The sequence below is a fragment of the Tribolium castaneum genome, chromosome 1 (genome assembly GCF_031307605.1).
Source record: "Tribolium castaneum strain GA2 chromosome 1, icTriCast1.1, whole genome shotgun sequence".
Classification (NCBI taxonomy): Eukaryota; Metazoa; Arthropoda; class Insecta; order Coleoptera; family Tenebrionidae; genus Tribolium; species Tribolium castaneum.
The window spans coordinates 25,277,065-25,418,573 of NC_087394.1; the positions used below are offsets into that span (position 1 = coordinate 25,277,065).

Sequence of the window (141,509 nt, forward strand, 5' to 3'; positions counted from 1 at the left end):
TTTTTCTACCTAAAATTATAGTGGGCAATGTTAAAAGCCCTAGATCATCAACGTCTTTAATTTAAACCACTTGTTTTTCAAAACTTGTAAGGTACCATCGTATTCAGCGCACCATATTACGCCTAGAAAACTATATTTAAATAAAAAGTTCTTACGAATAGATTTATTCGATAATAGATCTCAGCGCACTTACCTTTACATTCATGTACTTTCAAGAAAATCAGTTAATTTCAAACTCATTCCAACAACGTCTTATTAATTTTTTATACTTTCAGAACAATTTAAAGCCCTTACACTTGTATAAGATGGTTAGATTTTTCCGATTTTTGCCGAGAACTTGATCGGTGTTGGAAATTTTCCAAAAAAAAAAGTTTCCTTTTTTGTGAACTTCTTAGTTTTACTGTGGCATCAGAATATCTTGGGATCAATTTATTATGAATTCTTCTTCAAGTTGTTACCAATTGGTTCAGTGCCATCTGTCGTCCATTCTGCCGCATGTGTCACGTTTCCTGCTGGCTGGCAATGCGCGCGCTTTCCCTCCTTTCCTGCAGATTCCGCCATCAGCAGGAATCCTCAAATTCGAAACGTCGTGAGTGTTTCAGCATCGGCAATGATCCGACGCGTCCGACGTGCGCACAGCTGAGAGCTCTGGCTGGGCCGCGCTCGTCGCTCCATCTTGAGTAGAATATAGCTTGTGAAGGGTGAGTGTATAATTGTGCGACGAAAATCCGATGTTTATAGTTTAAAGTGTATAAAATTACTTCAAGAAATGTCTTCGAACAACCAGAAGCTATCGACCACGCAACGTATGATACAAGGTCAGTGATGTTATCGTCCGTAATCGGCGCTCCGCGCATTTCGTGTGCAGGATTGATTTTCTAGGCGCCATGACTATTGATTTCACTAATATTGTGACAGTTTTACGGCGAAAAAAAGCACAATTTCGTACAACAGAAGGCTAAGAACAAACAGTCGAAATACAAACGCTGCCAGCCGTCTAGGATTCGTTCGGGCTTGCCTTGCCATGCTGCGGTCGGTCGGTGTTCCTGATTTGGCTGCGTCTATTTAAATGTTTACACCGCTCTGCTACTTTAAGCCAATTCACAAAGATTTTTACTACATTTTAACACTTTCCAAGACTGTTGTATTCAAAGTCCAAGAGGGCTCTTATCAACGCAATGCGATACGCATTTTTTACTTCAACGTTTTATTTATTTACACTGAGGTACAATGCCGATGCTAAATTTACTGTCTTTGAGATATTTTAACGCAATCGTAAACACACACCTCACAATACGGAAATTTTCACGCTTGTTGTATAGATTTTTAACACAATACCCAATCGCTCCCTATCTGCACGGAAACTCACCAAAACTACACCTTCACCAAAAACTTTTTTCACCAATTGTACACAAAACACCACTGTTACCGACATGGTTTTCAAGCCGGAAAAACGCATTTCATCGAATTCGATAAGTGACAAAGATTCGTCTGTTCCGAAATTTGAAATTTTTGATGCCCCACTTGAGTCAAATTAATTGAATCTTGGCATTATTTGATAATTAGAAAGGTAATTAGCGAGCTTTGTTTGAATGGAGTACGTAGGCGTATCAGTATCACAAAGAAATTTACTTCTGCAAAGCAATTAAATCATTGACTGGTGAAATTTCCGACTTGTGTCACAAGCGCTTTTTCATTTTTCCCATTTGGATTTCTTTTATTGATGGCTTTCTTTATTTCTTCCTTCCTGGTTTTTATGTTTCGCTTCAACTCAGAGACAGGATTGTGCACAAGTGGCGAGGATCCACGAAAATATGCTAGCGAAAGACGAAAGGAAATTGACGAAATGTAAAAATATTGCGAGATTTTGACGATTAAAATAACTGGTCCCTTTAAAAATAAGTTCGTTGTATTATAGACTTGTCATATTTTTTAGAAAACATCCTTATGTCAACGCAGCGATAAATAAAGACAGAAACATGGATTTGCAAGATTTATAATTTATTAAATTTCACACTCAATTGCTTCAATGAAATAAATGCCAATTATTCTTGATCGTATTTCAATGTTTGAAAAGTTTTGAACTACTAGTTTTTTTTAGTATAGTGTTGGTTAATCAGTCGTATATCTTTAAGATTATTTTCTATATTTAGGAACTGCTGTTTTTATCAGTATTACGTGTCACTTGTAAATAAATAATTTTGATGCAGTCAACAAAATACGTAAATAAATTAGATAAAAACTGGCTAAACTGTGTCAACTGCTAATACATTTTTTGCCAGTTTTATTTGAAATGAATTGAATCGAAACTGTATTACGAAATTGGTGGTTCGGCAAGAAAGTGATAAATACTTCGTCTCTTGAGGATTCGCTGGAAAACGTCGCCAATGGCGTGTTTGAATAATAGTCACCTTGTCTTTAAGTATTTTTACTACATCTCAAAAACGGTAAAAATCACAGAAATCAGCGTTTGTTGCTATTTTTTTCTTCATTCATTTTTTCAAATTTTTTCTACAATTCCCTATAACAGCTAGTAACTAATTACAAATATACTTCATACATATTAATAAAATTAAGAAGACATGTTTCTTAGTGTGAGTAAGTAGTGTTTTGAATAAAAAATGATTAAAAAACTATTGCTAGCGTTTTGACGGACGGGACACTGCAAAAATTTTTAAATTTTAGTATTAGTAGAAGTAGTAGGAACTTATTACCAGTCAAACTGTTTGCAACCTACTACGATAAGAACACATTTTTAAAATTTGAAATACGAGCAGAAAAAAAAATATAAATTGATGATGGATGGAAAACAAAACAGACCTCACATTTTTATAGTTAACAATCGTTATAAAATTCTATTAATTTAAAAGTCACTAACTTCAACAATTATTTTTGAAGTAAAAGATGGAACTTGTTGAAACTTTTGAAACCACCAAACCGAAGAACAGCAATGTGTAACGATTTCTGATTAATTTACTTTTTGTTTACACATGACGGATGGGACAAAAAATCTTGTGTATGAAAATAACTCAAAAAATTATTCAGAGAGGTTTTAATTATTAAAGACTAACAATATCGAAATTTGACAGTGGAAATTAAAAATTACTGGTCTTGTTTAACAGCAAAATTTTAAAAGATGAAAAGTGTTATTACTAATCAATTTACTTATCGGTTTCCATTTTCTAAACTACCAGAAACTAGAAAAACACTTCAAAAATTATTCACTTCATTTCAATTATTATGTTATCGCCTACAAGGCAATGTATGTGCATTTTAGAACCCAATGAATTACTTCAATTTAAATGGTTATTCCCCCCCATTTTCAATTCACAACAAAAGAGCTCTTTTTGTCGCAAAGTAAATATAAACCGAATCGTATATTTTGAAAGAAACTTTACATAGTAAAATTATTTTGAACATTTTATTGTCAGGTAGCATTATTCCTGGAATGGCTGAATATTAATTATTTTTGGTCAGGTCAGGTCTGAGGTAAAATGGTCAAGTCAGTAACGACATATACAAATTCTGGAAAAAAACAGAGAAAAAAGTATTTAATAGCAAACACTGAGTTCTGTGCAATTATTAGTTTTTGAGATACAGTGGAAATATACAAGGTGTGTTAAAATGATTTTCATCTAGTCAGATTTAAAATTGATCTAGGTACTCGTACATGAAAAAAAGTGTGCGGCTTTCCTCTGTTGACTCCGCTATCAGTAAATGTCAATGTTATCAACATTGTTGTCAACTGATTAAAAGTTTCGTTAAAAAATAGGTAAGTAGAATCTACAGTCTTTAAGAAAACATTTTTATTATTATCGAAGCTTATTTTGAAGTAGTGAAGTGTAGAGTTATAAATGGTAAATGGTGGTAATATTGCATGTCTCATTGTCTTTCATAAGTTCTATAATGCGACAATTTTATTTTAGTTGAGAAATACACAGGGATTAGATGAAAATCGTTTTAACACACCTCGTACTTTCAGCACACTTACTTTGTATGTTGTAAAATTACTAAAAAAAATATTCCATTGGTTGTGGAGAAATATCTTACACAAAATGCTTCAGAAGAGATTGCTGATTTTTGTCAAAAAAACATTCTGTACAACTAATTGCCCCAAAAAGGGATTATAAAACCAAAATAAACTGCTTGTCTGTTTTCCTAACAATTAATTACATCAAATCAAATTTTGTACATTTCGAATTTTTATTAATATTCGGGCTCATTTGAATACAAGACATTGCTTATGAATTCAATTCAGTGTGGGTCAAATTAAGAAGTGATTACGGAATCCAGGCACACCCCACTGTTTTACCCAAACCAATTTGATTAGTCCGTTCTACTTATTGATTAATTAGCAGTATGAAACCTTCGTGATTTTTTGCTAATTAAGGATGGTCGTCGATGCGATATATGGGTTAAACCTGTTGTGTGCGGAAATCTAGTGTGAAACATCTACACCATAAACTAAAAACTTGAATTTTACAAAAAATTTTTTAGGTCAGTTTTGCGGTGTGTTCAAGGTGAAAACTAATAGCAATATTTGATCTGAAGATACGAATGTTTATTCGCCATGACATCGTTTAATAAGGCGGTAAAAATGCTTTCTACTAGTTTTATTATATTTGACTTCTTTAATTATTGTTACGCATCAAATATTTAATATTGGACTTGTACTTATAGATAATTTTGGCTCGAATGACACCTTAACACAAATACTATTAATGAAATGCAAAAATGTAACGGTTCTTAAATTAGCCTTGATCAAATCGAATAAATTTTTTGGTTGATCATTTCTATGTGACAGTGTAATTATCCGATAAATTAGAAAAGCTTTCAGTTTCTCGGCAGAAAATGTTGGAACTTTGTCAAAATTAAGTTGAGATAACACCGTTATGATTTTAAGTTTTTATTACCCTTATTTCCAAGCGGAGATTACAGGACGTATTTTCACCATTCTTCTCTCGCAAAGTGGAAATTTCTCTATTAATTGTTAATCAAGCAGTTCGGAGATATTTGATCTCGAGTTAAAAGAAATATATTGTATTGTCTTTAATTAAACACGTCGTTATTTGGTTAATTAGCAGTCAAACGGATGTGTGGTTGCAACCGCACTCAGCAAAGGGCGAAATTGTCGTGATTGGTTGTTTTACAATTTTGGAATTTCGCAGGAAGTATTAAATTTTATGTGTGTTTGTAACGTCAGTTCCAACAATAAAGGTTCAAGGTATGCGATTGTTGACCCTAGACAAATATAGCAAACATTACAGCTTGTTTCAAGTCACATACTTTGCTTATGTGTCTAGTATTGGTACCGAAATAACCAGAGTGGGCCTTTAAGTTGGGTTATTGCGGACCGTTTGTTCTCCACGGTTTGTTGAAAAGCCTAAATATAACTTGTCCACTTAGAAATGATCACAATATAGATTTTTCAGACAATTCCGTTTATTTTTTTGACACAGATATTTCGCAAATTCGTTTCGGATTATTAATAGTCTTTGTATAACACGCGACTCCTACGTCCACTTGAGAGTGCCAGGTGGTGCGAACTGTTAGCATTTTGGATTTTTGGCAGAGGTGGAGAGCAGGGATTATTAGAAACCACAATAAAAGAAATCAAAATGTTGCATCAAAAAAGCACATTATGTATACCGAAAAAAAAAAATAAATAAAATTCACTCACCCATGGCATCTGCTACTCCTTCTTCTTCATAAACGACCTACTAAAATTAAAGAAAAAGTAAATCAGTACAATGTGCCATGAAATTTGTTGAAAACATTGTAATTTTTTTGGAAGAATGTATTGCAGACTAACCCTTTAATCCGGATTGTTTCTTTCGTTACCCCCTGGAAGACCATTCATTGGAACACACTCGAAATTTCAAAAATCGCGCACCACTGTTAGTCTGTTAGCACTGAAAATTCACAACACGCACTGCTTACTGGAGTTTTCTGAAACAAAATAAATAAAATTAGAGAACATATCAATTGTGTAAGAATTTGAATGAGTTATTATAAAAAATGGGGAAAATTTAAACACTAGGTTATTTTATTAAACGCTTTTATTAAAGTACACCTCTTAAGAATGAATCGTAAACGCTAAGTAAACCAATAAAAATGCAATGTAAAAATATCTTATAATAATAATTGCTAGGAAAAATTATAAACGCTATTTTACCTAGCACAAAAAATAATCATCAAATAAATAATCATCATAATCAAAACAAAAAATAAATGGCAACGCCGTACAAGTACACCTATTTTTTTATGTTTATAATAGTTATTTTTTTAATTTGCAGCCATTTTGATGCTTTAATAGGCATTTTAAAGCACTCAACTTCATCAAGTGCGATGTCATAACAGTCATTATTTGACGGAACATTTTACGAAAATTTTTAGATTGGCAACAAGCAAATTCGGGTCCGTATTTTTGCGAATTTCACAAATTTCAGGGGGCATTCATGCAAGATTTCCTCCATTGTCATCCAGACACTTATTTTTTGACAAAAGTTTGATAAAACGAAAATTTTAAATCAATTTTTCACATTCAAAATTAAGATATTACCAACTATCACAAAAATACATAAATCGACTAAAATAACAATTTTTGTTTAAAAACGGCAAAAAGGTAAAGAATTCGTTCTTTAAGACTGGTCTTATGAAATTTGTTTTTTAACATAGTATTATTTAACGAGTTTGAGTGTAAATCGGACGTTTTATTTTACAAAACGAAAACGAGTTGAATACAACATTTTATTCTTCGAATTAAACTCAACAAGGCTTAGGGTCGATTTATAGAAGCGTCATTAAGTTAATTTGCAATTAAATGCGTCATTAACTGATCAGGTGACTAAATGGAACAAATTTGCGTTGTTAATTTTTAACAACGAATTAAATTTTAACAAAGCTTTCTATTAACATTGCTTTAAATCTTCTGTTAAAAAAAATTGACGTTTCGTATTGAGAAATGCCAAACAGTTGTCAAAACTGCCTAACACACGAGAAAATCGAAAATTTTGACAGTGTCGAGGAATAAAAACATTTATGTGCTTTCTGATCGATAAAAAATTAGGATGTGTCGTTCAATACCACTTAAAAAACTGTCAAATCTACTTCTTAAGTATACTTCAAAACAAAAGTTTTTATGTCAACTCTATCCATATTCAGGTCAAGGCTTTATTGATTTACCGAGTTTATGAATTTTTCATCAAGTGTTATTATTGCAATATTTGATCGGACATAAATGGCTGTTATTGATTCACAACTTTTATGCAAAGTGGAAATAATTGAAACAAACAAACAAGATTTGTTAAATCCTCTTGCAAAGTTTAAGCCGTTTGCGTCCTAATATTAACTAACCCAAGTTCGTTACTGCTTCTCCAATTGCATCTAAATCCTAGCAAGCAATTTCCTATTCCGATCCAACTAGCAATATGTAGCATTCGAAAATCTCTTTTCCGAGTCAAAATCGTTGAAAAATTTTGGGTGTTATTTTTGTTTTGTGCGTGTCAAATGTCACTTATGCTTTTAGATCACACAGATCTATAAATTCTAGCGGTTTCAACTAGTGATACAAGCGCGTAATAACGTAACGAGGGCTCCATTAGTGTTACGTGACACGTAAATTATACGTACAGGTAATTTAAGATCAAGAGTGTAAATTGAAACCCACGGAAACGCCTTCGATTCGAGTTTTCATTTACCGGAAAAATTAAGCTGCGACTCAAACGCTTTGTCTCGATTAAATTATTTTCTCATCTAGGTTTGGAAAATTGAGGAAATGAAGCGGTTTGCATTTTGTGCACGGCTCACATGACACACCATTTTATTAAGAGTTAAAAAAAAACGAAAAAGTACAGTCTTTTGTAGAATAAGTGAATTATACAGGTTGATTCTTTTATTAGAAACTTTGTAACTTTTAATGTTTTTTACAATTTTGTACATAGTTTAGTTACTTTGCATCAACTCTGCAACAATGGCTAGGGACATTTAACAGATTGGTATCGCTACCGTTGATATGGAAACGATATTTTTTTTATGAGAAGTGACAGTTCATGTTAATTTGATGATTGTTTGACCTGTCACTAACCCATAAGCAAAAAGAACTAAATTATCAAAAAATATATATTTTTAAGTTTTTTGGAGATATTCATTACAAAAAATATTGTACCTAACTTGTTTGTAAAGCAATTTCCAAACTCGTTAGGTAAATAACTATTAAAAAAAATAGACTATCAAAAGAGTTTTCCTTAATAGGGTTACGTCTAGAAGACTTTTTGATTCTTTGGTTAACGAATGAAAAAAAAATATTCACATATTGCAAAGGGTTCAAGGGCTGTGATACTTAAAATAAACCCCTGCAAATGAAAATTTTAACAAAAACAATTGACATATGTCGTAAAATGTGACAAATAAGTACTAACAATTTGGGTAAATTTTAGTCAAGGTGAATTCAAAATTGCATTAAAAATGTGTTTACTATGTCTTTAAAATTTCAAAGTTGGGGCCAATTTTCTGTAATTCCGGAACCTCAGCCATTCTGAAAATAATTTAGTTGAACTCAGAATGATCCATTTGGATCGTATACAAAATTTTAAAGCTCTGGCTATATTAGAAGTTTAATAGTTTCTAACGTAGACTCTAAAAGAATCACCTTGTATTTATATGATATATCGCACTCTTCAAATTCTCATTATTAAATTAATTAATTAATTATTCGCTAAATGAAAATCACTGATTTTACAACCAAGTACTTTATTCATTAGCTATTGATTGTAATTGTAATTCTTAGTACTGTGCAAATAAAACTAAAATGTAGATTTTGCATTTTCCGATACCGCTTGTTGCATTTCCATTTTTCAGCATTACGTTAAGACGAAAAGCTTTGAGTAAATTGGTGTGTTTGCTGTCGTCGCCCGTTTTAAATCCTTTGGTAACATCCCGACTTGTCCTCTCAGTGACATATGCATAAAGCATGGTAATTTGTAGCAGAGCGCACAAAACAAGCTTCTTATTTTGATTTTCTTTCCAATTGTTAAGCTGGTTTAATTTCGTCGAACGGATTATCGATCGGTTCTTTTCATCGTGTCTTTTGGTCGTTTTATGTGTAAAGACCATATTTTCTACTTCTCTATTGTGGTTTCCACCCTTTTTCCTTTATTAGTACTTAGTTTTACAAGATGCGATGTTTGTCGAGAAAACAAACGTCCTGCTGAATTGATTTACTTTGGAAGCAAGGGCGATTTTTCTCGTGTAATTTTTGTTAATTTGCTTGGTTGTTTTTATTCTCCAAAAAACCATCTCGCTGTATCATTTGTTAAAAGCGCTGTTCCACATTGAAGCCACTTCTGAATGCTAGTCACAGTTCAGACTTTCAGGGAGACGCCCCATTGCCGCCGGCGGGCCTGACGCTAATACCAAACGTCGACTGATCTTGATATCTAATACTGGAAGAGCAATTACTGTTTTCGGCTTAGATTACGCCCTATTTGAGCGCTTTCACTTTGCTCACGTTTGCTGCTTGGAAATTAATTCAGGCCTCTGTTGCAAAAACAGGGCGAGCAAAAAAACAATTTTTCTCTCGACGTATTAATGTTTCAGATATTGACAAATACATTTTTCATTTCGGTGAACAGAATGGAACACTTACAGATTCGGCAAATGGAAGACATATTTACCGTTTCAAATAAATATCGACGTTTTTCGTTTAACTCGATTGTGATATTGTGACAGCAAAATGTTGGATAATATTTTTAATAGGGATTTTTTTTTGTTCCAGGTGAGTCCTGATTTGCCTGGATTAGTCGTGAGTTTGCATGAGATTAATTTTTTTTTCGTACTTTTCCTTCACGTACTCAAAAATTCGCTAACGATAATAAATGTCAACATTTGGTACGGATAAATCGTTTATTTTCAAAACAGAATAACACAAGAGCTTGAAATAGAACCTGGCTGGATCGCAAAAACTGTTTTCGGTGGACGTAATTATCATTGATCAATCGTCTGTATCCTCTGCTTGAAAATTTTATTCCTAATTTAATTATATGATTTTCGAAAGCAGTCGGTTTTCTTCATTCAAACACTTTTTCGATAAATTGATTTCACTGTGTATGTTATACCTACATATTTTATTAGATTTATCGATTCTTTTTGGTACAGTTTGTTTTTGTTGGAAACCCACATTGATCCCATTTTACAATTAGCATTTTACCAAATTTTCGTTATCAATCGATGACAATGCAAACGTAATTTGTATTATCACCACATTTAGGGTCATTGTCACTCTTGTCACAGAGAAATGATAAGAAAAATTCATTTCTCAATAAATATTTCAACTTTTTCATATCAACATATACAGAGTGAGTCCGCTAAAAGTAAATATATTTTTACTGTAGGTACTTCAAAAATTAGTAATATACTTATTACAAGGAGTTACCGAAAAAGGTAAAAAAATTCACATATTAAATTCTCATTTCTTTATAATAGTTTTTGAGATAGTACTGTAATACTAATACTACTACTACTACTAATATACTACTTTTGGCAGACTTATCTATATCGGGTGTTTTAATTTAGTATCCGCCCTTTTGTAACTTTTTTTATTAAACTATATAAACTATATACCTACTATGTATTCCTGAATGAATTGTCAACAAAATCAATTGGATAAAATCATCAGTTTACTTTTACGCTGACATATTTCAAAATAGTAACTGTCAGCTTTTTTTCAATTCAATGAAAATTGATTTTTTATTTCTTTTGGTGTTTTAGATATTTGAGAATGTCTTGTATGTCATGCCTTATTCAAACTGGCCTGTGATGTTGAATTTTTGGCAAAACTGAAATGGTGTATATTTATGATACTTATGACACTTTTAACGTCGTCTAACTCTATATAACAAATAAAAAATCGAGTGCAAATATCGTAGTTCTGTGAAGCAAGCGTCACTCCCCAAAAATGAATGACAGTAATTGACTATAAGAGAATGACGTTTGAATTTAACAGTCATTGTTGCTAAATGTGTGACCTACTTAACACTTAACCGAAAACAGAGACAGAAATAATGCACTTTCCATTGTTGCCAACCTAACTTCAAAATCGTAGACTACTTTAAGGAAAACATGTTGTTTTCACTCTGCTTCATTTTAATAACAGGACGCGTATTCTATTTGATCGTTAAACTGTTGAATTTTTGGACTTGTTGTTATTTATTTAAAACATGTAGTTGCAAAAAAGCGCTTTGAACTGCGAGTAAAAACTTTTATTGTCTAAATTGAACTTTATATACTTTGAAACTCTGCCAATTCTACACAAGCCATAAGTAAGTAATTTGTAAATTAAATTTAGATTCGAGATCATCTCATCTTTTTTTCATATTACCATTACAATCTAATAAATATCAACAATGATATTTATCGATAGTTTAAGTACATTTAGAGCTTCTGGTTTAATTATTTGACATTTTTACGGCTCTAGATTAGGTTTTATGGCTTTTCTACTAATCTGTTTCAATTTAGGTGAATTTAATATCAAGGTACTTGAGAAACTTTATTCCCAATTTTTGTGACTTACTGGAAAATAAAATCCAAACATTGTTTTGGCACAATCGTAGTCAAAAGTCATGTAAATGAAAAAGAAACACGTTTAAAAAATTTTGCAACTTTTGGCAGTCAGTCCACGATTGCATCCTATTATTCTGTAAATAAATGACAATCCATTTGTTCAGATTACTCAATCTGTTGTCGTGTCATTTATAATTAAAAAAGTTTTCAAGCGCTTGAACACAATTAGCGTTTACCTAATGATATGTTGTGGTAGGTTGTCGTTTTATTTATTTATTTTCGCCGATTTTTGTCACGAAATTTCTCCGTCGTCTCAATTTCGATATTTTTGGTGTTGACATAAACCGAGTTAAAATTTAATTAATTTTCATGCCTGGAAGTGATATTTTAATATCAACTAAGCGCTTTACAGTTCCAGTTCAATGGAACGAAGCGTTCCTTCGGTCCTTTGATGATAAAATTTGCGTATGCTTATCGATTAAATCGTATATAGACAGTCGATGTTCATTCATATCTGTCACGTGAGAAATTTATTTGCCCACTCGGCGACGAGAAACTCAAGTAAAAATAGCGAGGCATTGACTTGGTAATTCGTCTTAATTAAATCATTACAAGTGGAAAAATTCAAATTACTTGTTAGTCGTAATCGAATTAATTCGCTCGCTACGCTTTGTCACACCTCTAATAACTAGGCGCAATTTATGATTCGCCTAGTTTTGTTGTATAAGGTAACCTGGCATAGGTGTAAGGTTATCAAGGCAGTTTGCTTCGTAATTAGATGTATGATAAATAAGATACACGTTTTTTATTTTGATAAATTGCGTAATTACACGCATTAAATAACTTGTAGTTTCTAAAATGATCGTAAAAAGGTGGAGTGAAGTATCTAGGATGGGAAAGTAGGCCCACAAATTAATTCAAATCGATGGTATAAATTAGCAAGTAAAAATTTGCTACACTTAAGGTGTGTCAAAAGCACGACTCTTGGAGCTTTCTCGCCTCTCTAATTGGGGTCTTTAAGTACTGCAGATCATAATGAATATCGCAGGTTATGGATTAGAGAAATTGCGAGAAAAGAGGACCTGCGCAATTAATAAACCGATGGTCTGTGGCTACTGCAGCCGGTCTTATTTATTGCCAATAAATTTTAATAATATTTGACGGGCTTTGTTTTGCTCGACAAACTTTGCAAATAAATTTTATATCATGAATTTTTATGATGTCTTAAAATGATTCAGCATTACCACGTAGGAGAGAATTTTATTAAATAATTATTCAAAATGCAATGATTTGGAGTTAATTTATTTGTCAGCGCTATAGTTTTTTATTTTGTAATCAATAAATCGACATTTAGTTACAAGTTTTTTGCTTCCGAATTAATTAACGACGAAACTAAATGAATCTACTTAAATATTTGATGTCAAATGAAGCAGATTATAAAACTTTAAGACTGAAGCATTCGATTCAGAACAAAAACAACCTGAAAGCAAGCTGTCCGCTGTCAGTTCAATTAAAAATGCACTTTTTAATTAAGCCCAATAAATTATTCCATCGATTCTTTCCATTTATTTTCTTTCGTTTCGGCACCATATCTGGTTACAAACCCGAATAAAAAGAATCTCGTCCGACACAATTTTGCTTGTTAATTCATCATCCTCTTATCTGCAAGCCGACAAAAGGAATTCAACAAGTCATTGATTTCGTACACGTTTTCTTTTTTATTATCGCAAATAACTAGAAAACTTTTACAATTATTAATACTGATTTCAAGTGGCGGTTTTCCAGATCTGATGAGATTGAAAATGCACTTCGTTCCATAATAGAGAGGACGTTGTAATGGCGAAATTAAGCACGCTGCAGAAACGCAATCATGATGGTTTTATTGCTCTGCCGAAGGCCACTTTGACGGTGGAGCGAAAACTGAATTTTCAAAAACAAAGAATATTTTGTGGCACTTTATATTGTGATGTAATGTTAATCGCGTGTCGCCATATACCACTACTTATTTATGATTTAAAGTTTCCTGCTATTACACAAATACCATAAATAACAATGTTAAGACACTCAATGCTATCAAATGCACACATTTTACCATTGCGTTTTATTTTTAGTACCATTTATTTCTTTTTACAACAAATGGCGACAAAAGGTAAAGTCTGTTCCAAATTGCTGCCACAATCCACTTGGTGTCTTCACTTGATAAGCAATAGTTGACTGTCAAAATAAGATATTTCGATTATTATTTACTGTTGCCAAGCAAATGAATTATAAAACGTTCACGACGCTTACTTGATTCGCGAGGATCTGATTTGACTTAAAAGTATATTTTATTGTATGTCAAAAACATAACAATCACACAGCAATAGAAAAAATTAAAAATATTGACATCAAAAAATATACAAGGTGTGCTAGAATGATTTTCATCTGGCCGCTTGTGAATTTCTTAGTAAAATCAGGGTGTCACCAGCCTGATATCTTAGTTATCTGCCAACGGATTTTTATGAAGTGTAAAACATAGTTATCTATATTAGAAGGTAAAGATTAAAATCCAATTAATGCACCAACTCAAGTCTTAAAAACGTAATTTTTACATGCATTTTTAAATGTTCAATCATTTATGATTATATTAAAAAAATCATCGTCAGTAAAAAATCGTGTAAGAAAAAATTCGTTCTTAAAAATAACAATTTTTAATTTGTTAAACGTGGGTACAGATGCAAGAGCGTAGATCCCTTTGAAACAGATGAGCATTCTAACTGTACCACTGCATTTTGGTCACTCCTGCTCCCACAAACGTAAAGTGTCACGCAAGTGACATTTGACATTTATATCTCACCCTTACAAAGTAAAAAAAAGTTATTTTTGAGTTATTCGTTATAACGGATGCTTTAATTTTTTCATAAAAAAATGAAACATGGAACAAATAAAAAATTCTAGACTCTTGAACGCTCAGGATTTGGAAAATATTTCGACCACTACTGGTTGAATTCTCTTCAAAAGCTTGAATTATAGTCCGAACTGTTTCTTTGTTTCCAGTGACGTGTTTTGTTCACACTCGATTTAGTTCACATATGCTTCCTGTGCAATTTCAAAAAGATGAAAATCATTTTAATACACCCCACCTATTCTAAAAAAAATTTGAACAAATTCACATTCGTGGAGAAAAAAGGTGTTTAATAGTAAACGTTCATGTCTACGTCTTTGTTACTATTGTTATGATACGATAAAAAATGTTTTTGGCACCACCCTGTATACACAGCTACAAACAATGTTTGAATTTGATTTTAGTCCGATTGGAAGTAAAAGATGGTAAAACAAATATTTTTAAAGTTGGACTTGATAGCGTGTCAATTCAAACAATAATTCGGATAATTTGTTTGTGTTCTTTTTATTTTTACTTTAATATTGATTTAGATGTGTGTACTTTTTCGCTATTAACGGAAAAAATATATAAAAAGAAAGGTACGATTGCAGCGTTTTATTTCAAAATCATATTTGAGTTGTAATAAGAAATGGTGATAAATTGCTTTCACAAGGTCACAAATCTGTTTTTCGACTTTATAATAGCTCAAATTTTTGAGAAATTACACGTTTCGGAAGTTTTTACGATTAATTTTCATGCTTGAGCGCGTTTAATGTTGGAAAACAGCATCGAAATTATTTCGAGAAATAGTAAAATGTTGTCTTCGGTACCAATAACAAATTGATTCATATGCAAATGGTAATTTTTGTGATGGAATCATTCCACGTTTTAATTCAGTGCGTCCCTCAGAGGAAATAAGTCAATTTCACGGAGCTTTCGGTATTCGGAGTCAGAATGTGGAAAAACGTAAGGTTCGTTGTCTGAAAATTCACTCCAGGGAGTACGAATATTCCTCGAGATGCTGCAAAGTTCTTGACGTATGAAAGAAATGTTACGAGGGATCCCGGGGCGCAAACTGTGCGAGCCTACTGAGGCCCAAAAAAATTAGCTTTCTTTTTGTTTAACAATTGGGCGCCTAGAATTTGTTATTTGATGAAAATGAAATGAGTTTTTGGGAGTTTGGTTCTTGCAATTGAAGTCTAATCGTTTTTCGTTTTTGTGTTTCAGCTGTCCCGTTTCCACCGAGTCATAAGTTGACAGTGGCCGAAGTGTTTGACCAGCGGACAGCAAAACCGCGACCGGACGTGTTAAAGCAGCACTTTATATTGGAGGGTCGAATCGATGAAGCAGCAGCTCTCCGAATCATCAATGAAGGCGCACAACTCCTACGCGCCGAAAAGACGATGATAGATATAGAAGCTCCCGTCACAGGTCAGTCCACATAAACAACACAATCATTCCGTTTTCAAATCATCATCAGACACCAGACGAAATAATCTCTTTTTCAAATCATCGCCAATTGATTATTTATTTACACAGCGGACTATGAACGCGCAACCTTGACCTCGAAAACGAGATTTATTTTAAGTAGACGACGGCTACACGATGATGGAATACTGATTTTCGAACATCTTCAAGTAGCTAAAGACATAATTAAAGCCCCAATTTTTATACATTATTCATATTGGAAAAAAGGGGGAACCGGCGCCTCCACCATTTTTACACGCATCAACTCAATTTCTGCTCACAGGGTGCTGTTGTGTGTATTATAATGTCAAGACATTAAGTTGGCAACATTGAGTTATTGGCATTCGAGATTTTTATACAGAGTGAGTTCAAAATAATTCTTTCATTTTTGAAAAATGAACTTATCATTTTAATTGCGCTCAATTTTCACCGAACTGGATCAGTTACTGCGGCCAATATGGCGGCGTAATGAAATGGTTCGTCCACATTCAAAATAAGTAGCTCAGATGTAAGGGCCTAATTTTACGATAAAACGTCATGGTGCCGCCATATTGTCCGTTATGACTGATCCAATCACTAATTTTAAGACATGGGAAAAATACAGGATGTTTTACACAACTTTACCCAAATATACAAAAGTCTCAAAACACTGTATACAAAATACGCATTTAAAAAAACACGTCTTACTGTAAATTCTTTATATTCGGCCTGTGTAGGTCGGTGTTTAAATGAGCACAATAGTTTCTAGTTAGTAATTTCTAGTGAGAAATTTGTAAGAGTGTCTATAAAAATAGGTTGGAAGCACTGGAAGTTTTTAAAATCTGTTAATTATTCACTTAAATTAAATTTGTCAAGTTGTGAAACATGGTCCACAAACAGGGTTAATACTTCGTTTTATTTAATAAAAAAATCTCTAGTTCAGTTCAGTTCCTTACTGTGCTTGTGCTAAGTATCATATTTTGAAAATGAATTAATACTACCAATTGGTACACTAAAAAAAACTAGGCAGGGCGTAGCAACGTAACAGCTTGCAGCTAGACGTTATACAAGTGAAATCTTTATAGTTATTTAATTTTTGGAAACCCATGGCAGCAACTGTTTCATTAATTGCACAGTTAATAGTCGTAAATTTTTTTCAGATGTGCATTTTTCTCAAGAGATGGAATGAATATGATGCTTATTAACTAACTAAAAATGTTGAAATTTTTTGCCGTGGTGAAGTTAACAATCTAGAGAAGATTTTTCAAAATTTGTAATCGAGTTCGTCTCGAAATATGTATTGCTGATTCCATTATGTGAAACGCCCTGTATACTTTTAGCAGGCTCATCTATTCTAGAAAAAATTTAAAAAAATTTACATGCAAAGAAAAGAAATTATTTAGGAACAAAAGCTCATTATTTGTTCAAATACAATAAAAATATAGTAGTTTTAGCAGACTCACCGTATATACACATGGGTACAATTTTTTTTTTAATTTCATACTTTCCTATCGAAAGTAAAAGCTGACACAACGAAAATAACGAAAATTCAAAATTGGATTTCAGAATAATTTGGTTAATGTTTTTGTGTTTTTTTTTACATTTACTTTGATAATGATTCTGGAGGTGTATACTTTTTCACGGTTAACGAAAAAGAAATAGAAGATAGATAAGATACGATTTTAGCTTCTTATCTCAAAATCTTATTCTAGTTATTTGAGTGATGATAAGAAATTGTGTTTAAATTGTTTACGCGAAGTTACAAATTTTTATACATTATTCGTATAAAACCGGCGCCTCCACCATTTTTACACACATGAACACAATTTCTGACCACAGGGTGATGTGTGTATATCTAGACGTTAAGTTGGCAACTGATTCTTCCTAATGTAAGAAACTAGCTGTATACACGCACAATTGCTAAATAATTCATTAAATGAGGAACTAACGGGACAAATTCTACCGGGTGACCATAAAAAATTGTGTCAAAAAATATAAGTACTATTGGCAACAATGAGTTAAATTCATTCCTGATAGTTTGTTATATGCAGCCATTTCATATGACGGATTTTAATTGAGTATAAAATTTTGTCATTTAAATTTGATGGTCAAGGTTGCCAAATTAAGATTTTAAATTTGTCACTCACCTAACGACAAGAAACACACTTTAATGATCGCCCGGTACATTTCACTGTTGCCAATTTAAAATTTCGGCATTGTGGTCTACTTTAGGTAAAAATTCATAATAGTGTGCAATTTAGTTGCCAACATAATTTCTAAGTCACTGGCCCTTTGGATCAGAAAATTAATTGAACTCATGGTGCAAGCTCTACCTGTATGAGCGTATGATTAAATGAAACTATTACGTATTGATTTTCACGTTACACGTTTCAACTAGCCAACAAAATAAATACACAATCGTCGAACAAGTAAATTTAAATGCTTTAAACTGAAAATTTTCCATTAATCAATACGGGTATTTAATGTCTTTGGCTTATTTTTAATATTGAATAAAATTTAAAAAATGCTCTTGCTAAGTCAGTGGTGTAAGAAACGAATTCATTAATTCCCAATTCTCTTGCAATGGCCTGCAATATTTGATCGGAGCTTATTTAAAAGTAAGTTGCTCTTCAGTCGCAAAAATTTCTAATATTCCGGGTTTGACTCGTTTAATTACTCGCGGTCTGCATTAAACCGATGATTAAATATTCATTTGCGACACTTGGTGGAAGGAGTTTTTACAGCGAAACCAAGCAATTCGCATAAATTGTCCTTCATTACGGTTGCTTTCAATTCATTTGGTCAGCTTGTGTCCGACTAGTTGGGTAAACATGACCATTAGACGACTTGCAACAAGCCTCTAATTAAATATTATGTAGTTTAAAAACTTTAGCAAAGAATTAATTTCGTTTGGTTAGGCACGAATGCGTTTCTATTTTAGGCAATATTTTATCTATAATCTCAAAGAAAAAGTTCAACGACCGGGAAATAATTCTCCCAATTTCGGCGAAATGGAGAAAAGAAAACTTGTGATTTATGTTTTGACCGAATTTGTATTTATTAACACTCGCACACTTGATAAATAGTTGATATCCGGCCGTACAAGAATTCTCGGAAAATTAATGATATTATAAATCTCTTCGACAGCAACACATGTTGTCACAATATTTAGCATTTTTTCGAATTCCTGCGGTTTTTGCCACAACCGGCGCTCGCAAATACATCAAAGTGAGCAAATATTGATGTCATTTAATAATTACTTATTTGTGCTTCCTCTAATTACACCGAGAATGTTTACTTTTGCACACGGGAATCTAATACCTATTTGGTTTTTATTACAAGACTGTGTTTCAATAACTCGAAATATTAATCATCAGATTGCGTTCTTTCTGCAAACTATGTTGTACTTTCAGGCATAAGAACACTTTATTTTCCTAGTTTTTTTAAGTGAAAATTCAATAGATTTCATGCTAATAAATAGTAGATTCAGATATTAGAAGTAAAACTGTTAGTGTATTTTGCCCAATGTAATTAGCCAAATAATTAAGGTGAGTCCAAATTTCTATTTTGGATCTTCAAAACTCTCAACTTGAAAACACTCGTAGGCTCGGTTGCTCAGTTCGAGCTTAAACCGAGTTTAACTCTAAGCTAAGTTAATTTTATAATTACCTTTATAATTTTATTGAAATCTTTAATAGATAAATAAAAGACACGGTAAAATAGCTACACGGAAGTAGCTATTTTACGCGCAAAGAAAAAAAGTGGTCAATCTAATTAATTTTTTTTTGTGAAAATATGTTTAAAAAATCCTAAAAATAAAATAATATTTTTTACATATTAGAATTGAGAACATGAGTTTAAAATAGCAAGAACTATTTGATTTTCAAACCATAGAAGTGCAGTTTGAAAAGTTTTCTCGTCTCTAGGTTTATTTTTAGCAAATATATTGTTTCTTTTGTTAATGATTTCGAGTCGTTCAGTTTTTTTACATAAAGAATCTAGTTTTTGTTGTTAGATAAAGTGGTCTATTTCAACAGCTCGACTAGTTTTTGAATGGTTATTTCGGAACTGGTCTAAAAATGTGTCATTCCTATGATGCCATCGTTTTGAAAGTAGGAAAATCGTCTGCGTTTAGCTCATTTGTTTTCACATTTGTTCGTTAAGTACAGTTGGCATCTGCGTCTCATCTACCACACCTTTGGCACTCGACTTTTAATTCAGGAAGTGTCTGGTTTTGCAATCAAGCGTTAAATTTGAAATTGTTTAGTTTTGTTGACGCGTGATTTATGTTTCGTTTTGCAACTATTGTGCGAATTGGCACTGAAACTGGAAAAAACCGCTCTAGAATGATGAAATTGAATTTCAGTCGCCCCCGATCTGGGCTAATGTTAATGCCGCTGGTATTGTATTTTAACGTCGAGGATAATGTCTTTAATAAAACATCGCCTGTTTCACACATTTGGGTAATGAACCACTTTAATGTTTCGGTGCCATCTTTATTAATAGCATTACTAATTAATAAACGGCTTCGAGTTGACATTTATGTTGCTAAAATGGGATTCCCTTATATAAAAATGGGACTACGTGATGAGTTTTAATGAAATTTACAACATGGTTATTGCTAATGAGCTTCTGAAGCTTCTATTTATCGACAACGATACTCTCAAAGCACCAACAAGAGAACCAAAGTTCCCTAATAGCTCTTTACAACAGAGTTTCAATGCTTCTGTGTGCTTTCCACCAACAACTTTCTTTGTTTGCGAAAAAGTTGCTACGGAGCGATTTTGCATAATTAAAGACCGTGGCAAATGACTCCAGTATGGAAAATTTTTACTTACGCATATTTATATGCCGGAAGGAATCATTAATATTAAAACACGCACATTTATTTATTCTTTGAAACGGGTTTGAAATGCACGAAAATTGAAATAAATCAGTGTTCCCAACTTAATTTCAAAATCACAACTACTTTGATCGCTAAATTATTAAATAGATAAACTTGATATTGACCGTCGCAGCAACAATGCGTTTTGTCATCAACTCATCTCTATTATCAGTGGGAAAATAGTAGCATTGACCTTTTACGTTATTATTGTTATTAGTGTTTCAGCCATTTGAAGTGTAACATTGCAAATAAACGATTTTGAAATTTTTTACATCCGTGTCATAAAAGCTTTCAGCGTAATTTAACATAAACAATTTATTGCACCTAGACGTTCGATCATTTATGAATGTGCAAAACCTTTTATCAGCATTGCAAAATATAGGCAATATATTTTTATGACTCTGCAGTTCCTTTTCTACTGGCTGAACTCTCGTTCGGGATTTTTACGACGTTACCTGCGTCGTCATCTCCTCGTTTTAATAAAAAAGCGATAATGTCATCAAGTCTGTACTAATGTTCAAATTTGATTTTGTTTCAGGTATGTACAGTGTGGACCTTTATCAGAAAATCGAGTTACTTCATTAAAGGTAATATACTACCATCTTTTATTATTTTGTTCTAACTGAATGAAAAGCTCCTCCACATTTGCGTTACTTGGAAGATAAGCTTTTGACGAGGAATAATAAACCACAACGTTTTTTGCTCGCTATTCATTAAACTTCCGAGCTTTCGACACAAAAAATTCTCTAGTCGTATTTTGCTATTTTGTAAGTGAATTTATAAAGATTTCTCTTCGAGATTTTTTATAAGAATTAATTGGAAAAATGTAAATAACTACCAAAAATATGGATTTGTTTTATTATCATTAGACAAGCAAACAAATAACATTTCCTCGGATTTGACATTTTTGTAACAAAGTGTATTTTATCATAAACTTTTAATAAGAATTTTTGTTGTGTTCACAACAACAAATGGGACCATTTTGGCAGCTGTTTCCTATTTTGGAAAAGTTTTGCATTTTCCTAAAACATTCTTAATTTTTTGTCGTCACAATAACCTTCAAATTTCACAATATACGAAGGAATGTATGGGAAAAGTGTACATTTTGTTGATAGTGCAATTAATGTTTTTACATTGGCAATCTTGGAAAAAAAATTGCACTGTTTTTGGTATTTTTTTATAAATTTCTATTTTTTTTTGGTCCTTTATTGGTAATACTGCACAGTTCTCGTAGGATTCTACGAGTCATTTTGCAAAATAGAAAACATTTGCTAGGAAGTAAAAAAACACCTGACAATATGCAGGGTTGCCAACATAAAAGTTATAAGGCAATTCTGATTAAAAAAATTTATAAAAATACAACTTAAAAGGCACTCTAAAAAAATTGTATAATAAGCACGTGGTTCAGCCTCTCATTGTATTACCCGTGCTTGTAACATTTGTATCACAATGTGCGTGTTTGTAACACTTGTTTTTTAAAAAGTATATTATTTCGACATCGTTACTTTAACTAGTTAAATTTTTAACTTAAAAATTTCATAAAAAATTACCATCTGCATCCATTTCTACCAATTTTAATTAAGGAAAATGTTTTGAGTCATTATTAAGAGTTAAGATAAACTCGAAACGTCGACTTAAAATATTTTTTTTACAAGTCTAGACTTCTTCAATTAATTCCCTTTGTGAACCCCATCAATAACTATTTTACATTTTTGTCAATATTATTAAAAAAAAGAGCTGACCTGAGCTAAACTTTAATTGGTCGATTTTGCTTAGTTTTTGAATTTTTTTGTTTTTAGATAGACAATTTAATAATATTTGAGAAGCAAAATCAAAAAATAAAGTGTTCCATTTATTATTTTTTTCAAGTTATCCAACTTTTAAACAAAGTTTTCAATTGCATTGCGCTAATTAATTGGTACACCATTTTCAGTCTTAAGTATGAACTTTGCTCTTTAAAGTAGTCTCTTTAAAAAGTCTCACTTTTGTAAAAGTCTTAGCTTTTAAGTAATATTTTTTTTAAAAGAGGGGGTGTTTTGTTAAATTAAATTAAAATTTAAACATTTCAAAAACTAAGCAAAATCTAACATTTAGAGGTGAATAATGGACTTTACCAACTCGCTGGGATACCCTGTATATCGAAATTTTTTTATTCAAACACTATTTTGCACAATTTTTAATTACCGAAATTAATTATTTTTTTAATTTTTAATCTGGTTACGATTATTTTGACGTAACCGTGTCATTTTCCATCTAATTTTTTTAAATTTTTTAATAAAAGTCGTTGCCAAATAGTTAAATACAAATCTTGTGTGTTAACAGCTTTACAGCTGACACTTTCTGTGTTAAATTGATTGATTTTTTTAAATAACTATAATAAAAATGTCATTTCTAATATATTACCGAGAAAATGTATGCTTTAGAAGGCTAATATTTTTTTATATGTAGATAAATTTTCTCGAACATTGCCAAATTAATTCCAATTTGTTGCCAACCTAAATTTTAATTCTCCAAGAATCAATTAAACTCAGCTTTGCCTTCGCTACAAAACGGATGTCACGTTTTTATAGATTAGAGCTCTTTTACTGTTTAACAATGTTTGTTTACTTGAGATATTTTTTGTGCGACATCAAACGACCGTTTTCTTGATGTTGTTGGTAATTATTTAATTTCCGAGCTGCAGCAGCGCTTCTTGTTGTCTCATCAAAAAATACGATTTTCGAGTAAATAGAAATTGTAGGTATTTAATTAAAATGAAATCCATAATGAAGAGTTGTTAGGTAATGAGTTGGCAATCTGCCAGCAGAACCAGTTGATTTTCGTTAGCAATTGGCCATTCTCACCTCTAGTAGCCTTCTGCTTAGAGCGGTAGTAAACGGATCGATGGCGGCGTATGCACGCCCCTTGTGGGGGCGGCGGCCCCGCTGCGACGATGATATTCGGTCACGGTCGTTTAATACTGCAGACTTATTCTTTGTTTCCAATTTCAAGACGAAACGCTCCCGAAAGACGAACAATTCCTATTAGAATAATGACCCAGTTTGGTGACTCTGTTTCTTTCACCTGTTACGGCACTGTTTGTTTGTTTTATATTCTTTCATCGAAATTTTTATCACTTTTGGGATGGCTTGTTAAGCACCGTCGAATGATTAATGTATCCAGAAACGAGGGACTTGTTTTCCAAAACTTGAACTTATTACATTCTTTTATTCGTGTCACATGTACGATATTTATGGGGCTATAGCAGGTGTTTTATTTAAATTTCAAATGACACACCAAGTGTTGCAAGTCTGCAAGACTTGCTATCTGGACCAATTTATTAACACTCACTTAACATTTTTCCAGTTCGTGTTTATATTAATCACGTTATCAAAGGAAAAATTTTGATTTATGACTTTCCTATTTGTATTTACATTCAATTTACTAGTTCAAAGCGGTAAAAATTTATTTTTTACACTAATGATCAAGAAAGAGGCGATAAAGATAATTTATCTTTGATTAATTAAAGGATTGGCTAATCACCGCACTGCAGCAACTAATCTACTTAATGCACTCTGCAGATTATTGTTCATTATCTAGTGGCAGGTAAAGAGTGTTTTAAAAGCTTTTAAAAATAATTTCAACACTTGGCCTCTTTCATAAAATTGTGACTAGCTTTTTATTAATATATTTTTTCTAATCCCCCAACGGAGCACTAATGATTCACCCTGATGTATAATTTAATACAATTAATTCACCACAAACCTAAGAACAAACTAATGACTCTGTTGTAATCATATCAGATCTGTTATCCAAATCTGTGAGAGGATTTAAAGCAAATTGATTCAGACGTATAGTTGCTACAATTCCATTTAGATGTTTAGTAGGAACAGTCTGAAATTAATGGAAGGATAAATTAATGACAAAGCTTGTATCTCGTGAAAATATACATTGAAAAAGGAGTTGAATATTAATTTCGATCAATTTTTTTTTCATTAATTTCAATACTGATTTTCTGATCAAAGTAAACTGTGTTCCGAAATTAAATTGGCAACATTGAATAATGTGGACTGTGTATATTATTTTGTCGTCAAGTAGGCCATAATATCTTATTTTGGCAACATTGACTGTCAATATAATCAATTGTCATTTCCCCAATAATTCAGTGCTACAAACAGTTCTATTCTCTATTACCAATTGTTACATTACTCAATGTTGCCAACTTAATTCCGAAAACACATAGCACTCTGATCAGAATTTAATTTTGTAATTGTATTGTACTTCTAAGTGTTCAGAAAACAGAGGATAGATAGATTTCTATTTATAAATTTATAAATTTGGCAACTTGTTTTACTTATTTTATGTTTTAACGAAAATTGAAAATATTGTTCGTTCTGTATCACTAGGTTCTTTTTAAAATTTTCTGCAATAAAAAATAAGCTTCGAAAGAAAGAAGATTATCATGTTAAAAAAATCTAGAATAAGTAAAAAATTGCTGTGTGGAAATTGAAGAGCATAGAAAAGAAAATCAAACTGGAAATTGAATTAAAAAAATGAAAAAGAAAGAAGAAAGAATACTCGTAGTTCTAGTGAATATACAATGAATAAGATTTTATTTTGCTGAACAATGAGGTTCGATGGAACTGTTTGTAGTGCTTTGACATGGATTTTTTAAAACTGAACATAGAGTAATACAATTAATGGAGTTATGTGTGTTATGTAATATTCAGCGAAAGAAAGTCTTTACCACATAATACAAGAAGATTTAAGAACTTTTGCAATGCATCGATATTAGTTTTTTTTTGATTGAATATAGGATTATTGTTATGTGTGTTACGTTCAATGACATAAAATCCTCACCGTTTGTATAACAACACCTGATAATTAGAAAAAAAAACATTTGGATTCATTGTTAATTTTAAAAGTAAAAGCATCTCTTTTCAAAACATCCAAATTGATCTTCTCCTTGTTTATAACAATATAATCACGAAATTATATTGAATTTCATGTTATTTTGCATCTTTTCGAATTTTTGAGCGGAAAATACAGGGTGAGTTTCAAGGTATACGCATAAGTACGCTTATTACTGTTTTTATTTATGCAATATCTCGGAACTAAAAAAATTGCTAGAATTTTTTTCACTACTCGTTACTACTTGGCAAATGCCATCGTTCCATAATTTCATGGAAATAAGTTAGTACTCACTCTGTATTTTCAGATGAAACAAGAGAGTGTATTTTTAACGACCAATTTTACCAATAAAAATGCTTTGTTTTTTTATATAAAGATACGATGCTTCCGAATTCGTTGTATTTTCCCAACAACGTATTTTTCCTGAATATACGAGACGTTTTCCGTTTATTTTTTTTCTTCCGTTTGAAATTGTAAAACAAGAGATCACGTAAACATGACATATCAGTGTGGACACGTTAAGGTTTAAGTCTTCCGCGATCCTAGCTTAGTTGAGCGAACTAAAAGGAAACGGATTAGGATCCTCAACTCAGTGAATTCCGAACGAAATTCCATCGAAATAACGTGCTAAGCACCGACCCGAAAATCAAATTCATAATTTATCAACACACGTAAATTTTCATAAAGGCCATGACGAAGACGACAGACACAGTTTAGAAAACGCGGCAATTCCGCTTAAACTTTACTAATTTAACTACATGTGTATCTTTGCTAGTACAGTAATTTGAATTAGTGACGAGTACATTAAAGGAATTACTTATAAACAAATTTGATGTTTGCACGTTTGTTAATACAGTAAAGCTACGGAAGCTTGTTTTATGCATAATATAATCATTGCATCTGGATCCTTATTAAAATTTCGTTTGAAGTGTGTAAGCTTCCACTTTGAATGTTTCGCTTTCGAGTTTCATCAATTTGGCATACATTACTGCAATGAATGTACTCGAAACGATTAATCGGAATCCTCTGGGTCATTTCCTGAACATGGACGGAGGTTGGAATAGCATTTATCACACCAACAACTGCTGAGGTCGCGTGCAATCGCTGTACTTTTCATGGTAGCACGTGCCACCGACACGACACGACACACCACTTTGCCCATTTGAGACTACACCATTATTAGACTCCATCCTGCTAACAATTTTTCACTTACAAAGAGACCAATTAACCTAAGAAATTGAATTAATTTTTCAGTTGCAAAATGTCTATTAGTAAAAAAAATTGCCAAATTTCAACTGATCGTCAAACTGAGTTCGTCAAAATTGAGGTTACACGGATTTTTTACATAAGATATCGATTTTTAATAATCATTTAATAATTAGGCATGTCTGTATTGTATTTTTTCTACTAGAAGTTAAATAAATCTCCAGCTACTGGCGATTGACCTCAAATGAGCGCAGACCACCTTCTGCAGTCAATAATGCGCATAATAAATTATTAACCGTTGCAATAATTCATCACACCACAAAGCAATCCGTTGTAATTACTCTTGTTTTTGCACGGGTACAAATTGCGATTGACTATAATGTAGGTACAACAAAAAGCGATGTAAATTTCTAATTGCTCATTCTGTGACAGTGTTGGTGTTTGCACTTCAAAAAAGCCAATATTTTTGTTTGCTTTTGAAGTTTGCAACTGTTAAATTTATTTCGTGTCAATATCATTAACAACGACAAACATACAAATAAAAGATTGGATAAAGAGCAATCTCTAATTTTAAAACGCTTGCAAAGTACATACCCACATAGTTAAAAGTACTTTTGTTTGTTTTTACGTGACGGAACTTTGATAAAAACTTGATATTAGTAAAATGTTATAATGTCGACTTTTCTACAAAAATTACAAACTAGCATTTGCCAGCACTAAGTACAAAAAACTTAATTAACATAACATCCATTAGCCTCTCATTCAGACGTCACCCGTGATGTTGTTTATTTGCAATTTATTACGATAAGAAATGACGTTTTATCTACGTAATACAAAAAACATTACTTGTAAAACTTGTCTAAAACATTATTTCAGCCACAAACATTATAATAAAATAAATAATTTATATCCAGAGAGTCACCACAAGACCCACTTCTATTTGCATAGTGATATGAGTTATCAATTGCAATTTATGCATCAATCTATTGACAGGTGATAAACATCGACTAATTAAACGAAGCAACCTTTGTTCCAATTTTTCTTTAAAGAAAAACATTTAATACGATTTAATAATAATTCTTTTTTGCAAATCCAACATCCAGTAATACACTTATTTAGACTTTTATTATTTCAACTCACAAAATGTTTAATTCATTACGTATTACATTAGTTAAACCAAAATTAATTCATCATGGAAAAAAACACCTGTTTAAAACTTTACCGGCAAATTAAAATAATAGGAATGCTAGAAAGTCAAATCAAGTTTTCGCCGGAATTTTGAAATAAGTTGGCAACGTTGAATCAATGTTACGAAATTATGACATTTATATTTGTGGCCTACTTGAGGACAAAATCCACAATGACTTAGTTGCCCGCAAAGGTCTTAAAAGTGACAATTTCATGACTAAAGTAAAGTTGTATTTCGGCCATAGAGTAAAAGTTTTAATTTGCGCCTAAGCATTTTTGATTTTACACTAAAACGAATGATAAACGATCGAATGAGTATTAAGAATATGTAAAAACGAACGGTTTTTTAGAACAATGTTTTTTTTTGTGAAATAACAAAATAGGAAGTTCATCAAAATGATGCTCATGGTTATCCATACTCTTGGGAAGATGGTAAAACTGGTAGCAATTTATTTGATAAATCTCCATATCTTTATCAATTTGTCTGAATAAATAAGTTTGGGGATAAAATAATACATTCGGTAAAATAAATGTTCAGCTTCGCCGTATGAAGTGTCACTTTTGCTCGTAATAATATAATCTACTATTAACTTCAGAGTTATGGGCTGTTTTGTCGATCAAAATGAAGTAGAAATATTGACAACGAAACTCAACTTTTATTATAAAATTCGTAATCTCTCCAAGGAGTCATCGTCGACATACACAAGAAAAAAGTTTTCGCTATATTTCTCTGGAAATAAAAATTCCAGAAAAAAATTCCGATTAACCCTTCTCGAAAATTACGAGTTTACCAGACTTGTAGAAATTCAAATCGGAACAAGTTAAATACGTTTCATCCATATTTAAATGAAATTCTACAAAAAGGAATGTATTTTACATAACCTTATATCGATGCGCAGTGACCTACCAAGGCGATCTCGAATATCAAAATTCTTGTTTCCAAAGCAATTGCTTTCTGAATTCATCACAAATCAGTTTTGCTAATTTTATTTAAAGAGACAAGAATTTTCGGCATATTGTGTTTTTTTTTTTCTGCCGACAATAAATCGCATTCACTCGAATTTCCTTGTTCGCTGAGTGTCCTCTCCAAAATCCAAACAACCGACATCTCTTCCAGCCCACTCAGCGTCACTTGCCGTATTGGATATTAAAGGGAAGTAGCCATTTTCAAGCATCATTCGGTGGTCTTCCCCAGAGATTTCTCCACTTTTTTTTGAGGGAGAGAGTTTGGACACAATAACTCCAAGTTGACAGAAATTTCGATAGCTTAATTAAGTTACTGTCTTAACAAATCACCTTAAACATCGCTAACTTTAAATTAATGGAGGCGGAATTTATGGTTAATTAGTTGGGAAAAACGCTAATTTTATCAGCGTAATTGGATTTGGGGCTCATTTCGAGATGTGCCACAATAAAAATTGGAGTTTTATTGCAATGAGGATAACAAGAGTTTTCCCAAATGAAAAAAGGTTTTTTGATAATCAATTTCAACCAATAGTTGGTCAACATGCAATAAAAAAGGATGGTGAACATTTTTTTGATAATTCTAAAAATGTAATTTCTGCTTTATAGATCATCACATACCTCTGTCAAGTCAACAAGTGTAATATAAATTGTACCCAAAACAATCATTTGAGGTTAAATTTATGTGGCTCCTGGCGCCCTCCTTTTGGACAAAATTTACGAAAAATTCAATTATTAATCGTCTTCATTCACAAATTAGTTTATTAAATAACTATTTGTTGCAGGTTACTAAGTAACCGAATGACTACTTATTTAAAATTAAAAAAATCAGCTACTAGGAATTTAATTGATTAAATTAAATTTGCAAAAAATGGTTATTGCTAAAAAAATTCAAGGCAGATTCTTATTTTATTATCAAAATCGACCTTTTGCATTCTGACTGACGACAAAATAGAACTTAATAAATATTAAGTTCTTGACATTGTTTATTCATGACTTCTTTCTACGAGTTAAATCCTAATACTACATAATACTTTTTCGAGTTTTTGTCTTAATTTCCTCTAGTTTAGCTAACTCAGTTTTTCTTGTTTATTATTAATGGATTAAAATTAATATTCTACGTTATTTTCTGTGAATTCCTTCAATTTTAAAACCAAAAATAACTGTCATTAATAATGTAGTAATGTCTGTATAAAAGCGTCAATTTTATTTACATCGCTATTTTGTTGAACCCATAAAGTTAACTAGATCTTGCGAAATAGTGGTAGAAACCATACAATAGAAAGATCGTTAACAGTACACTTAATTTAGCAGATAGCGTAGCTGTTAAAACAATTAAACGAGGATGGAATATTTTTTTTGTGAAAATAATTGGTAGAAAAGCGAGCAAAATGGTGTAACGTTTCTTTTCGAAAGCAAATCGGAATCGATGTTCAATCAGAGCTTTAACAAAATGCGGACCAACAGAACTGGAAGAATCGCCGGTTTTGAGTATTTCATTGGCTGTCATTCAACTATGACATTTCGTATAATAAAACGCATTGCAGCAAAATTGCACTCGACTAATCTGATCTAACCTAAATAAAATTCTATTGTAATTATTCCAAGGGGTATAAATAAAACAGTCTCATCTGCTCTAATAATTAAATTTATTACTTAATTCTGTTCGGGTTTTGTCCATTAGCAAAAATTTCAAACAATTTGAATGAATCAGGCGAGTCATTTATCACGTCGTAGAGCAAATTTAAAATTTAGTGCTTTATTGTTTGCGGCTATAAATTTTTGTTAAAGCGCGAAATGTGGCCACCACGTCATACCTAATTTAAATCGCATTAAAATAAAATCAATGTTGGGTGTAATTAAAAAAGCCGTTTCCACATTTCAGGCTTCTGATAAAATGTCTAGTTTCGTTTGAAATTTTTGTGTTTTATAGGTTTGGCGAGGCTATAATTACATATAATCATACGGTTGAGTTTTATCTTTGTACATGAAAGATAAAACGTTGTAATATCACACTAGTGAGGTTTTTTCGGGGTTAAATATTCCGACCCTTTGCAAAATCTACAAGGGACTAAATATAATTATAAAATTTAAATACCAGGCCATTAAAAAGTTATTAGCTCTAGTGGGGAATTTAACTTTGTTAAATAAAGTTGGCAAAGTTGTGATGGTTGAGAAATTAACTCGAGAGGTCGATTTCCTTTAATCAGCTGATTATTTCCTGCTTGTCTGCTAATAAGGGGCAAATACTCCCTTAGACGATCGATTAGGAGCTTACTAAGTTTTAACAGCTTTACAATATTATTCACATATTAAAAAAGAAAATGTACGTAATTCTTTTCTAATTGATTTCTCGTTTTAAGAGTATGTTTATGACTTGATTCAAATTAAAACTTTTAAAAATCTTATCCACAAACGCTGAGTTGAACTGCAGCTACATAAAGTATCACTTTTACTCCTAATTTCTTTTATTTTTATCCTTTGCCAAATTTAAAAATTAGGTGGTAAAATATTTAATCATGAGTCCGTGCTATTTTCTTTGATAGCGTGCAATTATTTCAGCCGCTTTTCTTTGATCATAAATCGCAAGTCGCTTTGAGTTTTCTAGTTTGGTGTTTTTTTCACTTTTCCACCACCTAACTGTAATGTAATTGCTGTTATTGTTTGTAAAAACAGCGTTCCATGGTAAAGGAGCATGAGAGCTACTTCTAGGATGATTAAAATCTATGTTGATTATTTCCTGAAAATTTTAAAATTAAATTGCGTTTAATCACGGAACAAGTCGTGATTACGCCCGGAAGCGAATTTTTTTTTAGTTTTTTCGGGGGGATTAAAGCGAGTTCATGTGACTTTGCTTAGTCATAAGCTAATATAAGCTATCGGCTTGCTAATTTTGGATGTTGTCTGTTGGCAGGAATCGCTAAAACAAACTGTGACTATTGTAATATACACGTGATGGTGGTTCGGATTAATTGAGGTGACGCAGACAAATTTCTCACAACTTTCGAATTTTATTTTTAAACTTAGGTATTCCAATTGTAATAATGCAAAACTACGGGGACTATAACTTAGGAGACGAAACGAAATACAAAAACGCAGGATTTTCTGAACCTAAGAAAGTAGTACGTTTTAAATTAATTTAAATCCCACCAATTCACTAATTACTTGGAAAAAATGCAGAAATGTTAAGCTTTTCATTCTTAACAGACTGAGAAAAACTAACGACTAAAATTTTTATAAGAAACATTAGAAAAAATTATATAGAATTTTAAATTTGCGCTTCGTGCTGTTTTTTCCAAACGCTGCGAATACGATTACAGATACAATAAAAATGTTTGGAAGAAACCTGTAGAGAATTAATTATTAATAATTAATAATTATAAAGAATCAATAATTATAAATTTTATTTATAAAAGTTTAGTTATCCGTATGCAAAACTCATGATAAAGGTCTAATGATTGCTAAACATTGTGATTGTCTTATGTGTGTCTAACATATTTTCTGTTTTGTTTCAGTATGTGGAGATATACACGGTCAATTTTATGACCTTATGAAATTATTTGAAGTAGGGGGACCACCCGCTAGTACAAAGTACCTTTTTCTCGGTGATTATGTTGATAGAGGATATTTTAGTATAGAGGTAAGCATTTTTAAAAGTTTTTCCCCTTTATTTATTAGCAACAAAACTGAGATTTTGATTCGTTTATCTGTTCGAGTTACGGAGATTTACATTTCTTTTCCGCTTTGTTTCTTATCTTTATTCTACTAATGGATTTTGTTAGTCAAAGCTTGTAAAAACTTTCGAAACTTTTCAGTCAATTGTTTTTCTCGCGGCTGAAATTGATTTTTCAGTGATTCGCTTTGCAGCAAAGTTGGTATTTTAGTGATAATTGACACCCATGGAATTTCATCAAACTATAATATTGAATAACCGCTTTTCATCAAACAATGGCGATCGGAAAACCAAAGCTTTTATCATTTCACAAACAACTGTTTCATATTTGTATATTTTTTTTCAAGACAATTCACTCTAGTTTGCCCAGTGTTTCGTATTCTGATCTAATTTTGATAAAAGCTGTTTTACAACTGCGTAATTGGAGATTCTGTACATCTTTTGATCTCCGTTTAGCCTCAAGTTATTTCATTGTAACAAGTCCATGGACATAAAGTCCAGTTTATGATTGCCTTCGAGATAATTTTGCTTTTTTTTGTAACTGTATAAACAAAAATGTAAGTTGTTACAGACTTCCAATGTTTTTCTAATAAATGATATATATTTAGAAGCATCCTCCGACGCCCTGTATAAAATATTCTTCAGGTGTAAGGAATAACAAGATTTCCTAGTTTCGAACGCGCAAAACTTTCAACCGATTACTCCAAGATTGCTTATTGCTCGACCAAACCAATAAAATAAATGACTCCAGACATAAAACGACGACATAAAATTTCCATTTTACATGAACTAAGGTGGCTCAAATGTAATTTTTTAAACGGTTATTGCTTACCCAATAACTTATTTCATACACATTTGCCAAATATAAATGTTTGTTGGAATTGTTATTTCGCCGTAAGATCAATACGACGGTTTTAAAACCACAACCGACTTTATTTCGGGCAGTTGTTACAGAATAAAATGGTTTTTATTGCTTGCTATTGCTCGACGAGTATATAGACTTGTTTTGCTTGGGTTTTTGCGAAAAGGAAACAACCCATTTTGCATCAGTAAGAAATACTAATCAAAGTGGCATATGATTTTATAATTAAGTTGGCAACATTTAATAATGTCATGCAGCGTTGCCAACTTAATTTCAAAACGACAGGCAAAATGATTTATTTATTGGGCTTTTTCTGTATTATTTTAATAAAAAAAAAATGCAAAAAACCTAGATAATCCATTTTTTGCCGATTCACCGGTGCAGAATTCGAGCAACAGGGTGTCGGAACCACCGTTGCAAAATCAATGACAGTTTAATACACAAGCTCTCGCATTAAAATCAATAGTAGCGCGTTATCTGACTCCGGATTTCTTAGTCCTGACAGGAGAAAGCCATTTCGGGTCAATACTGAAGAAAATTACGAGCTTATCAGCACAACTAAACTACCATTAGCGGCCGAAAAACCGAATGGAAGAATCAGAGTGTGACGAAGTAGACTCCCAACCCATATATAAAAAAACACTTTTACTAGTTTTAAGTCTTTCTTCTGTCTGAAAATCTATAATAATTTCGTAATTCATTTTGTTGGCAGTGCGTGTTGTACCTGTGGGCCCTGAAGCTGTGCTACCCTACGACCTTATTCCTCCTTCGTGGTAACCATGAGTGTCGCCACCTTACAGAATATTTCACTTTTAAACAAGAATGTAAGTAACTATTTTTCTCTCTACTTGTGTTTGTTTTTTTTCTGATGCTCGAATTAATTGATATTTGGTTAAACCACGACTCCTGATTTATGATAAATTGCTCTTCTTATTATCTTGTGTAATTATCGTATAATTTGGAACTGTATGCTAATGTCTGTGAAAATCGCTTTTACCAAACTTGTAATTGAAAGTTTCCGATCAAAGCAATTGTTGTCCATTTATTGATTTTTCATTGGGTCGCGGTTTTCGGACCATTATTAGGTCATGTTAGATTTACGCCATTGGCGTAGCTGGGGCCCCCAGGGGAAAATCCGAATTTTGTCCCTACATAATTTAATCGGAAAATTACTTTCAATAAAAGAATTGGATAAAAATTACCGCGTCCGTAAATAAATGTATTAAAAAAATCTCTCTCGTTATTTACCAATTTATATGAATAATTACGATAGCGAATAAAGTAGTATATGTAATTCGGAATAAAAGTGAGTTTATGTGGCTCAGCTGAATTATTTCCAAACGTTCAGCTTCGCCACATAAATTATCACTTTTACTCGCTAATAACATAATAACTACTATTAATAGCAAACGCTGATTTCTGTGTGATTCCTAATTTTAAGATAAAGCACAAACTACTACTAACAGACCCACCTTTACATTAAAGACATTGGCAACTTATCTGTTTTATGTTTTAACGAAAATTGAAAATATCCTGCTTCTTTACCAGTAGGTTTTTTTAAAATTTTCCTATAATGAAAAATAAGCGAGGTAATCGCTTCTAAAGAAAGATATTGTGACGTCACAACCGCCTTTGATCATAGAATCCTGTTATCACTCAACCCTCCCTATCACTAAAAACCTGACAGATATTTGAAGATTTTTCACATATCTTCCACAAAATCAAAAATTCACTAATTAATAGACTAATTTTTATTCTCAATTTTGTCTTGAACTTCGCGAAAACATTTGAGAAAATTTGTCAAGTTTTAACAAACTCCATTTGATCGTAATATTGGACCAAATGCTCGATAGGTGGTTATGACGTCATAATTTCAACTTTAAATCGAATAACTTGAATTAGAGAGCAGATACAGAGAAACGGTTTTCTGTAATAAGCGTTTTCGGCACTACCATTTAAGACAAAGTTGCTTTTTAAGTTGCCAATGCTTTTAAAAGTGTCTTAACATGTTGCCAGATTGAGATTTCAAAATTGTGGCCTTCTTGATGTCAAAAATCATCGTGTTTTGATTAAAAGCGGGGTAATTTGCGTCAAATGTCCAAATAAATAAAAGCAATCCAACAAAGAAACCAGTGTGGACAAAGGAAGGCGCCATAATGCGCCATTATAGTGCCAGGATCTATTGAATATCAAAGGAAGAATCGCGTATCGGTGCTCAACATCCGTTAAATGTCTTTCACACGGATTCTATATGCGTCCCTACGTCGTCGTTTTGATTGTATATCGATGTTTTATTTAGATTGATGTTGCCTCTCTCAGCTGCTAACGTTGATTTATTGGATTTGCAGTTTTTGTTGTTTTATTTAGATACATAGCGGCTTGTCAAATTGGTATATTTATAACTTCGATAAATTCAAATTATTAAATGCAAACGACTTTATTAAGTGAGTAAGTTCGAAATGATTGCACACCGTCGTCAAAGAAAAACACTCAAAACTGACTCGAAAGCTACATTAAATATTGTTACTACTTTAATTAAAATCTCTTGATGTTGCTCTTTATTAAACTGTAAAAATTTTAAAAGCTGCATTATATCGAGAATAATACGCCATTGTTTGTTTTTAGTGCTAGCTTTATATCCACTTTTAGAAAATAAAATTATTAAACAAAATAAAGAGCGTTATAAAATTTATGGTCAATACAAACAATTAATTAAATACGTCTTGTGACATGTGACAAAAAATCTATTGGCAACTAGAATTATTGGAAATGAATGACAACTGACTAAAATTTTGACGTTTAAATTTGGTAGTCAATGTTGCCAACTTAATTTCAAACGCTAGGGCCTGCGATCAAAAATGTATCTCCCATTTTTATGGCACCGTAATGTTCAAGATGGTCGCAAAGTTTATGTTGTCGTTTTAGTGTTTTTTACTCTAAAAGATTTATAAACGTTGGCTCCTTATTTTCTCCTCGTAATGGTTCCCAAGTCGTTGGATAATTGTGTCATTTTTCTATTGCATACCACGCAAGAGTATCGATTGTGTATTTTTATTTCGCGAATTCGCATCGCTCGTAGCCGTCCGTTAGAAAAATTAAATTATTTGTACTCGCTTCCGCCACGTTTTCTTTATTTATACGCTATATACATTTTTATAAGGTTGTGGCTTCCTTTAATCGAATTCGTCTCAGATTCCTTACGAGTCTCGGCATGTGTTTCAGGTGTGTGCAGCATTCATAAATATCAAGAGAAATAGTTTGATTTCAAATGGAAATGTTTACGTAATACGAAATCAAACATGAAATTATGAACAATGAGACACCCTGATATATTCAAACTTGACATATCACTGAATTATTCAAGGATTTGGGCTTTGTGCTACCAGTTGTGTTTTTCGGAAGAAATGAATAAGTTTTGATGCAAATCTACGTGTTGTGACCTTTCTCTAACAATGCATGGCGTGGCGTTTAGCACGATTTTTCATAAATGCGCAATATTATAAATAAAATGTTCATGAAGTTGTGCAAACTATTTCATTTATTAAAGGCATAGAAATCCCGAATCTGAAGTCTCAATTTGGTAACATTTCTCATGTCGTATTTATCATTTATCTACATGGTGAAAATAAGTCAAGAAATTCATTTGATTATTTTTTAATCTTGTTTCAGGTAAGATAAAATATTCAGAACGTGTATATGATGCGTGTATGGAGGCATTCGACTGCCTGCCTCTTGCGGCGCTGATGAACCAACAGTTCCTCTGCGTCCATGGCGGATTATCTCCAGAAATACATAATTTAGATGACATTCGAAAGGTAAGATTACAATTTTACTTGATTTAGTAGGTCAGAAATTACTTGTAATGAATAAATGCATTCTAGCCGACTTGTAAGATTTATGCTACGTCTCGAGGGTAATTATTAAAAGAGATGAGAACTAAATTAATGTTGTTTTGTACCATGTTATCCCAGCTAAGTCTTTAGTAAAACAAAAATTGGACAAATTGGTATAGTTTGTCCATATCGACCTACAAATCCAACAAGTTGAAATTGCGTGTCATGTCAATTATGGAACTTATTAAATATTCATTTCGGTGGTACAGTTGGGATACCGAATTACAAAAAAAGCAACTTTGATTTGCGAATCTCTTGTCCATTCATATTCAAACCAGAGGTTTTGTTTTTTAATTCGTAAAACTAGAACGCGTCTAAATTAGAGAATTAATGCTGTCATTGCATAAAATGCGACTTTTTTTCTGTGATGTGTGTTTATCGATCTTTTCGTGCGCATTCTCCATGTATTTAACTCGAAAGTAACAAATGTGAACCTATTAGCGTAATCATGTTTTATGAGAATCCCTTCTCATCCATTAGAAAATCCATGAAGCGAACATTTCGAGCGAAAACATGTAAGGGAACAAGGAAATGTTCGATAATTCACTTCTTCAAAGAACAGCCACTTTGTTAGACCAAGTTCGCCTAATTGTGGCTGAATTCTCCCGGCGCATCCACCAAATTTTAAATCAAGGAAAACCATTTATTAATCACAAATTAAATAAACATTGTGTCTGTTACTCGTATAAGTAAACTAACAAAAAATTAACAAACACAATAACTAAATGCCCTAAATGGCAAGTGCTGGATAAAAGAAGTTGCATTTGATGGGTGCTCCAAGTGGTTAAAATTAATGTATTATTTATTTGTCTTACGCCTTATAAATCCAGTCTAAATAAATTCCAAACTTTTCCGTTATTTGACTTGGACAACTCAGTCCCATCACCTGCCAAAAATATTTTTACTCTTTGATTGAAATCCTCGTGTTTTTTCAAGTATTTTAATCGAGTTTTTGTAGCTCGTGGTCATTTTAATGAAACACATACCCAAATTATAGTAATCCAATTCAGCTCATTATGGTGTTAATCTAACACAGGCAATTTTTAGCATGTTATAGTCCAAGGGTAATGAGAACATACATAATACATTAAACCACACGTTCTCAGATTATTAGAAACTTAACTAGGTTGCGCCTGTACCTGAACCGTGAAATTTATACGTAGATATTTTGCCATAAAGCAGATTTGAAAAGACAAAAATAACTATAATTAGATCAAGAAGTAGGTAAATATTTATTTAAAAAACTCACAATAACAATTTTACCATCAGGCTTTTTATTTATTTACTTTATTTTTTCGTCACTACTTCAAAGTTACATAATGCTAGAGTTTTTACTTGATTTACGAAATCCTAAACTGTCACTATTTAACATCAATAAAATAAAATGTAGGTTTTTTAATATTAGGTAGTTTTTTTAACTAATAAAAAGCAAATTATCGTAGTTCAGTTAGTTATTTAGTTTATTCAACAGAAAGTCAAAATGATTTTTCAATAAATATAAAGAAAATCTAGTCTCATGGTAGATGACGTCATCATCATCTAACGCGTCTAGAAGAAAACCGAAAGGAGGCTTTGTAATTTTAACCTGCCCTTACTAAGGTCAATGATCTTAAAAAAAACAACCAAAATTCACAAAATTCTCAATTATTACCTTCACCAAGTCATTGCATTGAAAATAAAACGCAAAAGTTGAATTCACAAGAGAACTCCTCCACCAGTGACCCAATTTTAGTACTTACCTGACAATCAATCATAAAAATCAACACTAACTGCTCCAATCTAAAACACTGAACGTCTTTTCACACTTGTGCACTAAATTTTGTACAAAATCACTGATTTAACACCGTTTTTTCGAATTTTATTTAACAAAAAACGGCCATTATGAATTCGATGAGCCGCCAATTGTTTTATTACCAACCTTACTGTCAATAAAATCACTAAACATCATGGCGCGTAATTCAAAATTATTTTTTCACAAATCGGTAAATTTGCCAAACTTGATCGGATTGCGTTTATACGTAAATATTTGGCGATTAACGTTTTTCAGTACAAGACAAAAACATTTTGTCGTTTCCTTATTTCAAGTAAACTTTTAATCAGAGCTGTAAATTTCAAAAAACGACTTGTTTTAGTTATTGTGAAACGTTGGATTTGGTAAAATTTAATTTATTTAACAGAAACTCAAAATACTTAAAGAAAATCTAGTCTCATAGTCGAAGACGTCATCATTTAACGCGTCTCGAAAAAATCGCGAAGCGTTGAAATTCTAACCTGTCCTTATTGGGGGACTCAAATTCACACAATTCTTAATTTGTTACCCTCGCCTTGCGTGTTTTATTGCAAATGAAACGCAAAAACAGAATTTACAAATGACTCCTCCACCTCCACCCAGTACTTACTTGACAGTCATAAAAATCAAAACTAACTGCTCCAAACGGAAACACTAAACGTCTTTTCACACTATTACACAAAATCTTGCACAAAAGAACTGATTTAACACTGTTTTTTCGAATTTTACTTAACGAAAAACGGCCATTGTGAGTTGGATAAGCCGCCAATTGTTTCATTACCAACTCCATAAAATCACTAGATCTCATGGCGGGTAATTCAAATTTATTTGGGTTGTACCTGAACCGTGAAATTTATAACGAAGTTTGCGATAAATTGCATAACATAAACATAAAACAATGTCCCCTAATCAAGAGCCGCGTGTCTCACACAGGAATTTTTCGTCTCGTTTATATTCAATCAGTGGCATTATTTTCAGCCCCACTGGCCAATTATCAGAAAATGTGTCACAAACATTCCACCTTCTCCGATTGAAAAATATTCTTTTCTTGTATGTTTAATTAGCGATTTTCACTACTAAACTTAAGTTCGGCTTGTTCCAACATTAATATTTAACATGAGTCTCGAAGGACTGTGTTTAGCTGGAGAAGGAACTCTGTCGCTCCTGATGGAGCTGAATTATTCATATGGTCTGCATTCTACACCCTCCTGTCGTACATTTTAAATATTCCAACAAGACTACGATAAATTATTAACTTCGTTTTGATATTTTGGTTGCTTTAGTGCCAAATAACGTCTTGTTCGGGTTATTTCAACCACCAATAAGTAAAGACAATTTCATTAAAAGCGAATGGAAGAGCTCTAATTTATTATAGCATGCGACGACCACTTTCGCAGTTTTGCTCGAAATCAAGATATTTAAAAAGGTGTCTACTGTTGGAACTAATAGCAGGGGCATAATTTTATTATTTTTCATTTTATTTTGTACTTTTACAAATGGAACAAATCAATCCAAAGTTTGATTAAAAGAAATCCTTATCAATCGAAACTTGTGGAATTGTGAAAGTTGGTTTGCTTTACACATCACACAGCCCTAATTACGGTCAGGTTAAAGGACTGCACTTTGACCAAAGGTTAATTGACAAGCTGAGAGCCGGTAATTAGCGAGCTGTCTTCCCAATACCTCCATTGTTTCATCTCAAAATTTAATTTCAATATACAGGCTGTCCCAGCGAATTGAAAGTCTGTTATTGGAAAGTAACTTTTTTCAAAAGCCGTAGATTCCAACCCTCTGCATCACCCACAAAAAAAATCAAATATAGAGGAGGTGTTGCACAAATGAGCTACAATACAAACTTCTGTTTATGTTATATTTTTGTACGTAGATTTTAATAATGATTTTGATCTAAACTTGTATTGGTTGATTTTGATGAAAACACGGTTTTTTAATTCATTATACAAAAACTAAGACTTTCACAACTTTAACTTTAAGTTCAAACTTAAATCTGTACAAACTGATTAACGCTTTGCAAATGCAATTTGGAACGTAGAAAAATTATGAAGTTTGTTAAAAGTTGAATAACTTAAAAAGTTAAGAGGAACACTCTATTTTTTGTTTTTGCTTTTCAAAGATTATTAAATTATCTATCTAATAACACAAAGTTTCAAATGCCTAAAGTTAATAACTAAAAATGTATTTAACTTTAAAATTTAATTTCACTAACAATGTACATTATCCATAAGCATTGTTGTTATTATAGTAAACAAAACCATAACAATAGTAACTCCACCAAGGGTCAGTTGTATTAGTTTATACGGGATCTAAAGATGCGCTATAAATATTAAAATTTAATAAATGACAAATAATAGTCTAAGGGTAACATTATGCCTATTATTAGCTGAAAATTTCAGTCTTCGACTACTGAAACAAAAGTTAATAATTTTTTAATGTTTGAAGTTAAATATCTTTTGAGTAAGGGAGACTGGAAACAGTTATAACATTTTTTACTGAAGATTCTTTATTCGGATATGTTCAATGACAAAAAAGAAAAAATACCACTATATAGGTCAAAAATTCAGCTTCAAAGAGAATTAAAATTATTTATTTTGGTCATTCCATTACAAGAAAAAAATTATGATGTAACGAGGCAGAATGTTACAAACGTAACCGTGGAGGGATGTTAAAAAATATAAAAAAATATTTTTTTGTAAAAGCAAAATCAGCAATGCATATTAGATACGAAATCTGTATAAATATTTGAATAAAAAATGAAATAAATAAAGAATAGCCATTTTTATTGTTACAAGAAATATCGAAACAAAATATCTCTTTCTTTATAAGGAAATCAACATAACTTTGGTAATTAAGAATTTAGGTTTAACTGCTATCAGTAATGATCGTTGATAATGGGTAAAACAATCATCACTTTCGTTAGGTCTTGTCCCTACACATGTTACATTGGTATCATAGTGTTATTTTTACATGTGTAACTCGGTTACCTGAACATAACAAAACGTAATTTCAAAATACCAGTGAGGTTTTAAAAAACGTCAACTTTAAATTTTTTTGCATAAATATAAATAAAGATGAGAATTATAAAAAAAAGACGAAAAAACTGAAATTTTACTTATCTGACTATAAAACACGTTCCTAAATGATGAAAACTACTAAAGCTTTGATATATTCGGTAAAGTTCGTTGTATTCGTTGTTAAAGTTTGTTGTATTCGTACCGCGTTACAATTGTACCCACTCTCCCCTAAACAGAAGAGACACTTAATTATTAACTTATTGTTTTTTTAATCAGGATTGAGGACTAAAATAACGAATTTCCTTTTTGTCTCGCTGAATAATTCTGTGGTTTTATTTTGACGATTTTACACCGTAAATTGGAAAGTTATTTTTGTTAAAATTGTGTCTCAAAACATTCTTGACGGTAGCACAAAAAGTAAATTCGTTATTTTAGTCCTCAATCCCGATTAAGACGTAATAGATAAAAAAACAAGGACGAAATTATCAAACCTGACTGTTATTGTTTTTAGAGAGACAATTTAAAAGTCGTTTAGTTGCAAAAATAAAAAATAGTGTGTTCTACTCAACTAACTTCATTTATTTATCTTTTTGATTGCAGTGAGCTGAAAAAAAATTTATCCTGAAAGTTTGAACTTTTTTCGTCAAAAAAATCAAATTATGTATTTCAAAAAGAAAGCAAAATCGACCAATAACAATTTAAGTTAAAAACATGAGTGTTTAAACGCAAACAATACAGAGTATTCGATTTAAAAAAAGCAAATTTGTATTGAAGCCTCGATTGACCCTAATTTCGGATACTTGAAAATAATTTTAGGTGAGTCAGGTATCTACGACTTTTGAAAAAAAATTAAGGCTTTTGAAAAAAATTTAAAGGTCAATATTGACTTTTCCACCTCGCTGGGACACCCTGTAATTAAATCGGCCATATGGCCCCTCCGCGCAATAAAGCCAGTATTATCGTTATGAAATAAAACACGTAATCTCCTTAATCCGATATTTTCATTAAAATTGTGGATATTTGCCTAATGGCCCCGCTCAGAAAATCGGGAAAGTCCGCTTAATCCACGCGAGAAAGTTGCAACAAATCACTTCGGCCCTTATTTGGCAACTCGGTGCAAAAAAGTGGCTTCCTTTTAAGTGCACTCGCAATTGCAGACATCTGTTATGAATTAATTATTTATCCGAAGATCCAAATTACGCGTCATGCGAGCAATAATTCAATTAATCTAATTAATTCCAACGCTATGTGCTCCGGCTTAATACGCGTAAAGACCCGAATGTTTTGTTCTTGCAAACTAGGATTTAACGGTTACTGTGGTTTTATCTGCTTAATTAAGCTCTTATTGTCTTTGCAGTTAGACAGATTTAAGGAACCGCCCGCTTTCGGGCCGATGTGCGACCTCCTGTGGTCTGACCCTTTAGAAGACTTCGGTAACGAAAACAACGCAGAACATTTCTCTCATAATTCCGTGAGGGGTTGCTCATATTTCTACAGGTTGGTACCACTGTGCATTTTCACAAATCACTTATTCAACTGTTTCAGCTACGCTGCCTGCTGCGACTTCCTACAAAATAATAACCTTCTATCAATAATTAGAGCACACGAGGCACAAGATGCGGGGTGAGTTTTTCCAAGTGCGAGCGATAATGATTATAATTTTTTGTAAAGAAATTTTCATTAATTAAAGCTTTACGAAGCGGAATATAATGAAAAGTCAATACGGTATCAAGATCATGTACATGTATACACAATGTGCTATTAATAATAAAGATGACAGCAATAATATTTCACCGAGTTTATGACAGGGAAAATGCGGCCGGATTATTCAATTTCGGTAATATTAATCGATTTGAGGGCTCAAAAGGCTCCTAAAAACATCATTATCACTATAGTTTTGGCATTTTAAATTGATAAGGCGATAAAAGTGTTGCGATTCCGTTCGAATTAAAGCTCGCAGAGAGCTTGGAAAGCGACTAATTGCTTGAGGGAATTTGTCGACTTTTTGCTATCAAGGTTAACACTCCGAATTTTTAAATGCCTGGTTTTGTTTGTGTTCATTGTATGACTATTATATCTCGAGATTAATTTTTATCTTGAATACGAAATCTCGACACTAAACATGCAACTGGGTACCCACCCTTTTAAGCTCCGCTATATAATTAGCATATTATCGCGCCAATTTTTAAACTTACTTCCATTTTATACACGTAGGCTTATACATATTTTATGAACGTGTTTTATCGAAATTCTGCGCCTCACAAAAACAACCGCGAAACGCAACAATAAAAGGGGATTTACGCAGGGAATAAAATTACCGAAATTGGGGCGATTCTAGGGGATTTGACGTCATGGTTGATATGCTAGGGAATTCCTTCACACATTGAATTCAATAAAATTAAGCTATCAAAATTGGGTGTCCAAATCATATGCTGAACGGACCATTTTTCAAAAATTCTTTGAACAGGGCAAGCTATGTTTCTAATTTTAATTTTGTTAAAAGACCACTAATATTTTTGTTACAGTTTTTGAAAGGTCTACTAAAAGTATTTTTTTTCTATAAGTTCTTATAAAAAAAAATTAATTATTTTTTTATTAAGTATTATTTATTAAGTAGCTGCAAGAAATTGTTTTTTGGTGTCATTTGAATCCAAGCGATGCTTAAATGTTTTTTTCGTGCAAAAAGTCCGCAAAGAAAATGTCGCTAGCCTCATCATTTAATTAAAAGTTCAAATAAATAAAAATTCAATTAATATTTTATTTATATTAATATTTTTAATTAATTAATTTTAATTAAAAGGATGGTAAAAAGTCGTAGTTGATTTGTGATTTGACTAGTAAGTTTTTTTAAGTTTTAACTAAAAATTACATTAAAAAATACAAAATAATGTGAAAAAATAAAGAAAAGTCAAAAGTAATGGAGATTTTTACACAAAGGGCTCTTTATAAAGATAAAGAAAGCTGCTCATGTCTTATTTGATATTTTTTATTGCTTTTATTGTGTTTATGTTTCATACTTAGTATGGTTTCATGCTAATTATTGAAAAAGAATTATAAAAAACGATCGCCTCTTATAAAATACAGAAAGAACAAAAAAATAAAGCCTTTTTTGTGTCATTATCAGTATTTTTTTATACAAGGTGAGTCTACTAAAACTATATTTTTACTATACCTCAAAAACTAATAATCTTAGGATTGGTTTATAGACGTGATTAGTTTAATCTGCAATTAAATGCGTGATCACGTGACCAAATTGAAGCAATTTGATTTGTCCATTCGCGTTGTTAACTTTTAATAACGAATTAAATTTTAAGAGCTTTCTATAAACTAGTCCTTAATCACAGAATTCAGCGTTTATTAAAACCTTCAACATTTGGAATTTTTTCAGAATTGTTCTACAGTTCCTAATTAAAATGTATTAATAATTTATATTAAGTAAGTGTATCTTGTTCATTTCATAACAAGCGATGTTTAAATGCTTTTTGTGCAAAAAAATTCGCAAAAAATGTCGCTAGTTTCTAAAAAGAATTAATTAAATGGTAATTTAAAATTCAAACAAACGTAATTTTGGTGCTGGCTACAATTTTATTAAGAATTTTTGCGCAAAACATCATTTTAGTATCGTTATTTTAGAATAAGACTAGAAATCATAAAATTTAAATAAATATGAATTAATGTTCTTAAAATATTCTTAATTTGAAGGAAAGGTAGAAAAAAATATAAGTACTCGTAGTTGATTTATCATTTTTGTGCGACTATTAGATTTTAACACTAATAAAAATATTTTTAGCAGACTCATCCCGTAACTCATATTTCATGTAAATATATAAAAAAGTAAAAAACAAAGTCAAAGAAATAAGAAAAGCAAAAAAATTAAAAAAGCAATTGAGAATTTTACATAAAAGGCTCTTTATCTTTCTGCTTTTACCTAATTTATAAGGGGTGATCCTTTTTTATTCCTTTTATTGTGTTTAGGTTTCATATCTAGTAGTGTTTCCATGTAAATTATTAACAAAAACAGTTCCTATTTAATTAAAATTAATTAATTAAATAGTATTAAAGTAGCTGCTTGTGTGTGCAAAAATCCCATAAAATAATTAAGTAAATCTTTAAACCAACCCTTAATTAAATACTTTTAATTATAATGAAGGATAGGAAAATTCAGAAAAATTCACAAGCAGACTCACACCATATTTGACTTTCTTTTATTGATTTCTTTTCATTTAATGGAGTATACTATAAAAAATAGTAAACAAAAGAAAAAATTGGCAACCAGTTATGCAGATGTACAAAATAGTAATTTAACAATGCAAAAAACCTAGTAATTTACGATTTTTACTGAAAACATGATTTTGCATCAGTAAAACTTGATACATGTATCGGATCTGTGTGTGATTTTAACCCAAACCCGTCTTTTACTTGGTCGAAACGGAATTGGATATCGGTGTATAAAAGGCTCGGCCGAAAAACAACAAAAACCGCAAAGATGATTTAAAGGAAATGTAAATGCGAGTCTGGAGATGAAGCCCTGCATTCACTAATAGAGCGAAGTTTTCAAAATTTGATAGCAATACTACAATGGCATGAAATTAACGTGTTTACGAGGGCGTTTGCCATTAAATCCTTGTTTTATTGTTAATAGTTCGCGTTATTAAAGCCGTAAAAATCGACGCTGTTTTACGTCTTAATATTATTTAAATGGTGCCACCTTTTCCGGAAAATGCACGATTTATTATAGACTGTTAGATAAAATTGATTTAGAGGTGTTCAAATTTTTTGTGGCTTTTTCGGCCTCGAAACTATCAAACTTGTTTGGTTTCAGGTATCGAATGTATAGGAAAAGTCAAACAACAGGCTTCCCTTCCCTTATCACAATTTTCTCAGCACCCAATTACCTGGACGTGTATAATAATAAGGTAAGCTGCCGGCTTATTTTTCTTGAATTTTCGCCACCAGATTCTAATTAGCAAATGGATTTTTGTGCGAGAAAACCGATCGGAAACGGCTCCAATTATTTTCTCAAATGAGCTCGTAATTGGCGCGCTAGTGCAGAAAATGGACACAAGTCCGGTCGTAAATTACAGTTTATGATGGCAGCAATTGCACGTGAAATTATTTTCGATTTGTTTTGGTTTTTTTCGCAGGCAGCCGTACTAAAGTATGAAAATAACGTAATGAACATTCGCCAATTTAATTGTTCGGCGCACCCTTACTGGTTACCAAACTTTATGGATGTGTTCACGTGGTCGCTTCCTTTCGTTGGGGAAAAAGTGACGGAAATGCTCGTGAACGTGCTCAACATCTGTTCTGATGACGAACTCGTCTCAGACGGTGATGATGCGCTAGAAGAAGGTAGGTTTCAGCACTGTCTCTACAAACATTTTGGCGGACAATTCGAAATTGAGTTGGCAAGGCTGCCATAGCCATGTTGCCAACTCAATTTCAAAGACACACGGTCAAGGGATGCCCAAAACTGGCATCAATTTGAAGTTTTTTGGGGCATAAACTTAAAGTTTTTGTAGCGGAATTAGGTCACGCAATGACAAAGGACTTGGCCTCAACTTCAGTGGCGAAATACGTTTCAAAAAGTTTTTCATTAAATTTAAAGAGTCTAAGAAAGGAATAGCTGCCGTTTAGACTAAAAAAAGTTCTTCTAAAGAGCGGTATAATCAAAATAAGTTGCTTTTAGCATTTACTGTAGTAAAAGCCTCAGTGTGTAGCAAATGCCTACGGCTTTCCTAATATCAACTGATTAACGTTTTTGTTTGAATATTTTAATTATTTATTATTGCTCTGTGGCACCATTTTTTTATGCACGGATTTAGAAAATCTAAAAATTTTTCTTTAATGCATTTTTGTAGAAGTTTTTTAATCATCATTTAACATCTTTTTAAATAAAGTGATCTAGTCTCACATCCATACTCACGCTTTTTTGAAACCCAGGATAACCGAGACTTCTTAATATTTCCATTTTTGTTAAATTTTCTCATCTTGATAGGATGTTCTAAGAACTTTCACCCATTCAACGTTCTCTGCATTAAAGCTAGTAAAATTCTGCTTTATTTTAAAGTCTTTTGAGTTTTGACGAAATTACAAACTCAAGTTACTATCTTCTGAAACAATGAAGATTGACTAAAATAATATACCATACAACAATGCAACTGGCGACAGAAGATAATTAGTTTAACTAAAATGCAAATAAGGGTTTCCTCCGGTAAACATATTTATTACTGATGACTAGCTGCATTGTTGAATGATACATTATTTTAGTTAGAATAAACTTTATTTAGTTAGTTAAAAGTAATTATTTTAGTTAATCATCACTAAGTAAGTTGAAAGTACAACTTTGCAAAAACTTCACTAAATATAATACTTCACGTTGAAGCCAATACCACAGATAATTAGTACTTATCATAGTATTGTTCTCTATATATCAAAGAACAGTCCCCATCAAAAAGAATGACACCCCTAGATTATAAAGTAACCAAATCTATACATTTGTCTCTGCGGTTTTAGGGGTGTCATTCATTTTGATTGTGACTGTACATTAAGCAGTGTATGAAATATTTGCTTTTACTACTTACTTTAGGTAGTTTTTACTTGAAGTAAAAGCAAATACTTTTTTTAATCATACCACTCATTATTACGATGAACAATTGACAAAACTTTGCACTTGTGTTTTGATGGGAAAGTTTTAAATATTCACAAACGGGTTTTTTCCAGTTTGTAATAAAAGTAGAATACAAATCGATTTTTTTTTTTCGTTTTAGTTGCTTTGACCTTTAAGAAAATAGTTTTTTATCAAAAGGAGAAATTATAAGAATGAAAATGTTAGCGTTTTTCCAAAAGAGCTTAAATAACTAACAAAATTATTAGTAAAAGAAAAATAGACGCCATTGGAGCTTGGAGCAGTCCTTTGCGTCAAAAACCTGTTACTTTCGCGAAAATATTTGTTGTAATTGATGTTCACTCAAAATGGTAGCTAGTGATAATAACAACACGCTTATTATTTTTCTTCAACCAAAAATAATGCAAAAAAATACCTTTTGTTATTTTTCAATGCTACTTGGAATTACAGATGGTAAGGTTCAGTTTTTATTCCCAACAATAATTTGCTTTAAACTTGTAGTACGTAATTAAAATTAGTCTGCCTGAATAGTTACGTGTTTTTGTTTTTTCGTTTCTAGTTTTTGATTTTGGTTCAAGCTAAATCTATTACTTTGACGGTCGGCTAATTTTTTTAATGATCGATTCGTTGGTGTGCATTTAGCTGAAAACCACACCAATGAATTAGTTATAAACCCCTGAGTTTGATCGACTTGCAAGGGTTGTTCAAACAATCAAAAATATTGCCAAATATGTTGATGTAAATACCCAATTTTTCGATGTTTTGTTGTTTATGACCCCAAGTAGCATCTTGTCCCATTGAAAATTTTGCGATATCTGTCAGATATTTACTTCTAAAAGCACTGCATAATTCTCCGGCACTCAATCTTAAAATCTCTCTCAAAAAGATATGATTTTCACAAAGTGAATCCATGCACTCGTATTGCTTATATTTTTTCTTCTATTCTGACACTTCTATTTTTCACTATTTGTCTATATTCGCCTTGGAATCGCGCCCACACAGCGAAACAGGCAAAAATTGTTATTAAAAAACCTGGTAAGTTATCACAGAACAAAGCAGCTTAAACAGAGGAGTTAAAATAACACTGCATTAACGATCATTTTGAACAAAATTAAGCGCGTTTTTTTGTGGAACAATTCTTATTGACTCACTTTCGACGGGACTCGGAGGTTGTGCATTGTTTTTAAGTTTGTTTGGGTTTTTCAATTGTGAATAGGCATTGTTCCCAAACGGCTTGTTTTTGCAATTTTTCTTTTCCTCAATTCGAACGATTACGACCAAATTAACTTTTCTTATTTTGGATTTTTACACTAACCACCCTGACCACGTTTTCATACTGTTTTTATTTCGTTTTCGAGTTCTTCATCCCATTGGTAGACTAGTTTATGTTTCCTTCAGATTTACGTTAGACGTAGCCGATTTAGATGTAGCAAGCATGATGCATATTTTTTGATCAATTTATAAATGTAACTCGTTATATATTTGGCATTATTAATACTCTTTAAAAAATAAGAAAAGAATTTGTCTCATTGATACGATTCTAGTGCAGTACTGTCATATTTTTTCTATTTTAATCTCCTTTATCGTTTTTTACGATTTTTCTCGCTTAGTGTTTTTGCTTTAATCTTTTAGTTCTAGCTTTTGACTAAAGATTTTTTTATCAAATCTGTTGTTATCTTTCGCGTTGTGGATGCACACAAGTATCCACAACCATTTGATAAATAAATATTTGCTGAAAATTTTGTTACTTGTATGTTTGACGCTATATTTTCTACATGCACCGTTTGTTTTGTTTTTTTCTATAACTCTACGCTACACTTTGCGCCACTGCCCATTTGCTGTCGATTTCTTCATCGATGGTTCCGATCAACAACTCATCGTTTGGTAAGTTTCAGTCGCTGTGAATGCTCACTGTGCATGTACATAACGCCCATCACTCACTAATACAGAGTGTCTCAAGACAGAAAAAATCTCTTTGTCATAACAACATCCATTATTAGATTAGCAAGTGTAGCACTTTTCGTTCAATTCGGTTGTAACCAAACCGCTAAATCAGTTCGGTTTTTAGGTACAGCAGCAAACTTGAGGAAAGAAGTGATACGTAACAAAATCCGGGCGATTGGTAAAATGGCTCGAGTATTCTCTGTTCTAAGGTAAAGTTTCGGACGAGTTAGGTCGTGTCGATTAACTCGATTGTTCCAGGGAGGAAAGTGAATCAGTGTTGCAACTTAAAGGTCTCACGCCTACGGGTGCGCTGCCTCTAGGCGCGTTATCAGGCGGAAAGACGAGTCTCAAAAACGGTGCGTTTTATCGATTCGTTTGAGATAGTGTATGGAAAATGCTTGTGTTTTTAGCGTTGCAAGGATTCTCTCCTAATCATAAGATAACGAGCTTCGCGGAAGCCAAAGGTTTAGACGCCATCAATGAGCGCATGCCTCCGAGGAAAGATGCGCCACCGTCGCCGGCTGAAGAAACGCCACAGGACCACAATCACACCCAATCTAATGCACACTCGTGAGCTACACTTAAATAGGACATCACATTGGCCGGCTGCAGGTTTGTGCATTAGTTTGTGAGGGATCGCTTCAAAAATGTCCAAATCCAATTACCCCTTAAAAAAAGAGAGCACTAAATAATTAAACTCAAAATTAGATTTTGACATTTTAAACGTAAGTCGTTCCAAAACCTGGCCATTTTTCACGTTACAAGGCATTGTAAAACTAAGATACTGAAAATATAACTCTTTTTGACGAAATGGAGAATCAAATGTGATTTTTTCTTACGGAAAGTTATCCGAAGATTCCAAAAATGTCTGTTTTTTCATTAAGATATCGATCAGAATTTGGTTCCTTAAGATAAATTTTTGTTGGAGTAGAGGAGAGTGCTTATAATTGTGTACTTAGGAATTCGAATGTTTAAATAATTGATACTCCAACTTTTGATAAGCAAAATAATTTAAGGATTTTGAATCTGTTGTCAAATTTTGTCTGCGAGCGGCACTTCTTATGATCTCAATCAGTCAAGGTTTCAATAATCAAAAACAATCAAACCAACTCAAATGTAAGTTTATCTTATAAAAAAATTTCTGAGGACTGCGAAATTGTCTTTATAACAGTTTTTGAGACAAGTCAAAGTTTCGTCGTTTCCTTCTTGAAAATAACGGTATTACGTGCAGTAAAGTATCAGAACTCTTTTTTTTATCGAAGTTAAACAATTCATACAATAATAATTGATACTCCAGATTATCATATGAAAAATTGTTGAAGGATTCTGAATCTGTTTTTATTGTCAATGAGCTACTGTTTTAAGACTTCTCTTTTAGATTTCACTCTACGTTTTAGCAAAATTCTTCGATAGTGTCGTTTGGAATTTTTACAGATTATATTGTTTTTGTAATCTGGGCTGTCCTTTAAATTATTTTGTAGTGTGATCGCTTTTTTATACGAATGTTTAAAAATTCTTTGATAAACACTTCTTTACATTCTCCAAATTCTCTATTAAATTCTACTCTATCACTTCAATTCTTTTAAATTATTCTCTAGTTTCGCTTCGAATTCTTCCATAATAATTTTTAGCATTGTTTGTGTACTTTTCTCTAGATTTTTCTTAAGATGCCAACTACGTCTTTGTAAAATTCTTTGATAGTTTCGTTTGGAATTTTTGTAGATTATATTTTAGCATTGTTTTTGTAATCTGAACTGATCGTTACATTATTTTGTACTCATCGTTAGATTCTTTTATAAATTCTTCTCTATATTCTTCTGTAGAAGTATTTTGTAGACTGTATTCAAAATTCTCTTAATTCCCTCTTAGATTTCACTCTAAATCTTTGCAAAATTCATAGATAGTTTCGTTTCGAATTGTTCCAAATTAGTTTTTAGCATTGTTTCTGGCTGCAACTATTGTTTAATTTTTCTTAAGATTCTTCTCTGATACGTTTCTAAAACCGTTTCTATATCTGAAATATGGACTATCCTTTCGATTATTTTATAAACCCATCTTAAGATTCTTAAGATTATTTCGTAGACTGTATTCAAAATTACTCTATAAACATTTCTACATTTTCTTAATTCTCTCTTAGATTCTAACTACATTGCAAGATTCTTTGATAGTTTGGTTTGGATTTTTTCCAGAATATATTTCAGCATTGTTTTTTACTCTTTTTTAATTTTTGCTTAAGATTCTTCTCGACTCTTTTCTAAAACCGTTTCTAGATCTGAAATCGGGACTGTTCTTTAGATTATTTTGTAGACACATCGTTTGATTCTTTTATGAATTCGTCCCTAGATTCTTATACAGAATTATTTTGTAGCCTGTATTCAAGGTTCTTTTATGCTCTCTCAATTCTTTTTTAGATTCCACTCTTAAGGCTTTGCAAAATTCTTCGATAGTTTCGGTCCGAATTATTCCAGATTAGTTCCAGGGGCATTGTTTCTGGCTGAAACTATTGCCTAGGTTTTTTTTAATACTTTTCTAAAACCATTTCTAGGTCTGGAATCCAGGCTTTTCTTTAAATTTTTTTTATAAATGCTTCTTAGATTCATTTATAAATTCTTCTGTAGAATTATTTTGTAGACTGTATTCAAGATTCCTTTATAAATATTCTTTTACATTCTCTTAATTCTCTTTTAGATTTCAACTACGTCTCTGCAATTTTTGTTTGAAAGTTTCGTTTGGAATTGTTCCAGATTATTTTTTAGCATTGTTTCTTGAACTGCTTGCTCTCTAAACCTTTCCTAACATTCTTCTCTAAATATTTTCTAAAGCCGCCTATACTCGTAGAACCGAACTCTGGACTATTCTGAAAAAAATATTTTATAAACAATTCTTCCACTTCTCCAATTCTCTTTTCAGTTTTACTCTGTCCTTGTTCATATTCTCTTATGGTTTCCTTAAAAACTTTCCTCGACGATTCTTTAGCATTGTTGACTATTAATTCTAAAAATTAAACCTTTTTTTTTGTATGATGTTAAAATTCAACTCAAACAACTCTAAAAATTCTCTAAATATTCTTAAAATTCGCCAAAATTGTGAACGTTGGCAACACTGAATCTATTGCCTTTTACAAAACGATTGCCAGTGAAAAGAAATTAGTTTGGCCAGGTTTTGGCGAGATGTCGCAGTGTGGTAAAAGTTTGTTTTTCAGGGTCCTGCAGAGGCGCTCACCTCTATTACATGTTACATCTTTCTTAGATTCTAGCGACATTTTCTCATTGGGACGACAGGCTCGTTCACATCTTAATGAACAAGTAGCTGGTCTGCTTCCTCTCTCTCTCTGTCTTGTAAAATTTCTGCTATTCGTGCCTCGCTCTTGCACACTGCTCTACCGCTACTTTTGCTTGAGGACAATCATATTGTCCGGTGTTATCATTCCATATCTACTGGTTTTTTAATCGTTAGCACAACACACGATCGGGTCCTCTTAGAGTCACTTGATTATTTCTATTATATTATTATAAATGTAAACTTGACGTCATAAATTTGTTGTAACCAGTAGTGTAAGTAGTAATTAATTAACAAAAAAATAAATAAATAGTAATCACATATTATCAAATTGTATATCGGTCAGCAGTGTGAAATGGCGGGCTCGACTAGCTGGTCGCACGTGTTGAGTGATATAAGCGTGCCATACCCACCTGTCGCCACAATTCATTAATCATCATCACTATGTGTTAATTTAAAAGATATTGCTATATATAATATATACATAATATTTAATGATGACTCATGTGCTGAGTTGGAAACTTGATTGTGCGAAATAAGTACATTTTATCTCTCTATTACTATTATAAAAAGTGTTTGATTTTAATATTAACACAAAACACGTCTTTGCTACGAGCTGTACTTATTTGTTTTTTTGATTGTACAAATTGTGTTATACTATTAAATGGTTAATATTAACTTTTCCTCTCTGTCTGAGCGAGACGAGAAATTGTGTATATAATACGTGTACAAAAATTCAATCCAAACTTGATCACTGAAATTCATTGTTGTTGCGAATCTCCAGCACTCGAGGACTGTTGTTTTTAGTAGAATCATCTTCCTCAGACATAGAGTTGGTGTGAATGTTCAAAATTCTGTTGTGTGCCAGCGTGTTAAGTTGTAATACCTATTAATCTTTAAAATTCTGTAAATTTACTCTAATATATTATATACATAATATGGTATAGTTGATTATTAGGTAATATCTCAACCAACTATCGGATAACTAATTAGAATGATATCAAAATTTAATATGGCGTCCCTTAACTTTTATACAAATGTAATACACTGTTGCTTAAAGTATTCGTTACCAGTCATGATCACCACCACCCGGGAGAAGAAGAATAAGTATTTCGTATCAAAGTTTGGGGCATTTTGATCGACGGTTCTTGAAACTATATTTAGCGAAATGTTGCTGCTAATCACTGATGGTTTGTCATCATCAAACGAAATTGTTAGCTAGTCATTTCATTCACTACCTCTCGCCTGTACATACAATTGTGTTGTTTAAGTTTAAAACTTAAGTTAGTGTAATAGAGACTGTCGTTATTATTATATAATCTGTTCGTATCGTATGAACAGAATGTGGTATGACGAAGCAATAAAATGACATTTTTCTAATGACATTGCGCGATTGCAAGTGGTTAGTGGACATGCGCTAAATATATTTTTAACTATAGTAAATGTGTAGGTCATGACCTTTCGTTTCGACTGATTTGATTATTACCGATATTTTGGTGGTTTGTGGCGGGGTTTCGACAGCAGAAACGACCAGACTAAATTCTAATTAAATAAATAAAGCCAGTGGCGGCGTTTCTGGTGCCGAAGTCGCGACCACTTTTATTGTAAATGTTGAGCATCCTCCAATGGCTCGGTATATAAGTAAGCTGACTTATTTGTGATAGCTATCCTTAATTTTTGAATAGCTTGGTACTCACGACGTTTGGCATTTTACCACGGAATGCCGCTTCGTGATGCGCATTTTTTTGAAAATAAACTTTAAAAATTGTATAAATATAAAACTATCTATATGCCTTCATACTTCCTAACTTATTATTATTATTATGATTATATATAATAATGCACTGAAGTATTGGGATGTTAGACTTTTAATACTTTAGTACTATCACTGTGCCACTTTCGGTGGCCGTTTTAATATTAATCTCAGTACTGGAATTTGACATTTTTTTGGGAGAAATGCCACCTTTTTGCTACCTAAACATCAATACTCAAGAATGGCGTATGTAATTATTTTGATCTCATCGAGCGAGCATCGGACATCTTACGATTTTCAAAGGGTGGTGTTTTGTGGGCAGTGTGCATTTCCAGTACGTCTAGAATTAGCTGAATGTTTTTAAATAATTGATGAATATACATTATATACATATTACAATGCGTTGATATAATTCATATCAATCGAAATGTGCAATTTAAGATGGACAAACTTCTAAAGTTCTGCATGTTACATTTGGCAGTTGTTTATCTGTGATCGCCTTGCGTTACTGATTTTAAGTTATTTTACTTCTGTCAAACATCTCGGTTCGTTTATTGTAATGTTACGATTATTCTACATTTCAATTGTAATGGATATTTTCATTTGTGTTCTTATTAAATATACATAATTGAAAATCCTGACTTGGCCTTTTCCTATCACCAACTGACCGACCGCCGACTAAACAATGGACAGGTATGTGATTAAACAACAACTTCCATTAGGGATTTATTACAGCACTATCGCTTAATATTACATACAACTACGTATCCTAAACAATTAATGTAAGTCAATATAATCTAGAAAAAGTAACTCATCAGTAGCTTATTTTCCGGAATATGAAAATAATTGGACCGATCAAAGTGATAATTAATCCTTAGACTAAACTAGAATAAAATTGTGTCGCAAAAATACATTTTACTGCTTACGTGTCTTCTTGCTTTTTGGACCGGCACCATTTTTTACCGCACCACCAACTCGACGTGTAGTACGTGGCGAAACGGCTGGAACTTGCGGCGGTTCCTCCTTAACTGCTTCTACAACCGGAACTGTTTCCTCTGTTTTCACTTCCACATCATTTTCCGGTTCGGTTTTCATTGACACATCCTCGTCCTTGCAAGCTTCCTCAGGATCGTACATTTCTATTAAAACGTATTACAAATATTCAAAACACAATGAATGAAAACTACCTTCTTTACAATTTTCCGTATTGTCTTCAGCGGCTTCCTCCTGACTCGCCTCCTGATTGTCTACATCGCGTTTACGTTTCTTATTTTCTGCTTCTTTTGCAGAATCTTCAGATTGTTTCTTGTACTTAGCCTTCACCGCGTCGATGAAAGCGTAATAATGTGCTTCAGTCCTTAAGTGTGCCTAACAAAAGAATAATTACACTTTAGCTAGACTTTGAGGCATACGTTAAAAAATTAATAAAGGGTCCACCATGTCACGTTTAAAATGTTTTCGCTGTTTCAAAACTACGGAAATACCATCGTCGCATTTTACCGAATAATTTTTTAAATAAGGTTGATTGTGAATTGCATGAATAATTAAAATTATTCGATTCAATTTTCTGCTTTCTTTAAATTAATTTAAATTTACACAAAATTTCAGATCTAATTTATCAATCGATGTTTTAACAAATGCTCAAAATGTTTATCATGAACAATGAATTTTAAATCGAACATTGGTGAAGTTAATTTTCATAATAAAAAAATGTGTTCGATAAAGGGTAAAAAACAAAAATAAATTGGTTAAAACTTCAAAATTAGCAATCTTACTTGAGCATAATTTTCATTTTCAAAACTTCGGTGACAAATTTCGCACATGAAACCGGAGAAAGGTTTCAAACTTTGAGTTGCAAGCGGACGATTCTTTTTATAGGCCGGCATGCGATTTTGCAAATTATTTAATTCATCGGATAATTCCAAAATGGGATTTTCCTCCTCCATTTGCAAACTCTCTTCCAAAAGTGGCTCCAAGTCAGTTTCTAACTCTTCTTCAATAATATCACCATCTGTTCACAAAAAATTAAATAGATTTTTAATTTTTTCCCCACCACTGTATTTACCTTCACCCCCAGCTTTGTTCTCAATCATTTCGTTAAGTGTCCGTAAATGATCCGGTGTCAACCGATGGTCAACCCAATCCATACGCGAAGGAAACTCCTTCCCGCAAATATCGCAATTTGGGTGCAAGAAACGTTTCAAACGTTGATGGCCTTCAGTCCTTGAGATTCAATGTAACAAACGTAAAACACCTCTCAGAACACTTACTTGCGATGTGTTATAATCTTTCCCAAAAATTTCAAATCGCACATGTTGCAATGACTCTCCGGTTCTTGAAATTTACGAATAAATTTATTCTTGAGGAGACGATGCATTCGATTCAATTCAATGACTCGCTTCTCCTCAGACAAACGCATATTCTCTCGCAAAATGTTTACAGTGATGTGGAAACTCTCTTCAAGACTGTCCAACATTTGCTTGTGGGCACGACCTTTGAAATAAATTACCAATTAATTTAGATCACTTCGATTAAAATAAATTTAATTATGGACTATTATATGTAATTATTAATGCAACTTTTAGCTACCAGGTCCAAATTATCTATTATTAAAAAACAATTTCACAATACAATACAGACTTGACAAGTTTCGGCATAAAATGCCATCATCAGCTACAAACATTTCACAAAAGTTAATAAATTAGAATAACACTAATGTGTGGATTATACCTCTAAATAATTATGTCACCAACAAAAAAATTTCAGAGTACTAATTTTTTTCCGTTTTTAGAATTTTTTGCCAAATTAAATAAAGCATTGACGGCATTTAAAAGACTTTCTCTCCTCGAGCCAGAATAAAAAAATGTATCCTGTAAAATAGTTTCAAAAATGCTATTTAAAACGGCCGTAAACCACTCCGTAAAATGGCTAAAATTTTAAGTCTTTTTAGCCCTTTTAATCATAGTCTTGAACATATTTTTTTAGCCAAGCCATTCGCGATATATTCCGTTGGATATTATATTTGATAAAAAATAAGTTTCATCCCGGTAAGCAGATGAGTCCAGGAGGTCCAGAACGGCTTTAATTCGGACCTTAAAGACTAAGCAGTAACAACAAACGAAGAAAATAGATGAATTGATGGTATATTTAAATATTTATTATCTTGTACAAATTGGAACGAGTTCTTTACGTTGTGAACTGATTTTTGGATGACTACTTAGGATGTTCGATAAAAATTTAGCAAGTTTATACGTGCATGTGTTATTGGTGGATGTGGTAGGTCTAATAAGAACATCACATTTGTGTATTTTAGGTAAGAACTACATCCTACCAAAGATAAGATGTTTAACAGTAAGTTCAGGATGTTCTATATCTTTAAGATACACCTTGCACTTGTAATCAAGTTTGCTTAAACTACCACTGTCAAGCTTTGTAGCTGATGATGGCATTTTTCGCTGAAACGTTCTCAACTCTGTAATGTATTGTGAGATTATTTTTTAAAATAAGTAACTGAAACTCATAGCCAAAATTTTCATTAGTAATTAAATTATTGCGAGAAAGAAACACATACCTCTGATGTGCTTCTGGAAGGACTCTCCATCCCACATATCCTTATTGCAAACGAAGCAGTGCAAAAGTTTCTGCGGCACGCCGTAATATTTCCCATCGAGATCTCTCGGCTCTTCCTCCTTCTTTTGTTCCTCTGGTTCGTCTTCTTCATCTTTAGAATCATCAGTCTTCTTTTCTTCTTTCCAGCCCCGTTTAGTTTCTTCCGCCCCATCATCATCCCGGATATCTTCACTTGACAGGTCAATGGTATCAACTTTTTCATCTTTTGGTTTTTCTTCTTTCTTCTCAGGTTTGCGTTTATTATCATCTTTGACAAATTTCGGTTTATTTGGCGAACGTTTGTGGTTATCACGTGGGGTAAAAGAACTTCGGTTTCGGTTATTCCCCGAACTTTTATTCGAGTCCAGTTGGCGCCAACCGCCACTTCGGTTCTATCAATCAATGGTTAAATGGTAACAACAAGTTTCAAAATGCGGTAATTTATAAATCACTGAATCACCTCGTTTTGGGATTGTGACGAGTCTTGGAAAAGGAGTGAAGTAAGTATTGTTTTTAAAATACATTGTTTAATAAAAGTGCTGCCGAATTGGAGAAAAAATCTAACATAGAAGGCGTGGTTGCACTTTTTGACGGCAAATTCAACATGGACGCTACTGATTGAAACAATTGCTGCCTCAATTGTTAGGAAGTTGTTGATTGACAACACTTGAGGCAACATGGATACATTTCTTACAATGAAGTTATCATCATCAGAAATGGCAGTAAATCAAAGAATGAGAGTCTGGTTTGGTCAATCCGGAAAAATAGAAAAAAATGTTTTAAATTCATACCTTATTGTAAGGCTCGTTTCGTCTGAAATCAGACCGGCCCCTGTTACCAAACCGATTAAATGAATCGCGGCTATCTTGATGAGGAGAAAAAGCAGGAGACGTATTCAAAGAAAGTAATGACGGTGGATTGTTCATTTGCTGTTGTTGGGGCTGCAGTAAGTTGCTTAAAGCTAGAGCAAGTTGTTGGGGATTTGCGGCCAACTGCCCTAGCAAACCCGATGGGTTCAAGGAATTATTAGAAGGCATGTTTCCCTGCCAAGGGCTAACATTGTTCCCTTGAAACGGTTGATGATGTTGAGAAAACGAGCGATTGCCTCTTTGAGGTCCGCCCATTCCACCGAGTCTTCTATTTGCCATGACTAGGTATTTTCAACTATACAATTGCAAGAAATAATCAATTAGAAAATCGGATGATGCGACGCACACCACAAAATCACTCGCAGAAGACCAGACCAGCAAAAACTTACAAACTAACTCAAACTTACCTCACACAACGGACTCAAACGAATTCTGCGACTTTTCTTTCGGGAAAATACACGAAAAACTACAAAAACTGTTCAGACGCCACAACTTAACCACAAAATGGCGACAATTAATTGCGCATGCACTTCCGGTCACCAGGCCTACCAAAAGTGCCAACCATCACCACTCAAAATTCAAAAAAGGAAAATTCTGATTCACTTTTTACTCATAAACGCTAGACTATGCGTTAGATATGCCCACGAACAACTACATTTAGCAATTATCTGCAAAATAACAGCAACAGCACCGACTATTTTTTCGAAATTTCGTATGACTATCTTCTTGAAAGTGCCAACGTAAGATATTCACACTTGTCATTTTTCAATGTTTACAAAATTCTACAAACTGTGCAAGAGACATGAAAGACAAAAATTAAATATCAGGGGGCGAAAAAATTGTGAACCGGTATAACCACTTAACAAGCCTGAAGACCAGGGTGGTGAAACCTAAATGCACCAAGCCAAGTATAGGCGCCAAATTCAAAATCGACTGTAGTTCGGCTTGCTATCGCAGATGTCGCACACACGTATAGTCAATTTTAGCGAAGCTACCTATAATATCGGCAGAAATTAACAGTGGACCTGTGACAGTTGCCATTGTGTAAATCGCCATTTTGTGCTTGGTTTGTTTGGTGTTCGCCCTCGGCTTTGTTTTATGTGAAATTAGTACTGTTTTGTGGTTTTTTTCGTGTGTGTGCTTTTTTGAACTTTTTTATTGTGGGAATATAAATAATTTGATGGATCAATCATTAGTTTATAGTTATCGTATCGTGTATATTGACTAGTGATAATAAATTTTTATTACAAGTTTATTGTCTTTATTTATTCTCATATTTTATTTTTCGTATTCTTTGTAAATATTCAGCAACAATAGTTGTCTAACATCAGAAAGTGTTATTAGCAACTATTGTTGTGAATATTTACAAACAATACGAAAAATGCAATCAAACTTTAAAAGAAAAGTAACTACGGGCAATTCAAATCGCCCGCCGATAACGCTTAGTACGCGCTGGCAACAATAGATGTGCTAGTGACACTTTCGCTCTATCCGGACAAGGACAGATGCGTTTCTGTAAAACCTGTTATTCTGTGCTGAAGACCAATCAGGGCCGCCAACCGCCCCAACTTCACGCCAGAGTTGTTTCAATTTCCTGGACTTAATTCCGCCGAATTACAAAGTGTCGCCATTATCTACGAAAATTGTGATCTTTTGAGTGCTTTCCGCCTCAAATCACGCACTTTCGTCGCAAAATTGTGCAATGTTATTGTTGCCTTGACCCGTGCCTAACTTCACAGTTGTGTCATAAATTCGTCGTTAGTTGTCCGAGTGTCATTCCTCAAAATCAAAAATCTCACCATGTCAGACTGGGACACAGTGACCGTTTTAAAAAAGCGGGCCCCCAAAGCCTCCACAATGAAAAGCGAGCAGGCCGTGAATGCGGCACGCCGCCAAGGCGTCCCCGTCGATACCCAGCTCAAGTGTACGTATTTGACATTTTTCCAGAACATCTGAGTCTATCTCACGTCTAGGGGGCGCCGGGGGCAACAAGCAGCACGTGGCCACCAAAAACACAGCGAAACTCGACCGTGAGACTGAAGAACTCAAACACGAGACCATCTCGTTGGACGTGGGCAGGATTATCCAGCAGGGCCGACAAGCCAAGGGGCTCAGTCAGAAGGACCTGGCCACCAAAATCAACGAGAAGCCGCAAGTCATCACGGACTACGAGGCCGGACGGGGGATCCCCAACAATGTCATCATCGGCAAGATCGAAAAAGTGATTGGCTTGAAATTGAGAGGTAAAGACCGCGGAAAACCACTCCTACCCCCGGGACAAAAGAAGTAATGTCCTGGGGGGATGGCCAGTTTTTTATAATTGCGATAAGTGTCACGAGGGGCTAGGAAGTGTTAAATTTAGGGATTTATGTACTGAACCCTTCAAGTTGTTCTATTCAAATTTTATTACACTACAATAATAAAGGAGTTACATGGAGCGATTCCTCATTTCAGAACCAGTTTTCATTTCACACTTTTTCACAAACTAAACATGAAATTTTTCGTTATTACGCACTAAAACCCTACTAATTCCAAGTGTGCGAAAAATCGACTATTTTCACACATTTTGTAGACAACTGTATTTTTTACTTTTTTATGTATCTTCCTTGATCCGTGCAGGAAGGAGCCACTTAGAGTTAGAGACACTTCTGTCAGTTACTATCAGTGTTGCCAGATGCATTGTCTCGTTTTTTTCAACACTCGTATAAAAATAAAAAGCAAGAATGGGTATATAGATTTATAAAATTAGTTACAGATGAATAATTAAAAAATATTGGTCACAAAAATATAAAATAAACACAAAATTCAACAAACAACAGTTTTAACTTGTACATGTCTTATTCTTTGTCTACCTCTTTGTACAAAGTGTAACTGTTCATAGACTGAATTAATTTTTGATAATTTTTTTCGCCAACCAAACTTTTGGTATACAGCAATCCAGAAATTGTACTTGAATTTAATTTAATTAACTGTTTGAATTTAACTGTTTTCGGGTCTAAAACTATTAATTTCTGTAAAATATTTTATTTAAGGGGAAATCTTTGTAGTATTTGTTTGCAACTTTCAACAAAAATAGTCGGAAAAAATTTAATTAATTGTTCAGAGGAAAAATTGCCTCCCGGTAAAGTTTTGGCAACATTGCCCCAAAATACAAAAAGATAATTTCTTAATATTCCACATTTTCTATTGTGCGTTCAATGAAACAGTGAAATAATGTTCTTAAGATGTTATAAAGTAAATGTAATTTTGATGCCTCTGCCTGCATTTTTTATTTAAATAAGTAAACAATGATAATAAAACAAAGTTTAAAAAAAATAAAAACAATTTTGTCTGTAAAATGTTTTCGGTAGCTAAAACTTACTTTCTACTAACTGCATCTGTATAAAATAAACGTAACGGTTCGTACTGCTCTCAAATTTTTATAGTCATGAAATTTACAGGTACCCAAGAAGCCTGAGATGGAAAAAAAATTTTGTAAATTCGGAAATTTTCTTTGGACTCAAACTTGGCACAGTCTCAACAAATCTTATTAAACTATCTTTATACAGAATTTTATTTTCAATAAAAAATAGACGATTTGATTATAAAGACTTAAAGAATCGGCTGAAGAAACTAGTATTAAACCCAAAAAGCTATCTTTAACAGAATTGTTGAGAAAACTCCTTACGATTAAGCAGAGATGTTTTGTGGTGGACAAATTTCAGCAATAACTTTTACAAGATGATTGATCCATCGTGGTAAGCAGCTGATTATGTTGTGCTACAAATGTGCTTAGCCGTAGTTCACCTAAAATTTACGAAAATGTTCTTATTTAAAAGAAATAATGATAAAAAATTTATCTTTTTTAGTATTATTTTTTAATTTAATTTGTGTAGATAGACCTGCTGCTGCAAATGCAGTCAGTTGTGGTTGTGCGGCAATTGACTAATTTTTTTGAAACTGAGATATGATGTGTTTTAATAATGAGTCCTTTTTCATTTGGCATACTCTTCGTCTTTACGGCTTTTCATTAACCATCCATTAAATTTAAGTAAACTTTTGCAGACTTCTGTGTAAGTTTGTCCATACTTCTTTTTTTATTGTTTGTGTACTTAAGCCTTCACCATCACTAGCACCACTGTCTGAACTACTTGTTTTTAAATGTTTTTTAAGCAATTAAAATCATTATAATCAAGTTACTTTAGACATTATGGTCATTTTGAGACTTATTTTTCATTAAAACCCAATTTAATGTATTCCCCGCTTATTGTGCCTTTATTGCAAACTCGAAAAATGCCCTTTAGTCAAAACTCTACGTGGAAACGCAGGGGCCTTTGCAGTTCGTATCATTATCGTGTTATTTTAAAGTATATAAAAATTCAACATTTTTTTAAATCTATACTGTAGTGTAAATATTTTCAAACTGATTTAGGTCTACCGAAAAATCAATAGGTCTGGCAACACTAGTTAGGTGGTAATAACCATGGCAACCAATTGTTGACTAACAGATGGCGCCACGTTAAGCCGTGTCCCTCATTGATCAAGGAAGCCGTGGTTCAATCATCACGTCAAAGTAATAATTCGAATGTTTAGATATTTGAGTGTGACCTATTTGTTATAATTTTTTTAGATTATTGTATGTGGTAGAATTAGAATTCCTTTACCGAAATATTTGTTAAATAAAACAATCAATACCAAACACTGATTTATTAAGCAAAAAAAACACCAATTTAATCTTTCCTCAATTGAAAACTATCTTCCTTAATACCATCCTTGGTGATGATGTTAATCAAAATGCTATCCCCTGTGAAAATATCTCTCTCAGCGGCTGAAATAAAAACGTCTTTGATGATGGCAGCTGCTCTCTCCAACGTTAATTTAGAATCCTTGACGTTTTGCATATTTTTCAAGCCAATTTGATTGTCCAAAAGCGGTTGTAGGAGGGCCCCCGCGGAGCCCCCAGCCCTATACGTGGTTTTCTCGCAATGTCCAATCGGATCGTAGCTATAAATGCACCCTTTCCCTTCATTATCCAATCCAACGAGAATATTAGAAATGTAGTATGGGAAAAACCGCTTGTAGTACAACATGGTTGATAGCATTTGGGCACAAGCCGGTGTGGCCATGGTTTTATTATGCTCCTGTTGGTACATTTGCATGCGAGCGCTCAAAATGCGGGTCAGGGTGAGAGTGTCGCACCAACAACCCGAACATCCCAGTACTGTAGTGTCCGATAAACGGAACAATTTATTCTGGTCACGGGTGTAAATTGAAAAACCGGCACTGAGACGGGTGTCAGCGCCTATTACCACGAAATCGTCGCCGGCGATTGCAACCACACTCCTACAAAAGGGGCTGTAGGGAGGGGTTTAATGTGAGGAATGCTTACCCTCCGTTGTCGGCATAGGGGCTGAAGTGGTGCTGTGTGGGGGCTGTAGCATAGTCGGGGTAATTGGGGCGGTTTTCGGAGTGTAATAAAGCCATTTCGTATTAACACTTACTCGAATTGAATGACAACACAAAATAAGATGTCAGATGTCAAATATGGAAGCGACCGAAATCGTACACGGTTGAATCGTTACAAAACCAACAAATTATACTTAAATAAATCACAATCATCAAAATTTTAGTCGTAAACGTGTTTCTTACAAAAAAGGCTATTTTTTACTACTTTTCAGACCAGGCATGGAGTAAAGAATGTGCGTCGGCTCGAATTTGGTATTTGTATAAATGGTTGCCTATAATAAATATTTTAAAAATAACATGCAGCGCCAAATTTTTTTAGTTTAGGTACACCGCCGAACTTACGATAAATATGTGAAAAAAAAACATAATTAAACGTATAACGACTAATTTATTACACTTATAAATATTTGTATTACACGATTATTTAAAAATTAAACCAAAAATTACTCTTTTGATTAAAGATTTATTTTTAATGGGGTTGAAATTAACAACATTTATTACATTAACTTTATTACATTTACCTTAAAACTTAAAAAACATTTGGTACAGATATGACAATTTAAAAACTAAATTAAAGCTAACCTTTTAAATTAAAGACTTATTATTTAATGTGGATGATATTAATTTATCTTAATTAAAACTTAAAAAAATTGACTCCGATACGATAATTTTAATACTAAACCAGTTACCTTTTCTTACAATAAAAATTTATTTGATGAGGATGAAATTAACAACAGAGATGAAAAAATCATAAAAAAACTAAAAAATAATTTATTTATTTTTATTTTTCTATTTTCTAAATTATTTTGGTCTAAGCCTGTGTAAAATGATCCTGGAAATCAATCGACGTCAAGAAAATCACCAAACTTCCAATAGCTTTTTACTTATGATTTTTTTTATTTTTTCTATTTTTGCTTTTATTCGCAATTTTCTTCGAAAACTCTTAGCCGGAGAACAATATCATCTTTTTTTGAAAAATATAGATAAAAGAGCTTTCTAACGATAATAAATTAGACCATATGGTTATCTCAAATAGTTCCGGTGTTACTGCTTGATTAATGTTCCGGGTACCGAAAATCGAGAAAATTTCGCAAAAATTAAAAAACTCAAACTTTAAGAACCTATTGACATTTTTTATACTTTTAACAACCCGAGTGAGTTATAAAGGCATAGAAAAGTCCATAAGCTTTCCTAGAGTGAGTTTAAAAAAATAATAAATTTTTAAGCAAAAAAAATCAAAATTTGAATTCTCGTGAAAAACTGATACGTAGTATGAGCCGCAAAATTTACTGGAACAAACCATTTTACTCTACGACTTTTTGTTTTTGATTTTTGAAAAACTTTAAATGTCTCTAAAAAAATCATTTGTTGTTCAGTTAAATATTCCTTTGGCAAACTTAACTATCAATTTCAAACGGTTCAACATTGCTAATAGATTTTTTCACAGTATTTTATGGTTCCCGATATTATTTATAAATTTATCATCCCAATATTGAAATAAATACTGACATATCAAAATAGATGTTTATGTAATGACTAATGACTATGAAGAAAGCAATATTTTGTGAAACCAACTGATGCTTTACAGAAAGCTCTTAGCAGTAAAACTAAACTTTACTTTAAAAGAAAATATAATTTTGGTTGCGTGCTGCAAATGATGCTAAAATTTGATTGGTGGTTGCTCATAACAGCATCTAAATTTGCTACTTTATTATTGCAAGTACAAGTACACAATGAGGCTCGTTATAGCCGGTAGGACATAAAGTAATCTTATCATTGGTTATTCAAACACTCAAAATTCAACGCTTGAATTATTTTCTTTGTAAAAAATAAATATTATAAATAAGTGTATAGACAGACAGTAAATACAGATTCTCACAAATTTGATGTATTACTAATGTAATACTAATATCAAAAACTAATCTTATCACTGGGTATTTAAATACTTAAATCCAAACCATTGACTTATTTGCAAAATAAAAACATGTTAAAGCATGGTGAAGTACAGATTCGCTTGTGGTAAGTCATAAAATAATCTACCGAGTGATCATGTATAGGTATTTGAGTTGTTAATAGAGAATTTGATTGTAGACGGAAAATGAAATTAAAAATCGCCATCTTAAAAAAATCAAACTCAGTCTAAATTATTTAATTTATCGTTTATGCAGCAAGATAAGTGAATCTAGGACAGCTTATTTGAGGAATTGCACAACTAAGTAGCTCTCGTCTGATAGTATATTTTGATCAAAAATTTCGATTGATATTTACGCATGCTTATCGATAAGATTACAATTTATTTAATACAATCGCTTTGTTCGTTCGAACCTTTTGTACCTAAATCAGTTTTTATTTGCTTAGTTAATTAATTATGCAGACGGACGCTGCACCCAATGTTCCCAAACAGGGCGAACCTTTTCTAAGCCCTGATTATGAAATTAAACAACGGGAAAAGATTACAATTGGTGAGTTTTAATTTTATGCAATTAAAAAAATTTAGAAATTTTGCTGTGCTAGAAATTCAGGATAAAAATGTTGAGCGATTTATTGAACGCCAGGATCTTTTATTGTCTCCAATCGAATATCAGAGAAAAGGAAATGATCCCGGATTGGTGCTCATCTTCAACCAAGAGTCGTTCGAAGATCAACCTTATAGACTAGGGAGTCGAAAAGATGTTAACGAAATTATCATTACTATGAGTCGGTTGGGTTTCAATATCCACGACGAAAACATTTTTAATAATCTGAAAAGGGACGAAATTTTGGCAACGGTCAATAAACGTAAGCTTTTTTTCATTAATTATTATTTTTTAATTAACCAATTAATTAAATTCTAGTCGTAGCCAGAGACATGTCACAAGTCAATAGTTTAATAGTGTTTTTCCTAACACATGGAGACTCCTTTAATCGGTTACACGCCTCTGATTTAACTCTCGAAACCAACGAATTCTGGAAAGAATTCGTCCAATGTGACGATTTGAAAAACAAGCCAAAAATGTTCATTTTTCAGGTAAAAATTAACAAAAAAAAGCAAAATTTAATCGGTTTTTAGGCATGCAAGGGTGACTATCACTCGACTACTTGGGACCAAAACAAGGAAAAAATCGAACTGGTGCCACAGAGTACCTTCGACTCGAATTATCTTGGACCAGACATGTTGATCGTTTATTCAACAACTGAGGGTAAGTTAACTAAATTTCTGACCAGAAATTTAATTTTATTTTAAACGATAAAATGATATTTTATCTACTTTCCGTAAGCCCCATATTCAATATTTGACATTTTTATGACACTCACTTCGTTCGTGTCATTTTCTGACTTTTTTTTATATAGGGTGTTCTATTTAAAAAATATAACTTTGGTTCACCACCCTGTATACGTGTATACGTGTTTTTTTTATTGCCAATCGCAATGACTCAGTAATTCATTCGAAAAATGGAAGATGGAATAAAATTTTGTATTGAACATACGATAAAATTTACTATTACCTTCTCAAGCGTTGCAGCCTCGATGTTAAAACCACTCTCGCAGCTAAAATAAAAATTTATCACCTTGTATAATAAGCAACGAGTAATAATTTTTCAGGAAACGTCTCATTTCGCGATCCCAACAACGGCACGTGGTTTATCCAAGAATTGTGCAAAAATTTCTCGGCTTACGGGCGCCGAGACGACGTGATTTCGCTAATTATGAGAACAACGAAGTGTTTGTGTCGGAATTATTATCACAACGACCAGGAAATAATTAAGAAGCAAATGCCGATTTTCGTGTCGACTTTGAAGAAGAAGTTTTATCTGAATCGAAGCAAGGATAGAAACGCCTGGATTCAGTTGCTGAAAAATCAGGAAAACATGATGAAGAGTATTGAAGAACTGAAGGAGAAGATTAACGAATTGTTGAACGATAAAGAAAAGCGCAATAAGTAGTTAAATGTTCTTGATTCGTGGTTTTGTTTAATAAAAACAGTTTTTTGTGTTTATTGCTTTTATTTTCCGTATTCTATCCCATCTATTGGCATTTTCGGACGATCAGTTGTAGTGGTTGGAGACCATGCATAAGGATTATGGATTAATGGCCATTTATCATTAAAGTCCGCAGCATCTGGCTAAAATTAAAGTTTTAGTAGCAAAAAGTAACAACTTTTACTTACCAGAGGAGCCGCAGAAGTCAAATTACAAAAAGCAATCACCAACAAAAAAATTATTATCATTCTTGTTATTTTTTAATACTGCAAGTCCTTTGCTTACAAAACCAAAGTATGACGCAACTGGTAACCAATTGTTATCGTGCGTTTTTCTCAGGTTCGTAAAGTTTAAATGCAAGATTTGGGAAATTATCACCTTTTTAATCGTGGTTGTAAATTTTAGGAGCAATAATTTTCACCATTTAATAGAATCTATTTTTTCCAATATGAATTCGATCGTTTTTACACGCATTACATTTGTAAATAACAATATCTCAGTTTTTAGAATACAATATAAAAAATTGAAAAATCTAATACAATTCTCTCTTTCACTTGTTATTTATTAGATACCTACATATTTTCTGAAAGGTAAACTGCAAAAGAAATCGGTGTACAAGATTGAGGAACTCAAAAGTAATTATTCTTAAATCAGGGAAAATCTGGTGTACAAAACTTACAATAAATAAAAATTTTACTTGACGATGAAATATTCTTTGCGCCAAATGTGCAAAATGGGTTTGTTAAAATTATATAAATCTTATAGCATTAAACAGATATATCTGTTAAAAAATACAAACACTTAATGAACTTGCAAATTTAAAAGATATATTAAACTTGACAATCTAAGGAAAAATAAAAAGTATATCAAAAATTAAAAGCCAAATTGCTTGGAAAAAATTTGACTTTATTTTTAAACTTTACTGAACGACACTTTTGAACCACCTGTGTTTACAAAATTATAGATGATTTTGGTGTTTCGTTAGATTCCTCGTCCCAAAAAATGAGATGCTGTAGAAAAATTATAAAAAAAATTACATGCATATTAGAGAAAAAAAATTTAACAAACTAAAGCAAACGTTGTTTTTGTTTGTTTCTTTTTTCTTATTTTTGTACCTGTGGTAAAGCTGGGTTGTGATAAAAATGCTTATTGACCCAGATAATATTCGTGAATCACCGACGACTCACGATAAGCGCCCACCGTGAATTTCACCAAAACAATTCACCGTGCATTCACGAACGAGAAAGTGTAATTCACAGTCTATTCTCGAATTCTGCGAAAATAATACACCATGAATTTATTGTGAATTCACGAACGTGAATCGGACTTAACAAATACGTATTTAGTTTTTTTATTATTTTTAAACAAAAATTAATTGGACAATCACTAAAACATTTTTGTCAATAATTTTTGCAAAACATTTTTTGTGCTTAACAGAAGTTTAACTTAAATTAACTAACAGATAAAATGTCAGGGTGCAGCTCGGTTTATTTAAACTCCTCTTATATCTGTAACCATAATAGCAATGTTACGCGTTACCCATGAACCGAACCGGTGCAATTAGGTTTAAAAAATTTAATAAATGTTTATCGATTTTAAGCAAAATTGTAAACTTTTGGTCTTTTGTTATTTCCTGTGGTATTAAGTGGTATTAAAGGTATTGTTAAATATTTTAAGTAAATCTTATTTACAATAATTTTAATCAAGGTATTTGGGCATTTCTATAACCATAAGGTTTATTCCGGTTAAATCAATTTTTTGAAACATTTGGTAAACGCAAAATGGTGCTAAAAACGATTGTGCGATTAATGATCCAAATGATTTATAAAATGCTTGAAGAAATGTAAATTGCAAAGTTCAAATTAAATAATTTTGTCTAATTTGATTCGAGATAAAAATCTTCAGCAAAGTAATTGTTATACTAATTATCTATCGCTCTAATTTCTACAAATCCTAGCAGTAGAAAGCAAAGTCAGTCCAGTCATACTCGATATGGATAATTGGATAAAGCATTTATCAAACCTCTGCAAAAAATTAAAAAATTCAGTTTTAAAATTGACAAAAAATGCTTTTGTTTCTGTATTTGTTAGTTTAATATTGTAATACAATCATATACATTTTAGGTTTTACTAACAAAATTTATGGGTTTTAGAGCTAGTAAACATCTATTGGTATTTCTTAGCAAAATGATGGACAGAGGAATGGATTTTTCGGAGTTGGTTTTCTTCCTGGCTTGGAGGGCCATAAAGGCGAAATGGGGTTCGGCGGAAGTACAACTGAGCCTGGAGGGCAAGGAGGGGAAAGTGGCGGTGAAAGAGTGGTTGAGGGTCGCGGTTTTGGAGAAGGTGGAGGTTTTTTCTTGGGGGGTTTTGGAGGAGGGGGAGGTGGTGGTGGAGGTTCTGTTTTGGGGGGAGGAGGAGGAAGCATGTGGTGGATTATTATTCGCGAATGAGATACTGTATGCGAGTTCACCTTTGTGTTTATCTGTCTGTTTACATTCACATTTACATTGATACTACGAATACTTCTTGCTACAGGTGGTGATTGTGCAGGAATTAAATCAAATGTTTTATGTGTTGTTTTAGGTTTCTTATAATTGTGGCCTTCCGCTCCATTAAACTAGAATTAACAATTTTGGTACAGTTGGTATTAATTAGCAAAAAAAGTCTTACCAGGTGTGAAGACAATAAATCAAATGAAGGTACAGCAAGAGTTGTGTAACAAAGTAGGAACAAAGTAATACTAGTAATTAGTAGCTTCATCTGTATTTTTGTCCAGACTTCTATTAAATTCTTCGCAACTTCTGTTACCTTATATCAAGACTTGTTGCAATAAAACTTATTGCTTTATTGTTCTCTTTAGATTTTAAATCGTTCGTAAAGTGTAAAATAAAAAATATGAGTGATTTTTAGTTTCCTTATAAATGTGGTTAATACATCAAGTTTTTTTGATTATGAATTTTAAAAGCACTCAGTGCATAACAGTTGTAATTTCAAGAAAATGTTTTCATTGTTTAAAGATAAGAAACTAAATTTATACACACTTAACTATTTCCAAAATAAGCATACCAAAAGAATAACAGACAAACTAAACCAAAAGTAATGCACAAAATTCATATCTTTGTTATCAGTCATTTTTCAAAAAAATCATCGATAAGGTCGATTTTATTTTTTTCACTGCAACATTTTGACATCATAGTGATGTTTATGATGTAATGCGTTTTTGAGTTGTGACGTTATTTTTAATTATTTTAAATAACAACTGACATTTTTGATTAGTGTTTTAGATAGTACATATTCGTATCTTTCTGGGAAGTATAAAGAAATTCAAAAAAATAAAGCAATTGAAAATCTAAAAAAAAAGAAGTAAAGAAAATAAAACAGTCGTTATTGAGTTATTGAAAGTATTTTAATACAAAGAGCTTTATCTTTTTCGTTCTTACTTTATTTTAGAAGGAGTGATTGGTTTTTGTTAGTGTTTTTGTGTTTAGTATCTTCAATATTTTTTTTATTTTATTAAATTTATTTTTTATTTTATTTTTTTATTTTCTTCCTAGTACAATTGCGGACGCAGACGTTGACATAAACGTACTCTAAAAAAATACCCCATAAATTTTGTAACGAATTGAAAGAAGTGTCCGCTACTGTACCAGATAGATATTGAATGGTATTCAGGGTGGTGAAACCTAAATGCACCAAGCCAAGTATAGGCGCCAAATTCAAAATCGACTGTAGTTCGGCTTGCTATCGCAGATGTCGCACACACGTATAGTCAATTTTAGCGAAGCTACCTATAATATCGGCAGAAATTAACAGTGGACCTGTGACAGTTGCCATTGTGTAAATCGCCATTTTGTGCTTGGTTTGTTTGGTGTTCGCCTTCGGCTTTGTTTTATGTGAAATTAGTACTGTTTTGTGGTTTTTTTCGTGTGTGTGCTTTTTTGAACTTTTTTATTGTGGGAATATAAATAATTTGATGGATCAATCATTAGTTTATAGTTATCGTATCGTGTATATTGACTAGTGATAATAAATTTTTATTACAAGTTTATTGTCTTTATGTATTCTCATATTTTATTTTTCGTATTCTTTGTAAATATTCAGCAACAATAGTTGTCTAACATCAGAAAGTGTTATTAGCAACTATTGTTGTGAATATTTACAAACAATACGAAAAATGCAATCAAACTTTAAAAGAAAAGTAACTACGGGCAATTCAAATCGCCCGCCGATAACGCTTAGTACGCGCTGGCAACAATAGATGTGCTAGTGACACTTTCGCTCTATCCGGACAAGGACAGATGCGTTTCTGTAAAACCTGTTATTCTGTGATGGTATTCGGAAATAAAATTAACTAGACGCCCTCTGGTGATGACTTTTGAACTATGTCGAAAACAGTAGCGAAATTTTCGTAATTCCACATTTAATTGACATCTAATAAATTGTTTAACAATTTTGCGTGTATAGTAATAATTCCTTACATTAGAGGGAATCATTTTAAAAGTACGTGGTGGTAAATACTAGCTTTGACTTTGGTTCTGCGGTTTTTCGTGGTATAAAGTGTTTATTGTTGGAATTTGAAAGTGGATAAAAAGTGAAAAAGATTTAAATTTTTATTACAAAGTGTTATCCAACAGTTGTCTAAATAAAGACTATAGTAATGGATCACAGCGAACACAAAGTTGGGCTCAAGAAACCAATAAATTAGTGAAGTTTGTGAATTTTAGGTTAGAATTTTTCCACTAATAAAAAAATTAAAACAATTCAGATTAACAACTGCTAATACACTTAAACGTAAATTATGCCAAAAGGTAGGCTTTTCAATGTCTTTGTAATAATTTTCCAATAAAGAAAGTGAACCAAAAAGTCATCGTTATTCGTGTTTTCCTCGTCATCTCTAATTTGTCAACATTCGTTTCTTGCAACAGTCATTCCTCATAGGCAATGTAATAATTGTGAAGCCTCAAAATTCGTACAACGTTCAAAATATCCGAATAAACATTTCCCGCCATTTCTGGTTACTGTTTTCGACCTAGCTCAGTGACGCCCCCAACGGTAACTTTACTTCCGAATCTAAAACACTAATCAAAAATGACAGTTGTCATTCCTAAAAAAATTAAAATGAAAACATTACTCTAAAACGAATTAGGTCATTACGAAGTCAAAATGTAACATTTAAAAAAATGAAATCGACCTGTTCAAGATTTTTTTTTAAAAACGATTCTTGGCCAAGATATAAATTTTTTCTTCTACTTTTTTTTTAATCAAAAACACTTTGTCACCTGCTTTGAATAAGCCCCGATATATCTTATGATCCTGACTGCGTAAATTTTAAGAAAAAAATGCAAGGGACAAAAAAGTTTTTAAATTGAATAGGCTTTTAAATGGCAAAGCTAAATTAATTTGTGCTAAAAAGTTATAAGACCATTAATTCCAAGGGGGCACCCACATAAATACAAATTGCGCTGTCACATGATAAATAAAAATAATGTTCGCAGGCCAAATTTTATAAAAAAAAGATATTTTTTAAGATTTAAAAACAAATGTTTTGTTTGGGGCTAATTTTAAAGAAAATATATTATATTAAAAAATACTTATCAATTAATTGAAACAACAAATTTTCTTAGATTTAAATTTTTCGTATTTCAACACCTGTTACTTTGTCAAAAATTTGCGTAATTATCTTTTATTTGTAATATAATTTAAGAGCACAATGCATTATTACAAACATTTTAGGGAAGAATGCACAGAATGATTTATAAAGCGCTAAAATAAGAAAAAAACATTTTTTATAAAAGCGCTGCAAGAAAGGACAAAGTTTCAATTAAGGTAAAATCTTTAATTCAGGGTGTTTACGGTCTAGAAGTCGAAACTTTACCTGGTACTAAAACAGTGTAGAAATAAAGCAAGAGCTAAAAAAACCCCAAGACCGTAAAAATTAATTTTTTAACGATTTTATTAAACCACTGCAGGAAATAGAAAAAAAATCAGTTTCAAAATTGATAATTAAATCTTACATTTTTTAATTATACAGCTTTCGGGTTCCATTAACAAAATTAGTGACACTTTTATAATATGTAGTCATATTGTAACGGAACTTCTTCGCATATTGACGGGCAGAGGACTGGATAATAGGGAGTTGTTACTCTACCTGGCTTGGAAGGCCACGTGGGTGTAATGGGTGTACCTGCAATAGGGTACCATTCAACAGGAGTATAAGGAGGAGGCTCTGTTGAGGGTCGCCGTGGAGGAGGAGGCTTTTTCTTGGGAGGTGGTGGTGGAGGAGGAGGCTTTTTCTTGGGAGGTGGTGGAGGAGGAGGCTTTTTCTCTGGGGGTGGTGGTGGAGGAGGAGGCTTTTTCTCTGGGGGTGGTGGTGGAGGAGGAGGCTTTTTCTCTGGAGGTGGTGGTGGAGGAGGAGGCTTTTTCTGTGGAGGTGGTGGCGGAGGAGGAGGTTTTTTCGGGGGAGGCGGTGGAGGAGGAGGTGGTTTGTTTACTTTTACATTCGCGTTTACGTTCGCGTTTACATTCGCATTTACTTTTGCGTCCACGTTCACCGGACCAACTTTCACATTGACACTAGGAATATTGATTCTTGTAGGTTCCGCGTGTGGAACTTTATGTATATAAATATGCTCGACTTTTTTACGTTTTTTATGTTTCCTACGACGGCGAGGCTCATCTCCCCAATTAAACTGAAATTAAAATTGTAGTAGGTAGAATTATTTAACAAAAGATACAATGTGTTTTTAAATGATTCTCATCTAGTTAACTTTGAAATTGGTTTACACGTAAAAAAATTTGTGCCGCTCTGCTGATTTGAATTTTCTGTCAATAAATGTCAAAACTGTCAGTTTTGAAATTTACAATTTGTCAAATTTTTTTTTGATTTTGTTAAAATGCAACTAAATGTTACACTGTGCAAGAAAACGCTTTTATTGTCAAAAGCTTATTTTCGAATTGGGCACTTAATAAATTGCGGATGGTAATATTCAGTGTCTAAATGCCTGTCATTAATTCTATAAAGCGGTATTTCTGATTTTACAGTCGACTAGATGAGAATTATTTAAAACACACTGTACTTACCAAGAGTGGAAACAGTAGTGGTAAAGTGGGAGCAGCAAGAGTTTTGGTACAAATTAGGAGCAAAGTAATAATAAGTATCATTTTTATTTTTGGCAACACGGCTATTAACATTTTTTCGAACGTCTCTCTTATATTAAGACTTTTTGCAATAAAGTTTATGGTTTTTTGTTTTTTTTTAATGTTCGTAAAACAGTGTAAAATAAGAAAACATGAGCGGTTTTTACTTTTTTATTGTAATTAGGTATAAATGTTAAAAGCTGTATTTTATACAAATAACATGTGGTATTGTTTTGATTAGTCAAAAAATACAAAAAATTTTATTTCAAGCAATAATTTTGGAAAACTATTATGTTTTACTTTTCTAATGAATTCTAAAATACATAAAATGATTTCAGACTTTTTTTATACAAGACGATAAAGACATTGTTTATCTACGAGTGCAAAGGTTAAGTTCAAGAGTAACAAAGACTCAAGTGAACTTATTTCACGAGTAGATAGTAAAAAATCTTTATCCACTTGAACAACAAATACAACATTTTTTTTACAACAGGTGTTTAAGTTTAACAGAAATAAGTTATTGTCAACCTTCAATTTAATATGTTGGAATTTGTAAATTTTATTGAGTAAAATAAATTTTTAAAAACATTTTATACATCCTTGCGATTACAGTGCTATTTTGTCTACTCAAAAAAAAATGAGATAGTTTAACTTATATGTTACAGAAAAAAGTTTAATACCACTAGTTTTTACCAATAGATAAAACGAAAGTGTGTCAGTGGAATAATTAATCCCAAGTCTGATAGTAAAGTCAAAAAAAATAGAACGTCAACTTTTTAAAGTATTCATTATAAAGTATAAGATTTAACAATTTTTGCAACATCAAAAATGTTACAGGACTGCTTTTTGTATTATCGGGGTAAATTTATCTTAATGTAGACTAGTAATAAACAAATAACATATTTTTATATAAAAAATCTTAATACTTCTCTTCATAAGACTTTAGATTTTGATGATTTTGATGTTTATCGCTTAGGCTTCCCAGGTTTTGGGACACAAAAAAGATTGGTTCAAAACTTTTGAAAAATGAAAAATTACACAGTTTGTTTCTTTTCTTTTATTGTAACCACCAGTAATCGGCTAACATGTTTTTATCCCAAAACTCTTGGTTAACCTCTTTTCATAAGACTTAAATTTGTCAGGTTTTATTAGGATAAATTTATCACAGACAAAATAATAGTTGTTTGGATTTAATCCAAATTCACTTGACCATATTTTAAAGAAAAGAAAATTTTTAACAATTAGTTTATCATAGAAACAACAAATGCCAAACTAGGCACCAGAAACCAATTTTCAAAACTTGTAGTGAAAATATTAATAACATTAGACGCGATAGACGAATCTGACATACATTTTAATTATCACTATCAGTGAATAAGAACACAAAACCAGTATAAATTATCTCTTGTTAAAAGAAAATTTATTATATTGTAATATACATTGTTATAATTATATTATTAATATAACTTTTATTTATTAATTTAACTAAGATAACAAATAATCTACATAGAAGAATCACAATAAGCCTCTAATTCTTCCAAATCGGTTTCTTCTTCTCAATCTTCGCATCCGATTCAGAGGGATTTCTTGATCGTACTGGTGGCCTAGGCGGAGCACTTGACCTCCCAACAGACCCTCTCTGTGCTTCCCCTGTTTTCGCACTTTTACGTTGTTCGACTTTATTATCACGTTTTATCTCAATTTTCGGCTTCTCTTCACTCTTCTTCTTAAAACTGAAGCCAAACATTTTCTTCTTTTTCTGAAGCTCGTGGTGCAGTTTCTCCAAATCTTCCTTAATTTTTTTCAGATCATTTTGCACGCTACTGCTGTTCTCAGCCACTGACAAAAAATGCTCACGTTCGATATTCGGCGTCAAATAAAATTTTCGAGTCAGTGTGGAAATAATCAAAGGAACATATTTGCTATTCTCTTCGTTGATGTGACTCACCAAGTCGATGATGTCGTATTTCTTGCTGTGATTTCTTATGTTGAGGCTAAAAGTGGCGAGAAATTTTTGCATGTGTGGCGAAACATCTAGAAAAATTAATTACAATTGTTGTAAAACGCTTGATAAAGTTTACCATCGACTTTTTTGTAAACTATCAACATGTCAGATTCGGCAGGGAAGTCGTAAACTTTTTCAAAAGCCATAGTTCGGTGTCTCAAAGAGTCAGATTGTACGGCATATGGGGCCCCTGAGACCTAACAAGGTTTGAGAAAATTTATTGCTCTTTTACAGTCTAACTTACACAAAACATGAAAATTTTGGGTTTATTTTTCAACTCGGGGCAATTACTTGCCGAAAACATGTTCCAAATGTCTTTGATTTGAATGAAATCGTTTCGTTCATTCATCAAAGCTATGGTACCATTCGGGTGTCTCCGTTCAAAAAATCCAATGAAAATCATAAAAAGACCACTTTTATTCACTGATTCTTTTTTAACTAAAAAAGTGATAAACGTAGCAAATTTTATGTTGTTTCCTTGACTTACTTTTCTCGATATCTTCGTAAAATTCGTTCCGTGTATTAAGATTATGTAAATTGTTACTGTCCACTTTATAGTTGATATATTTTGCTGATTCTAGTATTTCTTCAGCCGTTTCGTCATCGTAGTCCGTTTTGAAAATGTGCAACAGCACATTTTCTTCGACTTCGTGTTTGTATTCGTCCGGAATTAATTCAGTTGAAGGTTTTATTATTATCTCTTCATCCTCGTAGTAAGATTTTTTTCGTTTAGGCTCTGTTACAATACTAAAACCCACTGCGTCTGTTGCCATTTTTCTAACACTAGATTTTGATTAAACTAACACAAAGGTACTTTGGTGCTCGATAAATAGTTTATCAATATTTTCATTTACGCGATAAGATAGGTGAAAATTTGCACTCGACTTTTGTGTTAATAGTGACGAAAGAGCACTTCAATAGTGTGATGCGATTTTTTTCCTTGTGTCTTTGAACATAACAAAAAATTTCGAAACTCGAAAATTTCACTTGAAACTCATAATTGGTTTCAACGCCTAAGTCTATGCAACCAAACATACATTATCTAAAAAATAGTGAAATACCTCTAAAATACCAATGTTTTCAATATCAGATTTTTTGTAGCTAAATCTCTTACTACTCTAACTCAGAAGAAAATTTTGCAATGACTTTTTCTGGAAAAATGTATATTCTAGAGCATTTTAACTCACATCATCGTATTGAACACGTGATTTTACATCTAGAAAACTTTTTAAAAAAAATTGATCTTAAACTGATTGAAAATTTTTAGAGTTTTTGATAAAGACTAGAAATCTCCAGAAAATATATGTTTTTTAAACTTGGTCCAAAAACGTTTTATGCACTTTTCTGTGCTTTTAGAACCAAGGACGGATCCAGGGTACCAAGGTACAGATCAAACTTTAATTTAAATTTTTAATAAGTAATATAAAAACCTATTGATGTTTTTTTTTAAAACAAGAACATAAGAGATCTTTATAATGCACATATAATTAATAAATTAATAATAAATAATAATATTATTAAGTATTTAATAAGTACATATTGTCAAAAAGTAAAGCAAAGAAGCTTTATTTTATGTTTAAAAGTATTTTTTATGTCCAGAAGATTTTAATACTAATACAGTAAAAATTTTATTCAATATTTTAACCTTTCCGACCCCTGGAGCTTTTTCGGAATTCAAGGTTTCGTTGCCGAAAGTGGCAAAAAACAATAGCCAAAATATTTGGGCTATTTTTTACCCTCCAGCCCCCCGGTTTGGGACGTCCCTGATTCAAATTTGTACATTTAATCTTCAAATTCAATTTATTTAAAAAAAAACAGTGATCAAAAACAAACGTATTGAGTTAGAAGTAATTTTTAAAGCATAATCTCTTACCAAAAAAATCGCCATTTGAAAAAAAAATTGAATGACTCGAAAACTAAATGGAATTTCAAAAAAAATATTCTTGAAAATGATCACATTTTTAAAGTAGTTGATGATTTACTGATTAGTTTTTTCGTAGTTTAGGCACAAAACGCTCCATATTGGTTCCATATTTTTGCCTAACGCTGTATAATAACGATAACTAATAAGTAATAACCATAATAACAAGAAAGACAAAAAATTTTTTTGGCAGATTAGTGTTATTATTTTTCAAGGTTACAACTGCAATGTTTTTTTTTAAACAAGAACATAATAGGTTTTTATAATGCACATATAATTAATAAATTAATAATAAATAATAATATTATTAAGTATTTAATAAGTAGATATTGTCACAAAGTAAAACAAAGAAGTTTTATTTTATGTTTAGAAGTATTTTTTATGTCCAGAAGATTTTAGTACTAATACAGTAAAAATTTTATTCAATATTTTAACCTTTCCGACCCCTGGAGCTTTTTCGGAATTCAAGGTTTCGTTGCCGAAAGTGGCAAAAAACAATAGCCAAAATATTTGGGCTATTTTTTACCCTCCAGCCCCCGGTTTGAGACGTCCCTGCTTCAAATTTGTACATTTGATCTTCAAATTCAATTTATTTAAAAAAAAACAGTGATCAAAAACAAACGTATTGAGGTAGAAGTAATTTTTAAAGCATAATCTCTTACCAAAAAAATCGCCATTTGAAAAAAAAATTAATGACTCGAAAACTAAATGAAATTTCGAAAAAAAAATTCTTGGAAATGATCACATTTTTAAAGTAGTTGATGATTTACTGATTAGTTTTTTCGTAGTTTAGGCACAAAACGTTCCATATTGGTTCCATATTTTTGCCTAACGCTGTATAATAACGATAACTAATAAGTAATAACCATAATAACAAGAAAGACAAAAAAATTTTTTTGGCAGATTAGTGTTATTATTTTTCAAGGTTACAACTGCAATGTTTTTTTTTTAAACAAGAACATAAGAGGTCTTTATAATGCACATATAATTAATAAATTAATAATAAATAATAATATTATTAAGTATTTAATAAGTAGATATTGTCACAAAGTAAAACAAAGAAGTTTTATTTTATGTTTAGAAGTATTTTTTATGTCCAGAAGATTTTAATACTAATACAGTAAAAATTTTATTCAATATTTTAACCTTTCCGACCCCTGGAGCTTTTTCGGAATTCAAGGTTTCGTTGCCGAAAGTGGCAAAAAACAATAGCCAAAATATTTGGGCTATTTTTTACCCTCCAGCCCCCCGGTTTGGGACGTCCCTGATTCAAATTTGTACATTTGATCTTCAAATTCAATTTATTTAAAAAAAAAAACAGTGATCAAAAACAAACGTATTGAGTTAGAAGTAATTTTTAAAGCATAATCTCTTACCAAAAAAATCGCCATTTGAAAAAAAAATTGAATGACTCGAAAACTAAATGGAATTTCGAAAAAAATATTCTTGGAAATGATCACATTTTTAAAGTAGTTGATGATTTACTGATTAGTTTTTTCGTAGTTTAGGCACAAAACGCTCCATATTGGTTCCATATTTTTGCCTAACGCTGTATAATAACAATAACTAATAAGTAATAACCATAGTAATAAGAAAGACAAAAATTTTTTTTTAGCAGATTAGTGTTATTATTTTTCAAGGTTACAACTGCAATTTTTTTTCTAATATCGCGAGACTGTTTATCTATAATTTGCTCCAAATTTTTTGAATTTATTAAATTGCAATTTTTACTTTTTAGTCACTGTTATCTTTGAAGGTTGATATCACAGAAATGAGTTAAAATAACAAAACATGAATCATTCGTAATTATTTGATTTTATCAAGGATTGGTGTTTACTGAGTTTACTTGTTAGATAATAAAAGCGCAACTAATGTTTACAATTTATTGAAAGAAAAAACTTAAAAGTCAGTCTTGGGTCGTTGTTCAATCCATTTTTTGATGGCCGGCAATGAATTAACTTTGTCTCTAACAGCCTTCAATTCTGGATAATTCGCAATCGTGTCGACTTTTGTAATCATATCGAAACCTGGAGAAACAGCTGCCCAGCAAAAATCAGCCCAAGTCAGCTACAAAACCAAATTAATAAAAAAACACACAATTTTCATGTATTTAATACCCGTCCCAAAGCGAAATATCCTTTGTTCTTTTTAACAATTTCTTCAAAACGTGTCAAATATTGGGGGAAAACGTCCTTGTTGAGATTTTCCAGAATAGTTTTCTTTTTTTCTTCGTCTTGTTCGTAGAAATAGGCCACAATTTCTGGAATCAATTATGAAAAAATTATGAGTCGTAGAAAAAATTAGAGACTTACTCAAGCGCAAATCGTTGAAGGTGTCCACAATGGCATCAATTTCGAGGTTTTCCCAGTCATCGTTTCCTGCAAGTTTGACTTGTTTGGCCAAATATCGGGCAATCGAATGACTTTGGTTCACTGTTTTGCCGTTGTGTTCAAGAACTGGCAATTGGCCAAAAGGAAATTCTGCAAGGTTTTGTTGCAATGTAGTGCAATTTTTTAATTATTTTTGGGGAAAATTACTTGATTTAATTTGGGGCCAGTCTTCTCGTTTAATTCGGCAGTCTTCAAAGTCGATTCCTCCGTATTTCATGATGAAACGGGAGGTTTCTGCAAGGCCTCTGCCGTCGAAGTAAGTGAGTTTGTAAGCTGGTGCCATTTTTGAGTTTGTCACAATTTACTTTCACTAATAAACTGGAAGTAATAACTACTGGTGATTAGGAGGTGTTGAGGCCTTTATATACCTATTCATTATCTCTTGTTTGTTTGATGTCATGTTGCTTTATCTGTTTTCTCTAGTGTGTCAAATTGAAATCGAGTCATCGAGGAAACAAAGATATTACACAGCATAAATTATTAATATCCAGTTTTTCTGTGCATATTTTGTGTTATTTGTTATTAGTGTTATTACCTAAACCGTGAAAAGCTTCCTAATTTTTATTTTTTTTTAATTGAAATTATTAATTAATCAATATTCTAATTACGCAATTTTGTGTAATCAAAAAAAAAATAATGGAACAGATTTTGTATAGAAACAAAAAACACTATTTTTAAAACATAAAAAGCTGTAATGTTTTTTTAATCATTAGTTTATTGTGCCCGTTAATTTAATTTTGGAAAATTTTATGCAAATTTTTAAGAAAAGAAGATAAAAACATAATGACAAAGCTACTTTTTTATTGCAACTTTAAAATTAACTTAGGTGATAAGTCAAATGATAAGATTTATCTAAATATAGTTCTAGATTTAGGTGTACAGCCTTTTTAGAACAAGTTTTTAGGGTTATTTTATACCAGTTTTAAATGAAAAACAAATTTGTAGAACTCAAAAAAATTTATTTCTATTGCAATAGCATTGTTTTTAAAACACTCTTTTTTAAATAAATTGTTAAGTTTGGTCTCCGAGTTCATTGCAAAGATTTTTCGAACTTAGTGGTTGTATCAACGGATTCGAGTAATTTGATTCGTCAAACTTTTTGCAAATAATTTTTTTATGGATACAATCACTTTGCTCAGGTTCAAAAAATTTTTTGTAATGAGCTCGAAACGCAATTTTAATAATTTATTTAAAAAAAAAATGGTTTAAGAATGTTATTAAATTAGCAGTCATTGTTAGAGTATAATGTTTTACCTAAGGTTCCATTAATTTTTTTTTTTAAACTTAAAAACTAAGAAGAATATTACAAAAAATTATTATTAAAAAATGATCACATTGTTGAAGTACTTGAAGAAGTACTAATTAGTTTTTCCGTAAGGTACATAGTTTAGACACAAAAAGCTTGGTTCCATACTTATACCTATTTCTGTAGATTAAGCACGTTTAGATTTTAATATTTATACTAATTTTATTTAAAGGAGGATTTGGTTACAAATTAGTGTTACTAATTGGTATTAACTAATCAAATTTGATTTTGGTAACTGCAAAGAACAGGCAATTTGTAGTACCACCGTGTATTGTTGGTTGCGCTATTTTTTTTTGTTCATATAAGATACCAAATCAATAACAAATAATTAACTGGCTTTTAATTTCCGATTGAGACTTTTTTTTTAAACATCAATGAAAATAGTAATTTATTTTCACTTACTATAATTGTTAATGAAGAGATGAAGACAGGCATGTTGGAGCCACTTTTTTACAGTTTATTGTCCAAAAAAGGTCAAAGGACACACAAAACCAAAAATTGGCATTTTTAATCATTGGAGAATTTGTTGATTTGAAGCTAGGTTTTTATTATGACCGTGCGCCTCGTTTATTAACAATTTTTGAACAAAATCTAGTTTAGTGAAAAAACTTTTTTGTAATATATTTTTTTTATTTTTATTTTTTTCATTTTGTGAGCGTGGAAATCTGATCTTATGCCATGCTTTTGTGCTGCTTTGATGGGTATAAAAATGCGCGTGTTGAAGGAAGTTGTTGGGAGCAGAACTGGTTCCACACAGTTATATTACATTTTGAAAGTCTACCTTTGATATGCTGTAATAACCCAGATGAACTTAGTCTTGTTTATGCTCTAGTGGTGTCGGTTGCTCGTTTTGTTGGAAAAATAACGAAAACACGACTTTGTTCTTCACATAGCTTGCGGCTATAACAGTCGGTAAGTCATTTTGTCACACTTATTTTGAGAAAAACGGTGCTAATTCGTTTTACTATATTTTGGAAAAATCCTTGACATTGACCACATTTAATTTTTTTTTTCATAATTAAATAAATGCAAAATATTAAAATATGTATAACAGCCGGTTGTTTGCGTACTTTCACGCAACTTTCTTATGGAAAAATTCGAATCTTCGCAATCATTAATAAATCAATTAACCCAACCCATCAGACTTACAAATCATAACGGTTCAAATAGCCAACAATTTTTCGTACAGGCGATAATTGCACACTTTTTAATGGCCAAATATTTGTCAGAATGACTGAGTAGAAATCAAAAGTGCCGCCGGTTTGTGCAAACACGATTTTAAAGCCGAATTAATAATATGTGAAACTTGAGCTAAATAAAAAGAGAAAAAAATGTGAAAATTTTTACTCAATTAAACTAACTTGTTTTATTAACCTTGGCCTTGACGTCAATACTAAATGGGTTACGGTTTTTTGCCCTCTAGTCTCATCATTTGTTCTTTAATGTCAAGTCAAAGAGAAAATTAATATCAATTAATGGTAATGATAATTGATAATCAATAAAAAAAATATTATTGGTAGTAATTGTGGAAGAAATACAAAGTAAAAACATAAACTACAAAAAACTTGAAGTTGTTAAAATGTAATAACAAATTAGATAAAGAAAACTTTTCCGCCTACATTGTTAAAAATACCTAATTTTAAATTCGATTTAAGTGAATTTTCTGCTCAGTTGGAAATTTTTAAATAAACAACGGTTATTCTTTTATAAATAAGACAGCAATTTATCTTAAAAAACAATAAAATTGGATGAAAAAAATCGATCTCGAAAAATAACATCTGCAGTAACATTTTTTGTGTTTTACAACTAAGCAAATTTATTAATTTCATCAATCAAAATTAATTAAATTGAAATTATTTTCTTAAATAATAATTTCCTAAATGAACAACGCGGTTATTCTTTTATAAATAGAGAACAATTTATCTTAAAAACCAATAAACTTGAAAATAACATAACTGTCTTTTCCAAATAAATAAATTTACTAACTTCATAAACAAATTATTTAAATTGGAGTTAGAACAAAGGTTATTATTTTATAAATAAGACAGCAATTTATTTTAAAAAACAATAAAATTGTATAAGAAAAATTGATCTCGAAAAATAACATAACTGCAATAATAATTTTTGTGTTTTCCAAATAAACAAATTCATTAATTTTATAAACAAATTAATCAAATTAAAGTTGTTTTTCCTAATAAATTTCTTAAATAAACAACGGTTATTTTGTTCTAAATAGCAAACAATTTATCTTAAAAACCAATAAAATTGAATCAGAAAAATTGATGGCTAAAAAATAACATAACTGCAGAACATTTTTTGTCTTTTCCAAATAAACAAATTCATTAACTTCATAAGCAAATTAATTAAAATGAAGTTATTTTCTTAAATAAATATTTCTTAAATGAACAACGGTTATTCTATTATAAATAAGATGGCAATTTACTTAAAAACCAATTAAATTGGATGAGAAAAATTGATCTCGAAAAATAACATAACTTTAATAACATTTTTTGTTTTCGAAATAAACAAATTAACTTCATGAACAAATTAATTAAATGGAAGTTATTTGCAAGAATTGTGTAAATGTTGACATCATAATTCGCAACACTTGTCTGTTTTGTAAATACGATTTGCAACATATTATTTCTTTTTTTTTTTTTCGATGTGGTTTTAGCAAGTGCGAGAACTCATCTACGTTTTTAATTGTGCAAGTTTTGGTAAAGCAATTTCACCCATTAATTAAAAATAAACGGAACCAAGTACATCTGTTGTAATAACAATTAGAAAATTGTTTAAAATAATAGATGTTTCGTTCAATTAGTGGCGAGTCGCGAACGAATGTGTTTGGAAAAGAAGTAAGTAAATAAAGAGTAACGTTTTACAACTAAAAATCGTGAGTTGTGTGTGCATTTCCTCGTCGTCTCCCATTAAAAAAGTATAAGATGTCACGACAGGAAATGTGTTGCATCATAATTAACTCGCTGAAAAAATCCAAACACATAAATTATTGAGGTAGGCAAAAACTGACAAAACACGGGGGTTATGTAACATTTTTATAAATAATAAAACTGAAAGTTGGACTGAAGCAAGAGCTGTTGGAAAATTTTGGTCATTTTACGTAACCGGCGTAATACTTTTTTTTGCAGGAAATCATGGCTAATTCGATAGTGGAGTGGTATAATGGAAAATCGGTTTTTGTAACCGGCGGAAGCGGTTTCATGGGAAAAGTGCTCATCGAGAAGCTGCTGTTTTCATGCACTGGAATCAAAGAAATCTATGTTTTGATGCGCTCCAAAAAAGGAAAAAGTCCAGAGACACGCATTCAAGAAATGTGGAAATTGCCGGTGAGTTGTTTACATTGGGTGCAATTGTTGCAATTAGTTGCTCTCTAATGCTGGGCCTTTGATGCTTCCGGGTGGAAAGGTTGTATTACGGATACCTGGTACCTGTACCTTTCACAAGAGCATTTTTGCGAAAATCATTGATAATAAATTTAACTTTAGTTGCAAAAGGACGAATAAACGCCTTGATCCTTGATTCATTAGGAAAGACGTGGCGTCAGGCTTGCATACATGAATACCTCTTTCCATACCATTAACTTTATGACCAAAATAAACAAAATTCACTAAAATTAGCTAAATAGAAAGTTAATGACGCGAAAGTATAAATCTTGGAAAACTTCATGAATAATTGCACTTCTGCTGAAGGAATACTAATGAAGCACATTATACAATCGGTAAATTTTCACAGGGTGTTTCATAATGACCCTTTTTAACCAAACCAGACGAGTTACACATGCGAGCAAGTTTCTATAAAAATAAAGTGCAACTCTTTTGTAACTATGGTTACAAAAATAACAAAATAATAGACGTTAATGAAACTACAGCGTCGGGTCACATTTTTTTATTTATGAGTATTACACTGGGTGTTGCAAGTTTTATGACCGGGGCAAAAATATTTCTAGTCAAGTAAAAAAAATATTGTTCAAATTTTTTAAAGTATTGCTGTGAGACATTGAAAACTAATTTTAGCGGAAATATATTTTAAGTGATTGGCGTATTTTTTACGTGGTAAAATTCTTTTGTTCCGTAACTGCTAAAATTGAATTATGTACAAGTTGAAAGCTTTTGAGTAATTAACTTTCTAATATTGAAGATCCAAATGCTCCAACAATGATGGAAAAACTATGATGATTACAATCTTTCGGGGTAAAGCGGTCTATTGTCAAGGACTTTTGACCTGATCACCACAACCATATAGAAAATACGCCAATAACTTAAAAAAAATACAAAATTAATTTTTAATGTTTGGCTGAATTACCTTAAAAATTTTGAACAATAGCAAAGTATCAAATGGTAGTGTAAATAATTTTCTATCTTTTAGATGATTATTAATTATTTTTTTACTAGACTAAAAGTATTTATTTTTGCTTCGGCCATAAAACTTGAAACACCCAGTACAAGACGATAATATAGGAGTGAAAAGGTTAAGTTCAAGAGTGACGAAGTAAATTATCCTTAATCCGTTAATCCTTTAAATTGATATGTAGGAATTTCTAAATTTAATCATAGAGGAACCAAATGATTATGATTTAATTGAATATGGGTCGATTTCACCAAAGATAAATGAATCAATAAATAAAAATTTTTTCACCAAACTTCTGATTGTAATTACCAGCTGGTTAGTAGTAGCAGTACAAAAAGTGTTGAATTTGAAATTTGTTAAAAAAAATAAATCAATTGAGCTCATGAACAAAAGAAAAAGATCAAGAAGAGTTTAATTCTTTGTTAGAAGAAGCACAGAAATTTTTATTTTATTTTAAAATAAAAATGTCAAAAATTACAACCGAATAAAATTCAACTGCTCAATTTCGTCCAGTTACTTTATCAGATGAAAAACTTCTAACTAAAAACTGCGAAACAGTAAGTCCCACTTTAAATGATTTATCCTTACGGTTAAAGTGCTACTTTATCTACTCAAAAGAGTTTATAAAGAAATAGTTTAATACGAGTATCTGCAATAGAAAAAAGTACAAAGTGTGTTAAAATAATTTTCGTCTAGTCCTCTGTGAATTTCTCATGAAAAATCAGAAATATTGCTTGATAGAAACTAATTACGGACATTTAAACATAGAATATTGCATTTATTAAATCTTCAGTTCGGAAGTAAGCTTCTACAGCCTGTTATGTCTAAGCTCCATATTAGAAATATTGAAAGTTCTAATAAAGATATTTATTTGAAAGTTCGTACTCAGTCATTCATAATCCGTTGAGTTCTGCTCAATGAAAATATTTTTAAGATGGCGGCACTTTTAGTTCTACCGGAAGTCGTTATCAGTTTTATTTTATATTATTTTAAATGGAAAGCTATGTTTTTCACTGCGTTTTTGGATTAGTTGCCTATGCAAAATGCTATCGATACGGGTAAAAAAATATGGTGTTTCATTTGAAAAAAAAAAAAAAGTTATTCAAATTTTTGCATTTTGGCACACTCTATACATTATCTGCGTGTTGCAAGTAAAAGTAGAATATTTGCTAAAACTGCAAGGTATTCTGAGTTTTTCTGTGGCAAATTTGTCGGAAAATATTCATTGGCGACCTCGTAGTGGTTTTTCAAAAATTTGTCTTTTTTATAACGAAAGTTGAATAATTTCCAAACGAAAAGAGGTAGACCTAAAATACAAAGTTACGTTATTTTTTTCCGTAAAATCTAATTATTCAAAAATATATAGTGTTCCATTTACAAAAATATAACTTTGGTTCACCACCCTGTGTATAATAAAAATATTTTTAGTTTGTGTACTTTCGATCTAACGTGTGATAAAAACGGTATAGCAATATTTTAAATAGCAAAAAAGTTACACACCTCTGGGTCACCTGTATGTACTTATTTTATTAAAGGAAGTTGTAGAAAGATTTTCAAATAATTCAGATGCATAGAGAGAAGAACAAAGTAATTATTAATTATTAACAAACGCTGAATTCTGTGTGATCTTATCATTAGCTTATTAGATACAGTAAAAAATAACTTCAGCACAATAAAAACTTTTTTCAAAACTTTTACGTAATGTTTGAAGCGAATATCTAACTTGTATAAAAATTACTTTACAAAAAAATAATAAACAACTGGGTCACTCGTATAATAAAATGTATAAAAATTATGTTTTTATCAGTTTCTTCTACTTTCTCTACGAATTCGTACAACACCACACAAATTAATTTTATTAGATTATGTCTCAAAATTTATTTCTCCATATGTTTTAGCCATTCTTGAAACAGTAAAACGTTACCTGTAGGTAATATTTTTTATTTTTATTTTATTTTTATTTTCAGATGTTTAAGCGTCTGAGAGAGTCCCAACCTGGGGCTATAAAGAAGGTGATCCCCGTCATTGGTGACTTGAACACCGAAGGCTTGGGTTTGAGCCCCCATGATTTGAATTTGCTTGTCACCAATGCCAATGTGGTGTTCCACTGTGGGGCCACCCTTAAACTTGAAGCCTCCCTTAAAGACGCCATTGAACAAAACACCGCAGGGACAGCTCGTGTCATTGATGTGTCCAAAAAAATCAAAAATTTGTACGTTTTTGTGTATTACAGTACTGCGTTTTGTTCGGCCGATATCGACGTGTTTGAAGAAAAGGTATGTTAATTGTCATGTCGTAATATAATAACAATGATGGTAATTTGACTGAGCTTGAGCTCAATTACATGTAATTACGATAAGTGAACTTGTCCTGCCGGGTTTCGATTTCAGTTTTCATTAATGACCCGGATTTTGCATTGCCAATTGACTAACCATTTTTTTACTTACGTGACAAGTTATTAAAATTTTATAGATGTTGACACAACGAAAAAACTATTGTTGGGTTTTTGATAAGTAAAAAACGTTCGATCGTTTAACCACTTTTAAAATATACAAATAATTAAATTATTTATAATATTAACCGAAAAGAAAAGATAAATTTAACTGCTTTTTTGGATTCCTCGAGTTGTTTTTAAGAAGTTTTAAAATCAGCGTCCCTTAAACCCAAATTTTGTCGTTTTCGAAATACCTATTGAAAGTTTTTTGAAAATTTTTGGATTCACATCTTTGACTTCAAAAATCGATAACTCTGCCGTTTGTTAATATTTTGAAATCCTTTTTTGATATTTGAAAGATCTTTTCTTTGGTGTTTTCAAATTTTTAAAATTTAAGATTAATAAATTAATTGAGGAACTTCTAACAACCATAACTCAAAATTTTTAAACAAAATGCTACAATTTATCTTATTAGTAGAGAATTTAATTCTGCATCGTTCTGTATAAACATTCCCTATACATATATTTCACAGTTTTCAAGTTATACACATTATTTTTTACACTCTTATTCTACAGATTTTTCAAGATTCTTTTTTTATTTTTTTTTCAAATACTGTTTCTAAATCTCAAATTTGAAGTCTTCTTTAGATTATTTTATAAATAATTATATATTTATAAATTATAAATACTATTAACTACTATTTATAAAGTTTTAGATTTGTTTATAATATTTTTTTAATTTTATAGATTGTAGATTTTGTACACGTCTATCACATTTTCCGAAGTTTCAAAATTTTGTTTAGAATTTTTTAAATTATTTGTTAGCAATATTGTTTCTGTAAAAAACTTAACATCTAAAAAACAATTCTAAAAATATTTTTTTGATTTTGATTTTTCAATAGGCATATTAAAGCACGCAACGTCATCAAGTGCGATGCCATGCCATGTCTGAAAAAAAATTTCTTTTTGTTCCTGATTACAACGATGTATCACATATATGATCGAAACTTGCATGCAGATTAAAATTAGGATAAAAGCTTTTTTGCAAGGAGTGCTTTGGAAAAAAAAACGCCAAAAATTTTTTGTTTAACAAACTAGATTTTGACAATTCTATTAAATATGGGAGCAAATTTTTATATCTTTGTGTTGTTTTGTTTTGCGATGAATAAATTTCTAGCTTATCATGTCATTTAGTTTTTAAGTGAGTAAGCTTGACGGAAAAGTAAACCTTTCAAACCTCCAAAATCTAGTTTGTTTTAAAAAAAATTGTTGGCGCCTTTTTCAAAGCACTCTTTGCAAAAATGTTTTTTTCTCCATTTTGATCAGCATGTAAGATTCAATGATATCATGTGATACATCGTTGTAATCAGGAATAAAAACACTTTTGAAAGATTACAAAAAGCAAATATGGCTTTTATAAGAAAAACCAAAATTGATTGATGTAACTCTGGCATCAAGAACGCCTTGGAAAATATGATGTCAGATTTAGATTCTTTGTAAAAAAGAGCTTGAAGATGGTCCTAGTTAAAAATGTCAAGTTCTGTTGGTTTTCATTTGAAAGAATAAAACTGAAAATTACAAATTTTCGTTCTTTTCCAATAATTCAAAAACTAAAAATGACACAATAAGTTTTCTTTCAAATAATTGCTCAGCATAAAAATACGCAACTTCGCTATAATTTAACGGACCTCGTATCTTTTATAATAACCGAGATTCCCACGATGGAGCTCGAAAAACGGATACCCTGTATAAATCTAATGAGTAAAAACGTATGTAAACATATTTCTTATAATTATTAATAATTATTATAAGCTAGAAAAATCAAAGTTAAAAAATTTCTCGGTGGAATAAAATGCATTCTTTATTAAAAAAATTCATAAAGTTTTTAAATAATTTGAAAAGTAAGGATTAGTATTACAAATTTTAAACAAGACTTAATAAATTTACAGTATCTCGCAATAAGCGAGACGAACAAAATCAATATAAATTACGTTCATGATCTAGAGTTGAAAACCTTATTATCCTTTACAAAAAGTAAACAACAATAAATATACAAAGGCGGAAGTGTCTACGACAGTTGTGGTAATAACAATTTCTAATATTTAAATTATTAGGTTAATTACTCGGTTTATTATTATTTATAATTATTATTAATATTAATTTATTAGGTCTATGACTGCCGTGACAACCCCCGCGACGTCATCGAAGTCTCCCGCTGGATGAAAAACGACGCTCTGGACCCCGTCACCAAATCCATAATAGCCCCCCATCCCAACACCTACACTTACAGCAAACGACTCGCCGAAAAACTAGTCGCCGACGAACTCGAAAATATGAAAGTTTGCATCATACGACCATCAGTTGGTAAATTCGACTAGCAATGGGCAAAAAATGGGTTCTGATGATGGGTGCTTTGTAGTCACACCGGCCGTCAAGGAACCTCTACCAGGATGGGTCGACAGTTTAAACGGCCCAATGGGGCTGTTAGTGGGCGCTGGAAAGGGCGTAATACGCTCAATGCACGTCAAGGCCGAAAATAGGGCACAAACAGTCCCTGTGGACATTGCCATCAATGCCACAATTGTCATCGCGCAAAGGATCGGCTCTACGACGGAAAAGTGGGTATTTCGGGGTTTCCCCCAATTTCGGTTTAATTTTTTGGAGAATATTCAGGTTAAAAGAGGTCCCGGTGTACAATTTGACCCAAGACGAAGTCGTGCCTTACACCATGGGCGAGATTCTGGACATTGGCCGTCGAATTGTTTACGAAAATCCGTTTGAAATGCAAATTTGGTACCCCGATGGTGATATTCGCTCCTCGCGTTTAATTCACAACATTTATTGCATTTTTTTGCACTGGTTGCCGGCGTACTTTATCGACTTTCTTCTCTTTCTCTTCCGATACAAAACATTGTAGGTTTTTTGTGATTTTTTTTAGTTCCATTAGGGTGAAAGTTGTTTTTTCAGCATGGTGCGATTACAGAGGAAAATCCACGACGGTTTAGAACTTTTACAATTTTTCACAGTCCGGCAGTGGGTTTTCCGAAGTTCGAATTTTCTCGCTTTGAGCAAAAGTATGACAGATGAGGAGAATAAGACTTTTCCGATGGATTTTAAAGTTGTTCCTGTGGAGGAGTATTTGACAACTGCGGTGCTTGGAGCAAGACAGTATTTGATGAAAGAGGATTTATCGACGATTCCGCGATGCAGAACGAAGCAGAAAATGTAAGTAATTATGAGAGGAATAACAGGTTTTTAACGGTGTTTTTGCAGTTTGTACGTTGTACATAAAATATTTGTTTACGGTGTTTATCTGCTTCTAATATGGATGCTTGTGTCAACAATACCGCATTTGAAAGTCATGTTTGACGCTGCTGGAAGCTATGCTCACAAACTACCAATTGTTGGGACACTTATTACCAAGTAAAGCAGTGGTTTTTGCTGGTTTTAGGGGGATTCTTGCACCTTTATTGTTATATTTTGTGTATTTTATAAAAGAGGAATAAATGTTAAAAATAAATATTTCTTTAACTACGTGTAATAAAGATGATTATGATCACTGACAATCCAGAAATTAATTAGCGTACACTCTGTGTCAGTAAGTATCACAAGTATGAAAGGCTGTAAGACGTGTTGTTTATGTTTTTTTCTATTATCAAGCGCTTTTTAAACTGAATTTTTGTATAGTAACTTATATGTTAAATAATTTATGTTTGCAAACCTAGATATTGACAAATAAAAATGATACCAAGTGTTTGGCAAAATGATTTTCGAAAAATTAACTGACACTCCACTAGAATTATTTTACGCCATGTTATCAATTGACGAAACAGGCAGTTTGCTCCCCAAAAAATAAAAACAGGACCATCAGGACAGTGTACAGGAACTGGTAACACTCTGCACTAAAACTAGTACCGCAACAAATTTGAGTTTTTTAAATGTTTTGTTCTATGTTTTGAAGAGTCAAAATGTATAGATTTAAACCGTTATATAATTACTCAAAAATTTATCAAGTTCTTGGATAATTGGTATAGTTTTTTGTCTCTACAAAATCAGTTATCATTTCTTTTCCGTCGATAACAACAAGATAAACACTGTGGTGGTAACTAGCCTATTAAACCTTTTATTTTCAAGTCTTCCAGTTTTGATCCCGTCACAAAAATGTGATCAATTAAACACCTGTTCTAGAAAATTTAAATTTTTTCTATATTAAATTACTCCAAAATTGAAGAAACCTTGTATATAGTACATGTAATCGTAATTATCTTTTATTTTGATCTCTTTTCGGAAATAAAATAATAATATTGTATTATACAGCGTCCCTAATACTATCATTTTTCTTTCAGTATACAGGGTGTATCAGAAATACTTGTGTTAACTTTAACACGTAATTAAACTCATCAAATGGAACAACTTTTCTATAATAACATTTTGCAAAATTCTTATTTACAATTTCCACTGTTTTCCTCTTTTCTTTTGTGCAAACGAGCCGATCAGTGTTTAATAAGTAATTTGCATTTATAGCAACAATTTTCATTGTTGTTTTAAATTGTCCGTTTCTAAAAAAAATAAACGTTTCAGTATGTTTTTATTTTGTAATTATAGTCCGGGACATTTGTATATGAGATACGTCATACCGCATACCTTGACGCGAGACTATATAGAGCACAAAAACTAGATAAGAGCTCAAATTTAGGGAACTTGGTTGTTTGATGTGTTTGACAGATGACAAATATAAACAATAATAAAAATTTAAATATTTCTTTATTGTAGTAAAGTACAGCAAAATGTACCAACTAGAACACTTAAAAACAAATGGAGAAACTTTCAAATGCTTTGAAGTACCGTTGCTGGATTACTGTTGAGGTTATGTTTGATCTTGGTATGACTGTCAGGTTTAAAGTTGAAATTTGCATTAAAAAGGCCATAAAAGCCTCGAAGTGCCTTTTAGGGTAGTCATCGTCATGTTCGAATTGCATGCCCCCTCTCTGCCACATCAGTAAAATTTGCCACAAAAGTTTTAAAAAACGACTTTAAACAACAAAAAAGGCCCTATTTTCATTAACAATGAGACATATCTCGCTGCATGCGGCACGACATAGGCCTCATAGACCAATCTCATTGTGAATGGTTTTCGCTGAGATCACTTTGAGAGGGTTTCACTGAGACTGACGTTGGCGGAAGGCTGAAACCTGCCTCACGACAAGTCTCTGCGCCAACATTCGAAAACGCTGTCAATGGTTTAAAATGATAAACTGTGTCAGTTTTTTGTGTCTTTTGGGATTAGTCTTTGAGTTCTGTCGCGCCGCATGTAGCGAAGCAGATCTCATTGTGAATGGGTTCTTTAAGGAACAGTTTCAATGTACACCACAAGACATACACTGAGACGGCCTCATGCCTCATATCATGACTTGTAATTGACAGCGTTTTATAGAATGATTTGGAATCATAATGCAGAGATTGTTGCGAGACAGGCAGGTAGGTCTCAAGCCTACTGCAGAAGTCGCTCTCAGTGAGTCCATGTCTTAGAGATGCAAGACCAATTTAGACCATTTACAGTGAGATTGGTGTCCGAGACCTATGTCATGCAGGAAGCCAAACTTCATCGTGAATGGACCCTTTTCAATGGGGGTGTGCTTTTTGAATAAATTTGAAATGGCCTTTTTGAAAAAAGCAGTTGTCTCTCTTTTATTCATCTATTTAACACGTTTGTATTCGATGCACTTACACCAATTTCATTATCAGTGTCTTGATTATCAGGCAAGGGCAAAGTGGAATTGGGGGCAACCCAGAAATAAAAACACTTTAATTTCCTTTATTAGTAGGCTATATTTTTTATACAAAACGACTACTCTCAGATAGAGACGTACAAAAATGTAAACAAGAGTAAAACTTGTTTTTTCTCAATAATTCACACTATTCTTCCACACGTCCACAGAAAAATCAGAAAGCGCTTCTTGTTATAAAGTCCTTAATATGTTTTTCGACGATGGCTGAGACTTTGTGACGTATTTGTTAAACGTAAGTTTTCAAATACCCCATGCCAATGCAAAGGAGTTATATTAACAATTTTATGGGATTATTTTTAACTTTACAGCCATTCTGGTTGAAACAAAAGTGGCTACCAGGAAATAACAACGAAAAAAGTGGACCCAAAAGGCTTCAGCTAACCCTCTACACCAGAAAAGACAAAAACATAAAGAACGTATCTGTAAATGTCGTGAACTTACTTTGAAGTAAACAGTGGGCTCCATCTATAAGTCATAATTACTTGAACCGCAATTCCCATCATCAAAATGTGCAAAACTGCGATAAGTGAGGTTATGCAGTTATGCACTTTGTTTTCCAGTTTTTCACACAAAATATATCACAAATTGCACAAATCGTACAACCAGCGATAGTCAGTACTGTCAGTACGTCACAGCAGCTTTCTCCAGCACAATCACTGACTGCAATTCTGTGTTGTGCCATTCCCGTCTCATCATATAATCTAAGTAGTTATTATATGACAAGTAATGTTTCTACATTCAAAAATATTTGCGTAAATATGTTATTATCCCGTTAGTACACACTTTTAAAGCAGCCACTGGTTATATAGATTAAAATTATAAGATTTCCTTTGTTATTGTGTTATTGTTTACATCAGTCAGCTGTTTACTGTCATTTTCTAATGCTACCAATTTAAAAAATGTCCCTGTTATTAAAGCGCAAGGACCATAGAATGAGAGAGAGAACATTTTTTGTTCACATAGACGCTGAATACACGTATAAATGTCAGAAAATTCAAATTTTTTATGTCCAAATAGAAATGTCCCGGACTGTAGTTTTTTTGAAAAGCAAAAATTTACGTGGTTACTTGCAATTAGTAGTTAAAAGTTTTATGGCAAGTCAAAATGTAGAAAAATTTCCACAAAAGTATTTCTATAAGAATTTTTGACAATAACAATTTTCATTCCCTATTAGAAAATTTCTCACTCTCCAATGGAATTATAATGGAATAAATTGAATAAAATTTGAAAAGCAAAAATTTGCGTAGTTGCTAGCAATTAACAGTTAACATTTTTATGGCAAATCAAAATTCAAAAAATTTTCCATAAAAGTATTCGTATCAGAATTTTTTTAGATAGCAGTTTTAATTTTCCTTTATAAAATTGCTGTTTCCAATGGATTGTAGTTACCTTACACGTATGGTTATTGTATTATAAGAATACTTATTACAAAACGTTCCAGACAGCTGTAATTAATACTAAAACATTATTTTTTTAATTAATTTTTTGCTTAGACAAGTGATGCACAGACACATGCGTTTTACTGGTTGCGTAAGCACTGTAAAATTTGTAATTTGACAACTGTGTTTGACAGTCTTGTCAGTTAACAATAAAAACAGTGACCATTCACAAGTAAATGTTTACGTAAATTGTGTTTATGTGATGTGTATCTTGTCCCAAACAATGTAAACTTTAGTCACGTCACATTTCCGGTTTAAAAATCATTGAAAAGTGAAAATTTTGGTGTAGGCGTAATTTGCACAAATTCGGGTGTTAAAAGTGCAACGAACCGTAAATTATAGGTTTGACCATGTTGTTGTGAACGAATCGAGCAATCAGCATGTCTGATAACCCACCTGACCAGCCCCCTGGCCAAGATGCAGGTATTGCACGCCCTCTTGTCTCCAACTCTCTAGCCCCCATTTCCAGACGTCTCCCTCAACGATTCCGAATGTTCCGAAAGCGTGTGCTCCGACACCCACAGCGACAACACCACCATTTCCGAAATGACCGAAAAAAGCACAGTATCACTTTCAACAATCCACGCAACGCTATCCAACGATGAGGAGCAGCTCCACAGCCCCTCGACCTGTAAGTCCCCAAGCCGCACTTTCCTCATTCTAATCAAAAACTAGCCGCAGATAAGAAAAGCACAGTGGCGGCGTCCCCGGCCCCCAATCGCGGAATGTTGCTCCCATGGGGGGTCCACAAGGAGTATTTTCCCCAAATTATTTCGGGGAGCAGCGTCGAGTTGGATATAAGACCGGGGGAGTACGTTATGAGGAGTCTCTTCTCCGATTTTACGATTTTAGCTGAGAAAAAGATCGAGGCTGTGATGGGGGAACCCCAGGAGAAGCCATTATCGAAAACTTTGCAAAGGGGGGAGGATCCACAGTTTGACCAACTGTTGAGTGCGTTTGGATGTGTGGCTGAGCATTGTTTGCCGTCGCTTTTGAGGGCTTTGTATTCGTGGTATGAGCGACAGATGGCGGAGGTGAGCCACCACGAGCAGAAAAAGTCCGATATTAAGCAGAAAAGGTATTTAAAATTGGGAAAAAATTAAACGCTAGGTAAAAATAATAATCGCTAGGTAAGATTATTTTATAATATTTTAACACATCATAATTTATTACCTAGCATTTCTAAGATTATTTTATCTAGCATTTACAATATTTTACGTACCTTAAAAATTGTGGAGTACCAACGAATTTTTTGGTGTGTTTTAGTATAATTTATATGGTGGCTGGAAATTCGACAGAGACTGTTGAACGATCAGAAGTCGACATACAAAAAGAAAGACGTGATTTAGCCGTGGAATTTATTTTTTGTCTAGTTTTAATCGAAGTATTGAAACAGCTGTCTTTCCATCCCGGCCATGAAGATTTGGTCTTGTACATCGAGAATCTCGCTTTTAAACACTTTAAATATCGCGAGGGGTAATTATAACCACTCTGGGTGTGTCTAACAACCATTTAAAATAATTTTTTTAGTATTCAAAATAATCCCAATGGCAGTAACATTCACATGATTTCTGATCTTTACGCTGAAGTGATTGGTGTTTTGGCTCAGTCGCGTTTCCAATCGGTCAAAACCCGATTTATGAATGAATTAAAAGAGTTAAGGGGACGGGAAGCCAGTCCTCACACCACTCAAAGTATTATTAGTTTACTTATGGGAATGAAATTCTTTCGTGTTAAGATGGTTCCGATTGAGGAGTTTGAGGCATCGTTTCAGTATATGCAAGAGTGTGCACAGTATTTTTTGGAGGTGAAGGATAAGGATGTGAAGCATGCTTTAGCTGGATTGTTTGTGGAGATTCTAGTACCAGTGGCGGCGGTAAGTGGGTTTTGAGGAAACTTGGTAACATTGAATGGGATGTGTTAATTTTTATTAAACAAAAACCTCTTAACATTTCTGTTACAGTAGGTTAGTTACTTGAAGCCACACAAACAGCATTTTGTCACGTAGTGTAATACGTTTTCTGTTTTTTGGGTTGCTTTAACGGTCAGGTTAGGTCAGGTTTATTTTTTTTATCACATTTAATAGGAAAAAGGCAAAAACGACTACTCTGATCTTGTGATCAGAAAAATTGGGAAAAACAAAAAATTGAAGTATTCTTTTTTTTTTTTGCGCAAAAAATGTGCTTAACTTTTGAAAAAGGCAAAAATAATATTTGAAGAAAAATGTTTCTCAGTAAGTCTTGAGAAACAGGTCATAATAGGTAACGTTATTTATTGGAAACTTTCGCCTTGCTAAAAGGAAATTAAATAATTAAGAGTGTCTATTTGATGAAAATTAACTGACAATTTCAAATCTGTCTTCATTTTTTTGTTTTATGTTTTAAAGTTTTGGAGATATTAGACCAAATATGTTGGTTTACATTTTTTAATTTAACAAAAAAAAAAATAAATAAATATGAATTATTTAAAACGAACTTGAGCTCTTTTTATAGTAAATTATCTGTGTTTTAGCAAAATTTTATGGCAGTAGAGTAAAAATGCGCAAATAATCCGCACAAAACAACTTTGGCAAGATTTTTACTTATCAACCTACAATAAAATATATCATTATCACAACAACTTAATATCTACTTATATCAAATTTGTGTCTGTTTGATGTAAGATTGTCTGAAGATTCCAAAACTGTTCTTATTTTTGTTACTATTATTATAAATTATATTACATATTATAAATGAAAAAGTAGACATCGATCTAAAACGGTTTGTGACCCTTTTTAATAGTTAATTATTTATTTCTGAGCAAAATTTTGTGGCTATCGAGTATAAATTGTTTAAATATTCGAATAAAACAACTTCGTCAGAATTTTTATTTACTAACTTACTAATTAAAAAATTATCAAGATAAAAATAATCGAAAATTTATGTCAAAAGTATGCCTATTTGATGTAAAATTGTTAGAGGATTTAAAATATATCTCCATTTTTGTTCTACGACTTGTAGTTCTAGAGGTCTTAGACAAACTATGGTCGACTTCAATCATTAAACATTATTAGACATTTCTAACCCGGCGCATCCACCAATTTTTACATCAGAAATCCAACATTAGTATTAAAAAATGATAAAAAAGATTTAAAACTACTACGTGTGGCCAACCTTTTTTACTTGTTATTTAGGGGAAATTAATAGTTTTTATTTGCCTACCTACAATAAACAGTTATTAAGTTCACAAAACAGAAAATATACTTAAAAAAATCATCAATAAATGTATGATTATTTAACGTAAAATTATCTGAGCATTCCAAATCTGTCGTTAATCTTTTTCTACGACTCGTAGTTTTGAAGATATTAGACGAAATATACTCGATTTTAATTTTTTCAATCAGTAGACATTAATCTAACAAAAATAAAATAAAAGACATTATTAAAAAACATCTTTTAGGCCGTTTATTATTATCTATAATTTTGTATCTATAATCTATATTTATTATCTATTTCTGAGCAAAATTTTGTGGCAATCGACAATTAAGTCAAAATTATTTAAATAATCCGGATAAAACAAGTAAGGGAAATAATTTTGCTGGAGAAAACTAATGAAATTGAACATTATTTGAGTTACGTATTCTGACTTAAATGATGTATTTTATTGTTTTAATATATTTTTTATTTGATTCAAAAAAAGTATTATGTAAAATGCTCAACACGTGTATTTTTCAATGGATTTTAACACTTAACTGTTTTTTGAAAAATGTGTCATCTAATATTTTTCATAATGTTTTCTATAGACTGACTGGTCATCGAGTAATAATGAGCCTGAAAAAATTTTTGAAGCAACCAACACAAATAGTACGAAACCGAAGTAGAAAAAAATTTTTAGACATAAATATTTTCGTTTATTTTTTTTATAATTTAAGAAGTAAGTTATCTAAGAATTCAACTAAAGTTTGAACTTATGTTTCACCTTTACGTTCATCTCTTTTTCTCTCAAAACAAAAGGTATTCTCGCTTTATTAGGATGTGCTCTTCCGTTTACAATTTGGCTTCTTTACGTACTTTTACCTTTTGTCGCATTATTTTCATATTTCTGTCAGTTTTATGCTCAGCTTTACGTTTATACGTCTATGTGTTCTCTCAGTCTCTTATTTTTGTTTACGTGTTGTTTCACTTACCTTTTCGTTTCACTTACCTTTTCTACAATTTTTTTCATAGAAAAATTGTCACCCTGATCCGGGTTCGAACACCCGACCTCCCCCATTGAAAGTGGCGCTTATACCACTGAGCCACCAGGCCCCAGGTACTGACCGTCTTTTGCAGATATTTTAACACAAATATTAATGTTTAATTAATTGAAAGCAAATATTTTACTATCCACGTAATCTATGAAATGTAATGGTGGTTGCTTCAAAAAAATTTCCGGCTTATTATTACTCGTGGACCACCGCGTATAATAGGCGTTCCATCGTAGAAATTGTGCTTTGAGAGCTAATATTTTTATATGGGTTGCACTCCATAAAAGGAAATCCAATGTTTAGCAAACCAAATGCAGCAGTTTTAATAAGTCACATAATAATTTTTTTCAATATGATGCTATAAAAACCAAGAAAAACTGCACTCTGTAAGTACAGAGTTTAAAAAATACGACATAAAAATCTTTTAGCATTAAGGAAATAATAAAAATTTTGAAACGGCCATTGATGTTAGCGTTTGTTTAGCTTCAAATTGCTGACCTATTTATTGACACCAATTTAATTTTTTACCAATTTTATTTTCTCTTTCCACAGGCCGTCAAAAACGAAGTAAACGTCCCATGCCTCAAAAACTTCGTCGAAATGCTCTACTCCCAAACACTGGACGCCAGCACCAAATCCAAACACCGCCTCGCCCTCTTCCCTCTCGTCACTTGCCTACTCTGCGTAAGCCAAAAACAATTCTTCCTCCAAAACTGGCACTATTTCCTCGCAATGTGTTTATCACACTTGAAAAATCGTGACCCGAAAATGTGCCGTGTCGCCTTAGAATCACTCTACCGCCTCTTATGGGTCTACATGATCCGAATCAAGTGCGAAAGTAACACAGCGACACAATCGCGCCTTCAAAGCATCGTCAATTCACTCTTCCCCAAAGGTTCCAAAGGGGTGGTTCCCCGCGACACCCCTTTGAACATTTTCGTCAAAATTATACAATTTATCGCCCAGGAACGTCTCGATTTCGCAATGCGAGAAATCGTTTTCGATTTATTATCAGTCGGAAGGCCTATTAAAATAATCCTAACGCCGGAACGAATGAGTATTGGGTTGCGGGCGTTTTTGGTGGTTGCCGATAGTTTGCAACAGAAGGAGGGGGAACCACCGATGCCTCGATCGGTCGGGGTTTTACCCAGTGGGAACACGCTACGCGTTCGCAAAACTTTCCTGAATAAAATGTTGACCGAAGATACAGCACGGAGTATTGGGATTAGTGCGTACTTCCCCCACGTTCGGCGTGTCTTTGTCGATATTCTCCGAGCTTTGGATACGCAATACGGACGCCCCCTTATGATGACAAACACGCAGAACGTTAACAAAGAACCCGACGAAATGATAACAGGGGAAAGGAAGCCCCGAATCGATTTATTCCGAACTTGTGTGGCTGCTGTTCCTCGTCTAATTCCGGACGGGATGACTGGGTCCGAACTGGTCGATCTTTTGAGTCGTTTAACCGTCCACATGGACGAAGAACTGCGAGGTTTGGCCTACCAAAGCCTCCAAACCCTTGTGATTGATTTCCCCGATTGGAGACAGGATGTGTTATGGGGGCTCACCCAATTCCTGGCCAAGGATGTGCTTGACACCTTCCCCAATCTCATCGATAACGGGCTGAAAATGATTTTGACGCTTTTGTGTGCCTGGAAGGGGGCTCTGACCAACACCACCCGAATCAAAGACACCGACACGATGAACAAACGAACCGATTTGTGCAAATCCGAGCCAATGTCGTCGGTGCTTCACCTGGTTGAAGCTTTGGCGCTTGTGATGTTGTGCAATTATCGTGTCACGACGAAACGAGTCTCGGTTTTGATTCTTAAAGAAGTGAAAAGTTTGCTCAAAGTTTTGAATTGTTCAGGGAATCCGCCAGTGATTGATATAATTGATGCGTGTTGTCCCAAAGTGGCAGAGAAGTGTCTGCCTTTGTTGCCGCCGGCCGAGAAAACGGCTGTTCTTACGGCGAGTTGTATTGACTTGCAATGGTTGGTTGATCGGACGCTTTCGGCGTGGAATGCGGGATTGGCCGAAGATGGGTCGATTAAGAGCGGGTCAACTTATTGTTTTAATATTGTTGATCCGTGGAGTAGTTGTTTGTTTGGGTTTTTGGAACGGGAGAGGATTTTGTCGCAGTGTCCGAATGTCACAGCTCACTCGTGGCCGATTGTGTTCACGAGATTGAATGCATTGTATTCAGTTGTTGATCCAACGTTAGTATTATGTTTTGTTGAGGATACTTGTTACTATATGTTAGGACACGAAACGACATACAAATCAAACGTTCCCGTTCTCGATCATTCCGTTAGAGTCGGTTGAAGTTGAGCTTTCAGAGCAACAAATTGAAAAAATGATTGTATTTAAATAACGGTTAGTACAAGACAAACAAAAGAATACAGGCAGATAGAGTATTAAATTCTCAATAGTAAGAGATAAAAGTAACGCAAAAATTATGTTTAAGACTATAAATTAAAAAAAGTTTTAAACTTTAACTAATTTGCACTCTGTCTCATATTTTCCAAAATGCTGTGGATACGGTTACAGATACAACAAAAGTGTTCGAGTTGAAATTATTTAAATAATCTAAATAAATAAACAACTTTAAAATTGTTACTTATTCCTTATCAATTAAAAATTGATCAAGATTACAATAACCGAAAATTTATGTAAAAAGTATGTCTATTTGATGTAAAATTGTTTGGGGATTCCAAATCTATCTCTACTTTTGTTCTACGATTCGTAGTTTTGGAGATACTAGACGAAATATTGTAGATTTCAATTTTTTCAATAATGGGATATTAAAAAAAATAGAAATAGATTTTAAACGACTTGTAGCCCTTTCTACTTGTTAATTATTTATTTCTGAGCAAATTTTGTGGCAAACGATCTTTAATTGTTTAAATAATCTGCATAAAACAGGTTGGGCAAAATATTTATTTTCATCCTATCAAAAATTAATTAAAAACATAAAGGACCGCTTTATAGAAGGGTCATTAATTTAATTCGTAATTATATGCGTAATTAACTGATCACGTGACCAAATTGAACAAATGTGATTGGTTCATTTGCGTTGTTAACTAATTAAATTCTAACAAAGTTTTCTATAAACAGACCCTTAATAATTTAAAACAACTTGTTACCGTCTTTACTAGTTGATTATCTATTTCTGCATAATTGTGGCAATCGAGTTAAAAGCGTTTAAATAATCCGAATAAAAACAACTACGGACGACCACTTTCTCGGAGAAAGTTTATTAGTTGAACATTATATTTTATGAATTTACTTATTCTTTCGACCCGTATTGTGTCCTAAATTATTTTTTGAAAATATACCTATTTTTTGTCTCCAAAAAAATAAGGGACTTTATTAAACACAACTTAAATTCAACAAATGCAAACAAATAGTCAGATAAAGCATTAAATTCTCAATAGTAAGAGATAAAAATAATTAAAAAAAATAAAATTAAAGTCGTTTAAGCGACGAATTTGTTTAATTTTTTTGCCCTTTTTGACAAAAATGAAGATTTCCGTTATCAGGGTTTTCTTAAGTCTTTGAGTTATACAGGGTATCCATTTTTGAGCTGCACCATGGGGATATAAGAGATATAGGGTCGGTTACATTAGGGTAAAGTTGCGTATTTTATGATGAACAGTTTTTTGAAAGAAAATTTGATGTATCATTTTTAGTTTTTGAACTGTTAGGAAAAAAGGAAAATTTGTAATTTCTGTTTTTATTTTTTTAATCGAAACCCAAAAGAACTAAACGTTTTTAAGTTTTTAAGAAAAAATAAAAACGAAAATGTTTTTTTCCAATAAATCAAAAACTAAAAATAACTATTGTTCAGCATAAAAATGCGTAACTTTGCTATAATTTAACTGACCTTGTATCTCTAATAAGTAATAGTGGAGCTCCACAATCGGACACTCTGTATATATCCAAATTTTATTCCAATGGGCAAAGGGAAATTATTTTACCTAATTGCTAATTTAATCAAAGGTGATTATTTAAGTACAAAAAAAAAACAATTTTGAAAAATTCCACTTATTCACAAGCAGATGGTTAAAAGTTTATTTCGAAAGCTTTAACTTTAAAGAATATGACACATATTATTAAACATCTCATTTTACAGTCAAACATGCCTGTGACTCATTAATACTAAAAAAATATGATTATTAAATATTTCATAAAAGTTTAGTTTTATTTTGGAAATAACGGAATGCTTGAAAGTCGTTTTAAACGGAAGATCAGATTTGTAATAAAAAGTAAGAGTTTTAAATTAAAAATTTAAAAGATAAAGACACTTTATCGAAAACAGTATAAACAAATTACGAGTACTATTAATTTACGCACTGTCCCATGTTTATCACAACACTGCGAATATGATTGAACAAATTATTAAACGAAACCGCCGATTGAGTGTTTTAAACATTTTTGGGCTCTAAACAGTTGAAGATTCTGCAACGACTGCTGCCCTTAATAAAAAATTGCTTAACTTTTGCAAAATTACAGGGCGACTTGCAAATAAAACCGTCTCGTACTTTTATCAATCTATAGTTCTGTCAAGAGCAATGAGTTTGAAAAAATGGCTGCTTTGAATAACAACGAAAATAAGGAATCGTCCGAAATCAAACGTTTTCAACAACTAATCTATTGCTTAAATCTTTAGGACAAAGTGAGTTTAGATTTTTTACAGCACCAGAATAAAGCGATTTCTGGTTTTCTACAACGAGTTTTGCCATTTATGAGAAAGGAATCGTCAAAAAATTAATTGATTTCCAAAAAAATTGTATAAATCGATTTTAGTTTTTTCTACAAAGTTTTAAGGAATCGTCGTTTTCGGTGTCAGAATAAAGCCATTTTAGCTCTTCAATTGCGAGTTTTGCGTTTTTAATCAAGGAATCAAGCGAAATTAGTTGTTTTTAACTAAACTGTTGCTTAAATCCTCGTATTGGAAAAAATTTAATAATTAATTTCTCATGTTCTGTATTTTTCAGAAATCAGTTGTTTTTAACTAAACTGTTGCTTAAATAATCGTATTGGAAAAAATATAATAATTATTTTCTCATGTTCTGTATTTTTCCAAATAATTAGTGAATTGGTTGAATTTAAATTAATTGAAAATTATTCTGCCGTAGTATATTTTTTTGGGGTACAGAAAAACGTACAATTTTGTGTTTCGTTTCGTCTCCTAATCTGTAGTCATCCGTAGCTGAGGCTTGAATTTTCATTGTGTGCTTTTAGGCCAGTTAATGATAACAGAGCGTCACTTTTGAGGAGTTCGGCCACTTTGCGAAAACCGCCGAATGAACGCGACGCTTATATGCACCTTTGGAAAAATTACATAACTTTTGCGTTTAAAGTCGTTCCACATATGGCTAATCCAATTGTCAGATGTGCGAGTCCGGATCTGAGTTTGAGGTTGGTTTGCAATAGTATTGTTAGATGGCACTGAACCGATTTTTTTCCAGTTCTTCCCCCGATAGTTTAAGTACCGAACGCTCCGACAACAAATCAGGGGGTTCCGGTACTTCCCCGACCAGTCTCTACAAGCTTGTTGTTCCGCTTTTGAGGTGCGAAATTGCCGATGTGAGAGATGCAGCGGTTTATGCCGTTGGGAACATAAATGCTGAGGCTTGTCGAGATTTGATGGAGGAGTTGATTATTTATCTTCGCGAAGCAATTGATAAGAAACAGGAGAATGTGCGGAGACGGCGGCGTCGCGACGCTTTGCGTCTGCATCTGATGCGTACGCTTGAGTATATAGCCGAGAGTGGTACTTTTAATAGCAGTTCGTGTATTCTTGAGAAAGATACACAGTCGCTGCATCCCTCAATTGTTGAGTTTGTTGAAGGAGTGAGGTCGTATCTCGAAAATGAGCCGGATAAAACGTCAAGTAGCGTCAAGGATCTTACACTGCATTTTGCCTATTTTATCAAGAAACTGATCAAAACTTTTAGCCGTAAGTTAGACAATTAGCCCCTCTTGAACCTGCAGATTTTTCACTAAACTAGACTAAAATTGTGAGTTTTTTAACGAAAAAATATTACTTTTGCTTATTTTTAAGCACGTTCCTTAAGCTAAAAGTATCGTCTTTTTTTACTGTTTACGTAAAGTCAACAGAAATGACATTTCCTCGTTTTCGTCTGTTGAAGTTTTCCAGTTAAAATTTTCTTTTTTTTCCAGTAACTCGTTGAAAAATAAATCATTTAACGAGGTCGAGTATGATATTGTTTATGGCTTTCTTGAGCGCTTTTAAGCACATTTTTTATGTAAGAAATATTTTTTTTAGGTGTTTACGCATATTTTTGATCTAAAAACTTTCCGAAAATTTTACTTGGTTTGTTTTTGAAATTACGTATTTGGTTATTTTTGTTTTTTTCCATCGATTTTATTCACGTTTGGTCACGAGATTTTGCCAAATTTAAAACTAAACGTTACTTTGTTGGGCATTTGAGCACGTTTTCAGTTAAAAAACCATTTTTGGCGAGAATTCTCAAAAATAAATCACTAGATTTAATTGAAAACGGTGATGCTTTAATTACCGTTATTACGTTATTTATGATTATTTATTGTTTATGTGTTTAGGCATATTTTTGAGCTAAAAACTATTTTTTTTTCGTCGAAACTTTCACCATTTTTTCTACATTTTTTACAAAAACCGTTTATAAAATTACTTATTTAGTTATAACGTGACTTTAACTCTAATCTCTTTAATACTAATAAGTTCGTTTACGAAATTTTTCCAGATTGAGCTTAAAATGAGGTTACTTTGGGTTTTTTCAGTCAAGACTAAAATTTTTGACGAGAATTTTCAAAAATAAGTACAAAAGTGACTAGATTTCATTGAAAATACGGTGTTGCTTTTATTAGCTGCTTTTAAGCAACGTCGAAAACCTCTTTTTTGATGATTTTTTTTCAAACTCACCTCGAGTTTTCACAAAAACAAGCAAAAAAAATCACTTATTTGGAAGGAATGATATTATTCTTGTCTTTTTTATGTGTTCAAGAATCTTTAGAGCCTTTTTTGCTGATAATTTCGTAAAAAAACTTACTTTTCCGAGATTTTGTAAGAGCAGGTTGAAAAAAACAGTCGAAAGAGACATTGGTTACATGTTTGTTTTTGAACTATTTTTTTTTTTCAAAGTTTTCGCTAAAATGTCTTGAAAATGATTTTTTAATTTTAATTAATTTTAATTTCAAACTTCCTTTAAACTCGTTGAATACTTAATCATTTAATGAGATCGAATATGACATAGTTTATGGCTTCTTAGAGCGCTTGTAGGCACATTCTGAGAATTATGTTAAAACTTGTGGCGAAATCACATTATTTTTGCCTTGTTCGTGTGTTTATTCCGCACGTTTTTGAACTAAAAACTATCGTTTTCGCCAAAAATCTTACCTTTTTTTTTCTACATATTTTACAAAAATCGGTTATGAAATGACATAAGTTATAATGTGACTATTTCTGCTTTTTTCAGCAATTTTAATCAAGTTTTTAAATTAAAAAACAGTAAAACACAAGTTCGTTTATAAGATTTTGCCAAATTGGGTCTGAAATGACGTTATTTTGTTTTTTTTTTCAGTCAAAACAACCATTTTTGAAAAAAATTTGCAAAAATAAGTCCAAAAAGGACTAACTAGATTTCATTTTATTACTTGCTTTGAAGCAAGTCTTTGAACTACAACAATTTTTTTTTTTGATGATTTGTTGAAACAATATCTCGAGTTTTCACAAAAACTGGCCACAAAATCACTTATTTAGACGTAAATGACACTGTTTTTTTTTAATATGTGAAAGAACGTTTAGAGCCAAATACTCCCTTTTTCGGTGATAATTATTCAAAAAAATCACTTTTTTCCAAGACTCGTAAAAGCAGGTTGGAAAATCATTCAACTAAGTCGAAATTTATTTATTGTTTATGAATTTGTGAAGCGCTGAGTACGATTTTGAACTAAAATTCAAGTCTCAGCTTTAGGCCGCAATATTTTATTTTCAGTTAACATTATTTAGTTCATTATGAATTAATAAAACGTAGGGATATTTATTGGGTTATTTCAGGAAAAAATTAAACATTTCAAGAGCGCCATCATGTGATATAAATAACATAACAATACCGAGTCACTATAAAAAATAGTGTTATAAAATATATTGCCAACATTAGTAGACTTCCTGCTGGTTTTTTAGATAGAAATGTCAAATCAGCGGTTTAAGGGGGCTAGAACACATTTTTGGCGATTTTGCCTTTTTGTACTAAGTTTCTGAAAAAATCTTGCAGTGGAAGCTTGCCGCGGCCTACTGAAACGCGACTTGCGTCGAAATTTATTCATGATGTTCTCATTTTGGGCCGGAAAATACGGCCTAACTCCATCAAACGTCCACGAAACCGATCCAACCGGTAAGAAAAGTACCGAATTACAATTTGTTGCATTACAAGCGATGAGTGCACTTTTGTGCTGTGGCCCATATTTCGACACCACTGATTTGGCCGAGGATAGCATGATTTATCATTGGTTGAGCGGCTTGTTGGACAGTAATGAAGAAAAGGTTTGTTTGTTTTAGCCACACTTAATTATTGATTGTCGTTTATTTATCGTAGGTGAATACTTTGGCACAGGAAACTGTAATTCTTTTCCTGGAATCGAACCCCGATGTTGGTCCTTTGCTTGACTGGGTGGTTGATAAGTGTTACACAGGGACGTATGCAGTGGCCGATGGTTGTTTTCTAGCCTTGGCGACGATTTTCAGTGCTAGGGAATACCCCTGTGACCATTATACGGCTATTATTAACGTCACTTTAATGAATACGGGGTGTCCAAGGCCTCCTGTCCGAGACACAGCTTTACAGTTGCTGCAACTGTTGGATAAGAGATTTTTCGGGACGGTTGGACCACTCGCCGAAAGTGATTTAGGTTGGTACAACTGTATCACGTTTGCAGTTACAAATTTAATTATTTTTTTTTTCAGCTGAAGGTGATAAGGGACGTAGCACTTTAGACACACTTCTTGCAACGACTTATCGCCGATCCCAAGTGCATTTATCGGGTCAGTTGGCACTACTGCACCCCGAATTAACAATGCCGATGTTTTCGGGTATTTCACATGATTTTATGTTACAATTTTATTATTGGGTGACTTGTAGAAATCACGTATCGGTTTCAATCGGCGCGTCCTGAAGTCAGACAATTGTTACTTCAATATTTACTTCCGTGGTTGCATAATATGGAATTGGTGGACCCTAACGTGCCTCCACCTAACCCTCACACGTATCAGTTTTACGCCAATGAGACCGGTAGAGGGCGTAAGGAAGGTTGGGGGTCAGCTGAAGCCACCGAAATGGTTTTAAATAATATCTTCTATATTACGGCCAAATTTGGTGATAATCATTCGAAAGAAATTGAGGAAGTTTGGGCCACATTGTGTACGTCATGGCCTAATAACATGAAAGTGATTATACGTTACTTGATTATTATATCGGGGATGGCACCGTGTGAATTACTTCCATACGTAAGTTGTGTGTTTAGTCTGCGGTCCGTTTCAGTGTCTTTCTTAGGTCGACTTGTATAAAAAATTAATTGTTTTTACTTTAAACCTATAGCAACGATTGTTACAAAATTTAACCCCCTCCCCCCCCCCCCCTAAAAAACCTTTGCTTCTCTTTCAGTTCTCTAAAAAATTAAATTTGACGATTTTACATAACACATTTATCTTTACGAAATAGTTATTTTCGATGTGTTAAAAGTGACACCTATTTTGAGTAGTGGGGATAAGGTTCCTTAACGAGCGCAGCGAGTTTAGAAACTCTTGGAACAAAATAAAATAATTTTTAAGACGAATTAGCAGACACTATTTTTTAATGGGTTAAAATTTAGTTAAAATACGAATTATGGTATTGGAAAGGCAGACACGCTTATTTTGGTTATATAATTTATTGTCGACGTTTCGTCACTTTTATTATTATGATTATGAGCCAAAGCAAGCAGACAATGAACCGGGGATTTATTAAAATGCGAATATTTATTTCTTGTAACTTTTGACAAATGGTAATTTTGAATCTGCCATCTGTTTAAATGCCTCACCAATATGATATTGCATGTAACAGATTCGAGAATTAGTGCAACCTAGTGGTAAAAGTATTTTTAAAATAATTTAAAATTTAAGATACAATGAAAAAAAATTAGAGTTCAATGTATGGGGTGTTTCACATAATTTTTATGACGTCTGCGCCTGTAAAAAGCAATCATCAGTACGTACATATTCCGATATGCATATGCAATATATGCATTTTCTGTGCTTCAACTTTTGCTCCTAATAATAGTATCTATGATATACTTCTATTTTATTACTAGCACATACTTCCTAGCTTTAAATTATTTTACCTAGCCAATTTTATTAGTATCCTTTTCCTTACAGACGAAACGAGTTGTTTTATATTTGGCGAGAGTCCAACCGGTGAGGTTACTCGATGAAATGATGCTCGAATTACAAACTGTGGAAACATTGAATTGTTTGATTGAACGGACTGAAACGCCACCTTTTTACCGCTTGACTGTAATGCGTAAAACTTCAAGTCATTCGGATGGAACGAACGGTGCTGGAGGACAGTCGGACTCCAACGCCAGACAAGACTTAAGTAATTATATCACTTTGAAACTAGTAAAAAAAATTAATTTTTGTTTTTAGACATCGAGAAGGGAACTATTCATACAAAACGCCACAGCGGCGAAGACCCGTCGAAATTAATCTCGAAAACGAATTCCAGCAATGTTTTGTCGGATTATAATTCGCGAATGGACAAATTGCGAAACTCAGACGACGGTTGTTCATCATCTGACGACGTGAGTTAAATATCAAGTGTAAAATCAACAAAAATTGTTTATCTGCAAACGTCATAAAAGTAACAAATTTTATGAATTATGAGAATGCCACAGGTAAAAGTTTACTTTTGTGCCTAAGCATTTTTACCTTTATTTTAACAAAAACAGTTTTAAAATCTTGGATTTTAATCGTTTCCACGCCAAGAAAATCCAACAAGAAGTAGTTTTACCATTTTTTATATTATTATGGGAGTAGATAAAAAATATTTAAGAAAATTTAAACATAATGTGTGTTTCAGACTCTAGGATTCTAAAGATCAGCGATTTGTTATTGCTTGTTAATTTGTCTAAATAATTACGTTTGCGGGTAAAATAGTACAGGGGTGCTGCATTTTGGATGTCTGAATAGGGGATCTCCGAAACTAAGAGGTTTAGAGAAAAACGAGTGACACATTCTCCATCCGTTTTTTGAGAAAATAATTTTGCTCAAAACCGCATCCCGCTATCGTCTTTTGTTTTCGACTTATAAACAAAAGTTGACATTTTAATGAAATCTTTAAAAAATCATATCTTACTTATTATAAAACATACACATTTGAAACAAGTACATTTTAAAGGCACTTTTTTATGGAGAATTTAATAATGTTATCAGCGCTTTTTTCTAGTCATTCATTTAGCTGTAATAACATAAAGTTGTATTTTTTTAAATAGGAATCATAGTTGGCGTTGACATTTTCGAAAAGTTTATTTTTTTCTGATTTCATATGTGTAATTTTGTGTAATACATTATTTTTAAATTATTAAAGAAACAATTTCGTTTTTTTATAGTAGGCCATGAAAAAATTTTGGAGTTTTAATTAAAACTACGAAAAATGTATTTATTACTCAACAAGTATTTATAATTTAATAATTTTTCAAACACTAATTAATTCAAAAACAGCAAAATAAATAATTATTAGATTAAATTTTTGCGATTAATAAAAATTATTTGTTTTTAGATTTAAAATGGCAAGCTTACAATGTCATTCTAAATTAACATGAAATGTCAGAAAAAAGAAAAATTTTATTAATTGGATGATTGCTTGTCAATAAAATTTTATTTTATAAAAAAATGTCAATCCAAATACTAAAATCAAATCCCTTCTGCGGTAAAAAAATACATAACATTATCAACGTCACCTCCATTGCACTTTACTAAGTCATAAAAAAGTGTGATAAATGGTTAGTTACACACCGTTTTCAATTTTCTCCACATTTTTTATGTAATTAAAATCTTGACGATCGTATATTTGTTCAATTGAAAATAAATTTAACATAGCTTATTTTGATAATTTTACATTTTTTACTTTTATAACCGTTCACAAAATTTCTAGATTATTCACACCTTTTATGTGAAATAATTTTTCCATGGCCAACTACTTTCAAATATTTTAAATATATTTTTTATCAAAAGTTTATAAAAATATCAAACTGTATTTATATTGTCTTCAGTTCAAAAAAAAATAAGCATTTCGAAAATGTCATAGCCAACTATGATTCCGATTTAAAAAACTACAACTTTATGTTATTACACCTAAATAAACGGTTGAAAAAAATCGCTGATAACATTATTAAATTCTCCGTAAAAAAGTGCCTTTATAATGTTTGTGTTTTAAATGTGTATCTTTTGTAATAAGGAAGATATGAATTTTTGAAGATTTTGCTAAAATGTCAAATTTTATCTGTAAGTCGGAAACAAAAAACGGTAGCGAGATGCGGTTTTGACCAAGATTATATTCTCAAAAAAACGGACCCGAGAATGTGTCACTAGTTTTTATCTAAACCTCTTAGTTTCGGAGATCCGGACATCCAAAATGCCGCACCCTGTACATATTATTTAGAGCAAAAGTGATTTTAAGTGGCTCAGCTGAATTACTACGTCCAGCTTTGCCACATAAAGCATCACTTTCACTCCTCATAACATAATCTATTACAGGTCCAGGGCGATGATATGTTTTTCCGTGAGAAATTCGAAATTCCAATCCCACAACCACACCCTTTACCCATGCCAGAATACGGCGGTTATTTTGCCCCTTTGACCGAATATTTACCCGACAGTTCCCAACCGATTTCGGGATTTCACCGATGTAACGTTGGTGTGATGTTATTGTGTGACGTTGTGGTTGATGGAATCGAGTTGGATTGGACCGTCCATGTGCCCTTGATGCTTCACATTTTATTTCTGGGCTTGGACCACACCAGACCTTTGGTCTACCAACACTGCAAGCAACTTTTACTCAACTTGCTCGTCGTGCTCGCGCAACACAACGATCACCTAACCGTGGCTCACATTTTGCTCAACAGCAAAACGAATCAATTGCAATTGGGGCTTTCAACGCCTAGTTTACCTATTTTGAGGCATAGTTTCACTGAACCGGACTCGGTTTTTGATATTTATTTACAAAACGGTTCGGTTATTGGCGACGCTGCGAATAAAATTAAAAATTGTGCCGTTTTGCCTGAAGGCGAAGTTAGCGAAGTTAAAGACTTGACCATTCCTCCAGTGATTGTCACACCGGAGGATTCACCCGCGATTTCAATTTGTAATAAATTGGATATCACGGTTTCACTGGTGATTAAGTCACTGATTGATTTTTTGAGTAACCAAGCCGGGCCCTTGTGGAATTACGAAGATATAACGGCGAAGGTTTGGACGGTTAAAAGTGCCGAACAAATCGATATTTTTCTCCAACACATTTTGAAAATTTTTCAATTTTCGTTGCCTAACGCTCACGTTAATGAACGGTGGGCCCAAACGGCTCTACAGCTCGGTTTGAGTTGTTCCTCGCGACATTACGCTGGTCGTTCTTTACAAATTTATCGCGCGTTGAGAGTACCGATTTCGTCGCGAATGCTTTCGGATATTTTGAGTCGGTTGGTTGAGACGGTTGCCGAACAAGGGGAGGATATGCAAGGTAAGTTAGGAAACTGCAATTATGCTGCGGAAAACTGTGTGTTAGGAGTCGAAGCGATTACAAATAAAACGTTCCGGTCCTTTAGTTCTATCAAAAGAATGACTAAAAATTTAATTTGAACACAAGACATACAAAAAAAGTGCATTCAATTCTCAGAACGTAAACTATACCGGGTGTTTCAGTTTGGTATTTATACAGTTTCGTATTCGCTCCTTGTAACTTTTTTATTAAAAAAAGTATAAGAAACATACAGGACTAGCTTAAAGTAAGCATCAAATTCATGTTTTGGTTATGGATCATTTTTCAAAAAAATCTTCTAACAGGTGGGTTTTAATATTTTGTAAATGCTACTTTTTTACACCATGGTAACATTTATGATGCTACCTGTTATAAATTATTCTTGCACGTCAAAAAATAAATAGCTAATGTAATTTGTAGTTTAAATGATAGAACTAATAGTCAACAACAATTTTACATTTTTATCACCATTATTTTAAAAAATAATTTGGTAAAATGCGTTAGCATTCTTATTAAATGGAATGCCAAGTATCTTAATGAGAAGCAAAAAAATTAAGAAAAAAATATTTCAAAATCAAAAAAGAAAATGAAGAAAAAAGTTCCAAACTTATTAATAATTGCCCACAAAAAGCTTTATAATTTTGTTTATTTTATACGGATTATTTTATGATTTTATAAGTTAAAAAATTAGCACGGAAAACACAAAAAACAAATAAAAAACCACCCTTTACAAAACAAAGCGATAAAGCAAGAACAGAAAGGTAAGACCATCTGTGTAATATTGTGAATAAGTGTTTAACTTTTTTACTTTTTCTTCTTTTTTTTTTGATTTTTTACTTTATTTTCTTTTTTGATTTTCTTAGTTAATTCTTTTATATTTTTTATACTTACCACTTGAGCTGTCTAAATGCAAAAATCACTCTTTGACTATCAATTAGTTTCGAAATATTTGCGAGAAACTATTTTGTAAAGTTGTAATGGCATCTGAAGGATAATTTTCTTTAAGTGACTTTATTGTTAGTGTAAAAATTGAATGTTATAAGGTGTACAAATCATAGTTGCCGAATAAAATAGAAATGTAGCTTTACAAAAAGAGTGCCCGTTGGGTGAGTTTTGCATCTGTTTTATGTAAATCTTTGTCATAATCTAAATCCCTACTTAATGACAACAAACCGAAGTGAATAAAAACAATCAAAGAAATCATTAGCTGCAAGTTAAAGTCGCACCCGAAGTGTCAAACCGAACAGTCAGTTTTGCGCCAAACTCGAAATTTTTGTATAGTTTTTCTATAGTAAAGAGTAAATTTTGTAAAAAAAAATATTGAGTCTGAAATAGATTTTTAAATTCTAAATATGACAGAGCGAGAAAGGTATTTTTCGAATTTTTGACAAAAAGTGAGTTTGCATTTAGACGGCTCATTTATTAGGAAGATAAACGAGATACTATTAGCAAACAGCAAACAAAAATATCTGTTTTCATTAAAAAAAAATAATATAAAAATGACGTAATTGCATGTAGCATCTACCAAAATAAAGTCGACGTGGTCGAAGATTTTTTTGAAAAAAAAAATGCCATAGAGAATTTTATTTTATATTACAAAATCTTATACATAAAGTTATCATTTTTCAAATCGTTCCTTCATCTAAGCATGTGCCCACAATATTTTTAAAATATGTGAATACGTATAATAATCAGAAAAATAAAAAAAAATTATATAAACAAATTGTTAGACACTATTATTTTAATAATATGAGAAAAAATGCTATTTTTGGCACTCCTCGTAGATTAGTTTTTATGTTACGTTTTTCTAGAAACTAACTATTTTGTAGGTTGTAGTATACAAATACGAATATATGAATTAAATAATTACCCACCAAAAATATATACAGTAGGGTGCCATTAGAAATGAAAAAAAAAGTTAACGTTTTAACATACAGAGTTGGGCAAAAGTATGGAACCAAGGGTTTTGTACATCCTATAAACTATGTATCTTACAAAAAAAATAATTAGTACATCAAGTACTTAAAAATTCTTGAAAAATGAACACATTTTTTAAGTGATTGATGATTAACTAATTAGTTTTTTCGTAAGATATATACACTGACTAGAATAGAGCAATTTCAGGTTTTCTACGCGTAAATTGTTGCTTTCTAAACCAGAATAAAGCAATTTCTACAGCGAGTTTTGCCATTTATAAGCAAGGAATTGTTGAAAAATTAATTGATTTCTAAAAAACTGGTGCTTAAATCGTTGTTTTGGTCAGCATAAGTCGGTTTTAGTTTTTCTACATAGATTTTACGAAAGAAATCGTCGTTTTCAGTGCGAGAATAAAGCGATTTTACCTTTAACCTTAATCGCAAATTTATAATTTTAAATATTTTTTTCTCATGTTTCTCTTGATAAGAATTCAGTTTTTCTGTCTGTTAAGAATGCAAAGCTCAACATTCCTGCATTTTTTTCAAGTAATTAGTGAACTGGTTGAATTTAAATTAATTTAAAACAATTTGGACTATATTTTTTTTCCTCTCCTAACAATAGTTTTCCGTAAATTATTATCGCTAAACAAATTGTAATTACAGGTTACGTAACGGAACTGCTTTTGACTCTTGAAGCGGCTGTTGAGTCGCTAGAGTCAGACTTCCGCCCGCTTGACTTCATGAAAGATTTTTTCAAATCTACCCCAAACCTCAACAATAAAGAGTTAATCTCGCATAAGCAAATCCACGAAGGAAGTGTTGCCCACAACGCCGCCACCGCTTTGTTTAATCATTCGATTCAAAGTGGCCATGCACGAAGTACGAGTTATTCGGTGTCGTACGGTTTGAGAAAAAATGTTTCGTCGCCTAACGAGACCAAAGAACGGACTCGAAATCCGGAAATTGAGCACAGATCTGGAAATAAATTCTCGTCGAATTTGTCACGTTCCAGATCTGCTCAAAGTTTGAAACTATTGGGCGATTCAGCGACTCAAGATGATAAATTAACCATTTTATCGCAATTGTTTTGGTTGGCTGTGTCGTTGCTTGAGAGCGACTACGAACATGAGTTTCTATTGGCTGTGAGATTATTGGCTCGTGTTATGCATCGGTTGCCACTAGATCGGCCCGATGCAAGAGATAAAGTCGAGAAATTGCAATCACAATTGAGATGGAATTCGTTTCCGGGGGTTCACGCATTGTTGTTGAAGGTATCTGCTGTGTTTATCACGTGTTCGATTAGTTTTTTTTGTCATTTCTTATTAAGTTGTCAGTTTTTGTGAATCAATACTTGATGATAAAAATCGCAGTCACTTATATTCTGTTTCATAATTATTTTTCTCTTTGATTTGGTGGGTTTTGTTGGGACAAAATTTGTCCCTGGTGTCCAATATAACACGTAATTATTTTCCTGCATATTTATATTTTTCAAAAAATATAAATGCGACCAAGAATTTAGTCAAGTCACAACTTATTTTGATTAGAAATTTAATAGATTTTTATTAATTTTTTAGGGTTGTACACATGCGAACATTTACGAACCAGTGGCGGCGCTGTTGTCACAGTTTACTCCACTCTTAAATTTGGTTGTGGTTGATCCGTCACAGACTATCGCTTTTCCAATGAACGTCATCGCTTTATTGCCGTATATGTTGTTGAATTATGAGGATGCGAACGAAATTTGTATAAGAGCAGCGGAAAATATAGCACAAGTGAGTATTATTTACTTTTGGTAATTATAATATTGCAAATTTTGTTGTTTCTCTGAGAATCTCTATGGTGATGATCTCGAAAAATGAAAAAATGCGGTATTTCTTTTTATTTATCTGGAGTAGATATATTTTTTTTTAGATCAAGTTTTAATTATGTTGTTTTGAGACCTTGAATGTTAAGAAATATATGGAGAAATATATATATGGAGGGTTCAGAAGCCAAGTCAGTTATAATTTCCTGAAGTGGTTTTTGCAAGGACGTTATTTGGACCCAACTAACCTCCTTGGGTTCTTGTGATTCAGAAGATAAATTTTTTAGAAACATTTATTTTTGGTGTAAAAACTAAGTTATTATTATTATTATCATTATTATTATTACTATTATTATAATTATCGCCTGTTTCATCCGATTAGTTCGGTTTTTAATTGTAAACATATTTATTTAAAAAAAAATTAAAACGCCGAATAATCACAAAAATTTTGTCACATTAAAAAAATGGGCGAAATTCTCAGTTCTTTGTTGTTTTTCTGCGGTTTATGGCCAGAAACGCAATTCTTTCGCAAAATTTTGTTAAAATCAGGCGAAAATTAAATTAGATTAAGCCCAACATATTGCTTCTTTTGCCTTTTATTTGTTTATTCTTCGACACTGTCAAAATTTACGGTTTTTCTCCTGTGTAAGGAAGTTTTGACAACTGTTTGGCATTTCTCAGTACGAAACGTCAAATTATTTTTAACAAATTTAAAGCAATTTTAAGCCTTGCTGAGTCTATTTCGAAGAATAAAATGTTGTATTCAACTCGTTTTTGTGTAAATCGGTTCATTTATTTCGTCTCGTGGATGATAAACCACTCGTTTTCACTCGTGGTTTAAAAATCCACTCGTGAAATAAAGCGTCCGATTTACACTCAAACTCATTAAATAAATAACTATTATTTAAACAAGCTATCGTTCAAAAAAAATTTGAACTCCGAAAAATCACTAAATCAGATTGAAACTGAAATTATTTTGGTTTCGATTTTAGTTGTTTTTCAATTGAAATTTTGTCAAAAGATAAATCGAAAAAACATGTAGTAAAAAATGTTGTATTATTTGTACCTTTTTCAAGCGTCAAAGCTTATTTTAAAATCGGTCTTTCAGGTTTTTTCGTACAATTTTGTCCGAGTCACCAAATCGGATCAAAAATGACATTTATTTTGCTTTTTTCGAGTGTTTTTAGATGAAAAATACTGATTTTGTTTTGAAAAATTCTTAAATTTAGTTGGAAATTACATTATAATATTGGCCTTTTTCATCTGTTTTATCACGTTTGTCAGTTCGAAGCATAATTATCCACAAAATTTCTTTAAAAACAGGCGGGAATGTAAAATATGATATTAAATTTGTCTTTACGGTGTTTAAGCACGTTTTTGAAATAAAACCAAGTTTTGTTGAAACAATATAGTTCTAAATAAAAAACTTGGTTGAAATTGATATTTTCAAGTTAAATTCTCAGTTTTTAGTTTGCTAAATTAGACCGAAAAATCATTAAAGACAAAAATTACATAACTGTTTTCTTTTTTGGGCGTTTTCCAAACAGAAGCTTAATTATTTTGTTTAAAACAAACCGAACGACAACATTAAGCCGTATATGTTTTTATTTTTACCCTTTTTTTAAGTGTTTAAGCAGGTTTCTAAGGTAATTAATTTATTTTTTGAAAAATTTTACTAAAACTGTCCAAACAATTATTACATTTTTGAACTAGACGATGTCATGTATTGCTAGATTTTGTAACATAACATATCAAAAAATTCAAAATTGATAGTCGAAAATTTTTGAAGCATGAAGGGCTGGTAACATAAATTATTAAACATAAAAATTATTGGACAATGAAGCCTATTCTGTAACAAAACCCGTGGTTAAAACTTGAATGCCCTTGCGATGTTGGCATGTTGCTATAGCAATAACCAATAAAGTTGCTAGATTTGCGATTTTAACTTGTGTCAAATTTTAACAACCCTTTAAAAAAGTTACAGAACAGGCACCATTTAAAGTTAAAAAATTTAAAATAAACACAATTTGAAGAAAAAAAACACAATAAGGGGGTTTGTGACACTTGTTTTCTTTAGTGAAGAAAATTTCATCTAAATTCTATTTCAAATCTTCTTTCTGTGGGAATTTCTCAACTTTTTTCCTTTTTTTTTTCTTTTCCTTTTATTTTTTTCATTGTTATCATAATTTTCCTCAGGTGAGCATTGAGAAGAGCAAAAAACTTGAAAACTTAGGAACAGTAATGAACCTCTACAGCCGACGTACTTTCAGCAAAGAGAGTTTCCAATGGACGAAATGCGTTATCAAATACCTCTACGACACCTACTCCCACCTTAGCTTCAACATGCTAACCTTCCTGATCGAAGTGCTTGAAAAAGGTCCCAACAACCTCCAACTCCCCATCTTAAACATCATCCATTGCATCCTTCACTACGTCGATTTAGGTTCAGCGGCCGCTCAACCGATCAATACCGACCTTCTCCGAGTCATTGTCAAATACATCGAGGGGGTTCACTGGAAGGAAGCTTTAAAAATCTTAAAACTAGTCGTAACACGATCAAGTTCACTGGTAGCGCCCCCTATCTCAGTGCATTCAAACTGGGAGAGCAGCCTCAACCCGGTCCCTCATCCCTCCTTCAACGAGGATAGTTTATTTGCCAGGAAAGAACTACCAGGTCGTACAATGGAATTTACATTTGACGTTTCACAAACACCGGTGATTGGTCGCCGATTCTTCAATAAGACTGAGGATGGAGGGGGAGCCAATCCGGTGGTGACACCTCGACGTTCATGTTCGTTGAGTCCGGCAGATGTTGCTCCGCAAACCGGCTGGAAACGACCTTGGATGTCACAGGGGCGGGTTAGGGAGTGTCTTGTTAACTTATTGACGACTTGTGGGCAAAGAGTTGGACTCCCGAAAAGCCCATCTGTGAGTCATTTTTCCAAAAATGGGGGAAAAACATAATTTTGATTCGGTTTTTTTCAGGTCATATTCAGTCAAACGTCCGACATTATCGAACGCCAGTCGAGTATGGCGTCCAGTACTGAAGAAATGTCATGTGGTAATAACGACATCAGTGGCGGGTCACGAAGGGATGACGCCGCCACTGAATTTGGTGTCTTCAAAGATTTTGATTTTCTCGAATACGAGAGTGAAAGTATTGAGGTATTTTGTTTTAAGTTTGTTGGGTTGGTCGTTTTGAGTATTTTTTCAGGGGGAAAGTACCGATAATTTTAATTGGGGCGTCCGTCGTAGGCCTTTGAGCCAAGGCGAGGAGGAACAGCCAAGTTTGAAACAACTCGAGGATAGTTTGAGTGAAAAAACACCAATGTTGACCGTCAGAAAAGTAAGTTCATATTTTTGATTGTTATGTTTTCGCTTAATACAATAATTTAGAGATTAATGACTGAGGAATCATCCGACGATGAAATTGGTTCCGAATCACCTCTTGACGAGATTGTGATTGCCACCGAATTCGACAATAGCACAGGCGAAGGTGGCGTTAGTTTCCCTCCATCGTCACTTGTTTTACGCGAACATCCGTCGCAGACTATGTCGAGTGCGAGGTCCGACACCAGGTTTGTATCAGTAGCGACCAATAAGAACCACTGTTGCATTGTTGCAGTGTTGAGTGAGGAAGTTTCCAATTTTTCAGATTTTTTTTATTTATTATCAGCATAATACTACTTAAATTAGGAGATTAAAAGTGGATTCGCGGGGCCATGTTTTTTTTTGACAACTTCTCGGGACTTGCCAAATTTTTTGGTTTAAAAATCATCAATCAAGTTGGCGCCATTTTTAACATTATCATGGCACACTCCGTTCGTTATTTAGCAACCGTCACCCCCTTTGCACAGACTTCATAGAAATGTTTCTTTGGTCCTCTCCCATTTTAAATCCACCACAAAACAAAAACTGTTGACGCAAAATAAAATAAATAAAAACCGAATGGTGTATTTGCAAGAAGCTTTACTTTTAATTTAAAAAAATGGAAACTTCTTCACTGTGTTATTAAAAACAGTGGCGTAGCAAATTTTTTTGTAGTGGTTCGAGTGCGGGCGATTTGGGCGAAGTCACCCCTTGCAATGCTTCGCCGAATTTTTCTGGAATTTTGACCATAAGGCCGAGCAAAAGCGACGTTTTGGAGAACTGGACGGCTTTTATTCAGTCAAATATGATACAAATATCGACCAACACGTTGCAGTTTTTCCACCAATTACAAAACCTGATTAGGGTAAAAATTGGCGTCGGTTTGGTAAATTCCTAATAATTATTTCTAGGACGTTTGTTTATCTACAATTGATATAACGAAAGATTCGTGTTGTTATATGATGCAATCGGCCGCCAGTGGTTTACCCACGATTAAATTAATCGGTTCTCGCTTAAATTCAATGATTGATATTATGTCATACCGTATTTTACCACCGAGTTTGATTTGGTTCAATTCATCGGCTTTGAATAATACGAAATTTATCGAAACGCTGAAATACGGAATGTTGGAAGTGCAAGAACATTTGGAGACTTTTTGTGACAAGAGGGATCAAGCCGCTGTGGTAGTTATTGGTTGTTTTGTGTCATGCATGTCACACTTGATTTTTTAGTATTGCAATGCCGTCAAAACCACTCTAAAAGTGGAATATTTGAGTGGTCAACATCCCACTGAAGTTCATCATTATTTACTCGATTTGGGAAAATCGCTCTACAAGCTTTACTTCCAATTGTTGCTACTGATTGAAGCTGGGAATAAAATAATTGCAACGTTGCACAACACGTTGATAAATGCCGAAGTAAGTGCTTTCAATTAAATTTCCGATCAAAGTAGTGCCAACTCTGATCGGAAATTTTATATTGTATTTGGGTTGTTTTGCAGTTGAAAGATGTGACTGTTGATATAATTTTGATTAAAAACGCCCTTTTGCGTTGCACCGAAGACAATGAGGCAGACGGGGGCGTTTCGCCCCCCACTTGTGCAAGTTCCGACACGAATTTGTACAAACTGATCGAAAGTGAGAAATTTTCGGCGGCTATTGCGTTCTATAAAGCGAATAAAGACGAATTGTTGAAAGAACTTCCAGATGTTTACGATGCGGCGAATGATGTTCATGCAATTTTGTGTTTGTATTGCAAGAAAGTTATTCAGGATAAGCCAGGTTTGTGTGAACTTTTCGAAAAAAAGTTTTAATTTGATTTGTTTTTTAGAGTGTTTTATTATGACAAATCAAGAGAGCGATTTAGCTGATATTTTTGGACGGCTGTTTCAAGTTTCAGCAGCTGTGGCCGATTTAGAAAGTGTGATTAAAAGTACAACACAAATTGAGAAGGTGACCGACAGTAAAATTTAATTTTTTTAACGAATGAGATTTCACTGTGATGTTAAATGTAACACATTGGAGACTGAACGTTAATTTATCAGAATTTGGGTTACAAAATTAAGAGTAACAGCAATACAAAGAACTGACGTCAAGTATACTATCAGTAATCATATTTAAACAATTGTAGTGTGGTTTAGTGTAATTTATAATAATTCTATTCAAGATTATGATCATCCAATTAATTTTTTTTATATCTAGCACGAATTTATGATTCTATGTACGGAAAATAAAATGCATTGAAGCATATAGTTATTTGTATAACAAAACCTTTAAATAATAATTCTAAAGCTTTTGGTTACACTGATGATTCAATCAATTTTAACTTTTAGTTTTATGCAACCCGAATTACTCATGTGCGTACATTGTGGACTACTAAAGTTCTTTGGTTCACCATCGTCGGAACGAATTCCCGTCACGTTGAAATGATCATTTTGTTTAATTAGATTACTCGGAAATTGAACAGTTTTATTATTTTTGGTCAATTTGCAATAAAATCTAGGGTAATATTCGTAAAAGGGCCTACGAAATTTTTCGCGATGACCGGATTGCGGCCATAATGTAACAAGTTGTCAAAAAACGAACGTAACCTCAAATTCGCACATGTCTTGAACAGTAAATTTGGCCCAAAAAATGGATTTGTTTGTGATAAATCGTCACGGCGACTCCAAGCCGGAAGTGACGGCCGAGGAGGAAACCGCCAAACTCGCCACAGTCCTCAAACGAATCGAACGCAAGAAGCAGCAGCGTATCCGCCAGCGAGAGCGCGAACGTGAAAAGCGCCAGACCCCGAAAAAAAACCCGAAACAAAAAACCACAGTCCCCAGACGCCCGCCTAAAACCCCAGAAGCAGACGAATTCATCGAACCTCAACCGAAACTTAAACGGCCCCCAGATCTGAACAGTTTCACAATTCTGGGGGCCTCAACAGCGGCGAAAAAACCGAAAGCTGACCGGGTTTTGCCCCAGTGGCTCGCCCACCCCACTGTGATATCGTCAGACTTGCAGGAATTGACCTGTAAAGTGTCCAAGTTGAAGGAGTTGGATAAGGGGCTCAGGGAGCAATTGAAAGCCAACGGGGTCAAGTATTTGTTTCCGGTGCAGGCGGAAGTGATCCCGTGGGTGTTGCAATCGCGCCAAAATGCCGATATCATGTTCCCGAGGGACGTGTGCGTGAGTGCGCCTACCGGAAGTGGGAAAACTCTCGCGTTCGTTTTGCCAGTGGTTCAGACTTTGAAACAGTTCACTGTGAGGAAAATCAGGGCTTTGGTGATTTTGCCGACGCAAGATTTGGCCGAACAAGTGTTTAAAAGCTTCAAGTTGTACACGCAAGGGACGCGAATCGAAGTGGGCCTGGTCTCAGGCAAACAAATGTTTCAAGCTGAGCAAAAACAATTGGTTTATTTCAACGAGTGCTTTGGTTTTGTGAGCAAAATTGACATTCTTGTATGCACGGCTGGTCGGTTAGTGAACCATTTAAAATCGACCAATGGTTTTAATTTACAAGCGCTCGAATTTTTGATAATTGACGAAGCTGATCGTGTTTTGGAAAGTGTTCAAGACGATTGGTTGTATCATTTGGAGAAACACATTTACACGATTCAAAACAGGAAAGTTTTAAATGTGTGTACTTTACAGAGACAAAGGGCGCCTCAGAAACTCCTCTTTTCGGCGACTTTGACCCAAGACCCCGAAAAAATCGAAAAATTATCACTTTTCCAACCGAAGCTTTTCACTTCATCGGTCGTGGAAAACTACAACGAAAGTGAGGAAAAACCCATGATTTTGACCGGAAAATACACAACACCGAAAGAATTAACGGAGAAATACATCGTCTGTTCTAAAGACGTCAAACCACTCGTTTTGTACGCGTTCCTCAAACGTGAAAATTTGACTAAAACTTTGGTTTTTACTCATTCAGTCGAAAGTGCCCACAGGCTTAAAATCCTCCTTAAATCACTCTTTAAAAAACGGTTAAAAATCGAGGAAATTTCCTCAAATTTGAAGGGGAAAAGCCGAGATGAATTTATTTCAAGTTTTACAAAAGGTGAAGTTGATTTATTGATTTGTACAGATTTTTTGGCTCGAGGGATTGACTTGCCGGGGGTTAATTGCGTGATTTCTTATTCAGCCCCCAAATATTTGAAAACGTACATACACAGAGCCGGGAGGACAGCTAGGGCGGGTGAATCGGGGTTGGCTGTGACGCTACTACATGAGGAACAAGTGCCGGCGTTTAAAACCTTGTTGAAGAAAGAAATTGAGGAGGTTGAGGTTGGGGTTGAAGAATTGGAGGGGTTGAGTGAAAAATATAAGAAGGCGTTAGGGAAGCTCAAGGAGGCGGTTAACGAGGAGCAAAAAGTGGGGATGGAGAGTGTTTTGTCCAAGAAAAAGGCTTTGAAGAAGCTCAAGAAAAAGGTTATTAATTCGGTTAAATAGCAATTGTTTTGGAGTAATAAAATATTTTTTGTTTCTGGGTGTTTGATTTATAAACTAAGTTGCCAATATTACCTTTTGACTTGCTGGGCCAATTCAAGGGGCTTCGTTAACATTTTTCTTGTAAATTTCACTAATTTGTTTTTGAAAAAAGTGGGGTTATGTGGTTTAGTGACTAAGGGGTGCCAACAAAGTTGTGGCATTGTCATTTCAACAAACCCAAATTTTTGAGTAAAATTTGCTCAACTAGTACGAACTATTCGGGAAAAGTGATTATTCATACACTGCTATAACAAAACAGTTAGGAAATTCATCAAACAATTATTTGAAACCACAGATGGTTTTGTGTGTGGTTGGTAACACTTTTGTGATTTTGACTCCAGCAAAATTATCTAACGGAAAAAGTTTTGAAAGTTTTTTGTGTGTGATAACGATAACGTCATTCTTTTAATCGTTAATTGTGCTATAAATTGAATGAATTAAGACTGCGCTTCATAACGACTGAATCATGAGTGAAAACAGTGATATTTTCTCCTCGGACGAAGAGCAGGACTCATTTGATGGTACTTTTTTAGTTTCTCGTTTTTATTGTATTTAACTTATGATTCATCAGGACGTATTGAAGCTTCAGATCACGCAGATGAGGCCAAAGAGCCGGTAAAAGAAATTGAGTCAAATCTTTCAAGACTTAGCTACAGAGACAACAGTCAAATCAGTGATGATGAAAGTGATTCAGGAAGTGACCAAAAAGCTTCTTTTTACACAGATGAGGAAGATAAGTCCATCTCGAGTGATAAAATCGATGGAAGTACCCCTGAAATTATCAATGATTCTCTCAGTATTGTCGAAGTGAGCAGTGACGATGAAACTGTCCCTACAACTAGTCAAAAACAAACAAAAATCACTTCTTTTTACACAAAACCGCTACTTGACGTCAAACTTGAGCCCCCAACACCCCAAAAAACCATCGTAGGCCGGGCACAGTACGAGGAACAAGTGAAAAAAATCAGCTCAATTGAAGCTGATTTATTGAGGGCTAAAGTGAGTGAACGTCGCTTTATTTTCACTTGTTTACGTAATCAATTGTAGAATGCCATGAGGGTGATCAAACTGGAAAATTTGCCTGATCGGGGGAAATCCCTAATCGACAAAGAACAATCATTGATCAAACTATTGCAAGAGCAAAAGGATTTGTTGGATACCATGGAAGTAAATAATGAGGAGCCCCCTTTAACAGCCCAGAATCGAATCGAAGTTGCTTGGGACGAGATCGAGGCAGGCGTGGGGGCCGTGGGGCCCCGAACATTTGGTAAAATCGGTGTTGCTCGATTTAAGGCCGAGAAATCAATGGCAATGGAGACTCTCGATTCGCTTCACAAATCTTTGGAGACTTGTCCGACTGAAAAAGACACCGTGGAGGACCCACGTGGGCTTAAAGTGCCTCTAATGCCCCACCAAAAGCAAGCACTAGCCTGGCTTTTGTGGCGCGAAAAACAAAAACCCTCAGGGGGGCTCTTGGCTGATGATATGGGACTTGGGAAAACGCTTACAATGATTTCACTAATATTGAAGTCAAGGGAATTGAACACTGATGAAGAGCAAGATAAGGAAAACCATCGTGATAAACGGCCAGGGGGCACTTTGGTCGTTTGTCCAGCCAGTCTTATGAATCAATGGTCTGAGGAGATTAATAGGAGGACCAAAAGGGGGCTGCTGTCTGTTGAGGTGTACCATGGGGCGAAACGCGAGTCTAAGCCCAAACGGTAAGTTGTTATAAATACGTATTCTTCCAAAAAATACTTCTTAACGTTTTGGAAAAACGTTACTAAACACTAACTAGCATCAAATCTATTCTGAAATCTATAATTCCGGGACTATTGATGATAATGGTTAGTACAGGTGCATCCATATAATTATATGAAGATTATCTTACTATGATACAGAGTTTGGTGCGAAAATCGTTGATGAATGGAAAAATAGAAATTTTTTTTAATTCGTCTTTTAAATTATTCAAAGTTTTGCGTTTGTTTCCACGCCAATTGACCTACCAGAACATCTGTCTACACATTTTCAAAACATTTTAATATGGGTATCTAGTTATCTGAGAACTCGTCTTATAGTTTTATCTATTTTTTTAGTTTTTTTTATTGAACAGTTTTGTTATTTTCTTTTCAGTTTTGCAGTTTGTAATTCTTAGAGTATTTTAATTTTCATTTAATATTACTTTTCAATCACTATTTAATTTGTTTCTCAAAATCCCTTGGAAAAGAAACAAGGAGTTTGAATTTTAAGATTCTATCCAGTGTCCCTGAAGTGTCAGTGATTTTTTAATATGTTACAATTTTTTTTGTTTAAATAAAAGATAGGACTTGTGTATTTTTATATTTGCCTACTTTACGGAATTTTTTTAATCTTTTACCATAGAATTTTCTTTTTTTTAAGTTTAATCTTTTTTTAATTTAATTTAATTTAATTTAATTTAATTTTTGTTTTTTCTAACTGTAATTATGTAATTAGTCCATTTATTTTTTATTTTTTAAATATTTTGCTTTAAATAGTTATTTTTATGGAAATTAGCGCAGAACAAATGTTTTTTAACTTGAGAATGTCAGACTACAACTACATAATTAAAAAAAAATAAAAAATAAAAAAATTGGCTTTGCGTGCATAATACAAACAACTGTATTTTTTACAATTACACTGCTTTAAATTACAAATTTTTATTCTGTGAAATTCTTGAATATTTCATAGAAAATAGGGCCTCATTACTTTTTATATGTTACTTTGCATTATCAATATAATAAAACTTTGTCTTAAACTCATTTGTTATTTTATCTTTTTTTCTTTTTCATTTAAAATTTTTTTTGTCTATCAAAATTCTCTGTGGAAGGGAAATAAATAATCTGAGTATTATTAAGATTTTCTGTTAAAATAAAAAATGCACACTTTCGTTGTTTTATATTTTCATCCTCTTGATTCTTCTCGGATTTTTTCCAATTTTCGTTTTTCTTAAAAGTTTAAACTGTCATTTTTGTAATTTGTTAATTTATCTATTAACATTTTTTTTAATATTCTGGTTTAAATCATGGTAAATGTTTTTTTTAACTTGAAAATGTTAGGTTTCTTATCGAGATCGTTTGATTAAGACTAAAAACATTTTAGAAAGCTTAAAAAACGGGTTTTGCTTACTTAATAGAAACAAATTTTTTTTTACAATTGCACACTGCAAATTTATTATTTCAAATATTTTTTAATAATCCATCAAATCATTAATTTTTTAAGTTGTCGCTGGTCTATTACTATTATTTTTTAATTTTATTCAAACTCTTTCTAATTAAAAATCTTATTTTTTCAGATTTGCAGAAATTTGTAATTCCTGGTGTAACTAAAGTTAGTAATTGTAGTTTCGTATTTTTATATACTTGATTCATCTCGAGTTATTTTATTTTATTTTATTTATTTTGTCAAAACTCTCGAAAAGGAATAAGTCTGAATATTTATTTTCTAATCTTTGTTTTCCAAGAATATTGCAACCTTTTTTTGTTAAAATTGTGGTCTAAATAAGTATCATCTTCCATGTGTTTTCTGTAAATTTTCTTCAATTGATATCAACAAACTATTGGAACACTCAAGTAGTTTTGAAGAATGTGTTGTAAAAACAGTAGCTAATGAAGCGATTGCAAGTATTTATCGATAAATCTAAATAACCTTTAATTAACAAAATAAGTATATTGACTTTTAATAGGCTGTTATAATTGTTTCAACAAAATTTTTCTTGTTTTTTTTTGTCTAGTATTCTTGGAAATTGATGCGTAGACTTACATTTTGTTAAGGAATTGTAGAAAAAAAAATTTTTTTTTAGATTAGCCGAACACGACGTCGTCATCACCACCTACTCGCTGATTATGAACGAAAACTCGCGAGATGGCGCTGTTTTTGGAGTACACTGGCGCCGAATTATTTTGGACGAAGCCCACCAGATCCGCAATTACAAATCAAAAACTTCCGAAGCTGTTTTCCGATTGTCGGGCAAATCGCGGTGGGCCTTGACCGGAACTCCTGTCCACAACAAAGAGCTGGACATGTATGCGATTTTCAAATTTTTACGTTGTTCACCGTTTGATGATCTCCATGTCTGTATTAAATTAATTTTTTGCAAAGTAAGCAAACTTGGGGTTTCAGGTGTGGAAACATTGGGTTGGTGATAAGAGCACAGGTGGCGCGATGCGTCTTCATGCTGTTATTTCTTCCTTAATGTTGAGACGGACCAAGGCTGAGTTGATGGAAAAGGGCGTTTTGGAGAGTTTGCCTGATCGCAAATGGGAATTAGTTTCCGTCAAGTTAGAGAAGGATGAGATGGATGTTTATCAGAAAGTTTTGATTTTTTCGCGGACTCTTTTTGCACAGTTTTTGCATCAACGAGCTGAGAAAAATCAAGACGCTTATGATTTGAAATTTAACGGAATGCCACGTGAGTGATATATTTTTTTGTTTTAAATAAAATTATTAATTAAATTATAGCCGACCCTAATGGTGAATATTTCAAAATGAGGAACAAATTGCTGAAATTGAATCGAGTCAAAGAAGTGAGCCAACACGAAATTCTCGTTTTGTTGCTGAGATTACGACAGATTTGCTGCCATCCAAGCTTGATCAAACAAGTAAGTTGAAAAAATTGTAAAAAAATTAAATGAAAAATTTTTGATGAATTATTGCTTTATTATTACACAATTATTGTTTTTTTTTTTCAAATTCAAATACTGTCAGAGACTAGAGAATTCAAATGTAAGTTTTTCTTAGTGAAATTAGTTTGAGGATTTCGTTACTTTCTTTAATCTAATTAAATTTAATTCACCAAGTTAGACTGAAGTTGATGTTAAACATTTTAGCCTGTTTCTCTCGGTTTAATTCATTGTTGAATCAGATATTTATTTATTATTTCTATATTTATTTAAGATTTGGTCAAAAACGTCTAAAATCCACAAAAATAAGTTACAATAGGTGGCTTTTAATCGCTTTAGTTTGCCTTTTTTTTTCGCCATATTTTGTTATTGTTAAGTCACCCTTACCTACGAAATTATATTGAAATTTAGCTTATTTTGCTCGATTTAACTCGTTTTCGAATAAGAAATTCATTTTAAAGTTCAAAAATTTTCGCCAAAAATTGTTTAAATCAATTTTTTTGCGAAATTTCGCTAGATAATAGACCAGAAAAACACCAAATTAAGTCTAGCACTTAATTTGCTTGTCTTTTCAAAAAAGTGTTTTAGCACATTTTCTAGCCAGAAACCAATTATTTCGCAAGATTTCGTTAAAAGTTTGCCTTTAAATTACCAATGTATGCCAAAAGTGGTATTATTTTTGTCTTTTTCAACAGTTTAAACACATTTTTTTTAACTTTTCGATTAATTTCGCTTCACAGGCTGGAAAAACTTTCGTTTGCAAGATCATGCCAAAGCTTTATTTGATTTTCACCCGATTTAGCTCGTTTTTTGGCGAAATTTCTTTACAATTAAGCCGAAAAATGGTCAAAAAATGTGATGTTTTTTAATTTTTTCAGGCCACTAAACATTTATTTAGTGTCATGTTCTCAGTTTTTTGTGAGAAAAAGAATAAAAAATTACAAAATTTGTTTAGTGAAACATTATTTTTCCTTCTTCGAGTACTATTTTGATTCGGTTTGCAGCATTTCTCAAATTTTTGTAAAAACAAACGTAAATTTATTGTTCCTTCGTTAAATCGAAAATTGCGTAATTCCCCGTTTTTCGATTTTTAAAGACGTTATTGTGATAAAACTAAGTTTTTTTAAATCGCTAAAAATTGGATAAAAAGTAAATTATTTGAACCAGCCTTGAAACAGAGACGATTATTTAATGTAAAAAAAATTACCATTAGATATTATTTCTACGTGTCTTGAGTATTTAAGAGATACATTCTCAGTTTTTTATTTTTAGACTTTTTTGCTAAAAGAGGCCGAAAACTTTCGAATTTGTCTTTTTTAAGCATATTTTTCTATTATTTTAGTTTTGGTCGAGTCTTGTTGATGTAAAAACTAGGTTTTTTTTCGAAAAATTTATCTACAATTGGATGAAAAAAACACTTTTTTAGGTCAAGACTGATTTATTTTCAAAGTACAAATACACGTATAGATTGCAAAATAAATGGAAATTCATGGAAAATAAGCCGAAAAACTAAAAACTACTCTAAAATCATATTCTATTTTTCAGATATAAAATTAAGTCTAAAGATGCCACCAAAACCAATCAAAAATCACCAAAAAAAGTCGAAATTTGCATAATTTTTTGCCAATTCTTTTAACTGTTTAACTTTTTCAGCCAAAAACGGAAATATTCGCAAAATTTTATTCAATCATGAAGAAATAAATGGTACTTTTTGCCTTTATTTAATAGTTAATTAACCTTGTAGGTTTTCTATCTCGAAAAATTTTGCTTAAACTTGCTGAAAAAATCGCCAAATTTGATTAAAATTGATCTTGATCTTATCTTATTACAGTCAACTTTAGTTCGCTTTTTTAAACTTAAAACTAAGTTATTTTGTAACATCTATGAACACGTCTCAAAATTCCAGTTTCATTGAATTTCTTTTGTTTTTGAGCGAAATTTTTTCTACAATTGGCTGAAAATGAGAAAATTTCATCGAAAAATGAGCTATTCCTACTTTTTTTAAGTTTTCATACACATCACCTAATTGAGTCAACACTCAGAAATAACATTTTTTATTTTTTACGTTTTATTAGCACGTTTTAATGAGAAACCTAACAATATTTTTCAAAAACTGTCTGGAAAAAGCCAAAAAAAAATTCGAAGAATTTAATATTTAATTTTGTTATTAATTCGAAATGGCATTTTAAACAAAATGAAATAAGGATCATGTGCTGATGTGACCGAATCACTTTTTTGATCTTCTCACAAAGTGTTTAAATGTTGCTATGAATTTGAAAATCATTGTCTTATTGTTTTGTTCTGCTTACAACCGACAATTTTTAAGATACCAGTCAAAGATTAAGAAACTGTTTAATCTCCAAACACTTGTGCTTGATTTTTTGAGCGGCCTTTATATCGAAATAAAAACTAATGTAAGCGCAACTAGATGTTACAAGGCGATGAAGATTTGGGTAATGCCGATGACCAGGAGGAATCCGAAGAATTGAATCTTCTCGAACAATTGAATAGATTAAACATTCATGAAGAGGAAGAGCCTAGAGTTGCCGCAAACCTCGCTAATGAAGGTGTCGGCTTGAAAGAAGCTTCAAAAGGTTACTTGAACCCCACAAATCCAGTTTTCATGACAGAGAGACCGAGCAGTAAAGTAAGTTTGTCATTCCTTGTTTCGAACGTTTGCAAAAAAATTAATTTGCTTCCAGATCAGAGCATTGATTAATTTACTCAAGAACAAAATTTCGGGCGAGGATAAAGCGATTGTCGTTTCGCAATGGACTAGTTTACTACATTTAGTTGCAATACACCTCGAAAACGAGGGAATCCCCTATGCTAGTCTCGATGGTTCAGTCGTCGTTCAGAAACGAATGCCAATTGTTGACAATTTCAACGATCCAAACAGCGCGACGAAAGTTTTGTTGCTGTCACTAACTGCTGGCGGAGTTGGTTTGAATTTAGTCGGAGCGAATCATTTGTTTTTGTTAGATTTGCACTGGAATCCGCAGTTGGAAAATCAGGCACAGGACCGGATTTATCGGATGGGCCAAAAGAAGGACATTTATGTGTACAAGTGCGTGTGGTTTTTGTGGTGAATTTTTTTTTTCTCACAATTTGTTTCAGGTTCATGGCTCTTGAAACAATTGAGGAGAGGATTAAAGCTTTACAAGAGAGAAAACTCGAGATTGCCAATGCGATGCTTACAGGGTCCAAGCAAGTCACTAACAGTAAACTGTCGCTGCAGGATTTGAAAATGCTTTTTGATTTTAAGTAACTGATTTTTTGTAGTATTTTGTACAGTGTTCTATTTTACATGATTTTTATATTTTTTTATTTTTTAAGGAACAATACAAAATAAGAATTGAGTTCAGTTTGTGGGTTGTATTTTTTACCCCAAACTAAATGAATTGCGTTTTTACAAATTTAAGAAAACGTAGGAAATAATCATAAATTTGCAGATGTTTTCGTCAATAACTACCCGAAATATCAAAATTTTATAGTTTATAGTGTTATTCTAAAATAACGATTAGTTTAGTGCACTAAACAACTATAAACACTGTTATCTAATGGTGGTCACACTTGTTTTTTAAATTCTTTAACGTCTACTTTCTAATCATTTTTTATTTGTTTCAGTTTCATATTTTTTACTTTAATAACCGTTTACAAAACCTTTACTTTATTTACACCTTTTTATATCCCTTAATTAAGTACCGAATGACTAAAAATATTGGAAGAGAAATTGGATATAAAACTTTGACATCTAAATTTGATAGTCACGTAACCTGACGACAAGAATTACAGTCGTTATAGTCCTCAGGCATATAAATTGAAACGCATTTATGTTTTTAATATCAGAAAAAATAAGGATTAATTAATAAAGTAATTAGAGTTAAGCTAATTAATAAAAAAAAATTACAGAAAAAAGTGCCTGAATATCGTCTTTGTTTCAAATGTGCATCGTTTTAATTAAGAAAAATTTGATTTTTTTTAGATTTCGCCCAAAACTCAACTTTTATTGTTATGTCAAAAACAAAAGATGTCGACATTTGACTAAATAATATACTAGTTCTATTGGGAAAAAAGTAACAAAAAATATAGGATTTACTAGATTCGGATTTAAAAAAAAGCACTACTATGACTATATTAAAAAACAAGCTAAGTCTGCACTTTTTATTTTGGGAAATAATAAATTGTAGAAACGACACTTTCTCTAATCTTAGCATTGTCCTAAATTTGTAGCAACACACTTGCCTTCAAAATGTGATTTTAGAGCTCCAGAACATAATTTTTACATAATGAAGAAAAAATAGGTTTTATATGAATGTAAACAAAAATGAAAAGCATTTTTTTCAATATTAACAATGTAATAATAATAAATAATAGTAAAAAAAATCATTTGATATGTAATAAAAATTAATAAATAATAATACGCAATGCAATTGTTAATAAGAAAATTATTTGCTAATAAAATAAACAATCAAGTCATCCCAGTTGACATGGAACATTTTACACATACGTATTAGTTTACATCTTTCCTAGTTATTTTTGGAGAAAAAAATATATGAGACCTAAAATTTGTCTCCAACTGCATTGTTGTCATGAAATATTACTTTAGTCAATCTTCAATATTTCGCTTGGAAGAGAATACAAAAGCGACAAATTGTGTTCAAAATTTTGATATTCGCCTCGTGAAAATAAAATATATCCCATTTCAGTTCATATTAGAGAATTAGAATAATAATTAGAATTAGAGTACTTGAAAAGACCAAGGGAAAGATCTAGGATTCCTCTTTAGAATGGGTTGAAAAATATTTTCAAATTTAAAAACCCTAAATATTTCGTAAATGTCTAAATTCAGATTTAGGGACAGTTTGTGAAGATTAACTAAAATAATTTTAGTAATCCAAAAACGCATTAAAAAAATATACAGCGTGCTTAAAAACTGGCGCACCAACTCAATGGTGTGTGGTAGAGAACTGGTTACATATAAAGGTAAAAATAGTAAAAAAAATCTTTGTATTAAAGTTATTAATAAATAACGGATTTTAGATAAATGATATTTGGCAACGTTGTCTAACAGTCATGATCGCAATAGAATTTGAGCAACAATAAAAATAAATTATTTTTGAAACGGTTTTCTAGGAAATAATTCCCAGTGTTGACACATCTACACATTGTGATTTTTTTGATGAATTTTAATTTTTTTAAATTAAAAAAACTGCTAAAATGTGATAGTAAATTTAAAAATAATTATTCATCATTTTGTTACGGAACGATTACCTGGTATGAAACATAAAAACATAAAAAATAATGAAAACTAAAGAAGTTAACATACTAAGTTTGTAGCTCCAGATTTTTTAAAATATGACTTTAGGAATTTTTTCAACATTTTTCCCATAATCTGCACTTACTTCTCAATAAATAACCACTGAGTTGGTGTGCCAGTTTTTGAGCACCCTGTAGTTTTCCATTCAAAAATAAAAATTTAAAACATGTTGAAAATATTTTTCATTGAGTAGAACCTAAGAGATTATGGTTGTATACAAATTTCCAGATGATTATCATTACTAGAACTTCCAAGACTTCTAATGTGGGGTTTAGACGAAACACCCTATATTATCCGTTTTTTTATTTACAAAAACTGTTTACAGTTGTAAACAAATAGTTGTGTTGTAGGTGATATGTAAAATGAATCAACAATTTATTTAAAAAAAATATTTTAATAGAGTTGTATTAAACAGTTGTCATTGTCAAATTCGGGTATACAAATAGTTGTGTTGTAGGTAATATATAAAATGAATCAACAAATTATTAAAAAAAAAACAGAATAATAAGAATCGGTTAAAAACCCCGATGTGACGTCTCTCACCTAATCACCCTATCACATCCTCGTATCGACAAAACAACCGTCACCCCCGACAACACATTCGCAAATCATTTCAAAATTGTCATATTTTTGTTGGCAATGGTTAGTGGCAAAGAATTTCGTTCTTCTTTACGCAAACCACTACCCGGAGCCCCCCGACACAAAACCTGTCGCATCGTTCCGGCCTTCACGATCCAAGCTCTACAAAAAGGTACATGTGTTGTCCCTCCGCCCCGTTGCAATGCGCTCAAGGAGCAGCCCCCCAGACCGACCAACTTCCGAACGAACTACAAACGCGGGGATTTCCCCATCGCATTGGAAGCCAACGGCAAACGAATATCGTGGAAAGTAAGTCAGTTATTTTTTTAACTGTTTGGTATCGTGTTTTGAACAGGCCGACATAAACAAACTGGACTACCACCACTACCTGCCCATGTTTTTCGAGGGGCTGTGCGAGACGGAAAACCCCTATAAAGCCTTCGCCCAACAGGGGATTCACGATATGTTGACGTATGGCGGACCGAAGATTTTTCCATGTATTCCACAATTAATTATTCCGATTAAAAGTAAGTTTTGTTGAAATGAGCCACAAAAATTGTAATTTTTTTTAGATGCTCTCAATACGAAAAATAAGCAAGTCATGTGCTCCACCTTAAGAGTCTTGCAACACTTGGTCAAGTCGGGCGATATGGTTGGGGAGGCTCTGGTCCCCTATTACCGCCAGATTTTACCCGTATTGAATTTATTTAAGGAGAAAAATGGTAAACTTCGAATTAATTATTCATTTTTAACACGAATTTTCAGTAAATTGTGGCGACGGCATTGATTATAGCCAAATGAGAGGGGAGAACTTAGCCGATATTATTAACGATACTTTGGAAACGCTTGAAAGATATGGGGGAGAAGATGCGTTCATTAACATCAAATATCTCATCCCGACATACGAGTCGTGTATGATGAACTGAGCCTGGTTGACAAACTTAGTAAATAAAAAAGATTCTGCCAGCTGTACTGTTTTATTTAATATAAATAAACTGCATACACGACTACCAAACAAAAAATGGTGTCCTGAAAAAAATTCTATTAGAAATTTGTCACCATGGCCTTCTTGATGGACAGGAAACTCGTTCTTATTAGACGTCTAACTTCATTTTTAATAATAAAAAAATTAACGTTTTAACGGTGTTATAACTCTTATGATTTTCTTATGATTTTCGTATTTTTAAGTTGTTAGCAATTAAAAACCGCCTTGAACAAAGTTCCCTATACAACAGGAAGGCTGTAACACTTACAGGTGTCCCAGCGAGTTGAAAAAGCCCATTCTTGACCTTTTAATGTTAAAATGTTAATATTTTATTGCATTTTTGATGTAGTTTTAACATTGATGTAAACAGACGGGACATTGCACACATTTTTAGATTTTATTTTCAGTTTTTACGAACAGTACCAGTAGAAGTGAATTTTTCTTTATAGGAACTTAGTACCAGTCAAACTGTTTTCAACCTACAATTAGAGCAGGAAAAAGAAATACAAATTGATGACGGACGGGACATAAAAAGACCTCACATTTTTATCGATGAACAATTGTTATAAAATTCTGTTAATTTACAAGGTACTAATTCCAACAACTATTTCATGCTTTCAGAATAAAATTTTTTCAGCTCATTGCTGTCAATTTTTTTTTAAGTAAGCAGATAAACAGCATATAAGATATTAATAAAAATTAAATATTTTTCTTTTTACTATTATTTACTTTCCTTTCTCATTCTCATTTTCTTTTCTTATTTTGTTTTCATTTTATTTATCACATTTCTTTTTTGTTGTTTAAGCATGATTATAATTATTTTTGTTTGGGTTAAGTTGGAGCAGCTTCGACTAAACTTCGCCTATAATAAAGAAGACAAAAAATGAAGTTTCTTAAAGTGGAATAACTTAAAAAATTTAAACTGAACTCTGTTATTTTTCTGACATGTAAAAGACCTAATTAAATTGTCTCTCTAAAAACATTAACAGTGAAGTGTCTTAGCCATTAGACATTATACTGAAAGGATAATGATAATACTCAAAGGAAAACTCAATGATAAAGATAATACTGAAAGCAAAAGTTAAATTTTCAGCTAATAATACGTTTAGTGTTATCCTTAGACCAGTATTCATCTTTTATTGGTTTATACAGTGTAATAATAATAACTAAAACTTTAATATTTCTTCCTGTTTTTTTATCTCATCTCGTCGTTCTCTTGTTTAGTTTCGTTCTTTAGTCTTTTCTTTCGCTTCTCTTATCTGTCAACTGTGTTTTTTCTCAGCTCTTTTTGTTCTAGTCTCGTCTTTCTTCACTTTCTCTCTCGTCCTACGTTTTGTAATCTATTTTCGAATTTTTTTTTTGCTAGTTTTAATAATTTGTCCTAGTCTATTTTTTTCCGCCTTCTTTTTGTTGTTTTTGTCACGTCTCTCGGGTTTCCTTTTTTTAATTTTACATCTTATATCGTCAAAAACCGTCACATAAAATACTTGGCAAACGGCATTACATTACAACCACGATTAAAATTACAAAATTCAAAAATCTTTTTAATTTAAAATTTCCTTTCTTTTGTTTGTTTGTCGACTTTTATTATCCGTACTGTTTATAAATCCGTATATAAACTCCAACCATAAAAGAATATTTGTTTTTCTACTATCGCTATCCAAAATGGCAAAATAAATAGATATTTGCGCTTCGAGTTAATAACGCAGTTGGCGTTGCCTCAAAACTATCACTATCAAAACATCAAGCGACAAAATAGAAAAAACGCTAGCTCTTCCATTTTTTATTGAAATCAAATGTCTACTGTAACGAGTAAACAGAAAAAATCTGAATTTAATAAATTATTACATAGTTTTGTTCTGAATATTATGGTATAG

The 141,509-nt window shown here is 32.4% G+C and overlaps 13 protein-coding genes, 1 long non-coding RNA gene and 1 other non-coding gene across 22 annotated transcripts in view; 8 read left to right on the forward strand and 7 right to left on the reverse strand.

Moving 5' to 3' along the window:
- Positions 1-576: 576 nt before the first annotated feature.
- On the forward strand, positions 577-56,491 carry LOC657135 (serine/threonine-protein phosphatase 2B catalytic subunit 2). 4 transcript variants are annotated; one of them, XM_064359741.1, is made up of 15 exons: positions 577-701; positions 749-818; positions 15,650-15,853; positions 32,516-32,640; positions 34,248-34,359; positions 37,205-37,350; positions 43,604-43,743; positions 43,792-43,869; positions 47,069-47,162; positions 47,391-47,598; positions 49,877-49,909; positions 50,949-51,027; positions 51,077-51,174; positions 51,229-51,430; positions 54,021-56,491. In XM_064359741.1, exons 2-14 carry the CDS (start codon positions 770-772, stop codon positions 51,390-51,392), a joined length of 1,530 nt encoding a protein of 509 aa, XP_064215811.1. In that variant the 5' UTR covers positions 577-701; positions 749-769; the 3' UTR covers positions 51,393-51,430; positions 54,021-56,491. The 4 variants fall into 4 exon arrangements, with proteins under 4 accessions (XP_064215811.1, XP_015833485.1, XP_008199524.1 ...); XM_015977999.2 differs by having other exon boundaries at positions 624-818; positions 50,952-51,027; XM_008201302.3 differs by lacking the exon at positions 49,877-49,909 and having other exon boundaries at positions 625-818.
- Positions 51,445-61,194, reverse strand: Pep (Protein on ecdysone puffs). Of its 3 annotated transcripts, none has more exons than XM_064359739.1 (9): positions 60,736-61,194; positions 60,251-60,623; positions 59,422-59,851; positions 58,121-58,343; positions 57,916-58,073; positions 57,626-57,861; positions 57,038-57,218; positions 56,777-56,989; positions 51,445-51,485 (listed from the first exon to the last, which is right to left on the reverse strand). In XM_064359739.1, the coding sequence occupies exons 2-9, from the start codon at positions 60,605-60,607 to the stop codon at positions 51,460-51,462; spliced, it is 1,824 nt and encodes a 607-aa protein (XP_064215809.1). In that variant the 5' UTR covers positions 60,608-60,623; positions 60,736-61,194; the 3' UTR covers positions 51,445-51,459. The 3 variants fall into 3 exon arrangements, with proteins under 3 accessions (XP_064215809.1, XP_064215810.1, XP_968783.4); XM_064359740.1 differs by lacking the exon at positions 51,445-51,485 and adding an exon at positions 56,564-56,729 and having other exon boundaries at positions 60,736-61,193; XM_963690.5 differs by lacking the exon at positions 51,445-51,485 and having other exon boundaries at positions 56,564-56,989; positions 60,736-61,193.
- A 680-nt stretch (positions 61,195-61,874) lies between these two features.
- Positions 61,875-65,006, forward strand: mbf1 (multiprotein bridging factor 1). Of its 2 annotated transcripts, XM_008201307.3 has the most exons (3): positions 61,875-62,252; positions 62,302-62,571; positions 64,740-65,006. In XM_008201307.3, the coding sequence occupies exons 1-3, from the start codon at positions 62,129-62,131 to the stop codon at positions 64,757-64,759; spliced, it is 414 nt and encodes a 137-aa protein (XP_008199529.1). In that variant the 5' UTR covers positions 61,875-62,128; the 3' UTR covers positions 64,760-65,006. The 2 variants fall into 2 exon arrangements, with proteins under 2 accessions (XP_008199529.1, XP_966347.1); XM_961254.5 differs by lacking the exon at positions 64,740-65,006 and having other exon boundaries at positions 62,302-62,765.
- On the reverse strand, positions 65,000-65,915 carry Prosbeta6 (Proteasome beta6 subunit). The gene is made up of 2 exons (XM_963762.4): positions 65,697-65,915; positions 65,000-65,650 (listed from the first exon to the last, which is right to left on the reverse strand). The coding sequence occupies exons 1-2, from the start codon at positions 65,789-65,791 to the stop codon at positions 65,038-65,040; spliced, it is 708 nt and encodes a 235-aa protein (XP_968855.2). The 5' UTR covers positions 65,792-65,915; the 3' UTR covers positions 65,000-65,037.
- Positions 65,916-67,674: 1,759 nt separating this feature from the next.
- LOC100142180 (caspase-like protein) lies at positions 67,675-69,745 on the forward strand. 2 transcript variants are annotated; one of them, XM_008201278.3, is made up of 6 exons: positions 67,675-67,792; positions 68,132-68,235; positions 68,288-68,551; positions 68,608-68,780; positions 68,823-68,952; positions 69,356-69,745. In XM_008201278.3, the coding sequence occupies exons 2-6, from the start codon at positions 68,142-68,144 to the stop codon at positions 69,694-69,696; spliced, it is 1,002 nt and encodes a 333-aa protein (XP_008199500.2). In that variant the 5' UTR covers positions 67,675-67,792; positions 68,132-68,141; the 3' UTR covers positions 69,697-69,745.
- A 2,448-nt stretch (positions 69,746-72,193) lies between these two features.
- LOC135266264 (uncharacterized) lies at positions 72,194-73,350 on the reverse strand. Its single transcript, XR_010334167.1, has 2 exons — positions 72,405-73,350; positions 72,194-72,351 (listed from the first exon to the last, which is right to left on the reverse strand). It is a non-coding gene; the product is annotated as an uncharacterized LOC135266264 (long non-coding RNA).
- A 2,380-nt stretch (positions 73,351-75,730) lies between these two features.
- On the reverse strand, positions 75,731-76,993 carry LOC103314704 (uncharacterized). The gene is made up of 2 exons (XR_010333944.1): positions 76,815-76,993; positions 75,731-76,423 (listed from the first exon to the last, which is right to left on the reverse strand). It is a non-coding gene; the product is annotated as an uncharacterized LOC103314704 (transcript).
- Positions 76,994-78,260: 1,267 nt separating this feature from the next.
- Positions 78,261-79,703, reverse strand: LOC103314688 (hypothetical protein). The gene is made up of 4 exons (XM_008201309.3): positions 79,364-79,703; positions 79,121-79,314; positions 78,953-79,073; positions 78,261-78,905 (listed from the first exon to the last, which is right to left on the reverse strand). Exons 1-4 carry the CDS (start codon positions 79,647-79,649, stop codon positions 78,400-78,402), a joined length of 1,107 nt encoding a protein of 368 aa, XP_008199531.2. The 5' UTR covers positions 79,650-79,703; the 3' UTR covers positions 78,261-78,399.
- Positions 79,704-82,666: 2,963 nt separating this feature from the next.
- Positions 82,667-83,533, reverse strand: LOC657602 (glutathione S-transferase). Its single transcript, XM_964053.3, has 4 exons — positions 83,335-83,533; positions 83,110-83,277; positions 82,915-83,057; positions 82,667-82,864 (listed from the first exon to the last, which is right to left on the reverse strand). Exons 1-4 carry the CDS (start codon positions 83,468-83,470, stop codon positions 82,697-82,699), a joined length of 615 nt encoding a protein of 204 aa, XP_969146.2. The 5' UTR covers positions 83,471-83,533; the 3' UTR covers positions 82,667-82,696.
- A 1,693-nt stretch (positions 83,534-85,226) lies between these two features.
- On the forward strand, positions 85,227-94,812 carry LOC657681 (putative fatty acyl-CoA reductase CG5065). Its single transcript, XM_008201310.3, has 8 exons — positions 85,227-85,405; positions 87,640-87,837; positions 90,826-91,134; positions 93,461-93,656; positions 93,712-93,910; positions 93,966-94,205; positions 94,260-94,517; positions 94,566-94,812. Exons 2-8 carry the CDS (start codon positions 87,646-87,648, stop codon positions 94,717-94,719), a joined length of 1,548 nt encoding a protein of 515 aa, XP_008199532.2. The 5' UTR covers positions 85,227-85,405; positions 87,640-87,645; the 3' UTR covers positions 94,720-94,812.
- Positions 94,813-98,627: 3,815 nt separating this feature from the next.
- On the forward strand, positions 98,628-125,879 carry fry (furry). Its single transcript, XM_964197.5, has 26 exons — positions 98,628-98,943; positions 98,990-99,151; positions 99,196-99,598; positions 99,787-99,996; positions 100,051-100,396; positions 103,298-104,967; positions 107,996-108,172; positions 108,223-108,713; positions 111,031-111,299; positions 111,352-111,664; positions 111,720-111,845; positions 111,895-112,259; positions 113,166-113,385; positions 113,436-113,590; positions 115,545-116,523; positions 119,121-119,728; positions 120,032-120,229; positions 122,458-123,189; positions 123,247-123,426; positions 123,476-123,607; positions 123,658-123,839; positions 124,306-124,495; positions 124,542-124,814; positions 124,863-125,048; positions 125,132-125,411; positions 125,461-125,879. The coding sequence occupies exons 1-26, from the start codon at positions 98,901-98,903 to the stop codon at positions 125,601-125,603; spliced, it is 9,033 nt and encodes a 3,010-aa protein (XP_969290.2). The 5' UTR covers positions 98,628-98,900; the 3' UTR covers positions 125,604-125,879.
- Positions 125,880-126,055: 176 nt separating this feature from the next.
- Positions 126,056-128,102, forward strand: Dbp73D (Dead box protein 73D). Its single transcript, XM_964272.4, has one exon. It carries the CDS (start codon positions 126,264-126,266, stop codon positions 128,067-128,069), a length of 1,806 nt encoding a protein of 601 aa, XP_969365.2. The 5' UTR covers positions 126,056-126,263; the 3' UTR covers positions 128,070-128,102.
- A 196-nt stretch (positions 128,103-128,298) lies between these two features.
- On the forward strand, positions 128,299-136,112 carry lds (lodestar). Its single transcript, XM_008201311.3, has 9 exons — positions 128,299-128,629; positions 128,680-129,107; positions 129,156-129,829; positions 131,929-132,199; positions 132,249-132,537; positions 132,588-132,727; positions 135,177-135,395; positions 135,451-135,815; positions 135,866-136,112. The coding sequence occupies exons 1-9, from the start codon at positions 128,575-128,577 to the stop codon at positions 136,014-136,016; spliced, it is 2,592 nt and encodes an 863-aa protein (XP_008199533.2). The 5' UTR covers positions 128,299-128,574; the 3' UTR covers positions 136,017-136,112.
- Positions 136,113-138,607: 2,495 nt separating this feature from the next.
- On the forward strand, positions 138,608-139,615 carry LOC103314689 (uncharacterized protein). The gene is made up of 4 exons (XM_008201312.3): positions 138,608-138,956; positions 139,003-139,174; positions 139,220-139,369; positions 139,413-139,615. Exons 1-4 carry the CDS (start codon positions 138,708-138,710, stop codon positions 139,571-139,573), a joined length of 732 nt encoding a protein of 243 aa, XP_008199534.1. The 5' UTR covers positions 138,608-138,707; the 3' UTR covers positions 139,574-139,615.
- Positions 139,606-141,509, reverse strand: part of LOC100141971 (tctex1 domain-containing protein 2) — a 3,183-nt gene continuing 1,279 nt past the window's right edge. The window contains exon 3 of the mRNA XM_008201372.3: positions 139,606-139,676. Coding sequence (XP_008199594.2) covers positions 139,629-139,676 — 48 coding nt within the window. The 3' untranslated portion in view covers positions 139,606-139,628. The remainder of the gene's footprint in view (positions 139,677-141,509) is intronic.

Coding starts and splice junctions, on each gene's coding strand:
- LOC657135 (XM_064359741.1), top strand. CDS start 770: ATGTCTTCGAACAACCAGAAGCTATCGACCACGCAACGTATGATACAA. Junction 32,641..34,247: donor GAGGATATTTTAGTATAGAG/GTAAGCATTTTT, acceptor TTTTGTTGGCAG/TGCGTGTTGTACCTGTGGGC. Junction 37,351..43,603: donor ATTTAGATGACATTCGAAAG/GTAAGATTACAA, acceptor TTGTCTTTGCAG/TTAGACAGATTTAAGGAACC.
- Pep (XM_064359739.1), bottom strand. CDS start 60,607: ATGGCAAATAGAAGACTCGGTGGAATGGGCGGACCTCAAAGAGGCAAT. Junction 58,344..59,421: donor CTTCCAGAAGCACATCAGAG/GTATGTGTTTCT, acceptor TTTATTTCAAAG/GTCGTGCCCACAAGCAAATG. Junction 56,990..57,037: donor TACGGAAAATTGTAAAGAAG/GTAGTTTTCATT, acceptor ACGTTTTAATAG/AAATGTACGATCCTGAGGAA.
- mbf1 (XM_961254.5), top strand. CDS start 62,129: ATGTCAGACTGGGACACAGTGACCGTTTTAAAAAAGCGGGCCCCCAAA. Junction 62,253..62,301: donor CGTCGATACCCAGCTCAAGT/GTACGTATTTGA, acceptor TCTCACGTCTAG/GGGGCGCCGGGGGCAACAAG.
- Prosbeta6 (XM_963762.4), bottom strand. CDS start 65,791: ATGGCTTTATTACACTCCGAAAACCGCCCCAATTACCCCGACTATGCT. Junction 65,651..65,696: donor CCCTATGCCGACAACGGAGG/GTAAGCATTCCT, acceptor CCCCTTTTGTAG/GAGTGTGGTTGCAATCGCCG.
- LOC100142180 (XM_008201278.3), top strand. CDS start 68,142: ATGCAGACGGACGCTGCACCCAATGTTCCCAAACAGGGCGAACCTTTT. Junction 68,236..68,287: donor ACGGGAAAAGATTACAATTG/GTGAGTTTTAAT, acceptor TTGCTGTGCTAG/AAATTCAGGATAAAAATGTT. Junction 68,552..68,607: donor TTTGGCAACGGTCAATAAAC/GTAAGCTTTTTT, acceptor ATTAAATTCTAG/TCGTAGCCAGAGACATGTCA.
- LOC103314688 (XM_008201309.3), bottom strand. CDS start 79,649: ATGGCAACAGACGCAGTGGGTTTTAGTATTGTAACAGAGCCTAAACGA. Junction 79,074..79,120: donor CCAAAATTTTCATGTTTTGT/GTAAGTTAGACT, acceptor AAACCTTGTTAG/GTCTCAGGGGCCCCATATGC. Junction 78,906..78,952: donor AGTTTACAAAAAAGTCGATG/GTAAACTTTATC, acceptor TAATTTTTCTAG/ATGTTTCGCCACACATGCAA.
- LOC657602 (XM_964053.3), bottom strand. CDS start 83,470: ATGGCACCAGCTTACAAACTCACTTACTTCGACGGCAGAGGCCTTGCA. Junction 83,278..83,334: donor CTGGCCCCAAATTAAATCAA/GTAATTTTCCCC, acceptor AAAACCTTGCAG/AATTTCCTTTTGGCCAATTG. Junction 82,865..82,914: donor GATATTTCGCTTTGGGACGG/GTATTAAATACA, acceptor TTGGTTTTGTAG/CTGACTTGGGCTGATTTTTG.
- LOC657681 (XM_008201310.3), top strand. CDS start 87,646: ATGGCTAATTCGATAGTGGAGTGGTATAATGGAAAATCGGTTTTTGTA. Junction 87,838..90,825: donor AAGAAATGTGGAAATTGCCG/GTGAGTTGTTTA, acceptor TTTTATTTTCAG/ATGTTTAAGCGTCTGAGAGA. Junction 93,911..93,965: donor ATCGGCTCTACGACGGAAAA/GTGGGTATTTCG, acceptor GAGAATATTCAG/GTTAAAAGAGGTCCCGGTGT.
- fry (XM_964197.5), top strand. CDS start 98,901: ATGTCTGATAACCCACCTGACCAGCCCCCTGGCCAAGATGCAG. Junction 99,599..99,786: donor TCCGATATTAAGCAGAAAAG/GTATTTAAAATT, acceptor GGTGTGTTTTAG/TATAATTTATATGGTGGCTG. Junction 104,968..107,995: donor TATTCAGTTGTTGATCCAAC/GTTAGTATTATG, acceptor GTGTGCTTTTAG/GCCAGTTAATGATAACAGAG.
- Dbp73D (XM_964272.4), top strand. CDS start 126,264: ATGGATTTGTTTGTGATAAATCGTCACGGCGACTCCAAGCCGGAAGTG.
- lds (XM_008201311.3), top strand. CDS start 128,575: ATGAGTGAAAACAGTGATATTTTCTCCTCGGACGAAGAGCAGGACTCA. Junction 132,200..132,248: donor CACCGTTTGATGATCTCCAT/GTCTGTATTAAA, acceptor TTGGGGTTTCAG/GTGTGGAAACATTGGGTTGG. Junction 135,816..135,865: donor AAGGACATTTATGTGTACAA/GTGCGTGTGGTT, acceptor AATTTGTTTCAG/GTTCATGGCTCTTGAAACAA.
- LOC103314689 (XM_008201312.3), top strand. CDS start 138,708: ATGGTTAGTGGCAAAGAATTTCGTTCTTCTTTACGCAAACCACTACCC. Junction 138,957..139,002: donor GCAAACGAATATCGTGGAAA/GTAAGTCAGTTA, acceptor TGTTTTGAACAG/GCCGACATAAACAAACTGGA. Junction 139,370..139,412: donor TTTATTTAAGGAGAAAAATG/GTAAACTTCGAA, acceptor ACGAATTTTCAG/TAAATTGTGGCGACGGCATT.